This window comes from Sphaeramia orbicularis, chromosome 8, assembly GCF_902148855.1.
Source record: "Sphaeramia orbicularis chromosome 8, fSphaOr1.1, whole genome shotgun sequence".
In the NCBI taxonomy this organism is placed as follows: domain Eukaryota; kingdom Metazoa; phylum Chordata; class Actinopteri; order Kurtiformes; family Apogonidae; genus Sphaeramia; species Sphaeramia orbicularis.
The window spans coordinates 5,637,262-5,750,303 of record NC_043964.1 but is presented as its reverse complement, the minus strand read 5'-3'; the positions used below and the strand labels follow the sequence as shown (position 1 = coordinate 5,750,303).

General features: G+C 37.8%; 1 protein-coding gene across 1 annotated transcript; it reads left to right on the top strand.

The window, feature by feature from the left end:
* The first annotated feature begins 16,541 nt into the window (after positions 1 to 16,541).
* On the top strand, positions 16,542 to 80,970 carry ngfra (nerve growth factor receptor a (TNFR superfamily, member 16)). The gene is made up of 6 exons (XM_030140301.1): positions 16,542 to 16,861; positions 28,565 to 28,727; positions 45,598 to 45,960; positions 61,569 to 61,806; positions 63,370 to 63,596; positions 80,832 to 80,970. Exons 1-6 carry the CDS (start codon positions 16,823 to 16,825, stop codon positions 80,882 to 80,884), a joined length of 1,083 nt encoding a protein of 360 aa, XP_029996161.1. The 5' UTR covers positions 16,542 to 16,822; the 3' UTR covers positions 80,885 to 80,970.
* The last annotated feature ends 32,072 nt before the right edge of the window (positions 80,971 to 113,042 follow it).

The window sequence follows — 113,042 nt, the reverse complement described above, 5'->3', positions numbered from 1 at the left end:
TTACTTTATCTGTTTTTGTTCATTTTCGTCTGTACTTTCATCAATATTTTTAAAAATGTTATTAGTTTATTATACTTTTTAAATATACTTTATTATGAAAAAAGTAAAATTACATGATTAAAATGTTTACATCTGGTTTTTCTCAGGTGCAGTGAAATTGAGACTGACGAACATTTATTAAATATCGGTAAAATTTTGCGCATTTATCCAATGGAAAAGCGACGTATGTTGAAAAAGAACAGAAGGAGGAATCCCAGTCCGTCCTGTTCAGAGGATCCAAATCTGGTGGAAGTCATTAATCACTCAGCTCCTGTAATTAGCAGGGGAGTTCACTTATGTCTGACTAATTCACTTAGAAAAGCTCCAAGTGAAGCAGGATAGAAAAAAAAAAAGAAAAAAAAAAAGCCCTGTCATGTCTCCTGCAAATTTGTGCAAGTGTTGGCAGTCTAGTTTTTCTAAAAATACCAGCAGGAAACGCTGTTCACTGCAGCGAAGGCACAGGAAAGAAAAGGAAAAAAAAGAGGAGGAGGAGAAGAAGAGGAGAAAAGAGAAGAAGAGAAGTAGAGGAGAAGAAGAAGAGAAGAGAAAAGAGGAAGAAAAGAGGAGAGGAGAGGAGAAAAGAGAAGAAGAGAAGGAGAAGAAGAAGAAGAGTGGAAGACAGGAGAAGAGAAGAGAAGAAGGAAGAGAAAGGAAAAGAAGAGGAGAAGGAAAGAGAACAGAAGAGAAGAAGAAAAGAGAAAAGAAGAAGAGAAGACAAGAAGAGAAGAGAATAGAAGACATCCGTTTTAAATCTAAACCCACTGCTTCCAGTTTGAACCAAAGTTAAACCTCGGTGCAGTTTGAACAAACCCAACATACTTTCCTGCTCTGTTTGACATAAATACATGTGAAATATGCAGTGGTTCTTCTAAAACAGCCTCTGGTCGTTGTAATAAAGTTATAAAACTCCCTTAAATGACTGTGATGGGATCATCTGCTGAAAAATCCACTTTTATTCGTGTCTTTGAACCTCTGAGACTTGAGCTGAACGATCCCGATGGAGGCGATCTGTCAGAGAACCCCCACCCCCCACCCCCGACCCTGAGGATGACAGCGTATAGACGGGCCTTCGGGGGGGGGGGGGGCGCATACGTTCCCTGCAGATTCTGGTTCTGCTCCAGCGTTCTGTGGACGTTCTGTGGTTTCTGTTATTATACAAACCATTAGTGAACTGTTCCTCCTGCTTCCAAACTGAGCCTTTACATGGAACCACTCACAGGTGAAGTCCCACCCCCTGCTGCTGTTTGGTTTATGACATGTGCCGTCCGCTCTTTCCACTCCGTACCCCCAGCTGTTCCCTGCAATGCATGCTGGGACGCAACTGAACACAGTGTTAAACCGGTCCAATCCATCACCTCAGCAGCAGTGATAGAAGTCAGAGTTGGACTGTAAAAGCACCAGAAGGTCAAAGTATCTGAAGACACTTGTCTGGATTTGACTTCTCTGTGTCTAAACAGCTCAACATCTGGGTTTTATTCACATACTGGTGATTTATTTATGAATAAAAGTCTTTGAAACCTATAGAATACATAATGTACTTCAGAAATAGGTGGAAAATTTAAAAAAACAAAAACTTGTCATTCCACAAACTTTTAGCCATGACTGTCTTTCTCACTTCGTAAATCACAATTCACAACAAAATCAGACATTTAAAATTTTTCATATATCTTAGTTTTATGACTAATCAGACTGATCATGAAATCGCGTTGTATGTGAGGCCAGTTTATTGCATTTGGCCTTCTATACGTACGCATTTTCATCCTTTCGTATGTTATTTAACGCCATTTAATGAAATGTAAATGCGCTAGCCACTAATTGCTAACCCTAACTGCTAATCACGCTAGCCACTAATCGCGTGAATTGCTAAACCTAACCCTAACCACTAATTGCGCTAGCCGCTAATCACGCTAATCGCTAACCCTAAACCTAACCGCTAATTGCACTAGCTGCCAAGCAAATTGCGCAAATCGCTAATCCTAAACCTAACCACTAATCGCGTTAGCTGCTAATCAGCTAATGATGTGCTATTTTACGTGGTGTAAATATACACACTGAAACTGAAAGCTTATAATGTGTACAGACAACACACCAATTAAAAGTGGCGTCTTATTTGTACGCATTCATGATATCACGTTGAACTAATAAACTTATGATTACTTGTTTAATGTTATTTCTAATTTTATTTCATTCATGAACTCATGGAAAAGTGAATTTTCCGCAATGACATACGAATCTGTATCTATTTTATTATGTAGTGCTGCTGTGGTTAGTTGACTTTGTCACCATAATCGACCATGAAAATTAGTTGATGGCAATTTTTTTAGCCGATGTGTCGTTTTACTATTGACCGCCTATTTATTTTTGGCGGCGGCACCTGGGGAATTCATGCTAGCATTGACCCCCATCTTATAAATGTCTTAAGTTTCACCCCCCCACTCTTACGGTTGACCCTCCCACCCTCCGTTCCGTGGATCCGTGCGTACCCCTTCACCCCCCTTGAGTTGTATTCCAAATAAAATGGACACAACAAAATAACAAATGCTTGACTGTTTTTTTTAATTAGTCATTCAGATTAGTTGACTAATGCAAAAATTTGTTGAAAGATTAATTGTTAGGAAATTAGTCGCTAGTGGAAGTACTATTATTATGTTTTATTAATACAAATACACCTAAACCACCAGTGGGGTCACAAGTCACTTTTCCTTTGACCCTCAAATTGCGTGAATATAACTTGCGCATAAAAATTGACCTAATGGAAAAACGACAATTTTGCCCAAATTCTTGTTTTTCAATTAAAAGTTTTTGCACTGGCAAGAGGTGTTTTTCAGGTGTAGCACAAATGGTACATCCCACAAAACTGCAAAGGAAAGACCCTTTTTCACAACTAGAGCCACACGAATAAAAAAAAAAAAAAAACAGATGATGACGGATGTTACAACAAGAGAAGAAGAAGAGTTTAAAAGAAACGTGTCGGTATGTGTGGACACACCAGGAAACGGAATCATTTTTGAATTTAGTAGGAGATAGAGGGGTAATATATAATAATAATAATGAATATATCTGAAAATCAACACCATATTTACGTTGTCGCCACGTTTATGGAATGACTTCTCGTGTCATCTCGCGATAATAAAGAAACAAATCATTGCATTTGTGATTTCATGGAAAAAACGGTATTACATACTTCTGTTTTTTCAACATTTAGTAAATATCGGGAAAGTTTTGCGCAGATGTCCAATGGAAAAGTGACTACATTTACCCACGCACAATCTATCATCTTGCATTAGAGACTGATCTCATGAAATCGTGTTGTATGTCACCCCAGTTCCTATTGCATTTGGTGTGCTATACGTACGAATTTTCAACCTTTCGCGTATTATTCAACACCATTTGATCGCGTGTCAGTTTACGCTAAGATCTCCAGTTTATGTATTATACACGTATTTGACGCGGCGTGAACATACATGCGGAAAGCTTATAATGCGTACAGATAACATGCCAGTTGAACGTGGTGTGTCTATTTACGTGAGTCATAATATCGCATTGTATATCAAATTGGGGTGTGTACTGGCAAGACTTTGACGATACAATACAAATCACAATACTACGATCATGATACGATATATCACGATATATCATGATACTGTTAGAAAAGGCAATTTTTTGTTTGTTTTCTTTTTTTTTTTTTTTTAAAGATTTTTTTCCTGGAAGAATTGAATTACATCTGAAATATGTACGAATACTAAACGCATTTTTATTTGATCAGAACAGGAACGTGTTTCTAATTCTCTTAGTTTCCAAAGGAACTAACATCTGCCACTCTCAGTAAAAACAGTAAAAAGTGCTTTTAGGATGCTTCAAATAACCATTATTTAATAAAACAGGGATAGATAATAATAAATAAGACATAAACAATAAAAAAAACCAAAAACCAAAAATGAAAATCCACCATATCTGCATTTGAATAAATACCCTAAAATATCAATACAGTACTTTGTAATATCGATGCAGTGTTGTGAAATGAAATATCGCGATATACTGCAGAACCCATATTTTCTAACACCCCTAATATCAAGTCTTTTTCTTCAATAAAAAATCTGAATCCATATCATGAATTTGTTTAATTATCATGTTTCAGCTCTAGTCAGTCCCAGTGCAATCCCCTTCTTGGTCGTGGGTTTATAACATGTGTCGTCCACTCTTTCCACTCGCTCCTTACCCCCAGCTGTTCCCTGCAATGCATGCTGGGACGCAACTCTATACAGTGGCGAAGTAGTCGAAACAGCACAATGATAATAATTCACCGTTTTACTGCAAAACCACGTAAAGGTCAACGTATCGCTGTGTCTAAACAGTTCAGCATCTGTGTTTTATTCCCAGAGTCGTGCAGTAAAACACAGAAAAAGCTGCACATTCTTCAAATCCGCGCTTTCCCTCAGATCTTCAGCTACATATTCCGTACAGCGGTGCGATGCCGGTCACTGTTTGTCTTATTGATGCAATCAGGACGTGAACTACAGCCAAGAAGTGATCGATTATGTGGCAATCTTCTACACTTTACATGCGCGGCCAAAGGAAACCGTACGGACCTGATTAAAATGGACCAGAACGGATCATGTCCAGTCAAACTTAATAATAAGATCAAAAAAAGGACAGAAAACAAGCGAATACAAATGAGATTATTAATAGATTTATGAAGAGCACACAGTGGAAGTACGAGGCCGTGTACGATCAGACGGAAAAAACTGAAACGTACACTGACAACCAGGTTAGAATCATTTGTTCGCTGCGTCCTCGTACCGCAGAAGAGTCGGCCTGGCGCCAGTAACGTCCGAAAACGACATGATTGTTTGCAGATTTGTTGGCTCAAGGTACACGGACTGAAGGAAAGATGAGCGCAGAGCCACTGTTAGGTTTTCCACTACTGTTCTGAAACTGTGTTCCAAAAGGTGGGACGAGAAGAGTGAAGGTCGACAACTGAAACTGGAATGAACTGAAAACTGGAATGAACTGAAACTGGAATGAACTGAAAACTGGAATGAACTGCAAACTGGAATTAACTGAAAACTGGAATGAACTGAAACTGGAATGAACTGAAAACTGGAATGAACTGAAAACTGGAATGAACTGAAAACTGGAATGAACTGAAAACTGGAATGAACTGAAACTGGAATGAACTGAAACTGGAATGAACTGAAAACTGGAATGAACTGAAACTGGAATGAACTGAAAACTGGAATGAACTGCAAACTGGAATTAACTGAAAACTGGAATTAACTGAAACTGGAATTAACTGAAGTGGAATTAACTGGAACTAGAATTAACTGAACTGGAATTAACTTAAACTGAAATTAAATGAAGTGGAATTAACTGGAACTAGAATTAACTGAACTGGAATTAACTTAAACTGGAGTGAACTGAAACTGGAATGAACTGAACCTGGAATTAACTGAAACGGAAATTAACTGAAAACAGGAATGAACTAAAAACTGGGAAACGACATGAAGCGTTCCAGTAAGTCGGGGAAAAAAAGACTTGATATTTAATAAAAATAAAGGTTTGGAAAGTCCCAGTTTACAGGTGGAGGAGGTGTCAAAGCTGACTTAGCAGACATTAGCGTGTTCTGTTAACCCGAAAATTGTATTGACGGAGTAGTAATTTATAAAACAATCGTGAGTATATTTAAATTAAACAACTGAAATTAAAATGACACCTGAAAAAAATGTAGTGACTCTAGAAAACTATTGGAGTCTAGCTTTTAGATTAAACTGTGGTCCAATCCCATTTCATCCCTTGGCCCCTCCCCCTCCATTTTGTACGTTCACGTGAAGGGGTAGGGGTGTCCCGATTCTCGTTGAGTCGGGGGGGAGGGGTCATTGTGAAAATGGAAGTAAACACAGCAAAAAAGTGCACCAGTGTGACGAAAGAAACACACAAATGTACATATTTTTTTCGTAAACAACTTAATCATTTGATCGTCTGTTCAATGCCGCTTCAATGTGTTATAGATCGCATTTCTGCGGTTTGCGGTTGATAGACGCAAAAAAAAATGGGTGGGGGGGGTGAAAATGAGAGGTGGGATCGGGTCTATAACTTCATTTGTTTCTGATTTTCCATTCCGCACACAGTGGTTTGTGATTTGTATATTGCCGTGTTAGCGTTTTGAAGCAGAAAGTAACCATATTTGGACAAAAGGGGTGGACTTACAGGAGCCCAAGGGGTCAGATGTGAGCTAATGCTAAATGCTAACTTATTGAATTCACAAAATTAAAGTTCTAACTGTGTATTCATTTTGTTAACAGTGCAACTTATTTTTGTTTATTTTTGTCCATTTTCTTGCCTATTCTGTGAATTTTTTTTTCACAGATTTTTGTGGTTTATTTTTTGTCTTCACTCATTCTGATGCTTATGTTTGTCCATTTTGTAAATTTCCCCCCTTATGTTGGTACATTTTTAAAACTCATTTTATCCATTTAAAAAAAAAATCCATTTATCAATCTGACATTGACCATTATCCATCCATCCATCCATCCATCCATCCAGCCATCCACCCACTCATTCATTCATTCATCCATCATCCACCCATCCACCCACCCACCCATCCACGCATCCATCCACCCACCCACCCATCCATCCATCCATCCATCCATCCATCCATCCATCCCAGTGTCTGTGACTCTTAAACTCAGCGGACTGTCCACAGGTGGGCGTCGTCTCTGCTCCATAAATAACTCGTATCTCCAGTGGATCCGATGCAGACGTCGCTGCCCTTCAACACTCACCGTAACGACTTCCGCCGAGCCGCAAGTATCTTCATCAAGATTGTATTTTATTGGCGACCTTGCGGACTGACATGACATTTCCTTTCGCTGACCAATCATACGGCTGGAAATCTGATACGTACGGTGAAAATTCCATGTCTCTGTCCTGCAGGTCCTGTCAGCACATTTCCACATCTTCATAACACTAGTAATAGAACTCTGTTTTAGAGGACATGGTCTATTTGTGGACGTGGGACGGATCTGTTTCATCTTTCAGTTGTACTACAGCTCTGTTCCACCGTTGACACAATCACACATTATCAACAACGTGCACATGTCGTCTTAATCAGCGGTCGTTTACCGACAGATGAGTGGGAGCCACTCATTAGGAAAACCCATATGAAAACCATTAACGCAATTAACATCTTCTATTTTAAATGTACCCATAATATGTTTCTGACACGTACTGACGTTTGTCACAGTTCAAACTGTTAAAACACAAGCTGTTGTAGATCCCACCTACTGACACTGTGACTGTATCTGTTATTATTATTCATGTCATTTTAGTCACTTTAAGACTTTTTATATTCCTATCTTTCTGTTGTATTGGATACATTTTTACTTGTTCTGCCAAACATTTGAATTTTACCCTTATCTTACCTTATTTTATCAACTTATCTTTTCTTAATTTAACTCAACTCTTTTTTTTTACCTTTCCATACCTTACCTTACCTTATTATCTTATCTTAATTTATTTTATCTTATCTTAAATTAGTTTAACTCAACTAAACTCATCTCATCTTTTTTTTTTTTACCTTACCGTACCTTCTTTTCCTTTCTTTTCTTTTCTTTTCTTTTCTTAATTTAGCTCAATTCAGCTCATTTAATTTTTTTTTTTACCATACCTTACTTTACCATCTTATCTTATCTTATCTTATCTTAGCTCAACTCATCTCATTTTTTTGTACGTTACCTTACTGTCTTATGTTATCTTATCTTAATAACTCATACAATATATACTTAACACAAAATGTGTTGAGACTAATGTACACATATAATTTATTTGATTTTCATTTCAACTGCACTTAAAATATATTTTAACAAAATACATCCAAGTGAAACAAAGTTATAATATAGATTATTTTTAATAAGTACCGCAGTTGTAAAAAAAAAAACAACAAAAAAACACTTAAAGCTGCAGTGTTTGGTAGTTTTGGACCCAGTGATTGGACGCTCATAGGTGTTAACAGACAGGTCAGGGGTTAAAAATGTGATTGACAGCTGTAACAGCCAATAGCTGATCAGATTCAGACAGACTTACTGCTTTACAACAGAAGTTTAGAAAAATGTCTTTTATTTAGAACTTTATCTTCTGTTTATGCTGCAACTGGTCAGTTCCCAACCTGCCATGAATAAAGTATGAATAAAGTATTGCTGATTCTGAATATATATATATATATATATATATATATATATATATATATATATATATATATATATATACATATATATATATATATATATTAATTAATTTATTTATTTATATACATATATGTGTGTGTGTGTGTAAAATGTTGTCCTATACGTTGGAAACATCAGCCAACCAGAACTTTAAAACCATGTGTTTTCCAGTTCATCTTATTAAACTAATGTAAGATTGAACACATGTGATCTGTGATGCAGATCATTTATAAAAACATTAAAAATATAATCCACGGTGGGGATGACGAACACGTGCCGTCGTTCTGTTGATGGAGAAGCGTCCTGTGAACGGGGGTCAGTCAGGTTGTGCTGCAGAGCCCGTCTCAAAGGAGGATGTAGGAAGTGGGAGAATTGATGAAGTGTCCTGAGGTCGATAGAGGAGAGCGCTGAGATGTCAACAGTGAAACTGAATCAGCCTGTGGCCCCGCCCCCCAGAGACCACGACGGGTGGAGAAGGAGGAAGTGAAGTCAGGACCAGCAGAACAGGACGGTTCCACACAGAGGAACCGTACAGTGTTTACAGACCGGACTGGACCCTGTGGTACCCAGTATGTTCCCTAGTACCTATGTTCCCCAGTATGTTCCCTGGAACCTATGTTCCCTAGTACCTATGTTCCCTGGTACCCATGTTCCCTAATACCTATGTTCCCTGGAACCTATGTTCCCCAGTATGTTCCCTGATACCTATGTTCCCTGAAACCTATGTTTCCTGGCGCCTATGTTCCCTTGTACCTATGTTCCCTGGTACCTATGTTCCCCAGTATGTTCCCTGAAACCTATGTTCCCTGAAACCTATGTTTCCTGGCGCCTATGTTCCCTGGTACCTATGTTCCCTAATGCCTATGTTCCCCTGGTACCTATGTTCCCCAGTATGTTCCCTGGTACCTATGTTCCCTAATACCTATGTTCCCCTGGTACCTATGTTCCCCAGTATGTTCCCTGGTACCTATGTTCCCTAATACCTATGTTCCCTAGTACTTATGTTCCCCAGTATGTTCCCTGGTACCTATGTTCCCTAATACCTATGTTCCCCTTGTACCTATGTTTCCCAGTATGTTCCCTGGTACCTATGTTCCCTGGCACCTATGTCAGGTTTAGGCACTGAGGAACATAGGTACCAAGGGAACATATGTACTCAGTACTAGGGAACATAGGTACTGGGGAACAGGGTACCAAGGGAGCATAGGTATTGGGAAGCATAGGTACTGGGGAACATAGGTACCAGGGAACATAGGTTTCAATGAACATATGTACCGGGGGAACATAGGTACCAGGGGAACATGGGTCCCAGAGAACATAGGTACCGGGGGAACATAGGTTTCAGGGAACATAGGTACCAAGGAACATAGGTACCAGGTGAACATAGGTACCAGGTGAACATAGGTTTCAGGGAACATAGGTACCAGGTGAACATAGGTACCAGGTGAACATAGGTTCCAGGGAACATAAGTACCATGGAACATAGGTACCAGGGGAACATAGGTACCATGGAACATAGGTACCAGGGAACTTAGGTTTCAATGAACATATGTACTGGGGGAACATAGGTACCAGGGAACTTAGGTTTCAGGGAACATAGGTACCAGGGGAACATGGGTCCCAGAGAACATAGGTACTGGGGGAACATAGGTACTGGGGAACATAGGTACTGGGGAACATAGGTACTGGAGAACATAGGTACCCCTTTGGTGACGTGCCCAGTGTCTCAGATCCGTTCCCATCAGCTCTTGTTTTTCCTTCAGTGTTCAGGGTTCAGGACCTCAGTGAACATCAAACACAGTCAGAACGTTCTTGTGCATTAGTGGTTTTGAAACGGTTTCATCAAATTTAACGACATCTGGACTCAAAACCATCAGTGATCCATCAGCTGCTCTTTAATGGATTCATGTGACTGAAACCTCAACACATCCTTTATCATCAAACACATTTGTCTCTTTAATTGGGTGAAAATACTGCACTCAAACCTTACTTAAGGGAAGGTAAATATTATCTTCTAAATGGACTTAACCCTTAACACCCAAAAACATCTACTGATCAAACATGTTCAGTAAGTTCTGAACCATTAATCCATCAACACATGTTAATAATTCAGGTTAAATCTCCTTTATCAGCGGGTCACTGACATCAGATCTGTGTTTTTGGACGTTCAGAGACTCCGTAGTGACACTGTCGTCTTCTATAAGACCAATTATCTTTAATTATGGCCTTTAATTATCTGTACTATGGTTTTAAGTTCTGTTTGACATGTTCTTATACTTGTTTTTAAACTTCTCTCTGTAAATTCCTCATTGTTTCAACATCTGTCATGCATTTATGTCATAAAGTCATATAACAATAAAACTATATTACATTTAAACCCAAACTAATAACATCCAGTCATAATACCCGCCCCATAAAAAATAATTACAGTGTTTTATAAATAAAGGAGCATTCTTTTGGTTATGTATAAATGACTGGAACTGTGTGACACGATAAATAAAAATAAGTGGAAGTGTCGGTGCACTTGCTCATCCTTCAGTTAATCCTCAGCTCATCACACTGATGTAAACATGAGCAGCTGCACATGTGAACCTGCAGCAGGCGCCCTCTACTGGTAGAAAATAAAAACACGTGGGTTCAACTGAACAGCTGCAGACCAAAACAAACTGATGAAGCTGTTAGAATATGAAAATACCACAGCTCTGACGTAAACATATAGAAGTTTATATTATTAGGATATTTTATAACAGCTTTGACTTAAAAGAAACAAACAGAAGTTTAAATTATTATGATATTTCATCAGTTTTAATGTATTCTCATACAATCATGTCCAAAAATGAACAATAATCCAGTATAATGTGAATTATGTGCAGTCATCTCCCTTGTAAAAACAATTCATTTTTTATTCAATATTTATTCAATATTTTTTTAGTCATAAATGCACTATTTTAAATTAGACTCCAGTTCATAGATATACATACTGTAAATATTGTAAATATTGTGTCTATTAACATTTTACGTCTATTTTCATTTTTATTCTACTTTACTTCAATTTTATTTTACATTTTGTAAAACTTTATAGTCTATTTTTTAATCTAGTTTTTAGTTTTTGTATCTTCCCTTGTCTTATCTTATTTTACTTTATCTTATGTTATTTTACTTTATCTTATCTTATCTTACTTTACTCTATTGTGTATTTGTCTGATTGTATTTTTTTTGTGTGTTTATTTGTATTTGTATATTTGTGTGTTTGTGTGTTCCAGTTGTGGGTCCACTTTGGGGGGTCTTGGGTTGCGGTGGTCTGGGTTTGAGCTGAAGGTGTTTCTAATGTTCTTCGTGCTTCATTTCCATTTGTGAAGGGACTGAAAATAGGAAACACACATCTTTTTTTTTTTTTTTGGAAACACACATCTACATAATTAAACACAGGACGCAAATCTGCAACGGATCTGCACAGAAAATAGAGAGAGAGCAATTAAAACTGCAACGTATGTGACACAACAGCAGAAAAAAACCCAAAAATATGTGGGAAACAGTTCAACAGCTTCCACTTCACACATGTTTAACCCTTTAAACCCCGACGTGTCACCGCTGACACATTCAGAATGTAGCGTTTATTTAAATATTTATATAAATTCAACTGTTTGAGCAATAGGAAAAAATTCAAACATGCTGATAGAATAGACCTTGTTCTGTCCACAGACATCTGAGCATGCTCAGTTCAAGCCCCGCCCCCTGTGGAATAAAACAGAGCAGTGAGTGAAACCGACTCACTATAAAAATAGACAGTTTGGACTTTTTTTTTTTTTTTTCCCACTGTTTTCTTCTTTTTCCACTGTTTGTTTTTACTGTTGTTTCCAGTGTTGTGGTGATTTTCCTTTTACTGAGTCTTAACTATGGAACTGCTTTGTGGAGTTAAACAGTGTCAAAAGCAAAATAAACCAAAAAAACCCAACTTTAGTGGCGACAAATAAAACAGATTTCAAGAACTTTTACATATACATGAAAAAAAAATCATGGATTATTTGCAAATATGATTTTTTTTTTTCAACTCAAACATAAAAACTTAAAATTACCATGAAATATCAGTAAAAACAGTTGGTAGTTTCATCCTTTTTATTCCAAAATATCTCCATTCAATACAGATTATATATATATATATATATATATATATGTATATATATATATATATATATATATATATATATATATATATATATATATATACATTTTTTTTTTTTTTTTTTTTTTTTTTTTTTTCATTTATGTGATTAGATCAGGAGGGTCAAACTCATTTTACTTTACGGGACACTTTTTTTTTTCTTTGTTTTGGTGCAAAAAAAGTCAAATGAAATTGTTATTTTTCCTGAGTTTTGACCATGGAACTGCTTTATGGAGTTAAACAGGTGTCAAAAAGCAGCTGGACTGATCTAGAAAAAAAAAAAAAAAGAAGAAGAAGAAGAAGAAGAAGAAGCCAAAACAAAACTACTGGGACCAAATTCAAATATTAGTTGCATATTTTATTTATTAATTTTACTTAATTTTAGCACTTTTTTCATGTTTATTATTATTTTGCAAATATTTTATTCATTTTTGTTCATTTTGTTCTTTATTTTATTTATTTTTCTACATTTGTTTTTTTTTTTATTTCATTATTTTTTTCTTCAATTTTGTTCATGTTTCTTATTATTTTGTTGGTTTATTATTCATTTTTGTTCATTTTATTTATCACTTTGGCTGTTTTTCTTCATTTTGTAACTGCTTTATGGAGTTAAACAAGTGTCTAAAAGCAGCTGGACTGATTTAGAGAAAAAGAGACAAAACTAAAAATAAAAATTCAAATCCTTGTTACTGATTTTATTCATTTTTCTTTTTAGTCCATTTTTTGCATATGTTTTTCATGTTATTTTGTATATATCTTATTCGTTTTGGTTCATTTGTCTTTTTCCTCAATTTTGTTCAATTTATGACTTATTTTGTTCATGTTACTTATTATTTTGTTGGTTTATTATTCATTTTTGTTCATCTTATTGATCACTTTGGCTGTTTTTGTTCATTTTGTTACTTTATTCTTTTTTTTCTTCAATTTTGTTCATTTTGTTGCTTATTTTGTTTATTTTTCTACATTTTGCTCTTTATTTGATTATGTTTTCCTCAATTTTGTTCAGTTTGTGGCTCATCTTGTTCATGTTACATATTATTTTGTTGGTTTATTACTTATTTTTGTTCGTTTTGTTGTTTTCTTTGGCTGTTTTTGTTCATTCTGTTGCTTATTTTGTTTATTTTTCTACATTTTGCTTTTTATTTGATTCTTTCTTTCCTCAATTTTGTTAGTTTGTGGCTTATTTTGTTCATGTTACTTAATATTTTGTTGGTTTATTATTCATTTTTGTTCATTTTTTTTTATCACTTTGACTGTTTTTGTTCATTTTGTAACTGCTTTTGGCTTTAACAGATCCACTAATATGACAAACTTGTACTTTTTACTTCATTACAATTGAGTTACTTGAAGAATTAACTGTTTCCTTTATGGGTTGACATTAAACTTCCCTGAGATCATGAAAAATGGACTTTTTTTTACAGATATTTTCCTCTTATATCCATTATAAAACACGCTTAAATGCACCGTACACTTAAATGCAGCACTAAAGCGACTCAGAGCATCACATATAACTGACAGGAACCACTTGTACTTGACTTCTGCACATTTTGCAGATGTATGAATATTTTCAGAGCGTGGTATTAGTGTCTGAACACTTATTTATTCCACCACTGCTTCAGGCCGGTCGACGTCTCCTGAACCAAACTGGAAGAACCGTTTATTTTTGGAATCGTACCTGGAAAATGCGAGTTAAAACAAGAAAAGATGATGCAAGTTGGAACCGCAGTGTTGAAAGTACTGTAAATGTCACTAGAGTTAAAGCAAAGGGAACTCCAAAAACACTTAAAAAACACACAAGAAGGGACTGAAATGATGTACATTTCCTAAAAAAAATGATGACTCCTCATTAAATTTTAATCTTTTTGGACATGTGTCGACTGAATTTACATCAACAGTTATTTAACCCTTTAAAGGACACTCACTGAAATACTCTGAAATTCAACATTTCAACCTTAGTGTCTTATTGAACTTCACCATCTACCTTGTTGTCGGTTGCCATGACAACAATCTCCCTCCACTTGCCGTAAAACATCCGTAGTAAATAAACACATGTAATAAAACAGCTGTTCTAAGGTCATAAACGCACAAAAATCACTCATATTCACTATTTACAGCTTCAATATGTCTGTAAAATCTGTCTGAATCACTATAGTTTTATAAAAACTGACTGGATTGGACCCATATATAACGTTTGAGGAAATGACCAAATATAGTCACTTGCCCGAAAAAGGGTTAAAACAAAGGGAACTCCAAAAACTCTTTAAAAACACACAAAAAGGGACTGAAATGCTGTATATACTGTATTTAAAAAAAAAAAAAAAAAAAAAAAAGATGATTCTTCATTAAATTTGAAGCTTTTTGGACATGTGTCGACTGAATTGACATCAGCAGAGTCTTAACCCTTTAAAGGACACTCATTGAAATTCAACATTTCAACTTCAGTGTGTTATTGGACATTGTCATCTACCTCCTCATCAAAACAAAAATCACTCATATTTACTATTTACAGCTTCAAAATGTCTGTAAAATCTGTCTGAATCACTATAATTTTATGAAAATTGACTGGATTGGCCCCATATTTAATGTTTGAGGAAATGACCAAATATAGTCAGTCACTTGCCGGATAAATGGTTAAACCAAAAGGAACTCCCAAAACTCTTAAAAAAGGCATGAAATGGGATTAAAATGCTGTATATTTTCTTAAAAAATTATGATTCCTCATTCAATTTGGAGCTTTTTGTGTCGACTGAATTTACATCAACAGGAATGAAAGTGAATGTTGCACTAAAAATAATTAAAAAATATATAAATGTGTTGATATTTTATCTTGTTTTTGTATTTAACTTGTACTTTAGCTGAGAACTATACCTGCCTAAATTTCATTTCATACATAATGACAATAAAAATGACTGAATCTTGAAACTTCAATAAATACATTCAGGGTCACACACAATGTTACACTGATAGATGAAAAAAAAAGTACCAAAAGAAGAGGAAGATGGACAAAAATGGCCAAACATAAGCATCAAAAAAAGAAAAGACAAAAAAAGTAGCAAAAGCTGTGAAAAATGAATGAAATAAGGCAAAATGAAAAAAAAAGAACAAAGTAGAAAAGAAAATGGACAAAAACAACAGAAGTAAGTAGCACAATGAACAGAAAGGATAGATAGATAGATAGATAGATAGATAGATAGATAGATAGATAGATAGATAGATAGATAGATAGATAGATAGATAGATAGATACTAACAAAATGAATACAAATGATGAACATGAGCAACAAAGTGAGTAAAAAAATGAGCAAAATGAAAAACAAAATGGACAAAAAATGCACAAACATAAGCAGCAAAATCAATGAAAAATGAACAAAAATGAAATTAAATGGATAAAATTTGACCAAAATGAGCAAGAAAATGAACAAAATAATAAACAAAATTAATAGAAATGTAATAATGGAGAAAACATGTTGATAATGTTGACAAATAGACAATAAAAAAAGGGAAAAAAAAAAAAAAAAAGTGGATGGATGGATAATAATGGTCAATGATAGATAGATAGATAGATAGATAGATAGATAGATAGATAGATAGATAGATAGATAGATAGATAGATAGACTTTATTGATCCTAAATCATGTGCGTTGCTGTAAATTGTATAAAGCTTTTTGATTTTGGATTTGTCTTTATTTTTACTTATTCTTATCTTATCTCTTATCTTATCTTATCTTATCTTATATCTTATCTTATCTTATCTTATCTTATCTTATATCTTATATCTTATCTTACAGTTCCACCTGTGAATAGATGATTTGTCAGTTGTTTTTTTTTTAGTACAGAATAAACTTTTCTTTTCTTTTTCCCATAAAAGCCTTAAACATGAACTGTTCTGTTTTTACTGTAAATGTTCATGGATCAGCTGTGCTCCTGCTGTGTGTGTGTGTGTGTGTGTGTGTGTGTGTGTGTGTGTGTGTGTGTGTGTGTGTGTGTGTGTGTGTGGGGGGGTATAGTCTTACTGCAGGAGTATCATCAGGGTAATAAACCGGATGGTGCACGTGCCCCCTGCTCTCTCTCTCCTCCTCCTCCTGCAGTGGAGCAGGACTCCGGACCGGACGGACCTCCTCCTCCTCCTCCTCCTCCTCTTCTTCATATTCCTCCTCCTCCTCCTCCTCCTCCGTCTTTCTGTGTTAGTGTGTTAGTGTTGCTTGTGGAGGACACACCGTCGTGGTCCGGTCCAGGGTCTCCGGTGCACGCGGACAGACTCACTGATCAGAGCCGGTGGAATTAAAATGCGCCCTCCTGCTGAGCGGACCTCCTCCTGCTCCTGCTCCTGCTCCTGCTCCTGCTCCTCCTAGTTCTCTGCACTCATTCTGCTTGGTTGTGCCTCCAGCCGCAGACGCAGGATGACGCGGACCGCACCGCTGCTGCTTCTGTGCGCACTGGTAAGGCACCGAGCACCGGACACACCGAACCTGCACGAGCACCCCTGGAACTACTGCCGTGCGCGCGCACAAGTCTGGTAGTTTAGACTTTCATATGTGGTCGGTTTAATCTGAAGTGTTCTAATCCTGGTCTGGGTCTGAGGTGCATCTGGATTTTGTTTTTTTTTTTTGGACATTTTTCTGATTATTTTCACCTTGTGTTTCTTTATGAGTTCAGATGTGTGTCTGCACTGGTTCATGTTCATATAAAACCACACTTTAAAGGATTAAATTACTGATGTTTTTTTTTGGGCCAAAACGTACAATATTTACTCATAATGCTCCTGACATTAGCATAAAAGCATTAATATGTCAAGTTTTTGCATGAAATATCTCTATATTTGCTCTTTTGTTGATTTGTGCATAAATATTTCCTGCATTGTTTAGATTCAGAAGTTAAACTCCTTTATGACGGAACATGATAAATACATGTATATTTTTAAATCCTGCAAATACATTAGTTTAACTCCTCTTCTGCAGGTGCACATTAACGTCCATTATTTTTTAGTTTCATATGTGGTTGGTTTGTGCTCAAGTGTTTTAATCCTGGTTTGAGTCTGAGGTGCATCTGGTTTTTTTGTTTGTTTGTTTGTTTGTTTGTTTTTTTACATTTTTATGATTATTTTCACTTTTGTTGCTTTATGAGTTCAGATGTGTGTCTGTACAGGTTTATGTTCATATAAAACCATACTTTAAAGGATTAAATTACTGATTTTTTTTGGCCAAAACGTACAATATTTACTGCTTTAAAGCTATAATATGTCAAGTTTTTGCATTAAATATCTATATATTGGCTATTTTGTTGATCTGTGTATCAGTATTTCCTGCACTGAGATGATTCAGAGGTTAAATTCCTTTATGATGGAACATGATAAACATGATACTGTGGGTTTGTGTTAATATTTCAACAAAAATTCTGCAAATACATTGGTTTAAGTCCTGCAGGTGCACATTTACATCCATTGTTTTATAGTTTCATATGTGGTTGGTTTAAGCTAGTGTTTTAATCCTGGTCTGAGGTGTGTTTTTATTATCATTACTTTTTTATGATTATGATCCCCTTGCATTGCTATATGAGTTCAGATGTGTGTCTTTACTGTTTTGTGCTCGTGTTAAACCTCACTTTAATGGACTAGATTAATTATTTTTTTGGCCAAAACGTACAATATTTACTCATAATGCTCTTAACATCGACATAAAAGCATTAAAGCTATAATATGTAAAGTTATTGCATTAAATATCTGCATATATTGTGTTGTTTTGATATTTCCAACACGGTTTAGACTCAGATATGGAATTCCTTCATGATGGAACAGGATACTGTGTGTTTTTGTTCATATTTTAACAAAAATCCTGCAGATAAATGAGTTTAACTCCTCTTCTGCAGGTGCACATTAACATAAATTATCTTATTTTACAGTTTCACATCTGGTTGGTTTGTGCCAAAGTGTTTTAATCCTGGTCTGGGTCTGAAGTGTGCTTGTATTTTGTTTTTTCTGGACATTTATTTGGACTTTTTTTTTTTTTTTTGCCAAAATGTACAATATTTACTGCTCATAGCATTAAAGCTATAATATGTAAAGTTGTTGCATTAAATATCTGCATATATTTTGTTGTTTTGATGATATTTCCAACATTGTTTAGATTCAGATATGAAATTCCTTCAAGATGGAACATTATACTGTGTGTTTTTGTTCATATTTTAACCAAAATCCTGCAGATAAATGAGTTTCAGTCCTCTTCTGCAGGTGCACATTAACATAAATTATATTATTTTACAGTTTCATATCTGTTTGTTTGTGTCGATGCTGCTGTGGAGTTATACTATTTTGCTTATTTTTCAGATTATTTTCCCCTTGCATTGCTATATGAGTTGTGTTTTGGGTCTTTACTGTCATCTTTCCTTATAAAACCTCACATTTAGAGCTTAAATGTCTGTTTTTTCTGCAGACACATGCAGCTGTTGCAGCCTTTAACACTCTCAGCTGTTTGTTGCTGTTTTCGGTTCTCACCACTAGAGGCGCTCTTCCCTGCTCATCCATGCAGGGAAAGTTTGTCAGTGGAGCTGGGATGAGTTTGTTTAAGGCTGAGGTTTGTGTGTTGGTGTTGGGCTGCGTCCACACGTCCACAGGCGGTGGTTTAATAAAACAGACGTGAACAGAACCAACCGACCCGACACAGTTCTGGTTCTGTTCGAATATGAACAGGTGGGATGATACTGAAACGGCATCGACTGTACTGTTCTGCATTTAACAGAAACTGCTTTATTTCAATGGAAATCTGGGTCAGAAAATAAATGTTGTTAGGATGTGGTGTCAAAAAGTGAAATAGAATAGAATAGAATAGAATAGAATAGAATAGAATAGGCTTTATTGTCATTGTGTGACTCCAGACAGTGAAACAATATTAATAATAAAACACAGAGTGAATTTAACTTTACCAAAAAGTAAAAATAAGGTAAGAAAATGAAATATGAAATGTTTCAAATGTAAAATGAGAATAGAGCTAAATAGAATAAAGAAAAATAAAAATGGATATAGAATATGAACAGACACAATATTTACAGTCCAGTCCATCCAGTCCACATCTGATAAGATAAGATAAGATATATTTGTTCTATACAGTTCTTTTTCGTCCAGTCCACAGTGAAATGTTCCGTTTCACCTCCATCCAATAATAAAACAGATACAAAGACACAATAGAAAAACAAGTTTAGTATATAGAAACTATTCACAGTAGTATTTACAGTACTATTTAAAGTAGTATTTACAGTAGTATTTACTGTACTTTTTACAGTACTTTTTGTAGTGCTATTCACAGTATTATTTACTTTCGTATTTCCAGTCCTTTTTGCAGTACTGCAGATGTGGATAAGCTACAGTACATGTGCAGGTACAGGTGGTTTTATCGTCTACTACTACAGTGGTCCCCAACCCCTGGTCCCCAGACCAGTACCGGGCCGCAAAGAAAAAAAAATTGTGGTTAATATTAAAGCAATTTTTTCCATTAGTCTTGCAGAGATTTTATTTTGAAAAGTGACTGTTTCCGGCCTCGCCTCAGAACCGCTCTGGACTCTGGTGCCATTTCATGAACCAGCAGAAACATGAGCTAAAGAAATGAGCCAAACAAAATTCACCGGAGAACTTTTTTTGAAAGAAACAAGGAAACAATGGGTCTGCAGAAGGGTCACAGACTGAGGGGTCACAGACTGAGGGGTCACAGACTGAGGGGTCACAGACTGAAGGGTCACAGACTGAGGGGTCACAGACTGAAGGGTCACAGACTGAGGGGTCACAGACTGAAGAAGGGTCACAGACTGAGGGGTCACAGACTGAGGGGTCACAGACTGAGGGGTCACAGACTGAAGGGTCACAGACTGAGGGGTCACAGACTGAAGAAGGGTCACAGACTGAGGGGTCACAGACTGAGGGGTCACAGACTGAGGGGTCACAGACTGAAGGGTCACAGACTGAGGGGTCACAGACTGAAGGGTCACAGACTGAGGGGTCACAGACTGAAGAAGGGTCACAGACTGAGGGGTCACAGACTGAGGGGTCACAGACTGAGGGGTCACAGACTGAAGGGTCACAGACTGAGGGGTCACAGACTGAGGGGTCACAGACTGAGGGGTCACAGACTGAAGGGTCACAGACTGAAGGGTCACAGACTGAGGGGTCACAGACTGAGGGGTCACAGACTGAAGGGTCACAGACTGAGGGGTCACAGACTGAGGGGTCACAGACTGAAGGGTCACAGACTGAAGGGTCACAGACTGAGGGGTCACAGACTGAGGGGTCACAGACTGAAGGGTCACAGACTGAGGGGTCACAGACTGAAGAAGGGTCACAGACTGAGGGGTCACAGACTGAGGGGTCACAGACTGAGGGGTCACAGACTACCTGCAAACAGAAAGATGCATTTAGAAGTAGGGATGGGATTGAGAACCGGTTCTTTTAGAGAACCGGATCCCAGTAGCTTGATTCCTTGGAATCGTTTGCCTGCCTGCTTATCGATTCTGCCTTCGTTGCACATGCGTGATGACATCACGCGTACGCTGCATTGTTTTGGTCAGAACGTAGCCAACATGGTGTTGAGGCAGAAACGGTCCAAACAGACCACACCAGGTCTAAACGGACCACACCAGGTCTAAACAGACCACACCAGGTCCAAACAGACCACACCAGGTCCAAACAGACCACACCAGGTCTAAACAGACCACACCAGGTCCAAACAGACCACACCAGGTCTACACAGACCACACCAGGTCCAAACAGACCACACCAGGTCTAAACAGACCACACCAGGTCTAAACAGACCACACCAGGTCTAAACAGACCACACCAGGTCCAAACAGACCACACCAGGTCTAAACGGACCACACCAGGTCTAAACAGACCACACCAGGTCCAAACAGACCACACCAGGTCCAAACAGACCACACCAGGTCTACACAGACCACACCAGGTCCAAACAGACCACACCAGGTCCAAACAGACCACACCAGGTCTACACAGACCACACCAGGTCCAAACAGACCACACCAGGTCCACTGGAACACTGTCAAAGCTTCCATTTCTTCTAAAGGGTGGAATCCCTCCAATCTGTTCAAACATTTGTCCGCTGCATGTGACTCATTTACCGAAATGTCACGTATTTGATTTGATACTTAGCGACGCTTGAATCTAGGGGCAGAGTGAACGCCGGGCCAGTGCGGGCAACAAATGTCATACCCAAATACAAGTTTCTGAAGGTAGGGGAAAGGAAAAGAGGTGCACAATGTATATATATATATATATATATATATATATATATATATATATATATATATATATATATGTATAATTTAATTTTAAAAATTTTTTTGCTATTATTATTTTCTTTAGATCGTATTGGTCTGTCTGTGGAACCTGAACTAAAATGAGTTCCACAGCCTTGACTGGAATTTTTGCACTTTGCAAATTCACCTCACGGGCCGGACTGGAACCTTTGGTGGGCCACATTTGGCCCCCGGGCCGCATGTTTGAGACCCCTGCTGTAGAATCACTGTATTTGCCTGATACACAGTGTAAGTGTTTCAGATCACATGCTCTGAACTCACAAAGGTTTTTCTTATTGCCCCCCCCCCCACCTCTACCTGGTCCTCAGACAATGTTCATGCATGAAACTGGTCTGTAGTAGAACACAGGTTGGGGACTACTGGAGTACAGGATGAACCTGTCGTGTTGGAGGTTGTCGGTTCTAAACCTGGGTTCATCCTCTGCATTTCCACAGCAGCTGTTCTAACGGTGCGCCTCAGCAGTTTGGATGGGAGGGGGAGGGGCCTATGTTATGACAGCTGCTTTAAAGGGGGGGCGGGGCTTTTCTACCATTACATTTACAAATAAACCCTCCAATTGGCCGTAAAATTAGGGACAGTACAAACTGAGCGTGTCACAGCTGGAGCACCACAGGGTTTTTTTTTGTTTTTTTTTTAATACATGTGTCCACGCTGCTGCTGAAGGAATTTCACCTGAATTTGCCGTTTAAAACTGTCAAAACTTCACACAATGGCCCAAAAACCTGTTTTCTGGATCCTGTGGCTCCACATATATTATAAAGTCCAGCCCCTTCATGTGGGTTCAGCTTCACAGATCACATTTGACTGGTTTATGCATCAGACTCGTACCCTAAACCCAACAGGACAAGTACCATTTCAGTGTAAATATGTAAATTTTTGGTCTGTTTTTAACATTTTCAGCCTTTTCTATGAAGTAATACTGTATGATTAATATTTCACTGACCACTAAACTGAAGTCAGAAGTCAAAGTCAGTTTTATGGTCAGTGTTTGCCATATGGACATGAGTCTTTCTAGGTTATTATTCTATTATCTGACTGTAGATCCCAGTTGGTCTGAATGTGGAACCTGAACTAAAACAACTATGACACATTTGACTCCTAATAACTTTAGTATCATTTTTGTTCTTTCCAAATTTGGACTGTGGGACAATTTCGAACCTTTGGTGGGCCAGCCCCCCCCCCCCCCCCCCCCAAAAAAAAAAACAAAAACAAAAACAGAATACAGCTATAAACTATGAACAATATAAGTAACATCTGATCTGAATCCTACACGTTGATGTCTGTGAGGTCTTGATCAGGACAGTTTTCAGGGGGTCGCGTTGGGTCGGGTCAAATAATTCCCCAAAAGCCCCGTGGGTTGAAAAAAACCCGACTTGTGCATCACGTTACAGTGATGTTTTACTCATTCCTCTAAACCTCCCGCTGTTGTGCAGCTAATTTTCCTTTCCTCTGCTTTTGGAAACTTTAATTTGAGGGGGCAGGACATGTGTTTAGCCCCGCCCCAGAACTGGGTCTGGATCAGCCCGATCTCGTGACTAAATCTGATCTTCTAAAAGATGCCAGATCGGCGGCCGATACCGATGTGTAGATCGGATCGGGACATCCCTGTTAAAAACTAGATTAAAATGTCAGTGTGGAGTTTGCTTTTGACAAATATCAACCTTATTTTTATACTGAGTCGGTCTCACTCACTGCTCTGGGTTTTACCTCCATTCCACAGGTGGTGATGGGGGCTGAACTGAGCATGCTCAGATGTCAATGGAAAGAACAAAGTCTATTCTATCAGCACGTTTTGAACTTTTTCCTATTGATCGAACGGTTGAATTTCTATGAATATTTAAATAAATCCTACATTCCAAACGTGTCAGTGGTGACACGTCGGGGGTTAAAGAGTTAAACATGAGTGAAGGGGAAGCTGTTGAATTGTTTAACACATCTTGATTTTTGTTGATTTTGATTCTTTTTTTTTGTTCATTTTCTTGATTTTTTTGTTCATTTTGTTCATTTTTTTGTTCATTTTGTTGATTTTATAAATTCATTTTGTGGATTATTTTGTTCATTTTTGTTCATTTTGTTGATTATTTTGTTCATTTTTGTTCATTTTGTTGATTATTTTGTTCATTTTGCTGATTGTGACTGTCACATATTTTTGGTTTTATTTTTATTTTAAGTCTATTCTCTCAGCACCATTTGGAATTTTTCCCATTGAGTAAAAGGTTGAATTTATATGAATATTTAAAATAAACCGTACATTCAGGACGCTCACCGGTGACACGTCAGGGGTTAAAGGGTTAAACTGTGAACTGAGCGATATTCCAGATAGATGTCACAGGAAAAGGGAGTATGGACGTGAATCCTCCCTCTGCTCTGTGAGGTTTTCGGGGGCAGCGTCCGAAGATAAATTTGCAAAAACTAATAAAAGCGCTACGTTAGGACGGAATGAGCAGAACATGGAGCAGCGAGAATGAAAAAAGAGCTGCTGGCTGCTCAGTACATCTGTTTCTGAATGAAAGCAGGGACGGCAGAAAGAGGAGGGGGGCGGGGGGGGGGCGGGGGGGGGGGGGCACAAACCAGAGCGAGAAAGACAGAAAAGATTGAATCGATGTCTCAGCAAATGTGAATTAAGTGGAAATGAGCTTTTTCTCTTGACATAATAAAAGCCGCAGGACATAAAAGCAGCTTCCACACACTGATTTTCTTTGTTCGGAGAACGTCTGGAAACGAATTCCTTTTATTTAACATTGTCGGACACCAGCGAAAAACACGCCTCAGTTCTTCTGCCAGTGACGCTGCGTGGCGTCTCTGTCAGAAACTGGTCTGAAAAAACGCAACGAGGTGATAAAACGAAGCAGATCGGAACAAATGCACAAGAAAAAGAGGACAGTTTCAGAGTCAGCGTCAGTGGAGGAACGACAGCAGAGGGCGCTACGAGTCCCATCAAAGAAGGATCTACGAAAACAGGAATAAAAATAAACCAGTCGTACATGATAGTCTGTCAGTACTGTGTATAATCTGGATTTAAGTGGAGTTTAAACAGGTTTGGGTTCATTTAGTCCAGTGGTTCTCAACTGGTCTGGTCTTCAGGACCCACCATCACCCCTTAACCCTTTAGAGGGCGCTCAGAGAAGAACCATGAACCAGGGGTGAACACAGTGTAAGGGCGTGTGAGCAACTTCATTCATTTTGTTGATTTTTGGGGTTTTTTTGGTTCATTTTTGTTGATTTTTTAAAAAAAAAAATTTTGGTTCGTTTTGTTGATTTTTTGTTCATTGTACTGATTATTTTGTTAATTTTGTTGATTACTTTGTTCATTTTGTTGATTATTTTGTTCATATTTGTTCATTTTGTTGATTTTTTGTTAATTTAGTTGATTTTTAATTCATTTTTTTTGCATTATTTTGTTCATTTTGTTGTTTTTTTGTTGATTTTGATTATTTTGTTGATTTTTTGTTGATTTTGTTGATTATTTTGTTGATTATTTTGATTTTTTTGTTCATTTTGTTGATTATTTTGTTCATTTTTGTTCATTATGTTGATTTTCTTGTTCATTTTGTTGATTACTTTGTTCATTTTGTTGATTATTTTGTTAATATTGTAAATTTTGTTGATTTTTTTGTTCATTTTGTTGATTTTTTTATTCATTTTGTTGATTATTTTGTTCATTTTGCTGATTATTTTGTTCAGTTTTGTTCATTTTGTTGATTATTTTGGTTCATTTTGTTGATTAATTTTGTTCATTTTTGTTGATTTTGTTTGTTCATTTTGTTGATTACTTTGTTCATTTTGTTGATTATTTTGTTGATATTGTAAATTTTGTTGGTTTTTTTGTTGATTTTTTTAAAAATTCATTTTGTTGATTATTTTGTTCATTTTGCTGATTATTTTGTTCAGTTTTGTTGATTATTTTGGTTCATTGTTGATTAATTTTGTTCATTTTTGTTGATTTTTTTGTTCATTTTGTTGATTATTTTTTTCATTTTGATGATTACTTTGTTCATTTTGTTGATTATTTTGTTAATATTGTAAATTTTGCTGATTTTTTGTTCATTTTGTTGATTTTTTTTATTCATTTTGTTCATTATTTTGTTCATTTTGCTGATTATTTTGTTCAGTTTTGTTGATTATTTTGTTCATTTTTGTTGATTTTGTTTGTTGATTTTGTTGATTATTTGTTCATTTTGTTGATTACTTTGTTCATTTTGTTGATTTTTTTTATTCATTTTGCTGATTATTTTGTTCAGTTTTGTTCATTTTGTTGATTATTTTTGGTTCATTTTGTTGATTAATTTTGTTCATTTTTGTTGATTTTGTTAGTTCATTTTGTTGATTATTTTGGTCTTTTTTACTCATTGACTCACCCAGGATCCCCTGCCTAGTCATCTCTGATCCATCCTCCAGGACTAGAAATAAAGAAAACTAACCAAAGCACTGATATTTATCCCATAATATAAAACTATTCTGACATTAGTCATCATTGCTTTCTATCCCAGACTCTGTTAGAAAAGAAACACCTGGATTCAACGTGTCCACATACTTTTGGACAGATAGTAGATGACATAGGTGACTATGCTAATGAGGATAACGAATAAATAAATAAAATAAACGACTGAAAACATATACGGTGTATTTTTATTTGTATTTTAAAATAGTAGTGCATGTGCTTTGGCGTGTCCTAGTGGTGATATGTGGTTACAGCGCATCCGAAAACTGTGCCCCAAAAAATAATTTCACCATCCGATATCGATAATTATGTATTTATCTGAAGATGAAAGAGAAGAACCTTCAGTAAAGTGTATCAGCAGAACACGTCTACGCGACACAGGTGTAATTAATATGCAAATCAGGCCACGGCTGCAGGAAAAAACTTAAAAGTCTATTATAAAACGACATGAAATCGATTCCACACCCGGAGCTGTGAACCTGCAGAGACAGAAGGTTGGATTTGTGGGAAAGAAGAGTGTGACGAGCAGCGTTTCCGTCTTTGTGAGGACACGGTTGAGACGGCGTTTTTAAGGCGGAACAAAGATTTCAGTCGATTAAGTTTAGGTTAAAGGTTCGACAAAGATGGGATTTGTGACGGCGGATGAAAGAGGAGTCCGACGGGTTCGAAATGAAGCCCCGGGGTTAAATCACACCGAGGTAAAACAAGGTCATTAACGGCGGTGAGATAACCACCTGTCGACAGCAGTGGCTCATGTTCGACCCGTCAGACGATCTGATTGGTTCACATCCGAGTGGAGGTCGACGTAGAGACGACGGTTCAACTACGACAGAAACGAACGATTATAGACGCACTGAGTCCGTTTACATCCACACCAGTACTGCCGTCATTAAAGGATGTCTGCAGTTACACGATTATTATTGATCGTGTAAGCAGGTGAATCTGATCGGCTTTATCTGATGATGACAAATCGGATTAAATGACTAGATTTGTCGCCAATACTCCGATGTCGTCACGCATGTACACAGGTTATTATTTTTTACCTCCGCCAAGAAACAGCGGAGGTTATGTTTTTATAGAGGTTCATTTGTTTGTTGTTGGTGTCTGTTATGTTGTTTGTCTGTTTCTTTTTTGTTTGTCTGTTTGTTTCTTGTTTGTTTGTTTTTTGTCTGTTTGTTTGTTTGTCTGTTAGCAAGATAACTCAAAAAGTTATGGAAGAATTTTAATGAAATTTTCAGGAAACGTTGATACTGGCACAAGGAACTGATTAAATTTAGGTGAGAATCCAAATGCTGCACTATAGGTTTTTCCAGGAAATAATCTTTTAAAAACAGAAACAAAACGAAAAATATCGTCTTATTAACAGTATCGTGATATATTGTGATACATGGTATTGTGATCTTAGTATTGTGCTTTGTATTGTATGGGCAGTCTTACCGGTACACAGCCCCACCTACAGACAGAAACCCAACGGTCGGGTTTGTGTTTGTGTTGAAGCTGTCGTCCTCAGCTGGTTTCCGCTTCGACAGTTCGTACGTCAGCCTGTGGGTCGTGTCGTCGCTTTACTATTAGAGCTGATGTGTCTTCAGGGCAGTTATTACAGCAGTTTAGACGAGCGGCCTCCAACGAGGGTCCGACGTTCGTAAAGACACCATGATTTATGATCCGTCCTGAAGGTTAGACTGAAGGCACAGGTCCAACACCTGGCAGTGGTTTCCATCCATTAGTTCAGTGTTTGTGTGATGGTTCGTGTTCCTTTTTTTTCTTTTTTTTTAATTATTTCAAATTATACATTTACATAAATGTGTACTTATAGATAAGGAGCCACACAGACACAGTATAAAAAAAATAAACAAATTATACAACAAACCTACAAACCTATTAAACCCCCCAAAAAAGAAGAAATAAACCCAAAAACAAACCAAAAAAACACAACAAAAAAAACAAGATAAATAATGTTATCAGCTCCTCTTTCCAATGCTCAGGGCTGATTCAGAGTTAATTAATTTAATGTAAACTAACAACACATTTCTCTATCAAAAGGACGTCGGAGACAGCAGGACACGCTTGTAACAGTAGAGAAAAAAGGATTCCGTTGTTGCTAAAACAAATTAATTTGTCCACAAACGGAAAACTTAATCTTTTCCAACTTTGAAAAGAAAAGTAAATCATGCACCTGTTGCACAGAAGTGGGAGGCAGAGGTTCCCTCTGCTTAAAGACAGTCATACAACGACGGGCCAATAGTGGACAAAAGGCTGTCCAGTCACTTTGGACGATCCCAGTGCAGGAGATGAAGCTCCAAAAACTACCAGTAGGGGGCGTGGTCGCACTGATTTACTGACTGTTCGTGTTTCTGACGTCGTCCTGTGCTGCTGTGTTTTCTAGGTGGCGTCGGCGGCGTCATCGAAGACGGAGCGGGCGCTGCTGCTGCCGTGCGACTCGGGTCAGTACACCGACGACGGAGAATGCTGCAAACAGTGTCCGCCCGGAGAGGGCGTGGTCGAGCCGTGTGGCGCCAAACAGACGGTCTGCGCACAGTGTTTAGACAGTGAGTAGACGCCCACCGACACGACACCATCACCAGACATGAGCGCAAAGACGAAGAAACATACAATTAAACACAGGTGTTCAGTATTTACAGCTAGTAGCATTAACGCTATGCTAGTTTATGGTGTGTTTTCAGGACATTTTTATGATTATCACCTTGTATTACTATAAGAGTTCAGATGTGTGTCTGTACTGTGACGTTCTCATTTAAAACCCACATTAACTGAATAATTAGCTGATACAGGTGTTCAATAGTACCAGCTTGTAGCATTAAAGCTACGCTAGTCTGTGGTGCGTTTTCTGTACATTTCTGTATTAATATTGCTAATTAATGCTACATTAATTGACTAGATTGCTGGTTTTTTTGCAAAAATACACAAGTTAACAATATTTACTGCTCTTAGCATTACATGTATGCTAGTTTATGGTGTGTTTTTGGGACATTTTTTTTTATGACTCATCAACTTGCATTGCTGTCAGAATTTAGATATTCAACAATATTTACAGCTAGTAGCATTAACGTTACGCTAATCTGTGGTGTGTTTTCAGAACATTTTTAAAAATTTTTATCACCTTGCATTACTATAAGATTTCAGTTTTGTCTCTTAACTGTGATGTTCCCATTTAAAACCCCACATTAATTGACTAAATTGTGGATTTTTCAGCAAAAAACATATTGTATTCAATATTTACAGCTTGTAGCATTAAAGCTAAGCTAGTCTGTGTTGTGTTTTTGGGACATTTTTATTATGATTCTCATCAACTTGCATTGATATAAGAGTTTAGATATTCAACAATATTTACAGCTGGTAGCATTAAAGCTATGCTAGTTTATGGTGTGTTTTCAGGACATTTTTATAATTATTATCACCTTCTATTATTATAAGAGTTCAGATGTGTGTCTGTACTGTGATGTTCCCATTTAAAACCCGACATTAAATGAATAATTAGCTGATTTTTTCTGAAAAAAAATAAAAATAAAAATCCAGGTGTTCAATACTTACAGTTTGTAGCATTAACGCTATGCTAATCTATGGTGCGTTTTCTGTACATTTCTATATTAATATGGCTAATTAGTGCTACATTAATTGACTAGATTGCTGATTTTTCTGCAAACACACAAGTAAAAAATAGTGTTTGTAGCATTAAAGCTATGCTAGTCTGTGGTGTGATTTTGGGATTTTTTATGATTATTATCACCTTGCATTGCTATAAAAGTTTAGATTTGTGTCTTAACTGTGATGTTCCCATTTAAAACCCTACATTAATTGAGTAGTTAGCTGATTTTTCTGCAAAAACATACAGGTGTTCAATATTTACAGCTAGTAGCATTAAAGCTATGCTAGTTTATGGTGTGTTTTCAGGACATTTTTATGAATATTTTCACTGTGTATTACCATAAGAGTTCAGATGACCGTCTTGACTGTGATGTTCCTATTTAAAACCCTACATTAATTGACTAAATTGCAGATTTTTCTACAAAAACACAGGTGTTCAGTATTTACAGCTTGTAGCATTAAGGCTACACTAGTCTGTTGTGCGTTTCTGGGACATTTTTAAATTAATATTGCTAAATAATGCTACATTAATTGAGCAGATTGTTAATTTTTCTGTAAAAACATACAGGTGTTCAGTATTTACTGCTTGTAAAATGAAGTTATCCTAGTCTGTGGTGTGTTTTCAGGACATTTTTATGATCATTATCACAATGCATTGCTATAAGTAAAGAAGTCAGTAACTTCCAGGTCAAACAAATCAGATATCAAAAATGTCAACATGAAACCCCATATTTGGTCCATTTGATTATTTCCAATTTTTAATTTGTGTGTACAATCGAAAGAATGAAAAACAACTCATATTTTTTTTTTTTTATTTGTACATGAATAATTAAATTACAAGTCCTTTTTTCGTTTTCTGACTGTAGATTCTCAGTTGAATATGAAAAGAACTAATGATGCACAGATTCATATTCGTTCCAAACACTTGACTTTCACAGACTCCACTTCCTGTAACGTTAGATGGAAGGGGAATAAATTAAGTCTGGAAACAATCCAATTCCAATATAAGAACATGTAAACTGACGAACAGCTGCAAAACTCTGCATCTTCACTGACATTAAACACACACACCGACATCCGATTAATGAAACGCTTCCAGAGTTTCGTCATCTTTACATCCATGCTTCATTTCTGTGTTTTTAATGGCGGCTCGGGCTCAGAACGCCAAATAATAACAGCGTCAAAGCCAAAACAAACGTCTATTTTTCAATTTGCTTATTTGTATTAAGTGTCAGCGGCGCTTTTATCGAGTGTCCCGAGGAATAAGGCAGGAATTCCTATGTTTGATGTGTGTAAGTGGGTCCAAATGTGTTGGCTTACAGCTTGGCTCCGGCTGTCCAACATTAGCGCTGGGAGACGAGCCAACGCTGCAACATCAGCCACAAGATCAACACACTGTGCTGCAAACAAATAGGTTCTAGTCCGTTTGGGGTTCTGTGCAGCTCTGTTTGCCCTTTAAGGGGTTTCTAAGTAGGCGTCAAAGTATAGGTCAGGTCCGTCAGCACACGGGTCAGAAGAACCGCAGAATCATAAACACAGACTTTCACCTGCAGAGGGTTAGGCCCACAGGGTTGGAAATACAAGGGTTTGTCTGCCACGTCCCCATAGTTTCACTGAGTAAAGGTCCTAGTCTGTGACTGTTGTGACAGGTAATCAGATTACTTTCTACTGAACACTGAACCTGTTTACACGACATAAAAATGTGATAATTAGGAGTAAACAGATAATTAGAGTAATTACATCTGATGTGTTTATGTGTACGTTAGGAAGGAGGTAATTGAACAAACATAGGTACTAGGGAACATAGGTACTAGGTACTGAGGAACATAGGTACCAGGGAACATAGGTACTAGGTACTGAGGAAACTAGGTACTAGGTACTGAGGAACATAAGTACCAGGGAACATAGGTACCAGGGAACATAGGTACTAGGTACTGCGTAACATAAGTACCGGGGAACAAAGGTATCAGGGAACATAGGTACTAGGTACTGAGGAAACTAGGTACTAGGTACTGAGGAACATAAGTACCAGGGAACAAAGGTATCAGGGAACATAGGTACTAGGTACTGAGGAAACTAGGTACTAGGTACTGAGGAACATAAGTACCAGGGAACATAGGTACCAGGGAACATAGGTACTAGGTACTGCGGAACATAAGTACCGGGGAACAAAGGTACCAGGGAACACAGGTACTAGGTACTGTGGAACATGGATACCAGAGAACATAGGTACTAGGTACCAGGGAATATAGGTACTAGGTACTGGGGAACACAGGTACCAGGGAACATAGTTACGCTCATATTTGAACCACCCTGGTTTGGACGTTTCAGCCCATTATTGGATTACCTTTGCAGTTCGTACAAACATCGTGGTGTAAACTCCTAGCTCCTATTATCTCCCTCTGCACACGTGTGACTACGTCATTTCTGTTTTCTGTGATTTAATTGTTTTTACATGAGCAGATGTAAAAGAACAAAATAATCAGATTGACAGATGTACATTCACAAAGACATCGGCGTATTGGGTAATCCGATTTCTCATAATCAGATTACTGCTGACTCCAGAACTCGCATACGGATCAGACTTTTAGTGTGTATTTAAACTAAAACCAACTGGATGTCACTTTGAAGCAATTTAGCAAATTTTCGAGGAATGTTTGCAGGAATGTGTTCTGTCCAAAGAAAATTATGAACCATTACCCATTTTGCACAACAGATGTTAACGTCGGTGTTGTCATATATTAGAAACCTCGACTCTGACTGATTTCACCCCTTTGAAGTTTTATTTTTCGCCTCGAGGAACTTCAGAGCTGCAGCGACGGGTAGAAGGGCATGAAGCCAAGTGTTCAGATGAAGAGCACCACAGTGCCACAGGCTGAAAACAGGCGCTCACAAAGCCCAGCGCTGTCAAACTAGGTCAGTGTTAGAAAAGGTGGAGGTCCAACACGCTCTGACTGCGAATCAATGAACAGGAAGTGCTAACCACGCTGACCCATGACCCTGTGCAACCCAGTAATCCCTCAAGGGCAGATTTATTGACATATTTCAGTACTGATCCTACTTACTACAATGTATGACCAATAGCTATTGCTAGCCACCAAGCTAACATAATACTAAGGGACTTGCTGTTGGATAAGATGACTCATTTTATGTTACATTAGCATAAAATTACATTAGCTAACATGGCTATTTCAGTCAAATGAAGTGACATAGCATGAACTTGCATAACTAAACTTTAATACATTTATGTCAAGACCGACAGAGGTCATTCACGTAGTTCTGATCCTGTTTCAGCTCTAATGTATGAATGAGACATCAGTACATACTTCATCCATGATTCAGATCAAATGACCCTTAGAAAAAGTTAGAAAAGGTGGAGGTCCAACACGATCTGACGGGGCATCAATGAACAGGAAGTGCTAACAACGCTGACCCATAACCCTTTGCAACCCAGTAATCCCTCAAGAGCAGATTTATTGACATATTTCAATATTGATCTAGGTTACTACAATGTATGACCGGTAGCTAATGCTAGCCACCAAGCTAATAAGCACGGTAACATAATGTTAAATAAACAACTTGCCATACATATAAGCTGACTTATGTTAGCATAAATTTACATTAGCTAACATGGCTATTTCAGCAGAACATATATATTTTATTGACATATTTCAGTCACTACAATGTATCACCGCTAGCTTATGCTAGCCACCAAGCTAATAAGCACACTAATGTAATATTAACCCATAAAGTCCCAAACATCCACTTTTAACCAAAACCATCTACTGATCTAAACTGTTTAACACCTGCTGATCCACTAATCCGATCAATCCATGTAAATAATTGGTGTAAAATACAGTTCTTCATCTTTTCATTGTCATCAGACATGGCCCCTTTGGACGTTCAGAGGCTCTGTAGTTACCATGGAAACACCAGCATCTTCTACAACATTGATTCCCCAGTAAAACCCATGGAGTTGGATCAAAGACAGTGGATGGAGACACTGGGTTTATGTTCAGTTAATGACAGATTGGACTGAAAAACACACTTTTTCTTCAATTTATTCTGTTTCTGATATAATACCCCTCAACTTTAATCTGAGCTTTAATGAACATCTATATGATAAGTGCATTAAAGATAAGAAAAAAAACTTGATTTTCACTGAAACAAATGCAAAATAGAGGATAATATTGTAATAAATGGTGATAAATCACTTAAGAAAGATTCAATAGGAAGAAATTTTCATTTGGGAGCTGCCACAAAAGTAGCAGTGGGTCTTTTTGGGTTAGATAACTTGCCATATATATGTCAGGGTAGTGACTGCGATCTGGTAGGATCGGCGATTCTACCAGTAGAGACTCCGATCGTAGTCTCTACCAGTAGAAACTCCGATCAGAGTCTCTACTGGTAGAAACTCCGATCAGAGTCTCTACTGGTAGAAACTCCGATCCGAACCCTAACCCTAACCCTTCTACTGGCAGGATCGGAGTTTCTACCAGTAGAGACTCTGATCGGAGTTTCTACTGGTAGAGACTACGATCGGAGTCTCTACTGGTAGAATCGCCGATCCTACCAGATCGCAGTCTCTACCCTTACATATATATATAAGTTAACTCATTTTACATTACGTTAGCATAAAATTACATGCGCTAACATGGAACAGGAGGTGCTAACCATGCTGCCCTGTAACCCTTTGCAACCCACTAATTCCTCAAGAGAGCAAATTTAATGACATATTCCAGTAATGATCCAGCGTACCATAATGTATGACCAGTGGCTTACGCTAACCACCAAGCTAACATAAGACTCAGCAACTTGCTGTTTGATAAGCTGACAGTTATATTACGTTAGCATAAAATTACATTAGCTAACATGGCTTTTTCAGTACAATGAAACGATGTAGTATGAATATGAACAAACTAAACTTTAAAACATTGCTTCGTCTGACCTGGTCAAGTCACATATTGTTTTGACAGAGAGACCTCTAGGGGCAGAAATTACTCATTGCACCTTTAAACAGTGCAGTGTTAGAGGTCATTTGCGTAAATTCTGATCCAGTTTCAGCTCTAAAGTTCGACTCCTCATGCATGAATGAAACGTCGCTGTGAGCTTCATCCATGATTCAGATCAAACGACCGTTAGAAAAGGTAGAGAAATGGGTAAAAATCTGCATAAAAATGTGAACTCCTCATGCATTTGCGTCAGCGTGTTGAAACCCGGTCGCAGCCGTTAGATGAAGAATCGTCGGCGAACGTTTGATAAAGTGAAGCAGGAAATTGCGTTAGTTCAGAAGGTGCCTGAAGTCTGCAGAGAAACAGCTTCACTGGGGTCTGGACTTTATCTTCGCTTTGACGTCATGAGGAATTTGTCTTGCGTGTCATTGCCTTGTTCGTATTCCGGTGGCGGACTATGCGATGCGTCGACGTGGAAACCGCAGCTTCATTTTGGAATCATTTGGGCCAAAAACCGCAGGACTCGCTCTTTTTTTTTTTTTTTTTTTTTTTGTCTCCTGCAGCCTCTTTTCTACTCCACACCAACTCTACTTGTGTCTCCTCTCTTCTATCCTGTACTCGCTTTCTTCAGCCCCTCCCCCCCCCCTTCCTTCTGTAGCTATGACTCATCGTCTGTATTAGTGGATAAAACTGTATTAGAGTGCCAGGCACCAAAGGGCGCGATCCGCTCATTCATCATGCATACTGTTGCATCACTGCATCTTTACTCGTTTGATCCGGCTAATTAAACCATATTGAAAAGCCTATTGTGCCCGGAACGCTCAACAATTATCTTGTGCTCGAATACAGGAGCGGTATTCACGCCGATAAACACTCAACAATTAAACTCAAATACCCAGGAGGTCGCAGTCCATTTCCAGTGTGAGTGCATTTCCGTCGGTATCAATATTGCTTTTGTTAGAGCAGATAAAATCGTAATGAGACCCAAAGGAACAAAAGGCGAAAGTAAAGCAGGACGGGACTAAAAGCAGAAATACTGAAAAACTGATCGCACCTGAGACGAAGAAGTAGGAACAGGAACTGAGAAGAACCGAGAGATTCTGGTTCCATTATTGGTAAGATAAGAAAAGATTAGATAAGATAAGATAAGACAAAAAGATAAGGTGAGATAAGATAAGACAAGGCAAAACAAAAAGATAAGATAAAGTAAAGTAAGACAAGATGACAAAAAGATAAGGTATGGTAAAATGAGATAAGATAAGGTAAGACAAAAACAGATAAGGTAAGGTAAAGTAAGGTAAGATAAGATAGGGTATGATAAGATAAGGTAAGACAAGACAAGACAAAAAGATAAGGTAAAGTAAAGTAAGGTAAGATAAGATAAGGTAAGACAAAAACAGATATGGTAAGGTAAAGTAAGATAAGTTAAGGTAAGACAATGGACTCTTGTGGTGGTTGGGTTTTGATGCTTGGACCGTCTGTTTGACCCCCCTGGTTGGACCGTCTGTTTGACCCCCCTGGTCGATGATGACGCTGTGGTCTGGAGGTTCTCGGTCCTAGAACCAGCTCTGGAGTCCGGCCCCTGTACAGAAACTACAAACACCCAGGTGCAGAAATGAATAAATGAAGAGCTCGTGGTAAATATGGGTGAACCTTTATTTACTACAGCCCCCCCCCCCCCCCCCAGTTCACCACATCCTGTCAGCCCCCCCCCCCCTTTTCCTTATCCCAGTGTGGGACGAGTGCCAGCATCAGCAGCCCTGAAATATTTATCAGTCTCCTCCACTTTTCTGTGCTGTCACAGGAGACAAGACAAGCGGACCTGCCTCACTTAGTCAACCATCAAAAAAAAAAAAAAAAAAAAAAAAAAAAAAAAACAAGATCTGAGAGGCAGCCCAGGAAAAAAAAAAACTAAAAACTGAGGCAGAGCATCACGAGTCAGTGCAGCGTTTAAGGAGGGCCCCGTTGGCCGACTGGACCAGGCCTCGCTGGGGATTTAGAAAAGTAGAATCACAGACGGCTCCAACACACAATCCACAATCACTTCCAATTTGGGAGCCCAGGGGATAATCACATGGGAAATGGAGGTTTTCCTGAGTTCAGAACAACTGAGCAGAAGCAAACGGAGAAGGAGGAAGTGGAAGAGGATGGAAAAACACTCAGATACAAACAAGAGTTCAGCTCCAGAATCCACCATCTGACTGGTTTATTATTATTATTATTATTATTATTATTATTATTATTATTATTTTATTGGGAGGCAGCTGTGGCCTTGAACTTGGAGAGTTGGCTTGTGACTGAGGGGTTGCCAGTTCAATTCCCTGGACTGGTGGAGAGTTGTTGGCTGATGTGCCCTTGAGCAAGGCACTTAACCCCCCCACCATTTTACTCCCCGGCACCTGACATGGTGAGCCCACTGGAGTGTGTGTGAGGCATGATCTAGTAATGAGTGTGTTTACATGTGTGACAAACTACTACTGACAAAATAAACATTCTATTCTATTCTATTTTATTCTATTCATCATGAATCGTCAGATTTGTCGTATGCTAATGGGGCTGATTTAACCCTTTTAGAATGATCGTGTCACAGGCGCTACTGACAACATTCAATCATAAAATCATAGATCTGAAGTGGGTTACCTAGCAACAGATAAACAATAGGGCCATGTTGCCATGGTGTCAAATGTCCTGTGCAGAAACAGACATGTCAGCTGAGAGGTTATTCAACTGAAAATACCAGTGCAGTTTACCAAGAAAGAACAGACAAACTGAATATAGAGCCTGGTTTTGACCAACTCTGTATGTAAAGTGTCAGGAGATAACTTCTGTTATGATTCGGCGCTATATAAATAAAATTTGATTTGAATATAGACTAACATGTTTTCCCAAAAGTCAGCTCTCCCCAACATAAACAAACAACTTGAAAACCCTTGGTCTTTAATCTACGGCAAAGTTTTTGCACATATGGATGGACGACGAACTGATGACAAAACCCTGCACCGAGGGCTGAGGGTAAAAACTACCACATCTACAACCAGTGGTTTCCCACGGGTCAACGCACTAGTTTGTGTAAAAAAAAAAAAAAAAAAAAAAAAAAAAAAAAAAAAAAATATATATATATATATATATATATATATATATATATATATATATATATATGTATATATATATATGTATATATATATGTATATATATATGTGTGTGTGTGTGTGTGTAAATGTGTTAGTGCAGATCTCTCCAGGGCATAGACAGATCCAGTGTGTGTATTTGAATCAGATGATGGATGGTTTTGTCAGTGAAATGAGGGGCTCTGTCTACGACCAGACACAAAGTGAACATAGACTATCAACAGGATCCAAATGAACAGAAAGAACCAAAAAGAACAAGAAGAACATGGACATACAATGATCTGTGCAAAAATTATACTGAAGATATTAGCATTTAAATGTGTTAAAGTCATTTTAGTTCCACATACAGACCAGTGGGCTCTACAGTAAAGGAATAACATAATAATTTATAATAATAACTGAACAATTAAGAGAAAAACATCTATGTGAAAAAAATAACATTACACTATGAAAATATTTACATTCATAAACTACCCTTTCACAATAAGATACAAATAAATACATGAATAAAAACAAATATGAACAATACGAAATGTGTAATTGTACCAATATTCTGTCTGTTATTAAATGTTTGCATTTGTAGATCCACTGTGATCTGTAAGTTGTGTTAATAATAAGCTGAGATATAACATATATATATTATATATTATATAGATATAATATTGCAGAAATTGTTGTTATTTTAGTTCCAAACTCCAAAATTTTAACAATATTCTCCCTGTTACCACGTTTGTGTAACATTGTGTGTAATGTACACATCTAAATAATAGGTTGAATCATAATATTGTTAAAATTGCATGAATTTTTCAAATGAATTCTCAGTTTTTTCAGGTTATTCACATTTATTTTGTTTTTGTAAAATGTAAATATTTGTATAATTTAATGGGGGGTTTTGTACTTAAAGAAAACAGAAAAACTTTTCTCGGTTATTCTGTTCTTATTTGACTGGTCTGATCCACTTTAGGTCAAACTGGGCTGAATGTGGGGGGACCCTGAATGAAAATGAGTTTGACAGTCCTGATCTAGACAAACTAACATGGAAAATAGTTGAAAGCTTATTTCTATAATCTCATCAAGTTTTGTTTAGAACATTTACAGGTGTTTTTCATAATAAATATGATGAAAATTTTCAACTTGATATTGATTCTAGATAGAAGTTTTATATTTCCTATATTTCCCATATTATTCTATTTTTTAAATAACGCATCTTGTCAGATCCTCACCTGAAAAGGATCTAAAACTCTTAGACAAGCACAGAGGAGAAAAAAGTCCAGGATCTCTGTGTAAACTGCAGTGAAATGCAGGTTTAAAGTAGAATCAAACAGAAATAGTTCAGCAGTTATTAGTTAATTTCCATTTAATTGAAGGCAGAAATAAAAGCGTTTTAGACAGGATGTGAGTTCAACATGTGACGGTTAAATGACGGCTTTAGTCTAATAATAGTTTAGTTAATTTGTAAAAACACCTGCTTCAAATCTGGAGGAAGTGAAGTGGACCAGTGAAGCAGGGCGATAATTACCCACAGAAACGGTCTGCTTTAAAGACCAATAAATAAAACTGACACGCAGATTTGGGGTTAGGGCTAAGGTTAGGGTTAGGGCTAAAGTTAGGGTTAAAGTTAGGGTTCGGGTTAAGGTTAGGGTTAGGGCTAAGGTTAGGGTTAGGGCTAAAGTTAGGGTTAGGGCTAAGGTTAGGGTTAGGGCTAAGGTTAGGGTTAGGGCTAAGGTTAGGGTTAAAGTTAGGGTTCGGGTTAAGTTTAGGGTTAAGGTTAAAGTTAGGGTTAAGGTTACAGATATGTAAACTGGAGATCTTGCCGTACATTGACACGCGATCAGATGGCGTTGAATAACACGCGAAATGATGAAAATGCGTACATATGTCACGCTAAATACCATAAGAACTGGCACGGGATGTGAGTCCAACATCAATGTGGGTTTCTAATAATAGTTTAGTAATTTGTAAAAACACCTGTTTCAAATCTGGAGGAAGTGAAGTGGACCAGTGAAGCAGGGCGATAATTACCCACAGAAACGGTCTGCTTTAAAGACCAATAAATAAAACTGACACGCAGATTTACAAATGTTGTGCATTTATCCAAAGTCAGCAGAGGGTCAGTGGTTCAGGTCAGAGGAACCGGTGTGGGGGCTGAAACCCGGACCCTGGACCACGGTGGACCGGAGAAAAGGCCAGAAACCTGGACCCTGGACCACGGTGGACCGGAGAAAAGGCCAGAAACCTGGACCCTGGACCACGGTGGACCGGAGAAAAGGCCAGAAACCTGGACCCTGGACCACGGTGGACTGCCTGGCTAAAAGCTTACACCTAAAGTGCTGATTGTGTAGATCACGGGGCAGTTTCAAGGCCAGCGGACCTACATTATTGATGACACTAATGGGGCCGACATGCATCAGGGTTTGAAGGGGGGGTTCATGGGGGGGGCTGAAGTGGCACATTTGAAGTGCGTGGGCCCCTCCACATCTGCCTTCACCACTGGTCATTTCCACCGCTGAACAGGAAAACTGATCAACTGCACTGACGAGCGGCGACTGGGGACGATTAGAGCCAAGACCATGTTTTATTAAAGAACACCCCCCACCCCACAACACCGGAACCCTGATGAGGTTTCACTTTTTAGCTGACGGGTGATAAACCATGGGCTACTGTGAAGGCGCCGTGTCCGAAACGTCTTCAGCTTCGTCTTAGTCGTCTTCATTGACTTAATCATCTTAATCGTCATCGTCTTCGTTAGCAATTTTTTCAAACACCTTCTTCTCTTTAAGTACTGGTCGGATTAATTTCCAGCTTTCTATGTATCTTCTTTGGGACAAAGTTTATTCACAGTTTTGAGAAATTCAGATTTTAAAATTTTTGATGAATTTTTTTAAATATAAAAAAATTGCCTTTTTCCTTCTACTGGTCCATATGTTGATGGTTTAGAACATGCAGATGGTTCCAGATATCAGTCTAGTTCCTATTGATCACTGATAGAAGTCATATATGGACTAATTCTATCCATTTTGTTGATTATTTTGTTCATTTTGGTTAATTTTTTTGATTATTTTATTCATTTTGTTGATTAATTTGTCCATTTTTGTTCATTTTTTTTGATTAATTTGTTCATTTTTGTTCATTTTGTAGATTAATTTGTTCATTTTTGTAAATATTCTAACTGCTCCTTTCCTTCGACTGGTCCATGGTCAGTCTAGTTCCTATTGATCGCTGATAGAAGTCATATATGGACTGTGATTGGACCAGTTGAGTTCTCCTTCAGTGAAACTCCCGCCCACTTCTATAGTTAGATTGATCTCCTTCATCCAGACCACAGGACTGGAACATAGACCAGAACCTGACATAGAACACATTCAACTGGTTCTGATCCACATAGAACAGACACTGACAGACTGGGATGCTGGGACTATTTTTTTCATTTTTACATGAAAGCATAAATGAGTCCAACACACACACACACACACACACACACACACACACACACACACACACACACACTGGTGCATATGGTCATATTTAGTGGTGTTTATGCACCAGGGCTGTGAAGGGGCTCAAGCATGAGAGTTTAAATTAGCATAGGAAGCCTGCACCCAGCGGGATAATTGAAATGAATGAGGAGAGCTTTAGCGGTCGAGCTTGACCGCAAAGAAAACAACGGCTTCGAGCTCACAACTCCAAACACCGGGTTCCCTCTCAGGTCTGGTCTGGTCTTCGTCACGGTCCAGATCCGGCGGTTCTTTCATTCAGTCGGTGTCACTTCTGCCTCCAGACGGTAATAAGACGGAGAGGTGACGACAGACGAAGACACAAGAAGAACGCTCAGTAGGATCGTGTAGGTGTTTGTCGGAGAAAGAACCTGAACTTACACCCCCACCTGCCCCCCCACCACCACCACCTGCCCCCCCAGCCCCCCACTGCAGATTTACCCTGACCCTTCCCCTTCAAGTCATGTATCAGCACTTCCTTCATAACTACATCATGTTGTCTGAGTATGTCAGAAAAGGTCAGATTATGTTTCACCAAAGAGTCTCGAAATCCATCCGAACAAATTCAACGGCACTCCGACAGTTTGTTGAGACTGATCTCGTGAAATCGCGTTGCATACTGCGACAGTTCTTATGGTGTTTGGCATGACATACATACGCAGCGGTGTACTGGTCCCTGGAGAAGGGGGTATACTCACACTTTTAGCCTTTTTTTTTTTTTTTATTAGTTCAGAAAAAACGCCCTCTTTTAGAAACAGGGACATGTCAGACTACTTTATTTATTTTACCCAAAAACCATCAGTAGTATTTGTTCACTATTATGAAATTATCATGACTTGATCAGGAGCAGTTTGTAGGTTTTACTGAAAACACAAGAAGCTGCAGGAATGGAAACAGATTCAACATGAGGAAAACAGAGGATAACGTTAGCCTTTCATAATGTTAGCCTTTCATAACTTTCATAATGTTAGCCTTTCATAATGTTAGCCTTTCATAACTTTCATAACGTTAGCCTTTCATAACGTTAGCCTTCATAACGTTAGCCTTTTATAACTTTCATGATGTTAGCCTTTTATAACTTTCATACCATTAGCCTTTCATAACGTTAGCCTTCATGACGTTAGCCTTTTAAAACTTTCATACCATCAGCCTTCATAACGTTTGCCTTTAAAACTTTCATGATGTTAGCCTTTCATAACGTCATCCTTTTATAACTTTCATACAGTTAGCCTTTTATACCATTAGCCTTTCATAACGTTAGCCTTTTATGACTTTAGTACCGTTAGCCTTTCATAACATTAGCCTACATAATGTTAGCATTTCATAATGTTAGCCTTTTATAACTTTCATACCGTTAGCCTTTCATACCAAACAAGGTTGCCTGAAATGTCTGGTCATTGAAATTGTGTGGAGTTCGCATGTTCTCCTCATGTCTGCGTGGGTTCTCTCCGGGTCCTCTGGCTCCTCCCACCATCCAAACACATGCACTGATTGCACTAATAGCATGACTTATTTTCAAAATATTACGACTTTAATCTCATAAAAGTACATTATTTTCTTTAAATTGTGAGGTTTTTTTTTTAAACTACGACTTTATTCTCATTGTATTACAACTTTATTGTCGTAGAGTGTCTTTATTTTTCCGATGTGGCCCTAAGACGCTGTTGTAATTCTCACATTAAAATACTGAAATTATCTGTAGTTTTCCTTCTTTATCGGTTATTATTGTATTACTTTACTGCTCTGATCACATGTTCCTGTGTGTGACCTCTGACCTCCTCTGGTTTATGTCGTCGTCACCTCCTTCTGCGTCTTGGTCTTTGTTCCTGTTGTTCGTGTTGTTTGCGTTGTTTGCGTTGGGTGTTCAGAGTTGTCGTCGGTGCCAGTGTTTACTTGCAGGAACAGTCTGGAGCTCCAGCCCAGTGCTGGGACATCGCTGCAGGGCTTTTCTCACTCACAATCTGCTGTTGCTCAACACAACACCCACTGAGCAGATGAAAAAAAACAAAACAAAACAAACCCATCCAAACTGTCACGCAGACATATCGGTACCATCAGATAACGACTGTCGAACAGTCATGTGGTTTTATTTACAGACACGCCCCCTGATTTATGTCAGTGGGAACTGTGTGAATGTGAACACAGTCTGAACTGGAACGGATGAACAAGAGTTAGATAGGACCAACTGGGACGAAGAGAAGGGTTTAGTGGTCTGGTCTGGTCTGGACTGGTTTGGCCTGGTCTGGTTTGGTCTGGTCTGGTCTGGTCTGGACTGGTCTGGACTCTTTTAGACTGTGATGAAGAGGAGGAGGTTAAACAAACTGGACAATGATGAGAACCTTCTATTTAACCATAGAACAGGACCATCCACCCACCCACCCATCTGTCAATTATCCATCCACCCATCCATTCATCCATCCATCCATCCCTCTATTCATTCATTCATCCATCCATTCATCCATCCATCACCTTCCATCTATCTATCTGTCGATTATCCATCCATCCGTCCGTCCATCAATCCATCCATCTGTCGATTATCCATCCATCCATCCATCCATCCATCCATCCATCCATCCATCCATCCATCCATCGATTATCCATTCATTCATCCACCATCTACCATCCATCCATCCATCCATCCCTCTATTCATTCATTCATCCATCCATTCATCACCTTCCATCTATCTATCTATCCATCTGTCGATTATCCATCCATCCATCCCTCCATCCATCCATTCATTCATCCACCATCTACCATCCATCCATCCCCCCCCCCCCCGCCCCATGGTCACCGCTCTCATGTAAAATACTTCTCAACAGTACAGTGGTGCTGCCTCTCCTCTCCTCTCAATCCGATCTTTTTTTCTTTCGCCCTCGTCAGCCTCTTTACTCCACTTCCATCTCGTTCATTCGTAGGACACACTCTTTCTGTATGCATAATTCAGCAGGCAACCAATTATATCTGAAAATAATTCTATAGGACCATGCAATATTAATAGATTACTCTGGACCCTTAGGAACTCTCAGTGGAAGAACAAACTAATTTAAGGTCATCACTTTCTGAACGCTGAACTCTGAAAACCTCCTGGAGAACAATCTTATGTTTCCAGTAATTGAAAACCGGCGAGCCATTAGTGGGCTTAGCTTTTACTTTGTTCACTTTAACGCACAATTCAGCTTTAATCCTGAAATAAATCACTGTATGAATATTAGTTTTAATGCAGCGGGGTCGAACCTGCGGCCTGTGGACGTAAACCGACCTGCTGAAGCAGGGCTGTCAAACTCCTTTTAGCCCAGGGGACACTTTCAGCCCAGTGTGATCTAACGTGGGCATCTTCAAACTTTCCTTAAAAGTATGAAAAATACGAACAACCTGAAATGTCTTAAGAAAAATAAGTGCAATTTTAATAATATTCAGCCTGTTATTAAACGTTGGTGTATTTTTAGATCCACTGTCATCTGTACGTTGTATTAGTAATAAGCTGAGATGTTATATTTAGAAATTGTTTTAGTTCTGGAATCCCATTTTGTTTTACTGGTCTGACCCACATGAATGAAACTGGGCTGATTGTGGGACCTGAACTAAAATAATAAGCAGGAAGTAGGAAGTGATGACAGAAAAGCTGTTAACGAACTGTTAGTTGTAGAACGAGGTGTTAATTCACGCTTTATTATGACTGAAGAGCTGGTACTGGTATCCTTCCATCCATCCATCCATCTATTCATTCACTCATTCATCCATCCATCATTCATCCATCCATCTATTCATTTATTCATCCACCATCTACCTACCTACCATCCATCCATCCATCCATCCATCCATCATTCATCCATCCATCTATTCATTCATTCATCCATCCATTCATTCATCCACCATCTACCCATCCATCCCTGTTTTTTAGTTGTTTGATGCTGACTTTAAAACTTGCTGGTGCATTTAAAATATTTTGTCAGACCTTGGTTATTGTTTTATGTTGTTACTAAATTTTTGCCTGTTTTTTTTTTTTTTTTTTTTTTTTTAGTTTACTGTTGTCTCGGTGTGTGCTGCTGACCAGGTCGTCCTTATAAAACAGATCTGGACCTAAACAGGACTTTATCTGGTTAAATAATAAAGAAATAAATCAGCTGTCCTTGGACTCTCTCTTCATCTCTTCATATTTCTTTCTCTCCATCTTCCTCTTCGTCCCTTCTCCTGTTCCCTCCTTCTTGTCTTTCCCGTCCTGTCCTTATGGTGTCCAGGTGAGACCTTCTCGGAGGACTACAGCCACACAGAGACGTGTCGACCCTGCACCGAATGCACCGGTATGATGCGCATGGAGACGCCGTGCACCGACTCCATCGACGCCATCTGCATCTGCAACTACAACTTCTACTTCAGTAAAGTGAGCGGACGCTGCGAGCTGTGCACGGTGTGTCCGGCGGGGAAAGGGGTGTTCGAGCACTGCGCCCACGATCAGGACACGGTGTGCGAGGAGTGTCTGGACGACACCTACTCCGAACTGGAGAGCTCCCTGGACCCCTGCCTCCCGTGCACCATCTGCGACGAGGGCACCGAGATTCAGCTGGCCGAGTGCACGCCGACCAGCGACTCCATCTGCCACAGTGAGTCAAAGCACACGAACACACATGGGTTTAGTACAGATGTATGTGAGCAGTACATTATAGAGGAGTTTGGACAGAGGCTGACGGAGTTCTATGTAGTAGAGGTGTGCCATACTGCATATGCTGGTATTGATCTGATACCAAGTAAATACAGAGGCAGTATCGCCGATATCGATACTGATACGTTTCAATAATTAAGGTGGATGCATCATCGAATTGCTAAATCTCAGTTTATTTTCATGACCTTCAACCTCCTGAAACCCAGGAAATGTCAGCAAAGTACCCCTTTAATGGTGCCCCAGTGAATACCACATAGAACCATGGTTATTATCGTTAACGAGAACTAACAAAATGACGAAAACTAGAATGAAAAAAACAATTTCGTTAATTGAAATATATAAAAACTAGAAGCACTCGGAGAACGCAGACCTCCGCCAAGGCTGATCAGTGGCCCCCCCCGTGGGCCCCCCCACCCCCGATCACCACCAAAATTTAATCATTTCTTCCTTATCCCATTTCCAACAAACCCTGAAAATTTCATCAAAATCTGTCCATAACTTTTTGAGTTATGTTGCACACTAACGGACAGACAAACAAACAGACAGACAGACAGACAAACAAACCCTGGCAAAAACATAACCTCCTTGGCGGAGGTAACTACAATTAAAAGAAAAAAACGATAACTAACTGAAACTGTATTGTGTGTTTACAAAACTAACTAAAATGTGTAAAAATCATCAATAAAATTCCCTTAGTTTTTGTCAATGTTGGGTTGAGAGGAAATCAATTTATTTTGATCGAGCAATTTTAGCTAGCGGCACCATACGACACTTGACGGTCCGTCACTTGTGGTTTCCAGTCGTCTTCTGGTCCCCACTCTACCTGGAAACATGGAGACTAAAGTTGGGAGAAAGCGGCAGAGTCCTGTCTGGGATTTATTTGAATACGACGACAGAGAAGAAGAGAAAAGATATTAAAAAAAACTAAAACTAAGTATTTAGAAAAAAAACTAAAACTAATAAAAACTAGCAAAACTGCTCTAAAAACGAATTAAAACTAACTGAATTAGAGAAAAAAAGTCAGAACTAAATAAAAGTAAAATATAATGAAAAATCCAAAACTATTAGAACCTTGGTGTGCGATACTGCATATTTTGGTATCGATCTGATGCCAAGTAAATAGACAGCCAGTATCGCCGATATCGATAATGATACCGATACGTTTCAATAATTAAGGTGGATGCATCCGAATTGCTAAATTTCAATTAATTTTCATGACCTTCAACCTCCTGAGACCCAGGAAATGTCAGCAAAGTACCAGCTTTTTTTTGTTTTTAATAAAATAAGTGCCTTTATTGGAAACATCACAATGCAACAATTTTTTCAGATGCAGTTTTTAAAATTTTTATGGAATGTCCTTTGTGGTGGACAGTTAAATTTTCTTTTTTGTTTTTTTTTGTATAAAGTTGTGAAACTCTTGTCCACAAATGCGGACAGAAAACCCATAGCTGGGTCTTAGGAAGTTATACAAAAAAAAAAAAACAAAAAGAAAAGAAAACTGCGTCAGAAGTTGGTCACATAGATGACTGGAGACAATTCCTTTCGAAAGGGCGGCCACATTCTCCCACTTTTTATGAAAACACCTATGTAAAGATATGATTTTATGTCAAATATTTGAGTATAGTTTTAATTTATTACAATTTTGATTTTATATACCTAATATTTGGAACCAATATTCACTTTTAAAGTCTTTCAAAAGGTTTAAGCATCTTTGTGTTATTTATGCAATAAATTATATACATTTTTCAAATTGGATTTTAAATTTTTTGTGTGTTTTTTGTCCTTTTGTGTTGCTAGAGTAGGTTAAAGTGAAAAAATAATAGAGAGATGATATAGATGAAGTTGTGCTGAAAAAAAAGATACCAAACATGGGTATAGTAAACATTTATATATATAGTATATAAAGGCAAAATCAGAAGTGCTCAAAAACGGACAAAATAGGCTCAGACCCCTAAGGGTTAAATATAATGTAAAACAATATAAAAATGTGTTTTATCAGAAAAATAGTTTCTCTTTTTTCCCAGTAAATATTTATTTTTAAAACTTGCTTCCAAACCTGCTTCATAACATTCGTCTCCATCTGGTTTGAAATCATTAATTTTTCTTCCCATGATGCACCTGTCACTGTCACTGTTGACTATTTTCACCATATTTAACCTAGAAGTTTCTAAAATTAAGTAAAACACAAGCTCCGACACATCTTTCTTATAGATTGAGGAAAATCCCAGGGGGCACATGGTTCCTATTATGGTCTGTAATTATATAGGAGGTCACTTCCTGGACAGTTTCAACTAAAAGCAGATGAATTGCGTTAATTTTACCGTTTAACTTCGTAGTAAAATTCCTGCGCTTTTGTGTTTCCACCACAGTCTCCACTAGAACTGACTTACAAGTGGATCCACATTGTCTTTCTTCGGGACAGTCTTTCGCGTCGGCCTTAAAACCAAACCAAACCAAACCAAACCCTGACACCTGGTTTTTCGGACTCTGCGGCCTTTTCCTTCAGTCGGACACAAACGTCTCAATCACATGTGAACAAGTTGTCGGAGCAGACGGGGTCAGAGGTCGGCTCAGGCCAGGTCTTCAAAAGGCCAGGAAGTGGAAAGCTTTAGCGTTAGAAGGTCAAAGACGACTCCAACGTCAACAAGGAGAGCATGAATAATCTGTTCTCCCACAGACTTAAACGCAACACTGGTGTCGTCAGTTAAAAGGGGAGGAAGCTGTAAATCCACTGGGGACGGGAGGCGTGAAATTGACCTCATCGGGGGGTGAACGGCTTCTGTCTGGCTGTTGGTTCTGCGGTGGGTGGCATCGCTCGCCGTTCATTTGTTAGAATTTTTTTTTTTTTTTGTGGATTTGTTACTGGTATTATTTGGGCAGACGTGTATGATATTCTGTTCATGCTTTCTTTTCTTATACTCATCATTTAACAGGTCTAATGTACTTTATTTTATTGTAATTTTGTTTGTTTGTTTTTCTCTCTCTTCTGCCCAGTTTTACTCAGTTCTGGTTTCCATTATAATTCTCACCATGGTTGTTACTGTTGGTATTGTTGATATCTTCTTGTGAGGGTCTTCACTACCTTCTACTTTCTTGTGCAGATCAGCTGCAGATTATTCAAACATGACAGAATTGTTATAATCTCTTCCAACATTAATTGCGTGTTTTCCGTAAACACAGAGGTTCAGAGTTCTGCTGCGGTTTTTCGCTGTAAAAACATGATTTGGTTCAGATTTCACGGTTTTCACAGCCTCTGAAACTGGCGTGTTTTTAGATCCACAAAGTTAGCGAAGCTCAGAAATATGTCGACACTGTCGTAGCGGTGGATGTGAACGCACCACATGAAGGCTGTGAATTCCTGCTTTAATAGACTGTAAGAACGACAGGCAGAGGAGGGACGGCCTGAGGAAAACCAGCAAACGCCGTGGACGGATGGAACACAGAACTGGTAATGGACGGCTCTGATCACCGTGTCTGAAATGCCACTTAATTATCCATAAAATCATCACCTTCGTGTCTTTGACCACAAAGAGCTGCTTCTGCTTTTCACATTTGGCCAAAGTCAATACAGTAAAAAGTCTGATGGAGTCATTTACAGTTTCAGAGCAGACTGTACAGATCCAGTCTGTAGGAGCTCAGGGGGGTTTAACACTGTAGAATTTAACACTGTAGAGTTTTACATGGAGGAAGGATTTCACTTAGACAGTCCATCTACAGAAGGAACCACTGAAAAAAAAAAAATTATTTATTTATTTATTTATTTAGTCTGGTGACTGGAGTTTGCAGTTATAGTTTAGATCTGCTTTTACATTTGGTTTCACTAAAGTTAAAAATGAAAATAGGACCAAAGCTCCTGTAGTCCAACATCATATTTAAAGACATTAATTGACATTCATTTGACCTTTCAAGGTCACTCAAGGTCAAAGGTCATGGCACCAAATGAAAGCCCATATGTGACTTCCTATCTATTGTCAATAGTAATTATATCAAGATCTTCACCTGTTTTCAAGTTATAGTTCTTAAATTGCACTGAAATTAGTTCCACTATAAACCAATGGGGATTTAAAAAATGTCAAAAATTCATAAAAGATCAAAAAAATCAATATATCTCAATTCTTGGAACAAAGTTAGTAGACCTTACCCCTAAGATGTTCCACAAATAATATCAAGTCATTCTGACTGACAGTTTATACCATGTGTGCTACGCCCGAAAAACCACCTTTTATCAGCGCAAAAACTTTTAATCAAAAAACTAGAGTTTTGGCAAAATTGTCATTTTTCCATTAGGCAAATTTTTATACACAAGTTATATTCACGCAGTTTGAGGGTCAGTGGAAAAGGAACTACTCTTTACTGTAGTAGTCTCCAGTGTAATTTTTGCAGTTCATAGATTCATGTGGTGGGCTGGATCGGACCCACTGGAGGACCGGTTCTGGTCCATGGGCCGTATGTTTGACCCCTTCTGTCCTAAATGCTCGGGGTCTTTCCACCTCTGGATCCACACACTGCTGACTCTCCGCTGTCGCCGAGTCTTGCATAGTTTCTTAGCATGTGCAGAAGTTTTATCCACTTAAACCGGTGTTTCTTAAACTGTGGGGTGGACCCCCTAGGGGAGGCGCGAAGGCTTACGCGAAGGTTGGGTCATGCGATCACTCCTGGGTGTGTTTTTTTTTTTTTTCATGTATCAGGTGGAACTCATGTTTGATGGTTGGGGCAGCCTGGACTCATTTTATGGACGGACACCAAACCAATCTACTGCCATGGTGATGTGTCACTAGACAAAGAGTTTAGGTTTGGACAATGGACAAGGACTGGAAAAGACACCTGGACACATATGTTTGTGTTCTGGACCAGTTTGGACTTGAATGTTCTCAGATGTCCAATGGAAACAGGCTCATGGACCCACTGGTACTGGTCACATGTTCATCTGTGGAACCAACATGTGTTTGTTGGACTAAAAAAAAGGAACTGTATTGTCATAGTTGGAGACAATTACACATTTCCTATTTTTATTTGGACAAATATCGTCTCATGGAGCAGTCTGGGGGAGTTTATCTGGAATATCCAGACGAAAATCTAAGTTATTACCTCTGTCTGTGTGCAAGATAACTGAAAAAGATTTGGACAGATTTGGAAGAAAATCTCAGGAAATGTTAATACTGGCACAAGGAACGAATGATCAAATTTTGGTGGGGGGGGCTACCTTGGTGGAGGTCTGTGCTCTCTGAATACTTTTCTAGTTTTTGATTTGAACAAAAAAATATTCAAGGAAAAGCAAAAAGTGTCGATAAAATATTGATGTTTCTGTCAGTAAAAGTTGTGGTATAAAGTTGTTAGAGTTGAGGGGGGTTTGGAGGTTTCTGCTCCTCCAAAGGGGGTCTGGAGGTTTCTGCTCCTCCAAAGAGGATCCGACAGAAAAAGACTGACACCACTGACTTAAACCGCCCGTCGTGACAGGACTGACAGCGGTCCAACGCGCCCCCCCCCCCCCCCATGTGCACAGACAGATCTGGTGTACAGTCCTTCATAGTCCGGCCTTGTGCTGCCCATGTGGCGCCCACCCATGCAGCTGCTCCGACCTTTGACCCGCCCGTCGTCCTCGTCGTGCTGCTGCTGCTGCGGTGACGGTGGCAGTTGAAGATGAACATGATAAGTGACCCTGTTGGTCTGAAAGGGCCTGTGGGCGGGGCTACAGCCACATGCGGTCGTGATGATCTTTTCAGACCGTTCACAGTGGTCTACTCTGGGATGGTTTTTATATAAAGTTTTCTGAAGCCAACAGGAAACATCCACATCCGGTTTATTAGTTTAACAGATGATAGAGCAGGAGGTACAGAGGAGGTGCAGGTCTGTCTCTGAGTTCGTCTTCCTTGTCTTCATTAGCAATTTCTTCAATTTTTTTCTCCCACAAAACCAAAGGATGGATTTTTTTTTTTGTTTGTTTTCAAATTTTACATGTATGTTCCTTGGGACAACGTCTACAAAGTCTGTTCACAGTTTTGAGAAATTTAGATTTTTAAATTTTTTTTACAAATTTTTAAAAGAAATACTAAACATTTGCTTGTACTTATACATCTTACATTATAGTATTTTGATGGTTTATAACATGTAAACCATTACAGATATCAAGTACAGATATCATAGTTCCTACTGATCACTGATAGAAGTCATATTTGGACTTTCATTTGAGTCTATGACCTTTGACCTTGAAGGGTCAAACTAAAGGTCACCAATGTCTCGATTTCAATGATCTTCTCCAAAATTACAGGTCGGATTCATTTCATATTTTATATCTATCTTTCTTGTGACAATCTTGTCGACAAAATTGTTCACAGTTTCGAGAAATTTGGATTTGACAATTTTTGATGAATTTTTGAAAGGTTTAAAATTTGCCTTTACTTGTTACGGTTCATATGTTGATTGTTTATAACATGAAAATGGTTTCAGACATCAATATAGTTCCTATTGATCACTGATAGGAAGTTATATCTGGGCTTTCATTTGAGTCCATGACCTTTGACCTTGAGTGACCTTGAAGGGTCAAACTGAAGGTCACCAATGTCTAGATTTCAACCACTTTCTTCTCTGAAACTACTGGTTGCATTCACTTGAAATTTTGTATTAAGCTTCGTTGGAGCAATGTCTACAAAGCTTGTTCACAGTTTTGAGAAACTGTGATGTAGAAATTTTGCAGAATTTTTGAAAAATTCTAAATTTGTCCTTACTTCTACTGGTCCATATGTTGATGGTTTAGAACATGTAAATGGTTCCAGATATCAGTCTAGTTCCTATTGATCACTGATAGAAGTCATATACGGACTGTGATTGGATGAGTTGAGTTCTCCTCCAGTGAAAGTCCCTCCCACTTCTGTAGTTAGATTGATCTCCTTCATCCAGACCACAGGACTGGAACATAGACCAGAACCTGACATAGAACATATTCACCATAGAACAGACGCTGGAGCTGTTGTTTTAAAGGCAGGAGTGTTGTTTCATTTCTACTCTGTCGTCTTCTTTTTTCTTTTATCTTTTCTGGACATGGAAAAGAAAAGGTGCTGTGATTTATTTCCACGTCCACGGTTCATCTCCAGCTGTCGTTCGGTGTCAGTTTGATGACGCAGTGACAGAGGCAGAAGCGTTTGGAGGCTGAAGCAGAAGCATATGTGCTGCGCTGGTATTCTAAAGCTGACCGATCGATACCAGTCCTGGGATTTCTTCTGCACACGCTCAGGTTTCGCTGAGTGACCTCTACGAGTACCCACAATCCACTGCGGGACACACACACAAACACACTGTCAGGCTCAGACCTCTGCGACTTCACACGCAAAAAAAAACCCAAACACTTTTTATGAGCGTTCCAAAATTGATTCAGCTGATACCGGCCCAGTTCGGAGCAGTTTTTAATGGCGTTTTTTTTTTTTTTATTATTATTAAAGTTGGGACGCGGCACATGTGTGAAGTACTTTGATGTGAAACTGGGTCTTTTATTGAATCTCCATCTATTTCAGTTGGTTTTGGGTCTGAATGGTTCTGTCCACAGTTACTGTTTCACTTTGGTGTTTGGTTTCACTCAGTTTTATGCTGCATTAGTAGTTTTTTATTGGAACTTTGACGTCATTTAGTTTAGCTTTAGTGTCAGTTTTTGAGGAAACAGTTGATTTATAGAAGCTGGAAAACTGTGTCGCCAGTTTATTCTGCTTTATTCTACTTATGTTTCAAGTTAAAACATGTAATCGACAAATGCTTCTGTAAATACTCCATCACTCTGGGTTCATAGTTTCCACCATTTAATAATGAAACTGCTGTGAAATAAAAAAAAAACAAAAAAAAAACAAAAAGCAAAATAAAAAAATAGTGAAGTAATTATATTTACAGGTATCTTGTTAAATTTTTAACCATAACTAATGAAATAAAACCAGAACTGCACCTGTTTTGATTTATTTTTACATGTAAATATTATTTACTTTAACAACATTATTAATCCCAGTCTCAGGGTTCCTTAACTCTATTCTCTACATCATCATCGTTGATCTGAAATTGAAAACACCTCCTGTGTCTGTTATTGAATCTCCATCTATTTCAGTTGGTTTTGGGTCTGAATGGTTCTGTCCACAGTTACTGTTTCACTTTGGTGTTTGGTTTCACTCAGTTTTATGCTGCATTAGTAGTTTTTTATTGGAACTTTGACGTCATTTAGTTTAGTTTTAGTGTCAGTTTTTGAGGAAACGGTTGATTTATAGAAGCTGGAAAACTGTGTCACCAGTTTATTCTACTTTATTCCACTTCTGTTTTAAGTCAAAGCATGTAATTGACAAATGCTTCCGTAAATATTCCATTAGTTTGGGTTCATCGTTTTCACCATTTAATAACAAAACTGCTGTGAAATAAAAAAAAAACAAAAAAAAAAAAACACAAGCAAAAAATAGTGAAGTAATTATATTTACAGGTATCTTGTTAAATTTTTAACCATAACTAATGAAATAAAACCAGAATTACACTCGTTTTAATTCATTTTTACATGTAAATCTTATTTAATTTAACATTATTAATCCCAGTCTCAGGGTTCCTTAACTCTATTCTCTACGTCATCATCGTTCATCTGAAACTGAAAACACCTCCTGTGTCTGTTATTGAATCTCCATCTATTTCAGTTGGTTTTAGGTCTGAATGGTTCTGTCCACAGTTACTGTTTCACTTTGGTGTTTGGTTTCACTCAGTTTTATGCTGCATTAGTCGTTTTTTATTGGAACTTTGACGTCATTTAGTTTAGTTTTAGTGTCAGTTTTTGAGGAAACGGTTGATTTATAGAAGCTGGAAAACTGTGTCGACAGTTTATTCTGAAATTACTTCTACTTTATCTTCGCCAAATAAAGTCACAACATGATTGGCCGAGCATCTGCTTAGCGTTTGTCCTCAAAAATAGGAGGCCGTAGATTAAAAAAGCAGATAAAGGCCGACTTCTCGTCTCTTTCCGACCCCCGCTCGTCTCTGCTAGCGGCTTGGTGGACGTTAGCCAGCGTGCGTTCAGCGCCTCCACCGCCGCTGTATAATTACTGCTGCTAATCAGAGCACTTTACAGCAGCTCTTCTGTTCATCTGAACCCCCTCGGTCTCTCTAACACCCCCCCACCCCCACCCCTCCACCCCCCACCCCTGGGCTGTCTCTATTAACCCCCCAAACAGAAGACAGAGCGCTCATCTGTAGTTTGTGTGTGTGATGGATGTGCGCATCCGCCGACAAACACAGAGGAAGATTGAGACGCAGACAGAGGCAGAGTGTTCGGCGTCCGATAAAGAGGTCATTGTAACATGTGCGCTGCGCCCGATAGCTGCTCATCTCCGCCCTTAAGAGACCCCGGGGTTAACTCTGCCGTAAAGATCTCGATGGCTCATAAAAATTAAAGCTAGCTTCTCCCCCTCTTGTCCACACCCTGCTAATAAACACATTTCCCTGCACACTCAGACCCAGCGCTCGTAAAACTCCAGCGCTGGTTTTTATTTTGTTTTAAACCCACTGAAGCCCAAATGAAGCTGTTAAAGAGACGCCGCCGACACCACCTCTACCGCCTCTGAGCTGCGGTTGTGTTCCAGCTGAGGTCCGCAGCCTCTGGAGGGTCAGGTTCAGGTTCTCTGGTCTGAAGCCAGTCGTGTTTTCTACATCAGCCCAGAGAAATAGAACAAAAGGGGTGGGGGGGGGGGGGGGGGGGGGGGGGGGGGGGGGAGACGTAGCGCTCTGGACGTAAGCGTCACCGCGCTCCCAGGAGGATGGTTAGCTTTACTGCAAAGCGCTTTTACTGAAGGACCGTATTTTACTCAAGTAGGTCAAAAAGTTTTGGTTCTTCCAGTTTTTGCATTTCACACATTCATCGTGTTGGCCCGATCGGACTCTTTGTCGGGTCGGTTTTGGACCCCGAGCCATATGTTTGACATCCCTGATTAGGGCTGCACGATTCTGGCAAAAAATGTGAATCATGATTTTTTTTCTTAAAGTTGATATCACGATTCTCTGACTGGACTTTTTTTTCTCACAAAATGTTTATTGCACCGCTGTCGAGGAAAATGGGTTCTTTTACCTCTGATTCGCATCTTTCAAATCACTCCGCAAATAGTCCGGTCACTTACGGTCCCAGTTGCTAAGCGACGTCAGCTGATTTGTGCTGATCAGTGCCCAGGGGCCAAATGCGTCCCACTAAAGGTTCCAATCCGGCCCCTGGGATGAATTTGCAAAGTGCAAAAATTCCACAGTCCAGGCTGTGGAACTCATTTTAGTTGCGGTTCCACAAACAGACCATATGATCTACAGTCAAATAATAACAGCAGAAGAACCGACAAAAAAGAATGACTGCAGATTTTGTTCTTGGTTTGATGTGAAAATAATAATATTACAGTATTCCTATAAATAATGAGCACTTGAAATATTTGTCTTTGTTTTAGTGCAAAAAATAACATTAAATTATGAAAATATTTACATTTACAAACTATCCTGTAAAAATAAAACATGAATAACCTGAACAAATATGAACAACCTGAAATATCTAAAGAAAATTAAACGCAATTTTAACAGTTTTCTGTCTGTTCCTCAGTGTTTGGTGTCTTTGTAGGTCTGATCCATAATGCACATGGAGAAATGACCAGTTGAGGCAGAATATTGTTAAAATTGCACTTATTTTTCTTCAGAAATTTCAGTTTTTTCAGGTTATTCACATTTCTTTGTTTGGATAGTTTATAAAAGTATTTTCATAACTTAATGGGGGGGTTTTGGACTAAAACACAGACAAAAATTTGGAGTTGTCATTATTTATAGGTTATTCTGTTATTATTTTACTGGCTGGGCCCACTGCAGATCAAATGGGCTGAATGTGGAACCTGAAAGAAAATGAGTTGGAGAGCCCTGCCTTAAAGGGTCCTAATCATCGGTCCGGTGCCGGTAAACGGAGGCGTTTTCCCGGTGCAGAGGTGTGACTGATCTATGTGGAGGCACTTCCAGTTCCAGTTTCTGCAGGATGACTGATAGCTCCGTCTGGGCAGAGGAAGCCCCGGTTCTTTAACAAACCGTATATAAAGCCGGAGCGCCTGCACACTTTCGCTCACTTTCACACCTTCCATTCACAATTTATTCCATTTGCGAGCTGGTGTTGCATTTCTAATACCATTAGGCGGCCCTGCATTAGCTGGATGATGTATGGCGGCGCTGAGGAAACCTGACTACATCTCAGGAAAAGGTCAAGAAATGCATGTAATCCAGACCCCCATGTTCCCCTGAACGCTCCCTCCTGTTCGACCGATCCCAATCAATAGCTTTAAATAGGCCCTGCATTAGTTCTGTGTTGCTAAGTATGGCGTGCACATGTGCTGTATTTTTCTGTCTGTGGAAGATATTTTCTACCGTTTTCTGTAAACCGATCCGTCCCGCGGGAGCCAGGAATGCCCCGTCATCAGGCCGACAAACGCCCACACTTTATGACCGACAGAAGTTTTTTTTTTTTAAATCCGTCCACATTAAGTTGCCCGTCTCGGTCCCATCGGACTATTAAAGCCAGAACCGAGTGTAAATTATGCAACGGATCAATGTGGAGAAACTGGACGTCAGTGAAAACAGAACGTACACGTGGACGTCCTCAGACTGTGATGGTCCGCTGAGTCTGAGTTCGGTCTGTACGCTGTCATCCGACCACATTCATCAGTTCATCCCCAAATTCCACATTGGAAGGAGTAATGACAGATTTTGGAGGATCGTCTGGGTTTGTTTCGTGATTGTGTACATAATTACACATGTACGCGACAAAAGTGTTAAAGTTTTCACCAAAGACTTATTTACATTCACTGCATTGTATGATATTAGCACTTTTTATGTAAACATGCTAACTGGGCGGTACGGTGCAAGGTTCTAATAGTTTTGGATTTTTCGTTATAGTTAAGTTTTATTTAGTTTTGACTCTTTTTTTTCCTAATTCAGTTAGTTTTAATTCGTTTTTAGAGCAGGTTTGCTAGTTTTTATTGGTTTTAATTTTTTTTCTAAATGCTTAGTTTTAGTATTAATTTTAGCTTTGTCGTCTCTTTTCTCTTCTTCTCTGTCGTCGTATTCAAATAAATCCCAGACAGGACTCTGCTGCTTTCTCCCAACTTTAGTCTCCATGTTTCCAGGTAGAGTGGGGACCAGAAGACGACTGGAAACCAAGGTTATTATAGTTAACAAAAACTAATGAAATGATGAAAACTAGAACTGTAAAAACATTTTCGTTAACTGAAATAAATAAAAAGTATAATTAAAAGAAAAAAATGATAACTAACTGAAACTGCATTGTGTGTTTACAAAACTAACTAAAACATATAAAAATTATGGATAAAAATCCATTTCTTTTTGTCTTTGTCAATGTCGGATTGATACAAAATCGATTTATTTCCCTTTAGCTGCTGTCACCATACAATATTTAAGGGTCCGTCACTTGTGTTCACTTGTGGTTTCCAGTCGTCTTCTGGTCCCCACTCTACCTGGAAACATGGAGACTAAAGTTGGAGAAAGCAGCAGAGTCCTGTCTGGGATTTATTTGAAGACGACGACAGAGAAGAAGAGAAATGATATTAAAAAAAAACTAAAACTGAACTAAAACTAGGCATCTAGCAAATAATGAAAACTAATACAAACTAGCAAACCTGCTCTAAAAACTAATTAAAACTGAATTAGAGAAAAAAAAAGTCAAAACTAAATAAAACTAAACTAAATGAAAAATCCAAAACTATTATAACTTTGGTCGGTAGCCATGATAGGCTCTGGCACCTTCATGCAGTTCAAGGAGTTTGGAAATGAAAAACTGGAAATGTGCAATTTAGGATCTTGTTTTAACAAAACTGCTAAAATTTTCTCCACAGACACTGACTGAATTGTGTGATGCTAGCACTGTTTTACACTTTTGTAAACATGCTAACTGGGCGGTACGGTGGTACGGTGGTTAGTGTTGTAGCCTCATGACAAGACGTCCTGGGTTTGATCCTTTCTTTGCAGAGTTTGCATGCTTTCTCTGTCTGTTTGGGTTCTGAAGCTTCTTCCCACTGTTCAAAATCTAACTGGTTAATGGTTCAATCTAAATCACCTGTAGGTGTAAATGTCCTTGCAGTACGTCCAGGATGTACCACGCCTACACCCGTTGGTAGTGTTGATAGGCGACCTCCAGCTCCAGGATTGTCTAGAGGTTTAAGCAGTTCAGAAAATGAATTAATGAAGTTAAATGTGTGTTATAGAACACTACAAATGTGAAGGAATTTACACATAATAACTTTTTACTTCCAATGTATGAACAAAATGTCACTAGAACTTTCTGCAAAAATCCTAAAGCGTCTAAATGCTTCTTCTGCTCCTCTACAGCAGCAGCATTAGCTTCCATTAGCTTAAAAAGGGAATCAGTCAAAGAAACAAAAAGAACGACATCATGCACTTCTGTTTTGTCGACATTTAGTAAATATCAGTAAAGTTTAGCGCAGATGTCCAATGGAAAAGTGACCAGTCTTTTCCGTCAAAGTGGACATGGATCTTCTGGAACACAGAAAATGAGCCTGGATCATTAATGTGTCCACAAAGACAGAAGAACTAGGACAGTTTTTGGACATGACTGGTCTTTTGGAGCCTTTGCTGTGATAGAAACCAGACCCGTCCAGTAGCACAGACACAGTAAAGGCTGCCCTCAAAGCCCTGACACCCCCCCACCCCCCCCCCCCAAAAGCCCTGGACCTGGTCTACATGGTCCACATGGCCTTAACGTCATGCTCAGATCTCACACGAGGACCTGGCGTGCAGAGTCCAGGCCGGCTGTGGGGGGTGGGGGGCAGATATTTTCCTCCCAAATTGAGGAACATTTCTTTTCTCTCAGAACCATCTGTGGATCAGAACCAGCTGGTCCATGTGTAGTGGGTCGGACATCTGGTGATTAGAACCCAACAAACAAACACTCAGCAAAAACACCAAAGAGTCTCATTGTAATATGTTTTTTTTTTTTTTTTCTGTGCTATTGAAGCTGACGTGATCATTTCTGTGCTTTCTTCTTCTTCTTCTTCTATATTTAAAAACCTCCTTCTGCCTTTGGTTTAGTTCTAGTTTCCAAACTGTGACACGTCAACAGGATTATCAGTACAAGTAGCTCTGGTCCCGTCCCTGGTTCAAAGTCTACCAGGGTCGATTCTACTGCGATCTGAAATGAAAGAGCGTGGACACATGAGTCCACGATCAAACATGGACCAACATGTGACATGAAGAAGCAGATGTTCAGCAGAACCACCAGAAGGAACTCACAGCAGCTGATATGAGGCACTAGAGAAAAGAAGAGATTTAGTATTAACTGACATAAGATAAGATAAGATAAGATAAGATAAGATAAGATAAGATAAAGTAAAATAAGATAAGATGAGATAAGATAAGATAAAGTAAAATAAGATAAGGTAAGATAAGAAAAGGTAAGGTAAGACAAGATAAGATGAGATAAAATAAGTTAAGATAAGGTTTTGATGATTTTGTTGGTCTTGATGGTCTTGGTGGTTTTGATGGTCTTGGTGGTTTTGATGGTCTTGGTGGTTTTGATGGTCTTGGTGGTCTTGATGGTCTTGGTGGTCTTGATGGTTTTGGTGGTTTTGATAGTTGTGGTGGTTTTGATGGTTTTGATGGTTGTGGTGGTTTTGATGGTCTTGATGGTTTTGATGGTCTTGGTGGTCTTGATGGTTTTGGTGGTCTTGGTGGTTTTGATGGTCTTGGTGGTCTTGATGGTCTTGGTGGTTTTGATAGTTGTGGTGGTTTTGATGGTTGTGGTGGTTTTGATGGTCTTGATGTTTTTTCGGATGCTGTTTTGGCTTTTGTTTTTCCATTTCTGTCCATGTTCCTTTCATAATAATAATAATAATAATAATAATAATAATAATGGATTAGATTTACATTGCATTTTTCTATGAATGCAAACTCAAAGTGCGTACAGCGGATCCATTATTCATTCGGTCTCACATCCTCCCTCTGGTGGTGGTAAACTACATCTGTATCCACAGCTGTCCTGGGGCAGACTGACGGAGGTGTAGATGCCAATCTGCGCCTACGGCCCCTCCCACCACCACCGAACATTCACACACATTCATACACCGGTGTGAGTAGCAGCACTGGAGGCAAGGAGGGTGAAGTGTCTTACCCAAGGACACAACAGCACATGGACAGAGTGGGATTCGAACTGCCAACCCTTCGGTTATTGGACTACCATCTGAGCCATGGCCGCTTTCAGTTGGTTTTGGTGGTCTTGGTGGTTTTGGTGATCTTGGTGGTTTTGGTGGTCTTGGTGGTTTTGGTGGTTTTGGTGGTCTTGGTGGTTTTGGTGGTTTTGGTGGTCTTGGTGGTTTTTCAGATGCTGTTTTGGCTTTTGTTTTTCCATTTCTGTCCATGTTCCTTTCAGTTGGTTTTGGTGGGTTTTTTGACGTTCTGGAAAACCTTTCACCCATTCAAACATTCTTGTAAATCCTTCTTCCTGTCCGTTGGACCTCATGTTGACAGTTCTGTCTGTTTTTATTTCTGTCGTCCACTCAGATCCTCTTCTTCCTACATACATCTCTCTCCTCTCCGACACGACGACGTCTTTACCTTCCACCAACGTCTTCATCCCGGATGGCTCCGACAGTCCGATGGCCGGAGCGGAAACCACCACGTCCAGCGCCGGCTCCCCTCGGTTCCTGGGCCAAGGCCTCAACGAAAACCTCATCCCTATCTACTGCTCCATCCTGGCCGCCGTGGTGGTGGGTCTGGTGGCCTACATCGTCTTCAAGAGGTCAGGAAACTGAACACCAAAGACCAAAGACCGCCACGAAAACCAGCACTGGGGATAAAAAACAAACAAACAGGGTTTTATTTATTTATTTATATTTTAAAAGCAAAAGCAGAAAAGAAAAAACAAACAAAAAAAAGTATAGTCAAAAAGGAGCCATATAAACTCATGTACATGAATAATTATATATAACTACCTTATAACTTATATAAGTCCCATCCAAGTTCCACAAAAGAACTCCAACATATGACACATCAGAAATAAACTCTGTCCAAACACATGTACATGACCTACATTATATATGATAATACATTATTCATAATCATATAATATCAGCCACATTATATGTTAATACATTGTATAATGATATTATAGCATTATAAAATAATTATGTTTACATTGTATATAATAGACATTAAAATACATTATTTATAATGTACACTTTATATACATTGTATTATAATAATACATTATATATTGTCGCTGTCAGGTAAAAACCTCATAAGTCCTTTTTTGTTTTGTTTTGGTCATAAAATGATTCTGTTGGTCAGTCTTCATGTTGACAGTTTTAGAAATATTTAACCAATGAAAAGTGTTGAAAATGGCATCTTTTAACTCCATTCATTTATTGACCACATATATATGGTTTGTCCAGTTTCCCGAAAAATAACTGTTTTGGACATAAGAGGTTTCTGCCTGACAGTGATAATACTAATACATTCTACACCATTATAATTTAAAATAATTATGTTTACATTGTATTATAGTGTAATATAATACTCATATAACATATTACCTAATTCATTTATAATCATATAATACATCTTAATACTGTCATCATGTTTCATATATTAATACACGTTTGATATATTAATACACTTATTTCCTGTATTAATACACATGTTTCATATATTAATCCAGGTCAGTAGGTGGATGGTGTGAATTGTTGCCTCAGGCCAAAAAAAATCCAGACACTGAAATATTCAGACTTTTGTCTAAAAGGTTTTGACCCATTTCTACAAAATCACTCACACGTTCCATAATGCCTTCTTTTTTTTTTTAAACAGGTCAAACCCGTTGGTGCATAATGCATTACAGAGGTCACACACACACACACACACACACACACACACACACACACACACACACACACACACACACACACACACACATACACACACACACACACACACACACAGTTCAAACGTCTGAACCAAGTAAACAAACTCATTAAACACATCGACTGGATGAAAAGTGGTGACGGAGGAAACTCCGCATTTATAATAAACACACACCAAGACGAGACGAGATAAGATAAGACTTTTTTGATCCGTCCATGGGGTAAATTCCAGTCGACAGCAGATATTAAAATAAAATGCAGGAAAAACAGAAAATATTCACATGTGAAACAACAAATATAAAGAAACTAAAGGAAAACTTGCTGTTTATTTAAATATTTATATAATTTAGATTTAGAATTAAATGTGATGCCTGTTTTGACTGATGCATGTTAGTGAATAACAGTATGAATCTGTGGTTGACCTCTGACCTTTGGGTTCTCCACAGGTGGAACAGCTGTAAACAGAACAAACAGGCCGCCAATAACCGAGCAGCGACCAACAACCAGATGGTGACGCCAGAGGGAGAGAAGCTGCACAGCGACAGTGGCATTTCAGTGGACAGTCAGAGTCTGCAGGAACAACAACAACAACAACAGCAGCAACAACAACAACAACAACAACAGGCCCAGGCCGAGGTCCAGGCTCAGCCCACACACACACAGGAACAGATAGGTAAGATACTAATACACACTAATACACAACAAATACACAACAAAAACACAACAAAAACACACTAATACACAACAAAAACACAACAAATACACACTAATACACAACAAATACACAACAAAAACACAACAAATACACACAAATACACAACAAAAACACAACAAATACACATAAATACACAACAAAAACACAACAAAACAAGAAAAGCACTTGGAGAGCGCAGACCTCTGCCAAGACAGATCTGTCATGCCCCCCCCCCGATCACCACCAAAATGTAGTCATTTCTTCCTTGTGCCAGTATCAACATTTCCTGAAAACACGCAAACATGCAAACACACAAACACACAAACACACAAACATACAAAGCAAAGCGATCACAATACCTCCTGGCAGAGGTAAACACAACAATACACAATAAATACACACACAAATACACAACAAATACACAGAAATACAAAATAAATACACAATACACACAAATACACAACAAATACAAAACAAATACACACAAACAACAGGCCGAGGTCCAGGCTCAGCCTACACACACACAGGAACAGATAGGTAAGACTGAAAGTACACACAAATACATAACAAATACACAGAAATACACAGAAATACAAAATAAATACACAATACACACAAATACACAAGAAATATACAACAAATACAAAACAAATACCTACAAATACTCAACACACAGTAAAAACAACACATGTATGTAATACTGGGCTGTAGTTCAGGTTCCACATTCAGACCAATATGATTATAAATGTAATTAATCACTTTGTTTGGAACCAGCATGATGCAACAGTTTTCTCAGATACTTTGTTTATTTATTTATTTATGGTCTGTCCTTTGCTGTAGACTTTTCTTTTTTTAAGTAAAGCTGTGAAACTTGTCTACTTTAGAGGACATAAATGCATCGGTGGGTCTCAGGAGGTTTTTATATTTAGACACAAATTATTCAAAAAAACCCAACAATTATATATTTGACACATTTTCTGTAATCCAATCCATCAAATAAGAAAAAGCTGCGTCTTTCCAATCACACACACCCAAGTATGAAACCATCCCTTCACACTCTGGTATTTTGGCTTTGAAAGAAAGACATTTATTACATCAAGATGCTGGGCTGATGTTTGTGGAGTGTTTTTTTTTTTCCTCAGTATTGTTCATGTGGACTGATGTCTCCAGTCGTATTTCACTCTTATCTCCTGTGGGTTCCATGCCAGGGGCCCATAGGTTACATTCATGCATGTGCAGGAATGCGCCGTACACATACCATAACATTTCATCGATTACCTCTGAATTTGTCGGGGGGGTTACTTTGGCCGACGCCTCCTCTGAACCGTAAATACAAGCAGAAAGAATCCGGCGTTGACAGTAAGTTGACACAGTTTCTATCTGGTGCGGTTCATACCATTAACACCGTAAATGCCAGACGGTGTAACCGCAGACGTCTGATCTATATTTACCGTTTCTACTCTTACTACTCGTCTATACTTATCTGAAGGGATTCTTGGAGTATTTCACGGGTGCGGGTGTAACGCTACGAATTCTTCGAGTGTAAATGTACTCACAGTTTGTAAGATGAACTCACTAGATCACAGGTGTCAAACATAAGGTCCGGGGGCCAAAACCAGCCCACTAAAGGGTCCGATACGGCCCGTGGGATGAACGTGTTGAAGAATAATTATAGAATAATTACAGTACTGCTCTGAACTGCACTAACATGTCACATATTTCTCTACTGATGAAACTTGTCTCCCAGTAAACTCATGGGCGCCAGCACTGATCAGATTCAGGGTGGGTTCTGCTCACTGAAGATGATGTGGTGTCTACAGAAGCTGAGACCTTCCATTCCAATAGATACACATTTAAAACAACAGTCAGGACCAGACCTGTCAAGTTTTGGATTTGAAAATAAGGGAAATTTTTCGGCGCCTACCGCAAGCCGTCCCACCGCCCCAACCAAGCTTCAGTGTCCTTTACATTTGAACACAGATGTACAAGAAATCCAAAATACCACCTTGTCAACCAAATTTACAAATTACAATGAGGTGACCAGAATATGATCGGCTTACCTTTGTTGACACTAAAATGCTCTGAACATTTCTGTGTTGTGATACAGCCTACATGAAAACACAGAGGGGCATTGAAGCACACATATTTACTTATTTTACATATTTATTTACTTTACATATATTCATTTCAAATTGAATGTTTTTAAGTTAGAAATGTTCATTTTACTTTCAGTACACATTTTCTTCTATTGTGCTATGTTCACTCATGTGGCTCTCTGGCATTAACTAATGACATCTTAAACAGATTAGTTGCAGACTTTGCATCCTTTCAAACTTTTCTGGTAGGAGTGTATTTGTGGGCTGGGCCAGAGCGGTCAGCTCAAATCTGCATACCGTACAGGACATTATCTAATGGGCTGAACATAAGCACACATAATATTCACAGCCTACTTCATTGACTCAACTTACCTCTGATGAGCTGTGTTGCCTTGGTTTTTCCCGCGGAGTATTTTCGTACGATAACGGAGTCTGGGAACATATCAGCAACGCACTTGTTAAAGTCATCACAAAAAGTGAAAGGGACGTTGTTTTTGGCACACAGCATTGCCATTTGAACCTGGGCATTTGTGACCTGGTCTGCTTCGGTGGTGTTTCTCGTCACAAATGCTGACATCATCTGGGCATGTTTCTGTGCCTCCAGCCTTTGCGTGTGCTTGGCGGATTTTTCATGCTGACTAATATCGTTTCTTCCCCCGTCTGATGGACTAAAATCACATCAACACACCTTGCAGAATGTGTGACTGTGCCCCATCACACTAGAAACAGAAACATGCTGTCCCATTTTTCCAGATATTTACAAGATTTCTTAGTTGTTTTTTTTTGCCTGAGTGCCTTCTCCATCACTTCCATCCATCTTTCACCTATGTTTTTGGTTTTCTCGCTGTCGGCACTACTAACCTGACGACACCTCAGACCTAGGCTACTGCAGATGGCAGTTCTCGCAAGGCTAGTGACAGAGCTCAGCTAGGAGAGACAGAAGAATGGATTTCATTATTATTATTTTGCTATAATACGGGAGATTTACGGGATAATATTAATACTGGAGGACAGCGGGAAAGGGGGGTAAAATACGGTAGTTTCCTGGCCAACTTGACAGGTATGGTCATGAGACTTTGGTTAGCACATCCCAGCAACAAGACGTGAACTGACGGATGGCAAGTCACATCAATAGGTGAGGTCCAATCAGAAGATAGAGTCAGATGACGTTGCAAAGTCCAACCCATTGTCTGGGGTGGAGTCACCTAAGAAGGTCACTGTCAACCACACCCGGTATTCAGGGCTCTTTGACTGGAGTTCCTGCAGGAACTCTTGTCCACAGACCAGCGCTGGCTTTTATATTTCACATGTGATCAGAATAAATTCTTAAACTGAGACCAAGTGCATCCTGAACTCGTCTTTGGAGCTTCCAATCACCGAACACGAAAAATCTTAATAGTGTGAAATACAAAAGTAAAAAAAACAGTTATTTTTGTGTTGATGAAAGAAACAGCTAAAACTATCCCATAATGATCCCTCCCACTGTGTCTGTGTGATGATGCCCATTACGTTCTAATGAGGTTTGGGAAAAGCTCATTTTGTTTTGTTGGGTTTTGTTGGTTTTTTTTCAAAGTGGCACGAACTATGGGTTTGTCTATTACCACAGAGCCAATCAGAGCCCTCCTTATATCATGTCTAGACCGTCATGTACGTCCTGAAAAGTACCAAGACAATCATACAGCGAATAGGTCAATTTATGACACAGTGGATGTTTAGCTCATTTGGTAATGTATTGGACTGCAACATGAAAGACCCGGGTTCAATTCCTGGTTGGATGAGCTTTTTTTTTCTAAAGATTTTCAAACAGAACTGAAGTCACATGACACACTACTGCATCTATCTAAGATGTAGCTCCGCCCACCTTCTCCAGCCTCCAGAGCAAAGAACACCATAAAACAACGTAGAGTATTTACAACAATAACTCCTTTTCTGTACAATAAACTATCACTAGAAAAATGAACAAAAGAATGAACTGAAGTATACTCCATATATGACCACAGTACTGAGGAAACAAGAGGAGAATGAGTAAAAAACAAAACAAAAAAACAAGAGGATAATGAGTTAAAAAAAAAAAAAGAGGATAATGAGTTTGTGGAACAGTATCTGTGATTGGTTCTAGTACAAATGCTAACATTTCATTGGTCTGTGGTAATAGACACACCCATATTTTGTGCCACAGTACTGTGACAGTAGACATTGCCATTTTATACTTGTACTGCAATGCTGTGGAAGAGCCCAACCGGGACTAGAGTTGAAAATTAGCACTAGCTATTAACTCTATATTCATCATATCAGCTGCAACTATGTTTGACTGCATTGTCCCTGTCAAATAAATAAATAAATAAGTAAATTTTCCTTTGAAAAAGTAAAGTCCTCCTCACTTGTACTACAATAATTCCTTCACAGCGACAGTCAGGTTTGTCATTGTTCTTCCTACAGGTTTGACTAATGGTGTCACATTAATAAAAATAAACGTAAGTGTTCAGAGAACGCAAACCTCCGCAGAGCACCCCGAACAGTGTGCATGTGTGGATCGACTATTTCTTTTTCAATTAAACAGTTTCCAGGTTGTTCCATGCAGCAGAAAAAGTTGAAGCTTGGTACCAGTCATGTGTATGTCAAATTATATTCAATTCACATCAATATTTGTTGAGTTCTAATTTTAAATGTGTGGTAAATGGGATTTTCTATGTTAAATGTAAATGTCCACAGAGTCCACATTCCACAGTGGATGTGGACAATTTTGTGCCAGATGGAAGATATTGTTCTGAGCTACAGGTGGATCAAATTGGAGGGTAATCGGAGTCGTTTTGAATTTTTTATGAATTTTCAAAAATTGCTCAATGATGACAGATAGGAAAATTTCAGATGTTGTGACCTTGCTGTGACCTTGAACTTTGGCCTACTTGGCCCAAAATTTAATGGGTTGGTCCCAGGGCCTAGGCCTATCTGAAGATTTGGTAAAGATAGTTGGAATAGTTTTCCCATAAAGTTGCTAACAAACAAATAAACAAACACACAAAGCAAAGTGATCACAGTACCTCCTGGTGGAGGTAAAAAAGGCCAAGAAACACTGAAAAATAGACACATTAACCTAAATAAACATTAACACAAACGCCCCCTTGAACCCCTGTGCATAAAATAGAACATAAAGCGTAAAATGTCCAGTACCCACAATGCAATGCGGCAGACTGGTACTAATCATCACTCTGTGGAGTTGAATTTGACACTGCATCTTCGCAGAACTTTACACTAACTTTTAACTCTACTGTTAGAGCTGCTTTACTCTCCATAGAGCTAAAAATATTCTATCGAGGTTTGAACAGTTTGACTCTGAAATATTGACACTGTTTGTTTTTCGACGCCTCATGTTGCACAGGGAACATAATAAATAAATAAATAAATAACTCCATGTGGATCAGCTGTGTTAACCCCGTCCACACTTTTAACAGTTTCACTCATTAGCAGGTGTTACCAGACTGGATCCAGACCCGGTCCCACAGCCTTGATCCACCATCAGTGTTTAGTATGTGCTAATTGGCATTAGCGCCGTCTGAGGGTGGATGGGGGGGGGGGGGGGGGGGGTCTGGTCTGTCTTCAAATACACAAGGGGGTGAGAATATGTGCCATAAATCCCAGATAATCGCAGGGGGTTTCCTGTTTCCACTGAACCCTGATTTAACAGCGGCTGAAGAACTGGGAAAACCTTCAGTCAAAACAAGTCCAAGAAACATTAAGACCAGATCCAGAGCAGGAAAAACCGAACCTGTTTGGACTGACAACATTCACACAGGGTATTCCCCATGGGGGGGGACAGTCTCATCTGCATTAACCCTTAAAGACCCAAACATCCACTTTTAACCAAAACCATCTACTGATCTAAACTGTTTAATACCTGTTGATCCATTAATCTGATCAATACATGTCATCAGATATGACCCATTTGGACGTTCAGAGGCTCTGTAGTTACCGTGGAAACACCATCATCTTCTACGGCATTGATTCACCAGTAAAACCCATGGAGTTGGATCAATGACAGTGGATGGACACATTGGGTTTATATATGTCAATAAATAAAAATGAACAAAAAATAAGCAAAAATTTACTAAAAATAACAAAGAATACAATAAGCAACAAAATGAACAAAGCTAAAATAATGAATAAAATGAACAAAAAAGAATTAGTTTTTGTTCATTTTCTTTGTTATTTTGGTTATTTTTCTACATTTTGTTGGCTCTTTTAATATTTTTTCTTCAATTTTGTTCAGTTTGTAGTTTATTTTGTTCATATTATTATTTTGTTGATTTTCTTTATTCATTTTTGTTCATTTTATTCATTATTTTAGCTGGTTTTGTTCGTTTTGTTGCTTATTTGGTCCTTTTTACTCTATTTAAATATTTTCTTTTTGCTTATTTTTTTCCACTAAATGTATTACTTTATGTTTTTTTTTTTTTTATTCATTTTTTAGATTTTATTTATTAACATACGGTATATAAACCCAATGTGTCCATGGGTTTTACTGGTGAATGAATGTTGTAGAAGATGACAGTGTTTTCATAGTAACTATGGAGCCTCTGAATGTCCAAATATGGTCATATCTGATGACCATGAAAAGATGAAGAACTGTATTTGCACTAATTATTTCCATGTATTGATCGGATTAGTGGATCAACAGGTATTAAACAGTTTAGATCAGTAGGTGGTTTTGGTCGTTATGGGTTAATCTGAGCTTTTATAAAATAAACATCTACATGATCAGTGAATTAAATGTAGGAAAAAACATGATTTTTCACTTAAAAGCACAAAATATAGAAGATAACATTATAATAAATGGTGATAAATCACTTTAGAAAGGTTCAATACAGAGAAAAAAAATTACTTGGGAACAGCTATAAAAATAGTTGAGGGTCTTTATGGGTTGAAAAGACCCATCTATCTCTGCAGCCCCCCCCCCGAATCACACATATTGGACATGTTTAAAATTTAAACAGGACTCTAAGCCTTCACTCACATCACCCGTCCATGAAGCTCTGACCTGTGTTTGACCTCAGGACAAACTAAACCAACTCAGAGCATCTGACGGTCAGATGGTCAGTGACATACATGAACAAATCTGACAAAGACAGAACCAACTAGTTTTTAATGAAAAAAATGACTTTAGACCAGACTGGAAATGGATCGGTTTGACATACTTTATTTACATACAATAATGACAAATGTCATAATATAGTTTTATTTTGGGTAAATATCATATTGATTATTAATATTGATGTTTATATGTCAAATCAGCCTGTATGTAATGTAATGAAACTATATTATAACATTAGTCATTATTGTTTTGTATCTCAGATCCCTGTTAGAAAACAAATCCCTGAATTCAACGTGTCCACATACTTATGTCCACATATTGGAGGTTTTAGATAATTATGAAGCTCATGACACCTGTTAAACGTGTCTCTTTCCAGTGACCGTGATACCTTTCTTCCTGTGCATCCATGTTGGAGTTAAAAAAAAAAAAAAAATATATATATATATATATATATATAAATAAATAAAAATGGTGGTGGTGGGGGGGGGGGGGGGGGGGGTAGGAAACACGCACATACACACACTAGTGTACAATGATGAATATGTAATTCATATGTGCTTTTGTTTTATTGTATTTGTTGTCATGCCTTTCACATGTTTTGTTATGTACTGCATCACTTAATTTAAAAAAAACAACAAAAAAAAAGAAGTTGCAATTTGGTGATTTTTGGGTGGGTTTTGATGGCTTTTAGGTGTTTTTTGGTTATTTTTGGGGTGATTTTTGGGTGGTTTGTAGATGGTTTTTAGGTGGGTTTTTTGTGATTTTTGGGTTGTTTTGGGGTGATTTTTAGGTGGTTTTTAGATTATTTTTGGTTGGTTTTTAGATTGTTTTAGGTGGTTTTTGGATGATTTTTGGGTAGTTTTTAGATAGTTTTTGGTTGAGGTTTTTTTTTTTTTATAATTGTTTTTGGGTGATCACAAAAGAGCACGAAAACTATTTTAGAAATTTAAAGGTAGAACATTTAAAACCAGTCATGAATAAAACAACAAAACAAAACAAAAACAATGTTTAGCGAAATAAGTCCAAACCATCTCTGAGTCATTTTAGAAGCAAAGATAACAATTTAACCCAAACTAACCAGTGCAATGACATTTATCCCATAATATAAAACTCTATTCTGACATGAGGCATTATTGTTCTGTATCCCAGACCCGTTAGAAAACAAACACCTGAATCCAACGTGTCCACATACTTTTGTCCACATATTGGAGGTTTTAGATCATTATGAATCTAATGACGCCTGTTAAACATGTCTGTGACACCTTTCTTCCTGTACATGCATGTTGCTTTAGTTTCACTGGTACTTGTGTAATCGTCTCTGACAGTAACATGGACCTGCAGATCAGATCAGACCTGCTCACACTTACAGTAAAACTGCATCTGAGTCACATGACAACAGACTTCATCTAGTTCCACAGAAAACAGTGAGTCACCACCGGCTGTCGTCCTCCCACATCAGGAGGTTTGGGTAAAATGATTTTGGGTGGAAGAATTCCCACCACTGTTGTGATTTTAATCAAAAAAAGATGACGGGAACATTAGACAAACTCCAGATACTTTAAGAGTTTGGATTAAACTTTAAAGCAGGTTCTTCACTAAAGTTTAAAGACATGTCACCTGAACAGACTGGAACTGAAGCTGAAACTACTGTGTGTGTCTGAAAGCATCAGCAGGTTCTAAAGAGTCACAGGGTTTAATGATCAGAACAACAGGACGATCTGCAGGAACGTTTATGAACGATCAGGATTTGAAGGTTTATCCTGAACCAACAGGGACTGTTTTCATACACTGATGCACGAAAAGTACAAGAATATTTAACAATAAACGATAATTCACAAACCAAAATAAATAAATTATCATTAACAACAGTGATAATAATAGTGACGATGTTAACAGAAATCATAATGAACAAAAACAAACAAAAAAAAAACAATAAAAAAAATTAAATAAAAAATTAAAAAAAAAAAAAAAAAAAAAAAAAAACACACTTACACATACCAGTGTACAATGATGAATATTTGTTGTATTTGTTGTCATGTCTTTCACATGTTTTGTTATGTATTGCATCACTTAATTAAAAAAAAACCAAAAAAACCAAAAAAGAAGTAGCAATTAGGTGATTTTTGGGTGGGTTTTGATGGCTTTTAGGTGTTTTTTTGTTATTTTTGGGGTGATTTTTGGATGGTTTTTAGACAGTTTTTAGGTGGGGGGGGTTTGTGATTTTTGGGTTCTGGGGTGATTTTTTGGTTGGTTTTTGGGTTATCTTTTGTGATGTTTGGGTTGTTTTGGGGTGATTTTAGGGTGGTTTTTAGATTATTTTTAGGTGGCTTTTTGGTGATTTTTTGGGGGTCATTTTGGGTAGTTTTTAGGTAGTTTTTGATTGAGGGTTTTTTTTTTTATTGTTTTTGGGTGATCACAAAAGAGCAGGAAAACTATTCTAGAAATTTAAAGGCAGAACAAATAAAAACCAGTCATGCATAAAACAACAAAACAAAAACAATGTTTAGAGAAATAAGTCCAAACCATCTCTGAGGCATTTTGGAAAACAAGATAACAATTTAACCCAAACTAACCAGTGCAATGATATTTATCCCATAATATAAAACTATATTCTAACATTAGTCTTTTATTGTTTTGGATCCCAGACCTGTTAGAAAAGAAACACCTGGATTCAACGTGTCCACATACTTTTGTCCATATACTGTTCCTCTGTAGAGTCCAGTGGGTGATATTAGAACATGCATGACATGAATGAGGAAATGCATGATAAATATATGCAAATAGTAGGTCTGATCGTCTGAAGAACCATGAAATGAATCTAAAGCAGGAATAAATTGGTGTTTGAGACGCTTTTTGATGTTTTGTTTCATTGTGATGCAGCTAAAATGTACACGAGTAGAGTTTATTTTGACCAAAGGGATGTTTTTAAGCACAGAAGACAATGAGCATGTGCAGCACAGTGTGGTTTTTGTGGGACATATTTACTGTGTATACATACATACATACATATATATATATATATATATATATATATATATATATATATATATATATATATATATATATATATATATATATATATACATATATATGAAATGTCCATTGTGGATGAAAATAATAGAATAAACTGAGTATAAAACCGCTGCCCAAACCCTGTGGTTTCATGGACAGTACTCGTATTTTTCTTCCTAATCATAGTGATTAGACGTTCCATCTTCGTGTTTACATCGAAGCTACAAAACCAGGTGTGTGTTTACCCAAGAATACTCCTTTTTGGATGTAAGTAAAGTGTTTCCACCTGCTGTGAAACGTCTGCAACACAACAATCGCTCATTTACAACTTTACTGAGAAACTTGACTCGATTGAAAGCAGGTGTTTAGGAGTCGACGGATGCTTCAGTGGATTTCAGTCCTTGTTTTTTTTTTAATTTTTTTTATTGTTTTATTTTCAGACTCTCGTATGAACAGTTTATTGTTCGGAGCCTTTTGACCATCGAGGCGTTTCACCAATGCTGAAGTCTCCCACAAAACTTTTATCAGCAACAGACCCGTTTGGTTTTTCTTATTTACATGTTTCTGTCTCTGGGGAAGTCGTCACATCAACTTAGGTTAGCATCACATGTAGAAAACGTACAGGAAGTGTATATTTAGGACAGAAATTAAAATATTAGGTGTTTAACAGGTAATTTTATGTTAATATGAGGGGATTATCAAAGGTTTAAACCACATCCAACCTGAAAATAACCTTGTTTTGTCTCTAGCTAGCATGATCAATAAAATAACAATGAACCCATTTATATCCACATTAAAACTCCGATCACGATCTGATTTCTGGAGTTATCAGAAAATTCAAATTATTACATAAACAATATAATCTGATTATGAGAAATGAGATTAACACACCTGGATTTGTCCCCGTTTTCTGATGTTTTCCTGCATGTACACAGGTTAATCTGATTTAATTTCTTCGTTCACATCTGCACGTGTAAAAAAAAAAAAACTAAATCAAAGAAAACAAGTACATAGTCATAGTCAAACATGAGCAGAAGACATTAGAGCCTGTTTCCATGACCATTAAAGTCCAATAACTGTAATCGGATAATTGTAATAATCAGATCTGACGCATTCACATGCACTTCAGAAATGCGATTATTGTAAACCATGGTTTAGACACTCCAGTCCATTATCGGATTTCTTTCAGAGTTCGAACATACATAATGATAGCAGAATCAAACTTCCTGTTATTGTCTTTGTTCTGACTATGTAACTTCCCTTTATTGTGATTTTAATCATTTTTACACGTGCACAGACATAAAAGAACTAATTAAATCAGATTAACCTGTATACATGCATGAAGACATCGGAATATTAGGGCAAATCCAGCTGTGTTAATCTGATTTATTATAATCAGATTACTTCTGTTTAGATGATCACTGGATTGATCTGATGACTCCACATATTGGATAATGATCGGAGTATTAGTGCGTATGTAAACGGCTTCAATGTTACTTTATTGATCATGCTAGCTGGAATACTAGTATAATAAAAATGAGAGACAAACTTGAGCGTATTTTCAGGTTGGAAGTGGTTTAAATCATTGATAATCCCTTCATAATAAGATAATAAAGTAATAATAATACGAGGAAGTCAAAAAGTTCTCAAACAAATGTCAAAGACAGTCCCAGGGATTCTGCAAAAAAGGAATCTACCAATGGAAACACAGTGTTTAGACTCTAATGGAGCTTCTGTAGAGAAATAATTTTGTTATTTTGATAATTAAACTTTTCGTTACTTTTGTCTGAGAAGGTTTTGACTCTCCCTTGAAGCGCTGAGCAAGGTTATTATCGTTAACGAAAACTAACGAAATGATGAAAAGTAGAACTGAAAAAACATTTTCGTTAACTGAAATAAATAAAAACTATAATTAAAAGAAAAAAACAAATAACTGAAACTGTTTTGTGTGCTTACAAAACTAACTAAAACGGACAAAAACTACGGATAAAATTCCCTTTGTTTTTGTCTTTGTCAATGTCGGATTGATATAAAATCGATTTATTTCGCTCAAGCAATTTTAACTGCTGGCACCATATGATATTTAACGGTCCGTCACTTGTGTTCACTTGTGGTTTCCAGTCGTCTTCTGGTCCCCACTCTACCTGGAAACATGGAGACTAAAGTTGGGAGAAAGCAGCAGAGTCCTGTCTGGGATTTATTTGAATACGACGATAGAGAAGAAGAGAAAAGATATATATAAAAAAAACAAAAAACAAAAAACTAAAGTAAGCATTTAGAAAATAACAAAAACTAATAAAAACTAGCAAACCTGCTGTAAAAACTAATTAAAACTAACTGAATTAGAGAAAAAAAAGTCAAAACTAAACTATAATGAAAAATCCAAAACTATTATAACCTTGGTGCTGAGAAATACGATAATGGACTGAAACATCTAAACCAGGGTTTTTGAATTTCGCATTTCTGAAGTGCATGTAAAAGCGTCAGATCTAATTATTACAATTTTCTGATTATTAACAGTTATCAGACTTTTAATGTTGGTGTAAACTGGCCCAGTGTCCGTGAATTTTTTTAATCGTTTCATAATTTCTCAAACAATCCCCTGTGACTTCTAACTTTCCCCCCAATGACTTCTCATGATTGCTACGAATGAAACCGTCTCAAATTCAATCCCACTCAGCACCGTTCAGATCTGCACCGTGGCCGAGGGTCTAATCAGGACGGACGGAACGAGCTGATTAAAAAGAAAGAAAATGAGGAACAAAGCCGAGCTGTGACAGGAGTTCTATTTCAGAGGAGTCCTGATTGAACCGCTTCAGTGGAAGATGGCCTGTATTGACTGGTGGAATGAGGTCGGACTCTATAAAAGTCGTAGAACCCGACCATGTGGCTGATGTTATGACGGAGCCGTTAAAACGAGGCGCTGGCGCTGGTTGGATGCAGATGGAACCGGACGGTGGTGCAGGTGTGAGCTGCCCAGAACGTTTGCCAACACGTCGAGAGCTCTGGTTAGGATCAGTGTCAGCGATGCTCCTGCAGAGTGTCTGTCTAAACAGGAAGGAAAGGATGGGGGGGGTGCAGTGGACCGTGGCCATCACCGGACAGCAATGACGTGGATAGAAACAGTGAACAGAGGAGGACACAGGCAGGTTTATAACAGCGAAAAGGAATAAAAATAGTTCCAGTGTACGTAAGCCTCTGTTCTACGTGGATCAGAACCAGCTGAATGTGTGAGGTTGTTCAGGTTCTGTTCTATGTTCCAGTCCTGTGGTCTGGATGAAGGAGATCAATCTAACTATAGAAGTGGGCGGGACTTTCACTGGAGGAGAACTCAACTCATCCAATCACAGTCCATATATGACTTCTATCAGTGATCTATCAGTGATCAATAGGAACTAGACTGACCATGGACCAGTAGAAGGAAAGGAACAGTTAGAATATTTACAAAAATGAACAAATAAATCGACAAAATGAACAAAAATTAACAAAATAATCAACAAAATATCCAAAAAAATGAACAAAATAATCAAACTAATCAACAAAATGAATAAAATAATCCAAAAAATTAACCAAAATGAACAAAATAATCAACAAAATGAATAGAATAAGTCTATATGTGACTTCTATCAGTGATCAATAGGAACTTGACTGATATCTGGAACCATTTACATGTTCTAAACCATCAACATATGGACCAGTAGAAGGAAAGGAACGTTTAGAATATTTAAACAAAAATGAACAAAATAATTGATAAAATGAGCAAAATAATCAACAAACTGAACAAAATTATTAACAAAATGAACAAAATAATCAACAAAAGGAATAAATTAGTCCATTTATGACTTCTATCAGTGATCAATAGGAACTAGACCGATATCTGGAACCATTTACATGATATAAATCATCAACATATGGGCCAGTGGAAGGAAAGGCGAAAAGTTTTGAAAAACTCATCAAAAAAAAAAAAAAAATCATGGTAATTTGTGCTTTTTTTGTTTGTTTCTTTTCCTTCTGCGTTTGTATTTTGTTTTGTTCTGTCTTTTTTTTAAGGTGGGTGGGAATGGATAATGGCTTATTATAGTTCATACACAGATTAAAATTGTTGTTCTCAGGATACATTGTATAAAGACAACTGTCTACTACCTTCAACTAGAACACTTGGAAATATTGTACATGTCAGCTATTACCATGTGTGTATGAAAATCTAACACAAAAATTTATTTAAAAAAAAAAATTGTGATCATTCTTTGTAAACATTGTCCCAAGAAAGATACATTAAAAAAAGGAAATGAAATTGAACAGTATTTTCATCAGAGAAGACGTTTATTAGCATCTTTGTTAGCATCTTCGTTAGCAATTTCTTCAAAGACGTTGGTGGGTACAGTGCTTTCACAACAGCTCATGCCATATTGGTTGGGGTGGAATCTGTCTGAGAAGATAACTATTACAAACTTTTTTTTTTATATATAGTCATGCAGTAGATAACAAAAAGTGTGAAAGACATGACAACAAATACTTATTACACATTCATCATTATACATTGGTGTGTGTTACCCCCCCCCCCCTTTTTTTTTTTTTTTTATTTAATTTTAATTTTTTATTTTTTTTACTTGGAGTAATCTTCCTGAAAACCAATGACCATTTGATATTTGCACCCTCTATATATTTGAAATTAATCTGACCACTCGTTTCGGAGATCATTGAAATCTAGACATTGTTGACCTTGAGTTTGACCCGTCAAGGTCACTCAAGGTCAAAGGTCATGGACCCAAATGAAAGTCCACATAGTATGACTTTTATCAGTGATCAGTAGTAACTAATATTGATATCTGTAACCACGTACATGTTATAAACCATCAAAATATGGTCCATTAGAAGGAAAGGCACATTTTAAATATTTCAAAAATTCCTCAAAAATTCAAAAATCTGAATTTCTCAAAACTATGAACAAACTTTGTAGACATTGTCCCACTGAATTCAAAATGAATCTGACCAGTCGTTTCAGAGATTGTTGAATAAATTGCGAACACAGTGGCTGTTCTGGGTTGTTGTGGAGGCTCTGGGTCTGGTGTCCAGTCGGTGTCTGAGTTAATGAGACTAGATCCAGTTTGTGGAGGCTGAGAGAATACAGACAGAGAAGGTATGACGTTAGGAGCCACAGACCCCCCCCCCCACAACCCCCCCTTTTCTAAAGCTTTAAAATGAACCCTCTCCTCTTCCCTGGCACAACGATGCATTGATAGTGATGAGAGAACACCCACGGCACTCAGGAACGCCTCTGCATTCCGCAGGCGTTTCCATGGCGCCCCCCAATTGACAACAGGTTAAGAGGTTTGTGGGAAAAGAGAGCGTTGGTCTCCCATCCTCATCAGGCTAACGACTCCGGTTTAGGAGGTTTCAGATGAGTGAGTGACACCACAGCGCCCCCCACAGGGAGGATGGACATGATCAGGACAATAGTTTATGGACGGCCGTCACATCCATGAAACTGAAGATAAAAGGATAGACTGAGGTGCATTCACAGACATCTACACACACACACACACACACACACACACATATACATATACATATATATATATATATATATATATATATATATGCACTGGGACATTACATTATATATATTAGATGTTCATTACTTCAGTCTGTTTGTTTATTTCTGTATGTGTTTTGTCATTTGGACTTTGTATGGATGCAATCTTGGCCAGGTCTCACTTGCAAAAGAGATTCCTAATCTCAGGGGGACATCCTGGTTAGATAAAGGTAAAATAAAATTTAAAAAATAAATACATTTTATTTATTTATTTACTGATATCTTCTTAGGTTGTTTTCTTAATGTTTTTTTATTATTTGGGTGACAGAATTTGATCAACCTAATTGAGTTTTTGGTGTCATTTGTTTGTAGTTTTCCTTTTTTATTTCACCAACCGACCGACCAACCAACCAACCAACCAACCATTATACAAACAAACAACAGTTAAACAAACGACCATCAACCAACCAACAAACCAACTATTATACAACCAACCATCAAACAAACAAACAAACAATTAAACAACCAACCATCAACCAACTAACCATCAAACCAACCCACCAACCATTAAACAAACAACCATCAGACAAACAACAATTAAACAACCAACCAATGAACCATCAAGCAAACAAACAACCAACAATTAAACAACCAACAAATAAACCAACAAAACAAACAATTAAACAACCAACCAACCAAACAAACAAACTGAAACTAGACTTAAACTCTGCATTTACACAAACTAAACTACTAAATATACTTTAAAACTAAACTTAAATTAACTGGTGCTGGTTTTAATTACAGCTCTACATTGTTTACTATTGTTTCACTGTATTATATACTGTTATTTTCATGCTTAGATACTGACAGTATTTCAATCAATCACATTTTTATTTATATAGCGCTACATCGTAACAAAAGTTATCTCATGACACTTGAGCTGGTCTAAACCAGACTTTTATTTCACTTTGTTGTTTCTTTTATGTATTTCTTTGTGCTCCTTTAGCAACATTTCATTCTCGTCTTGAACTCCTTTACCTGCGTTACCCAGAAATAACTGAACTCAAACTATCAAACATTCAAGAATCAGATTTTTTTTTTTCCTTCTCTCTCTTTTCTTTTTACTCTAACTGGATCTGTGTATTGTGATTTGGCATCCTGAACCTTTTTATTGGTTTATTTTTTAGAGGACCCCAAGAAGACTAGCCTTGCGTTTGTGCGTCGGCTAATGGGGATCCTCAATAAAGCATAAACAAGAATAAGAAACCAAGGAAAGTACATTTAATCAAAGTTTTTGCAGTTACTTAAACGAGCTCTTTAGTGCCAAACCCAGACTTTGTGAGTGAAAATATGCATCACTGCGGGAATAAAACAGGTTTGTATTAAAAAGCCATTACCAAATGAGACGCCCCGCTGAGTTAAACACCTGAACGTCTCCCCTTCCACTCGCTGATATATTTCTTACTGTTTTCTCCCGGCAGTGGTGAGGGTGGACGGCGGCCCCCAGCCCGACTCCCCTCCTCCTGAAGTCTGAAGAAGAAGAAGAGGAGGACGAGGAGGCATCGGACCTGGAGACAGCACGAGGAAGCGAGGACGTGAACTTTGGACCAAAAAGAGAGAATTGGGGGAAGTGGGAATGGGGTTGGGGAGGGAGGAGGGGGGTTGCGTAGGGAATGTAAAACGGACTCCTATTCATGTCTGAAGTAGCTACAGAGCAAAGACTGGACGTTTATGGACCTCCCAGCACCTTCGGACCACTGTCGGACTCTTCATCCTTGCATAATAAAGAGTCCGATCCACCTCTCAGCCGTGCCTGGACACGACCTCTACGGCGATACCAACCACGATCTGGACCAGTGTCACTTCAGCTGCGGATACATAACCATAAATACGCCAGTGCATCTCATATTAACCCAATAATCCAGTATCTAATGTCGTCATATGATGGAACTCTCACTAACTGCCAACTTATTACCCTCAACCCCTTTTTGGAGCTTTGTGTTTTTCCTGTAAACCCACCGTCAGAGGACATAGAACACTTATACGTTAAAGGTAAATAGTCGGTTAAGGTACTCCACTATCTCCTAATCAAAGAGCGAGGCATCCTTTTCCTTCCCAGCATTCCCACTCTCAGATAATCCTTTCTCTCCCCGTAGGATTCGCTCTATTAAACCCCCGCCGCCATCTGCGATACAAAACACAGCAGGGGAGTCGTGAGTCACTCCCAACTCCTTGTGAAGTTTCTTGTTCTTTAATCATTTACCACGCAGACCAATTTCACGGCATGTCATTGTTTAAGATCGGCCGATAAGAAGTGACTCATATTTGGGAAGAAAGGCTGCGCCGCCCTGACAGTAATCGACTATTTTTTGAATGAGATGCATCTTTCTTGGGCTCCTGGGTCTTATATCGCTGCATCTCCTCGCCACCTCCAGGGATTGTATTTCAGATGTTTGGAGTTTAAATCTGCCCGTCTCCTCTTTGAGGTGCATTACTTTGGTTTTTGTGGTTTTGGGTTACATGGGCTGATTCAGCAGGGTGCCTCCGAGTCGCTCTGTGAAGTCTGGATGAGAGAAATGTCTCTGCTGACTCACCGGGAGGGGAAGCCATGGCGTCATCAGTGACGCCACATACGGAGCTGCTCATTAGAATGAAATCCCCCCCCCCCCCCCCCCCCCCCAAAAAAAAAATGCTGTTGAAAACTGGAACATCCCTTAGAGGCAAATGTTACTATCTCTGCATCTTCACAGGCCGGTGATAAACAGAACCACAGGGATGGGAACCGAGAACCTACAGAAGAGGATTAAGGCCACTGGAAAAAAAAATAAAAAAGGTTCAATATATATTTTAATAATTATTCTGAGAAAAAAAAAAAAGAGATTAAAGAGTGATTAAAGTCAGAATTCTGAGATTAAAGTCAGAATTCTGAGAAAAAAGTTGGAATTCTGAGATTAAATTCAGAATTCTGAAAAAAAAGTCAGAATTCTGAGATTAAAGTCATAATTCTGATTAAAGTCACAATTCTGAGAAAAGTCAGAATTCTAAGATTAAAGTCACAATTCTGAGATTAAACTCAGAATTCTACGATTAAAGTCAGAATTCTGAGAAAGAAAGTCAGAATTCTGACTTTAATCTCAGAATTCTGAGAAAAAAAATCATAATTCTGAGATTAAAGTAAGAATTCTGAGATTAAAGTCAGAATTCTGATTAAAGTCACAATTCTGAGAAAAAAGTCAGAATTCTAAGATTAAAGTCAGAATTCTGAGAAAAAAGTCAGAATTCTGACTTTAATCGCAGAATTCTGAGAAGAAAAATCATAATTCTGAGATTAAAGTCAGAATTCTGAAAGAAAAGTCAGAATTCTGACTTTAATCTCGGAATTCTGAGAAAAAAATCAGAATTCTGAGATTAAAGTCAGAAGAAGTCTGAGAAAAAAGTCAGAATTATGACGTAATTATTATAACAGAATTATGACAGAATTATAGTGAACTGAGGCGCTAATGCATCCCACCAACACAAGCCCCGTTACAGCAAATTCTGACGGGCAGGTAGTTATTACCTCAGGGTTTCAGATGCATTTACCTTCTGTTGGGATTGATCTATTAACCGCACGAACGAATGAACGAACAAACCTGCTTATTTGCGTAAAGTGAGCGCGAACTGGCTTTTATGAGGTTTGTTCCAATTGAATGCAAAATATTAGTGCACAGCTGACATTAAAGAGTTAATGCGAACAAAGACATGCATACTATAGTTTATTCCCTAATCCAATGACAGTCAATAAGGAGTCGAATTGATAGCGCATTCCAATGATAACGTAATCGATTCCCATCCCTACTGAGCTGACGTGCTAGTGCATCACATCGTCACTGTCGCTTGCGTCAACACAAGCCCCATTAGAGCGAATTCCGACAGACATGTAGTTATTACTTCAGGGTTTCAAATCCATTTACCCCCTGATGGGATCGACCTGTAAACCAAACAAACAAACCTGTTCATGTACGTAAAGCGAACAGGAACGGGCTTTTATGAGGTTTGTTCCAATCAAATGCAAAATATTAGTGCACAGTTGACTATAGTTTATTCCCTAATCTAATGAGAGTCAATAAGGAGTGGAATCGATAACTGATTCCGATGACAACAGAATCGATTCCCATCCCTACTGAGCTGAGGTGCTAGCACATCGCATCGTCACTGTTGCTTGCGTCAACACAAACCCCCATTAGAGCGAATTCCGACAGGCAGGTAGTTATCACCTCGGGGTTTCAGATCCATTTACCCTCTGTTGGGATCAACCGTGAAGCTGAGGTACGTGGGCCGCGACCCTCTTTGAAGCAGCGGCGTGACATTAAAGATCGCACATCCACGTCTGAGCTGCTGACATTTACTGTATCACCATGGTGATATATAAAAGCACTTAGTTCTAAAGCTGGGTGGCACCTTTTATCACACAGGACCACTTTTATGCCCCCCCACCCCCCCCTCCTCCCGCTGCGTCATGTAACAGTAGAGGCAGTTGACCTCGTTATGTTGTAAAAAGACGGACTACGCCGCTTTAGCGCTCGTTCCTACGGGGGCACGGACTTACTCAGGATCCCTCTTACTGTAGGACGACTTGTCAACAGAACATGAAACAGGTTCTGTAAACCTAACAGACAGGTACAAATATGAAGCAGCTGTGGATGCTGCTCCACAAAGGAAACGTGGAGGAAGGTGCTGATAAGGAAATTAAAGCCCAGCACGGTGTAGAAAAGGCTAATGCAGACGTGGACTTGTCAGGCATGCTCGTAGAATTAGTCGGAATCAGGTGGATCGAACGTGTCAGCCAAAGGAAACAGACTTTCTGCTGTGTTCATTTGGGATTCACTCTGTGTCACTGCAGCGACATGAATGAAAACAACTAAAGCTCTGAGCGCGTCGCTGATGTGGGCATGTGCAATGGACATGTGACCACCGACACACACATCCTGTCATCACACACACACACACAAATATTCACACAGTGACAGAGTATGATTCACTCGTCTATTGAGAGAGCTGCTATGAATCATCCTGATCCGAGCTGCAGCAGTGGCATTAACCCTTTAAAGGACACTCATTGAAACACTCTGAAATTCAACATTTCAACTTCAGTGTGTTATTGAACATCGTCATCTACCGCCTTGTCCAAACAAAAATCACTCATATTCACTATTTACGACTTCAACATGTCTATAAAGTCTCTTTGAATCACTATATGTTGTTATAAAAACTGACTGGATTGGACCCATATTTAATGTTTGAGGAAGTGACCAAAAACAGTCACTTGCCCAATAAAGGGTTACACCAAAAGGAATTCCAAAAACTCTTCTAAAAGACACAAAGAGGAATTGAAATGAAGAATGTCGCCTAAAAAAAAATTATGATTCCTCATTAAATTTGGAGCTTTTTGGACGTGTGTCGACTGAATTTACATCAACAGGAGTTAACCCTTTAAAGGACACTCATTGGAACACTCTGAAATTCAACATTTCAACTTCAGTGTGTTATTGGACATCGTCATCTACCTCCTTGTCAAAACAAAAATCACTCATATTCACAATTTACAGCTTCAACATCTCTGTAAAATCTCTCTGAATCACCAACATATTAGGCAAGGGATTGGCCCCGTATATAATGTTTGAGGAAATGACCAAAAATAGTCACTTGCCTGATAAAGGGAACTCCAAAAACTTTTTAAAAAGACACAGAAAGAGATTGAAATGCTGTGTATCTTCTAAAAAAAAAAAAAAAAAGATGATTCCTCATTAAATATTGAGTTTTTTGGACATGTGTCAACTGAATTTACATCACTGGATTGGACCCATATTTAATGTTTGTGGAAATGACCAAAAATAGTCACTTGCCCGATAAAGGGTTAAACCAAAAGGAACTCCAAAAACTCTTAACAAAAGGCACAAAAAGAAAATGAAATGCTGTATGTCTTCTAAAAAAAATGATGATTCCACATTAAATTTGGAGTTTTTTGAACATGTGTCGACTGAATTGACATCAACAGGAGTTAACCCTTTACAGGATACTCATTGAAATACTCTGAAATTCAACATTTCAACCACTTTGTAATTTTATAAAAAAAAAAAAAACAAAACAAAAACCAAACAACAACATGCTTCTGGACTTTACTGAGACACGGAATAAGCCCCATATTTAGATTTTTGTGGACATGACCAAAAATAGTCACTTGCTCAGTAAAGGGTTAAAACAGTCACTGCTACAGTTGAACTGACCAGGATGTTGATTTACTCCCATCTCAGTTTGGTTTCCATGTGAGGCTCCGACACCCACCTACCCCCCAAACAGGATTATTTGATTTCTACAGCAGCTTGTGAAGTGCAACACATTTCCAGAATGTACAACCCGAATATAAACAGAAATATGCAAGAAACATTCAATGACACCGTTTACGTTTGCCTTGGTTTGGTTGTTTTCACCTTTGCATTTCCGGTTTGTTCATATTATGGATAGTATTACACTTTGGAACCAGTATTTTTTCTAACGGATGTTATTTTGTAGCACTTATTAGATGTAAAATGAATGCACTCAAAGAGTGTACCACATTTCAAGTGCCTGTGTACAGTGTCAGGTGTCTTTAAGTTTGTTATTTTTACATTTATTTGGATCATTTTTGAATATGTGTTTGATATTTTGAGAGCTAATGAAGGTTTTTAGTAAATAGAAGTCAGAAATACTGATGAGCATTGAAGACTCAAGCTAAACTGTCACCCATGTAGAGACTTTGGACCAATCCCAATTCGCCCCTTGGCCCCTCCCCCTTACCCCTACCCTGTGGCCCTTGCACTTGGCCCCTCCCCCTTGAAATGGAGTTGTAAGGGGTAGGGGTTTAAGCATTCCCCTACAAAATGCGACAACTCTTCCAGACCTGTTACATCACTGATGCCGCTATGAACAAATGCGACAACTTTGCTTCCGACAGAATTCCCGATGCCGTCAGCAGCTGTAACCATCTCTGTGGGGGTTATTCTCACCCTTACCTGTAATGCTAATGCAGTCTGTGGATTAGAATCTGCAGATTCGTCCAGTTTTTTCCATTTTGAAAAAGGACAAAAAATTACGTAGATATGGTCAGAAATACAACACTTGCTTTATATCACTATAATAACGCTATATTGTTTGTTTGCTTCGGATTTAAAGCGTCATATCTCCAGTTGTATTTGCTCTATCAAAATCAAATAAAAAGTGGGAGAGTGTTTCACGTCCGCACTTATCCCCTTTGGTCTACGTGACTGACTTCCGATGCTACGAAGTGTTGTAAATGTCATATGATTCAGTCAGGTTAATAAAACAGTATTAAAGAATAATAAATAAAATATAAACAAAAAAAAGAACCTCCGCAATATCTTCATTTGAATAAATGCCTAAAAACATTGATACAGTACTTTTTAATATCGATACATTATCGCGAAATGAAATATTGCGATATATTGCAGAACCCATATTTTCGTACACCCCTAATCAGGACACCCTTTCACATGAACACGCAAAACGGAGGGGGAGGGGCCAAGGGGTGAATATGGATTGGGCCTTTCAGTACAAATAGGTCGCTAATGAACACATACTGTAGGATACCATGCTATAAAATACAGGATACTACTAGGGTCATGTAGCATTTTGACGACATATACAGTACATGCCACTTCTACTCTGAAACTCACATATGCTATTAGTCGGTAGAAACCAGTCGGACTGTGCAGACGTTTTTGCATGTACAGGAACTGTGACTGTACCTCGGTTTCAGAGGCCACAGGACACGTCGTAATCTCCCGCCAATGTCAAAACTTCGGGAGGTTCACTGTGATTCTACATGATATTATCACAAACTCAACACGGATCGAAAAAACGCTGAATGTCACCTGTACTTACCTACTAATGTAAAATTCAACGTGTAAATGTGAATTTCTTAGAGTTGATACGAGATACAAAAGTACAAATATAAAATGTAAAAAAAAAAAAAAAAAAAAAAAAAAACAGTCTGCAGATGAAATGAGCATCTATAATACAATAAACAGAGATGTCATTGCACCATGTGTCCAGTTTGGTTTTTGTTTGATTAAAGGTTAAAGGGTTAAAGGTTAAACCTCATTTTTTAGTGTCACTGAGGCAGTTCGTCTGTTTATACGTCTGCTGTCGTCGTGTTTACCCGACTGTACCAAAGGTGTAAATGTCAGTAGGACTGTGTTAACATGTGGATTTGATGAATGCGTTTGTACAGAACAGAAGTTCTCTGTGTCCGTCTGTGACACCTGCAGGATTACACATGTGGACAGAGACACATGTGTTTGTCTTTGGAACTGACAGACCTCAAAGTCCCAGAGGAACAAATGCACTCAGATTAATTATAAATGTGAGCGACCAGGGCTTCAGATGGGGTGTGTTTGTGTAGGTAGTGGTGGTGGTGATGTGTGTGGGGGGGGGTTTCCACCACAGCGAGGTGTTACAGGATGGAGCTCCAACAGCTGGAAGCCGTCAAACTCAGGTTCACTTCTGCTCTTTTAGTCTTTTTTTTTAACCCTTAAAGGCCCAGCACTACTTTTGTGTCAGGTCTTAAATTTAATTATCCGGACATCTAACCTTTATCACTATTTATTATTGTAATATTATCTTGTGTTTTGCACTTTTTCAGTATAAATCAGGTATTTTCTTATATTTAATTCACTGATCATGTAGATGTTCAAAAAAGCTGAGAGTAAAGTTGTGTTTTATTATATCAGAAACAGAGAAAACTGAAGAAAATGTGACTTTTTCACTCAAATCTCTCATTAACTGAACATAAACCCAGCGTGTCCATCCACTGTCATTTATTAAACTAAATGGGTTTTACTGGTGAATTAATATTTCCATTTTTATCCATTTTGTTCCTAATTTTCTCCATATTATCTGGTCAGTTTTATTATTCGCCTTTGTTCATTTCATTTACTATTTCACTTGTTTTTGTTCATTTTTTTTGCCCCTCTTCTATTTTTTTTTGTCCAAATTACTTCAGTTTGTGGCTCATTTTCTTCATGCTAGTTATTATTTTGTTGATTTATTTTTCATTTCTGTTCATTTTATTCATCATTTTGGCTGTTTTGTTCATTTTCTTGTTTAGTTGATCCATAGGTTTTTGTAGTTATTTTTTTAATATATTTTTGTTCACTTTATCCACTGTCATTGATCCAACTCCACAGGTTTTACTGGTGAATCAATGTTGAGGAATATGACGGTGTTTCCACGGTAACTACGGAGCCTCTGAACGTCCAAATATGGTCATATCTGATGACCATGAAAAGATGAACTGTATTTTACACCAATTATTTCAACATGTTTCTTCAATTTTGTTCAGTTTGTGGCTTATTTTGTTCTTGTTGCTGTTAATTATCATTATTATTATTATTATTATTATTATTATTATTAATTTTGTGCATTTCATTGATCACTTTGGCTGTTTTTGGTCATTTTCTTGGCTATTTAATTTTCCTTCCTTTTTGTTAAATTTTTTTGATCCGTTTCTTGACTTTTCAACATTCTCTTTCCTATTTCATTATTTTTTTAATTCAGTTTTGTTCAAATTGTGTCTCAATTTGTTATTATTTTATTGATTTATTATTCATTTTTGTTCATTTTATTTTATTGTGGAAGATGATGGTGTTTCCATGATAACCACGGAGCCACTGAATGTCCAAATATGGTCATATCTGATGACCATGAAAAGAGGAATAATTGTATTTTACACCAATTATTCACATGTATTGATAGGATCAGTGGGTCAGCAGGTATTAAACAGTTTAGATGAGTGGATGGTTTTGGTTAAAAGTGGACGTTTGGGTCTTTAAGGGTTAAAGTTAGCTGTGATAGTGGGTTTTGCTTATTTCTCCGTGGGCTGTTGGAGATGGGAGAGGCCAGGCGTGGATTGGTTGATTTGTTTTAGGTGTAAACTGCTGCTGCTCTGATAGTTTCCACATGTGCTTTTATTGTTCTCACACAATAATGTCTGTATAGAACACTCATTAAAAAAACCACAAAAAACACAAATAACATAACATGATAGTGATCGTAGTTGAAACGGTACACAGTTCATGGTTTGTTGTATTGTGATCACATCTGCAGCTGTGTGTTGTGTTTCTTGTGTCGTATATTTACTCGTCAGGTGTTTCCACATCACATTTGGACTCGATTGAAAGACCTTCATGGGCTTCGCAGTCGAATGGAAGAACGCCATCCTCTAAAAATATCCTCCTCCAGGACGTGCGCTCCCATCGTGCACAGATGCAGATGGACGTGCTGAGGCTGGCGTCCGCAGCGTCGCTCTGCACACGTGCAGTTGTTGAGTCCAATCCAACCTGCGCTTGTTGTGTTTGAGCGCAGGATGTTCAGATTTATGCGTCTTACATCTAAAGCCACATGTCCCATAAATCCTGGGGCTTCCTCTCTTGGGGGACGTATCTATTTGCTGTCACCTCTTTCACAGATGAAATAGATTAAACAACTGCACATGCAGAGGTGGAAAGAAACTGAAACTGACTGTTGATAGTTTACTGTACCAGTGTATTTATACAGGGTTCCAACAGGTTCCATTTAAGTCTGTTGAAGACAGTTTGTGGGACTTTTTAAGACGACTTAAGACAGAATTTAATGTCTATTTCACAACCATACAGGCAAAAATCCATGAGTCCTAGAATTTAGGAAAACTCACGTCAACCAGGTCCACAATGATCTATTCTTCAACCAGGCATCACTACCCCCCCCCCCCCCCCCCAAGGGCTAATGTTTTTTGTTTGTTTCTTTGTTTGTTAACATTTTAGCAGCAAAGGTATTGGTTGAATTCATACCAAATTGAGTTTATAGATTACTAGTGACCCGGAATAGATCTCATTACATTTTGGGAAAATAGGTCAAAGTTCAATGTTTTTTAATGAACTTAAACATAAACAGATAAAGTTCCCCATTTACTTATAATGGGAGAAATTTCACATGTCTGTAGCAGCAAAACTATTGGTTGAATCCATACCAAATTTGATTTATAGATTGCCAATGACCCAGTATAGATGTGATTACATTTTGGGAAAAATACATCAAAGTTCAAATATTTTATGAATTTTTTAAATCTTTTTATTTCCATTTACTTATAATGGGCAACATTTCAAATGTCTATAACAGCAAAAATATTACATGAATTCATGCCAAATTTGGTTTACAGATTGCCAGTGACCCAGTATAGATGTGGTTACATTTTGGGAAAAGTACGTCAAAGTTCAAATTTTTTTACAAATTTTTTATATCTTTTTTTTCTCCCATTTACTTAGAATGGGCGACATTTCAAATGTCTATAAAAACATCAATTTTGTTTCAATTTATTTTCAAACTTGGCACATATATAGAGGCAACTGATATGACATCAGCACACATATAGAAATGACATCAGCTGGATTGATGCCAAAATAAACTACAACACGTGTGAGGGGCGGGGCTTGTTGTGCCTGGAACCACTTGTTAAACCTACACTTCCTCACAGTTACTTTTTGCTTCTGAGTCGTCCCTTAAAGTTCCTAAAGTCTGCTTTCTCAGCTGCACGTGTGTTGGGATGAATGTTTTGTGATTATTTCTGCAAAGTTAGTGATAACTGGTTCCTAATTTCAATATAAATTGTCGGGTTGGAACGAGTGGAACTGAGTCGACTAACGTTACTTTCTTTACAGTTTGGACATTTAACAAACACATTTAAACACAAGAGAGTAAAACAAGTTTGTGGAAACCGACCTCAAGACCTACCAGATCAAATTTAATACATTTTAAAGACTTTACGGTAGTAAATGCAGATTTGTAAATTCCAGACTTTTTAAGACCCTGTGGGTACCCTGGTATATATACAGAGAGTCCACAAAGTCTCTTTACACGTTCAGTCTAGAGTTACACCAGGTAACTCTGGTGGCCGGAATACAAACTCAGTCGTCAGTGAGTCCAGAAGAGTTTCCAAAAAACAAGCACCAACACCAAACAAACAAACACCAACAGGAACAGGCCACTCACACAACGGAAGTTACACGTTACAACTTTCTCGTAATAACTTGTCCTTTGAAAGATTTAAGTATTTGGATGTCGGTCCTCGCCTCCCAGTGTGAGAAACTTCTACCAAAACATTGACTTTCACAGACATTATCATAGCATCAGTTCAGAAATGACAGATTTTTAATGTATCTTTATCAACAAAACCACCAAACAAGTCAAATTTACCTGCATCTGTTTTTTAATTGGGTATTTCCCTTAAACTGTATTAACCCTTAAAGACCCAAACAGGTGACCAAACTCATCTACTGATCTGAACTGTTTAACATCTGTTAATCCTCTTAATCCGTGTCAATAATTGGTGTAAAATACAGTTCTTCAACTTTTCATGTTCATCAGATATGACCCATTTGGACGTTCAGAGGCTCCCTAGTCTACTTTCATTTTGTAATAATTTCCACGGATTTGTCTCAAACTGAATCACTTTTATGAATCAACATCTGTTTGTTCGCTCTGCCAACAATGACGTGTGATCAGCTGCATCAGTTTGTTGGTTTGTCTGGATTATGCACAAACGATACAGACATGACTTTATAAATCTTGGTAACAGACCAGACAGGAGTCCTGGTCTCATTCATTTTTTTTTAACCTATAATGGGTGATCTGGTCCAGACTCCGGTAATAAGATGTCAGGTTGAAGAAAAGCACTGACATGTACAACTCAACTCTGAATCAGACGTTAGGAGTTAGTTTTTATTCAGTAAAACACATTATTCCCTGACAGTTAAAAGGTTACATTAACAAGACGGTAAAATCACTTAATAATACATAATAGTCGCTTTTCCATTGACCCTCAAATTGCGTGAATATAACTTGCGTATAAAAATTTGCCTAATGGAAAAACAATTTTGACGACTTCAATTAAAAGTTTTTGTTCTTGCAAGAGGTGGTTTTGCAGACGTAGCGCAATAAGTATATCACACAAAACTGCAACGGAAAGACCTTTTTCCGCAACTAGAGTCATGCGAATAAAAAACAAAAAACAAAAAACATGTTGACAGACGTTAAAAAAAGAGAAGAAGAGTTTTATAAGAAACATGTCGCGGTATGTGTGGACACACCAGGAAACCCAATCATTTTTTAATTTAGTACGAGATAGAGGAGTAATATATAATAATAATGAATATATCTAAATCAATACCGTATTTACTTTAATCGACATGTTTATGGAATGACTTTTAATGTCATCTCGCGATAAATAAACAAATCATTGCATGTGTTATTTAATGGAAAAACTGACATTACGCACTTCTTTTTTTTCCCGACATTTAATAAATATTGGTAAAATGTTGCGCAGATGTCCAATGGAAAAGCGACTAATGTCTGACATTAACTCATTCATCACCTTCTGCTTTGCCACAGCCCCCTTTTGTCCAAATACGGTCACTTCTGGCTCAAAAATACCAATATGGAGATGCCCAAATGGTCAAACTGTCATATGTAAAATCCTTTTTGGAAGGGATTAGTTTGACATCGGAACGTGGGGTAAAGTAATAATAGCCAAAGATTTTAGTCCTGTCCAAATGCAGTAATCATCACCGCACGTCAGTAAAGATTACCGCGATTTTTATCTTCTGTAAAAGGGTCCGGGAAAATGACCCCCAGATAAAACTAATAGACCAGTACTTCATATGTATGTAGATTTTCCGTCACATCCTGTTTACAAGTGGATTTTCATGAATTTTCAAGCATGGAGGCTCTTGAAGAAACACTCAGTTTTCCAGTAGACAGTCGGACAAGTGCGTGTGAAACCTTGTCTACTGTCGGAGTTGGACGACAAACACGATTCAGAAGCAAAAGAGGGTCGAAAGCACTTGTTCAAGGCATGGGACTTCTGATGGTTTAGATAAGATAAGCTACGTAGTGAGGCGATGTGGATAGTAAAATAAATGTTAGTAGCTTAATGATCCGGTTGAAGAACAATAATATTAAGGAAGCGACATACGAACATGATGACAGGAGGGGACGGCAGTGCGTGAATGGATTAGCCCCTCCCACTTCTGGTAGTTTTACTGCTATTGTTTAATTGTCCATATGAGCATAAGATGTCAAGAAACCGTAGAAGGACGATGAACTGTGTAGATTTAAGTGGCCAAGGGTCAAAGGTCAAGACCGCAGCATAAACATAAGATCGTCCAAGGGCAGTGGTGGTTCTGACGGAACTGACGTTTCTGTTGTCATGAGGTGTTTGTTCAGGTACAAGAACAGCTGGGCTTTAGTCTGTGGAGGTGAAGGTAAAGGTGGACAAAGGTGTTTTCCATCCTTTATTTAACGGATCCGACTGTAATAGAACTGCTTCATCCTTAACCCACGGCCAACGGTTTCACCAAGGTCCATGAAAACACAGAGGAACGGTTCCAACAAACAAACCAAAGAGGAGAACACCATGAGTGGAGTGGGCAGTAGCCTTGGTGGATAGAAGTGTTCCATTCACTGTCTGTCTGAGTTTGAAACGTGGATCAGTCAATAAAACAGCAGCGGTATTTGTTGGTTTGTTTGTCAAAGGTGAACATATGTTGAATATATTCAGTTTTTTTACGCTGTTGATTCAACGTGATATCATGAATTCCGTACAGATAACACGCCATTTTTAATTGGTGTTATCTGTACGCATTACAAGCTTTCAGAGTGTATATTTACGCTGCGTAAAATAACACTCCATTAGCATGATTAGCGGTTAGGGTGATTAGTGGCTAGCACATTGACACACCATCAAATGGCGTTAAATAACATGCGAAAGGGTGAAAATGCGTACGTATAGCACATCAAATGCAATAAACTGGCGTCACAACGTGATTTCATGAGATTAGTCTGGTTGTGAAAAGAAACAATCTGACAGTAGTTACAGCAGAATACTACAGTCTGAGTACTTCCACTGAGTTCATATATGTTCAGATAAGAAGAGACTATATAAGGACGTACAGATAAACCTTATTTATCCACAGGAGGAAACGACGCTTTTTATTAGTATTATTATATGTATTTAAATCTAGGTTATAAAGTCTAGCAGCAATATTTGTGTTGAGATATACATTTGTATTTATGTTCAATGGAGGAATAATTTAGAGAAATGTAGGAAAATTGGAGTGATGATGATAAAAAAAAGGAAGAGGGGGGAAAAAAGAGAAAAGGCTGTCACTATAATTGTATTTGGGATTAGTGATTTTGCCTTTTTTTAGTTTCTTTTTTCTTTTCCCTAAGCTTCTTTCTGTACTATTATTTTAAACCCTTTTCTGATTTCTCACTTCTGTATACTCATTTCCTTTAATCCTTTAACTTATTAAACTGGCAATTTTGTTCCCGTTCTCTCTTCTGTTTCCACCTGGATATGGACAACCCACCCACACACACACACACCCACACACACACACATATATATATATATATATATATATATATATATATACACACACACACACACACACATTATATATTTTATGGAATCATCAAGTTTTAATCAAACTAAAACTCACAGATGTGAATTTTAACAGTCGGTCAAAATAACAGTGTGTCTTATAATGTTGACGCTGCATCAGCTGATAGTTTACATTATAGCTCTGTTAGCTTAGCTGTGTTGTAGCTCTGTTTATAGACTGAAAACAGCCACAATAAAACTACAAATCACCTGTTTTCTGTACAGCTGGTTTTTTTTAGTTTTTGATATTTGTGTTTTTCTTTCATCCTTTTTTAAAATTATTTTGTTCACTTTTACCTCATTTCATTTCTTATTTTGTTTGTTAATTTTTCTTATATATATATATATTTTTGCTAATTTTAGAGTTTTCTGCTCTTTTTTAAAATTACTTTGCCTGTGTGGCTTATTCTGTCCATATTTAATAGTTTGTTGATTTTTTTGTTTTTCTTAATTAATTTTTGTCCTTTGTAAAAAAAAAAAAAAAAAAATTTAAATTCTGTTGCTTATTCTGTTCATTTGATTAATGTTATTTTATTGACATGTTCCCTTTTTGTTCATTTTTCTCATTATTCAGAGCTATAAGTCTGAGACGCATTGGGCCATTGTGTTTGGCCTTTATTGGCCACCGTAGTATTGAAGTATTAAATGCAGATTTGTAAATTCAAGACTTTTACAGACTGTTTAAGACCCTGTGGGAACCCTGGGTTTATCTCCTTGAGCTGGTTTTAATTCATCTGTTTTTCCTGCAATAGGCATGAGTGTCCTTTTATCATTTTTAAACTTCTCTTCCATCTTTCTTGTCCTTCTTTCTCATCCTTCTTCCGTCTTTCTCGTCCTTCCATCTTTCTCATCCTTCTTCCACCTTTCTTGTCCTTTTTCCATCTTTCTTATCCTTCTTCCCTCTTTCTAGTCCTTCCATCTTTCTTATCCTTCTTCCCTCTTTCTCCCATCTTTCTTGTCCTTCTTCCATCTTTCTCATCCTCCTTTTCATTTCTGCTGACTTACAGACTTGATTAATCTTGACAGATGTAAAAAAAAAAAAAAAAAGCCCAGTTTGATTAGTGTCTCCATGTAAGTGCTCCCTGCTGATCCAATTAGAACTCCACCATCTATCTGCCACCCAAATCTCAGTTTGGCTTTTTAACGTATAGAAACCATTCGAAGGGGAACCGAAAAGGTACTTGGACACTCGTTGGTACTAAACAGGTCCAATCAAAGCAGAGTTCTGTCGGACCGGATCTGGACACGTTCCAGCTCTTATGTCATTTGGGTTTTTGTGGAGGATTTATCACTGAGGATTCATCTGGCACCAAACAGGGAGAAGAAAAAAGCCCATGTAGACGGTGGACTGGAGAGGCTGGGACGGTGATAAGAGTGTGGAGAACCCGCTGTGGGTCCAGTGGACCTCCACATATGGTCCTGCTTTTCCCTGTGGTTTGGCGGCGGCTCTGACGTTCCATACTTTCTGGTCTCAGCATTTTATTTTCATTTGCTTGAGGTCATTTTCACAAATACTTTCGGGTGTTTTTGTCAAGAGGGAAATTTAGAGGAAAAAGAAAAAGAAACACCCAGAGCAGCAGTCGAGTAAAACATTAAAGTGTACGACGCTTATTCTAGACGTTCCCCCAAGATACTAGGAGGTCTGCGGAAGAACCTTTGGGTCTAATTGGAATAATTCAGAACGGCTCTGATGTGGAATTAGCTCCAGAATAAACACACATGATCCCCAAAGCAGTCAGCAGAGTAAAATATAGAACAGAATAGAATAGAATAGAGTATAGAATAGAATAAAAAACAAGAGAATAAAATAGAAAAGAATGGAACAGAACACAACAAAATAGAACAGAACAGAATAAAATTGAATAAAATATAGAACAGAACAGAAAAGAACAGAATAAAAAAGAAAAGAACAGAAAAGAACAGAATAGAACAGAAAAGAACAGAATAGAACAGAACAGAATAGAAAAGAATTAACAGCCTTTATTGTCGTTGTGCTACTCCAATCAGTGCAACAATATGAATTAAAAAATACCAATACATAAGAAAATAAGAATAGAGTGAATATGAAATTACAAAAACTAAAAATAAGATAAGAAATTAGAATATAAATGTTACAAAGTAATATAATAATAGTACGACAGCATATTCAGGCCACAAAAGAAAACAAAAAACACCTGTCACTATGAGAATACAGTCGTAAAATATCAAGATAAAACCTGTAATTTCATGAGAATAAAGTTGTAATTTAAAAACCAGCAGGAAAACTATCATAATTTCCTAGAATGAAGTCGTACCCACTCATCGCATAATGGAGAACTTGGTCCATGTTGTGAGGTTCTCCTTTCATTTGAGGTTCCTCTGTATTAAACTAAACCCTGGTTCCTTTCTTAAACCTGGTTCCACTCCTCCAGCGTCTAAACCCTCAAAAGTTTAACTACGCTGTTGTTTCTGAGTCACGGCTGTTATTGATTCATTCTATTCCCTCAAAATACCAGAGTGGTGAAAACACTGACACTGATAAACTGGTATCTGTAAATGTTGACAGAGTGTGTGAAACATTAACATTACACATATCTGTGGTTTAGAAAATGAACAATAGGAACAAGTTCATGTAGGCTGAACCCTTTAACCCCTGACGTGTCACCAGTGACTGTTCTGAATGTATGATTTATTTTAAATATTCATATAAATTCAACCGTTTCCTCAATAGTTAAACATCCAATCATGCTGACAGAAGAGACCTAGACATCTGAGCATGCTCAGTTGAAGCCCCACCCCCTGTGGAACGGGGGTAAAACACAGAGCAGTGAGACCGACTCACTATAAAAACACTGTTCAGACTTTTTTTTTTTTTTACAGTTTTCCTTGCTTTTTGTTTTTACTGTTGTTTCCAGTGCTGTGGTGATTTTCCTTTATTTTTTATCTTTATTTTTTTTCAATAAACTAGATAATCCTATTTTAGTGCCTACAGACAAAACTGATTTATACAGAACATGAGAATTTATATTAATATTATATAATATATAATTAATATATATTAAATCATGGATTACTCACGTTGTGTTTTGTTAAAATATTTTCCTTGTTGTCTGTTTTTACTTTTTTGCAGTGTTGTGATTTTTCTTTATTTCATTTATTCATTCATTTATTTTACTGTGTTTTTACTGAGTTTTAACTGTGTAACTGCTTTATGAAGTTCAACCAGGTGTCAAAAAGCAAAATAAACCAAATAATTCTACTTTAGTGCCCAGAGATAAAGCCAATTTCAGGAAAACATGAAAAGTTCTATATATATACATGAAAACAAAATTCATGGATTATTCACAAATATGTATTTTGTTTAATATAAATACTTAAAATTGCCAGAAAATATCACTGGCAAGAGGTGGTTTTTCAGGCGAAGCGCAATTGGTATATCATGCAAAACTACAATGGAAATACTTTTTTCTGCAACTAGAGTCACGTGAATAAAAAAGAAAAAAACCAGATGTTGACAGACATTACAACACGAGAAGAAGAGTTTTAAAAGAAACATTGTCGCGGTATGTGTGGACACACCAGGAAACCCAATCATTTTTAATTTAGTACAAAATAGTGGGGTAATATATAATAATAATAATGAATATATCTGTAAATCAACACCATATTTACATTTGTTGGCATGTTTATGGAATGACTTCTCGTGTCATCTCACGATAATAAATAAACAAATCATCGCATTTGAGACTTAATGGAAAAACCGACATTACTCCCTTCTGTTTTTTCTGCATTTAGCAAATACTGATAGTTTCATGCAGATGTCTAACGGAAAAGCGACCACTGACGCCTATAAATAATGACCCCAAATTTCTGTCTGTTTTAGTGCAATAAAAATAACATTAAATTGTGAAAATACTGACATTTACGAACTACCAAATTTGTATAAAACTAAGGTTATTCAGCCTAAAACTGCTTTAAAACACATTATAAGGATGTTCATAGTGGGTTATAATGTATTCATAGTGAGTATTCCTTTGTTTCCATCCGTTAAACCCATTTTTGTACTAGTTTCTTCTCTATAAAACCTACTTTGTACCATGTTTGAACTTTCTGTGACAGCGGCCGTACAACACTGATTACACCGAACACACACACTGTGATAATCTGTGCACGACACACCTTCTCCTCCGCCTGATTACAAGTCAAGGCAGGATTTCTCCTCTAATCATCGTGGCTTTTTCATCCTGGTGGGACTATGTATATGACAAACAAAAAAAAAAAAAACAGCTCCTGCACAAACATGCATGGAAGCGTCGGCGTGGACAAACGGCAGTTTCCCGTTGGGTTCGGGCGTCCGTCAAACTAAACGGTGCAGTCGACGGCGGTTGATGAGGAAACGACCTCGGGGTATTGAGGCTGATCAGAGGCATCACGCCACGATTTTGACAGCACTGATGATATAAAAAAAACCAGGGTGAGGTAAATTGATCTCAGAGCTCAGCGTCACAGAACATTGTTGATATCGGTTTCACTGAAAGGATGAAAACTCTGAACAAACGACAAACACAGTCTGACGCTCTGGAGCTGTGGTTTAGAATAAATCTAAAAAAATAGGTCCAGTATCCCTGTATGTCAGCATCATGTTGTATCTGAAATGATCCCCTTTTGACCCTTTAAGGTCACTCAAGGTCAAAGGTCATGAACCGATATATGACTTCTATCAGTAATCAATAGGAACTAGACTGATATCTGGAACCATTTACATGTTATAAACCATCAAAATATGGACCATTAGAAGGAAAAGCACATTTTTTAATAACTTCAAAAATTGGTCAAAAATTCTGAAACCCAAATTTCTCAAAACTGTCAACAAACTTTGTAGACATTGTCCCAAGGAAGCAACTTCTAAAATTTGAAATGAATCCGACCAGTAGTTTTGTAGAAGATTGTTGAAATGTAGACATTAGTGACCTTAAGTTTGACCCTTCAAGTTCACTCAAGGTCAAAGGTCATGGACCCAAATGAAAGCCCATACATGACTTCTATCAGTGATCAATAGGAACTATACTGTTATCTGATACCATTTACATGTTATAAACCATCAACATTTTATAACATTTATAAACCATCAAAATATGGACCATTATGAGTAAAAGCAATTTTTTTTTCAATATTTCAGAAATTTGTCAAAAAAAAAAAAAAAAAAAAAAAAAAAACTAAACTTGTCAACTGCCAACTGTGAACAAACTTTGTAGACATTGTCTAAAGGAAGTTGCAGAATTTTTTGCAATGAATCTGACCAGTAGTTTCAGAGAAGACTGTTGAATGTAGACATTGCTGACCTTGAGTTTGACCCCTCAAGGTCACTGAAGGTCAAAGATCATGAACCCACATGAAAGTCCAAATCTAACTTTTTATCAGTGCTCAGTAGCAACTATATTGATATCTGAAACTATTTACATATTATAAAACATCAAAATATGGACCATTAGAAGGAAAGGAAAATCTTTAATATTTCAAAAATTCATCAAAAATTCAAAAATCTTAATTTGTCAAAACTGTGAACAAACTTTGTAGATATTGTCCTAAGGAAGGCACATAAAAATATGAAATGAATTCAACCAGTAGTTTCAACAGAGAAAATGTTTGAAGAAAATGCTAACAAAAATGCTAACAAAAATGCTAATGAAAATGCTAACAAAGATGCTAACGAAGTCGGCAGACCCAGTGCCTTCCCATTAGGCTTTTGTCCGAACTCCAGTTTTCCTCACTCCTCTCCCACTTTCAGCCTGTACTTCTGTTGGTACTGGTGCGTTCGTAGCTATTGTTTTCCTGCTGCTGTCGCTGGTGCTGCTGCCGTGCCCAGATGCTTTCGGCTCGACGCCACATGAATACTGAACGCCCGACGCATGCATAACGAAGGCTAGATGGGATCCCCTGTGTGTTCACTCAGAGGATGTGTGGGCACCTGGAGTGTTCCTGATCAAAAAGAAGCAGTAAATATGCAGGAGCCGATGACAGGAACGAGGAACAGGGGACGGTTTAGGAGGTGAACATGCACAAGGGGAAGGGCTGGTTGCTATGGTGCCTCAGACGCCGGGTACCCAGATGGCCCTGATGTACAACCCTCAAAATCAGTTTATGATAAAACAGGGAAGTCCAACATATGGAACACAAATAAGGACGCTAAACGTTTGTTTGGAATGTTGAGTACAGCTGTTCGGAAAACTATGTCTAAAAAAGGTTAAATGTAAACGCTCTGACCCTGAACACTGGTATCAAACTGTTTACATGGTTTTTGTGATGGAGCGAATCACATTCTACAACAAACTCCAAAATGATTATGGGACAAATGGAGGACATATTTTATTAAGACGACAGGACTTTATGTAAATTTTCATTTATTTTTTTATTTATATATTCTTTTTTCTTTAGGAAACTGTATTTCCCTGTCTATTGTTATTCAAATTTATCTAATTATGTACACCCGTCTCACGCTCATCGCTAACCTGAACCGCTAATTGCGCTAGCTGCTAATCCGTCTAATCGCTAACCTTAACCCAAAGCCTAACCCTAACCACACTAGCCACTAATCACGCTAATTGCTAATCCTAACCACTAATCGTGCTAGCTGCTAATCCTGCTAATCGCTAACCTTAACCCAAAACCTAATCCTAACCGCAATAGCCACTAATCACGCTAATCACTAACCCTAACCGCTAATTGCACTAGCTGCTAATCGTGCTAATCACTAACCTTAACCCAAAAACTAACCATGCTAGCCACTAATCACACTAACCACTAACCCTAACCGCTAATCGTGCTAGCAACTAATCACGCTAATGGTGTGCTATTTTATGTGGCGTAAATTTACATGCTGAAAGCATATAATGCGTACAGATAACACGCCAATTAAAAGTGGTGTGTTATCTGTACACAATTTATGATATCACGTTGTATATCTGATCCATCGGATCTCAATGCTCTAATATTTCCACAACTGAACAAACAAAAACATAACAGAACACAAACATGTCTAACAAATAGTTAATTCTTTTTCTAAATGGTCCCAGTTCTTCCGCCTTCCTCATTAATGACAGTCTTGTAGTGTCACTGGAAAGGCCTCTGGTGAATGAACTCCTCCCCCTGGTGGATTATCTGTGTATTACATGTACCTAATTGTATACATCAGGTTTTTGAAGAAAAAATATCACAATGATCATGGCGAGGGCTTCAGAACTCACGGATCAAATATGATACGTTTGGTGTTATAGGGTAAATAAACAGGTATTATTCATAAAGGCTTACAGTGACTTGCTTTTCTTTGACTGTTTTTATTCTTGAAACAGAAGGAAAATCTTGTCATTTTTTTACTCCGAACTCCATGACTTTTAAAGGCCAGCGTTGTACGATAATGACAGGAATTAACTTAATGTAATTTTACAGTAAAAATGAAGAACTCGTCTCAGTTCTATTGCATTTCCTGCTCCTGTTGGTAAACAGGTCAGTCCAACTGTTCCCTTCACTGCTGATTCTGTTCAGGTTCCTTTGGATGGTGGTCTTATGTAACAGAAGAAGACGGCCTCTGTTCATGTCAAACCTCTGTTTGACCTCTGATCTGTCTCAAACCTTTGGATTCACACCTACTACATTTGCTTTAAAACAGACCAGAGTTCATTTCCCCGGAAAGTCAGGACGTTTTTTTAGGTGTGAATACAAACATGTGACTGTGACCTCTGTGAGATCTGCCTCAAATTAACCGCTCAGGTTTGTTTTAACAGGAGGTTTATTTCACATCTGCATTTAAAGCAAAAGACAACAGAGGAGAGAACGGTCGTCTACCACAGCACATGTTCTGTCTGCAGAGACAACATCGTACAGTCAAGGAAAAACTTCTTAGACCACCCCTTGTTCTCTTCAGTTTCTTGTTCATTTTAATTCCTGGTCCAAATAAAGGTCCATGTGTTTGGACAAATATAATGATAACAATAATAATAGCTCATAGTAGTTTAATTTCAGAGCTGATATCTATCCATTTAACATGTTTTCTTGGTAATAGTAACTTGATAAATCACGTCATTATTCTGTTCACCCCAAAAAATTACTGATCTAAACTGTTTAATACCTGTTCATCCATTAATCCTATTAATTACTGTAAACAACTGGTGTTAAAATACAGATTTGTTTTTCGAATAAAACAAACAAACATGTTTAAAGTGATAAAATGGACCATTTTATGGTAGAAAGACAATAAAATGTACAAAATACTCATAAAATGAGGAAAAAAAGGAACAAAAAAAGAAAAAAGAAAAGTAAACAAATACAGTCACAGAAAAACTTCTTCGCCCACCCCTTGTTTTCTTCAGTTTCTTGTTCATTTTAATGCCTGCTCCAACTAAAGGTCCATTTGTTTAGACAAATATAATGATACCAACAGAAATAGCTCATAGTAGTTTAATTTCAGAGCTGATATCCATTTAACATGTTTTCTTAATAATAACCAAAGTCACTTCAGTTCTTCCATCAATATCTAAGTCATTGTACTGACGGACTTTTACTGCTCTAAAAAAAAGACAAAAATTTGGAGTCATTATTCATAGGCATCAGTCGTCATTTTTCCATTGGACATCTGCGCAAAACTTTACCGATATTTACTAAATGTCGACAAAAACAAGTGTGTAATGTCAGTTTTTCCATTACATCACAAATGCAATGATTTGTTTATTTATCATCGTGAGATGACACGAGAAGTCATTCCATAAACATGTCAACGAAAGTAAATATGGTGTTGATTTACAGATATATTCATTATTATTATTATTATCGTCATTATTATTATATATTACCCCTCTATCTCGTACTTAATTCAAAAATGATTGGGTTCCCTGGTGTGTCCACATATACCAACACATTTGTTTTAAACTCTTCTTCTCTTGTTGTAACGTCCGTCAAAATCCTTTTTTTTTTTTTTTATCCACGTGACTCTAGTTGCCGATAAAGGTCTTTCCATTGCAGTTTCGTGTGATATACCAATTGCACTAAGCCTACAAAATCCTCTCTTGCCAGCGCAAAAACTTTTAATCAAAAAACGAGTTTTGGTGAAATTGTCGTTTTTCCATTTGGTAAATTTTTATGCGCAAATTATATTCACGCAATTTGAGGGTTAATGGAAAAGTGACTAGTGGCTCTTTATATAGTTTAAAATTCAAATTACAGCTGCTTTTAACATCTGCAAAATATAATAAACTAGAAGCACTCGGAGAGCGCAGACCTCCGCCAAGGCTGATCAGTGGCCCCCCCCGTGGGCCCCCCCACCCCCGATCACCACCAAAATTTAATAATTTCTTCCTTATCCCATTTCCAACAAACCCTGAAAATTTCATCCAAATCTGTCCATAACTTTTTGAGTTATGTTGCACACTAACGGACAGACAAACAAACAAACAAACAAACAGACAAACAAACAAACAAACCCTGGCAAAAACATAACCTCCTTGGCGGAGGTAATAAGTCATGAAAAAATCTTGAGCATTAACTAATTATAATCAGTAACTGAAGAACTGAATTCCAGACGTAATCATAGTCGACTAAATCGTTCAGCTTTGAAAAACATCAGACTTCACAGTTATTTCAACACAAATAAATCAGTCCAAATGTCTTGTTTTCTCAGCTCTTCCCTCTCAACAGATTCCATCCTCTGCAGTAAAACCTTGGAATTACAATCACTTTGACTTATTTAACACAGTGTTTGTTTGATCTGATGGATTTTTCAGTTGTATTTTTATTCTGTTCTTATTTCAAACATAGAGCACCCACATGTGGGTCGTTAATCTGAAAACAGAAAAACCCTGAACCCAACTGTGCATGTTACCAATAACTGTGGCTTTGTTGATGAAACGGTTAAAAGTGGCCGTAACGCTGTCATTAAGCTAACGAAGAACGCATGGCAAAGCCTGTCAGATGGAAAAAAAAAAAAAAAAAAAAAACAAGGAGGAAAGATTTGGGCTGTTCCAAAAAACAAACACACGGATGTTCAAGTTTGTAATTAAACATGAAAAATGGTTTAATTACAGTAGATGGACATAAATGTACTGTTTATGAAAACATAAGACGTGTCTGGACAGATTAAGAAGAAATGCTGCAGTGAAGTTTAACCCTTTAACCTCTGATGTGCCACCAGTAAGCGTTCTGAATGTAGGATTTATTTTAATATTCATAAAAATTTATATGTTTGCTCAATAGGAAGCATTTCTAATCATGCTGATAGAATAGACCTTGTTCTGTCCATCTGAGCATGCTCAGTTCACCCCCCCACCCCCACCTGTGAAATGGAGGTAAAACACAGAGCAGTGAGTGAGACCAACTCACTATAAAAATAGACAGTTTGGATTTTTTTTTTTTTTTTTTTTATCGTTTTCCTTGTGTTTTTTTTGTTTTTACTGTTGTTTCCAGTGTTGTGGTGATTTTCCTTTTTTTTTCCAATAAACATAATAAATTCTTTAGTGCCTACAGATGAAAATGATTTCAAGAAAACATGAAAACTTCTACATATACATGAAAGCAAATTCATAGATTGGATGTTTTGTTTTTTTTTCAACTCAAACATAAAAACTTATTACTATAAAATATCAGTAAAAACAGCTTGTTTCATCATAAATCCAAAATATCTCCATTCAATAAAGATTATGTTTATTTTTTTCAATTATGTGATTAGATCAGTGGTGTCAAACTCATTTTACTTCAGGGGCCAAATTTTTTCTTTGTTTTGGTGCAAAAAAAAGGCAAATTAGATCATTTTTCCTGAGTTTTGACCATGGACCATTGCTTTTTGGAGTTCAACCAAGTGTTAAAAAGCAGTTGGACTGATTTAGAAAAAAAGAGCCCAAAACAAAAACTACTGGGACCAAATTCAAATATTCATTGCTTATTTTAATCTTTTTTTAAAAAATTCCTTTTAGTCAATTTTTTGCGTATTTTTTCATGTTACACATCACGTTCTAAATGTTTTAATCATTTTTGTTTATTTAGTTGCTTATTTTGTTTATTTTTCAACATTTTGGTTTCTATTTTTTTTTTTTCTTCAATTTTGTTCAGTTTGACTTATTTTGTTCATGTTTCTTATTATTTTGCTGGTTTATTATTTATTTTTGTTCATTTTACTGATCATTTTGGCTGTTTTTTGTTCATTTTGTTACTGCTATATGGAGTTCAACCAGGTGTTAAAAAGTAGCTGAACTGATTTAGAAAAAAAGTAGTTTACTTTTACTATTACTATTATTATTATTATTATTGTGCAAATTTAGAAGCCATTACTTTGACCAAGAGTCTCTTCTATTATCTCACTCCTTTTAAATAGGCTTAAAATCCACACATTACATTGTCCTTTTCAAAAATGTTCATGCAAATTACAAATTCTGCTTTCAATCTCATGTGCTTGGTAAATTTTAGGTGTTGAAAAACAGTGTCAGTAATTCAGCCGATCCATTTTTTTTTTCTCTTTCCTGTTTTTTTTTTTTTTTTGTAATAAATAATTTGTATGTACAAATACAAAGCAGAACAATGAAACGGAATCTACCTGGAATCACGTCTTAGGGGTTAAAGGGTTAAAATAAACCATACAAAATGATCACCGCAGACACGTCGGGGGTTAAAGGGTTAATGCATTCTGAGTTGCAGTTACTTCAGTGGTGTATGAGCGTTCGTTACCTGTCATTATGAGCAGACGTTCATGAAAAAACAAACGTCCCAGACATGCATTTGAGAACATCTAATAGATCTGACATGTCTAATGGATAATTACTCCTCCTGTGAAAACCCCACACAAACCACAGCTGCTTTTATTGTTCCGAAACAATGCTGGATTTCACAACACACTTGGCATGTCAGCGTTCCTGTCATAAAAAAAAAATCCCACTAAGAATCTCTGCTGACCAATTAGTGTTTGCTGAACCTTCTTAATGCCAGATAAAGTGGTGATTAAAACAGGATCCATTAGACGAAGACGACCAAAACAAAGACCGAGTCGATACTTTACGTTTCGCTGGAAAAGACAAAACGCCTCTTTTACTGGTCGCCTTTGTGTCCTCGCAGGAAATGAGAAGTTGTACTCTGAGGACACCCACGCACTGTAAATGAACCCCAGAGCGCCCGAGTCCACGTCCAGTCATCAATCAAAGCTGTGGAACTTCATCAACGCTGTGAGGGAAGTGGGTGTGTTCAGATCTAACGGGACCTGAACGCCCCTCAGACCTGTTCGGTTAAACACAGGACGCCTTGATTAACAGACTCCGGATCTGACAGGATTTATGGTCTGTTAGCGCCGCAGTCGCCTCAGTACGGGCGGCAGAAGGTCGAGGTTTGACCAATCAGGTGACAACGAAGTGAAGGAGAGGTAACGAACAGTTCAACGTATCGAGGAAAAGCCCATAAAGACGGATTCATATAAAGACGGAGCGTTCTGTCTGTCCTCTGAGGTCATTACGTCTGTATTTTGAACATGATATCATGAATTGCATATATATAACACAGCACTTTTGATTGGTGTATTATCTGTACGAATTGTAAGCTTTCCATGTGTATGTTCATGCCGCATAAAATAACACGCCATTAGCGGTTAGGGTAAGGGGTTTGGTTTAGAGTTAGTGATTAGAACGATTAACAGTTAGCGTGATTAGCGGTTAGGTTTAGGGTTAGCGGTTATGGATATGTGCACCAGAGATCTTGGCGTACATTGACACGCGATCAAATGGCATTGAATAACATGCAAAAGGATGAAATGCGTACATACAGCACGTCAAATGCCATAAGAACAGGTATGACATGCGAAGCGATTTAATGAGATCAGTCTGGTATTTTTCAGGGATCCTGCAGGGTCTTCAAAAGGTAAAAGTCTTGAATTTACAAACATGCATTTAATACCTTAAAAAGCTTTTAAAATGTATTAAATTTGATATGGTTAGTCAGTGGTTCCCAGCCTTTTTTGGCTTGTGACCCCATTTTAACATCACAAATTTCTAGTGACCCCAACATTCAAAACAGACATTTTTTTGTTTTTGATCATGTAATATTTTACTAAAATATGTTACCAATAAATGTTAATTATAGATAACATTTAGACTATATAATGTAAATTTTTATTAGTAAGTTTTAATTTTTTTATCAATTACTAGAAATTTCAGGTGACCCCACAGGGGGTCCTGACCCCAAGGTTGAAAAACACTGTGGTAGGTATTAAGTTCTGTTTCTATTGTCTTGATGGCTGTGTTGTGTTTAAATGTGTCTGTTAAATGTTCAAACTGCAAAAACAGTGATGTTAAGCGGGGTACACACATACGGATTTTCTAAATCTGAAGAAATTTTGTTATCCATTACAGACATGAAGATAAATAATGAGGAATTGACCAGTTTTGATCGCACTGAATCCGTGTATCATTCATTTTTTTTCATATTCAATTGAGAATCCACAATCAGATCACGAAAAAATTACTTACTTCATTATTCATGTACAAATCAAAATCAAAAAACGAGTTATTTTTCATTCTTTTGATTGTACACACAAATTAAAATTGGAAATAATCAGATGGACCAAATGTGGGGTTTCATGTTGACATTTTTGATATCCGATTGGTTTAACCCAGAAGTTACTGACTTCTTGGTGTGTTACACGAAGTGGCTTCTACTTACAGAGGTTATTTTTTGTTCAGACAAAGCAGTAGTAGAGTGATGTTCTCATAATAGTAATTTATACTGATATTAGGAACTAATTAAGACTAACTTTACAGCCCCTGATGAGAAATGATCACAGAATGTTCAGCCAAACACACGTACAGCTGTTAGTAACGTATGCGTCACCCAAGAAAACTGACATTGGGAACTTTAATGGACAGCTCACAAGTGAAATGTAACCGTGGGGACGAGTAAATTTAATAATAATTATCATGCCTGATTACAGAAAAGATCATTCTCCACCTGGTTGACACGAGTAGCTACGTGATATCATGAATTGCATACAGATAACACGCCTCTTTTAATTAATTCGTTATCTGTACGCATTATAAGCTTTCAGCATGTGTATCTACGCCGCCTGTATATTTACACCACATGAAATAACACGCGATTAGCAGCTAGCGCAATTAGGGGTTAGGGCTAAGGGTTAGGTTAAGGGTTAGTGATTAGCACGATTAGCAGCTAGCATGATTAGCTGCTAGGGTTAGCGATTAGCGTGAATAGCAGCTAGCGCCATTAGTGGTTAGGTTTAGGGCTAGCGGTTAGCGGCTAGTGCATTGACACACCATCAAATGGCGTTAAATAACATCCAAAAGGATGAAAATGCGTACGTATAGCACATTAAATGCAATAAAGTGGCGTCACATACAACATGATTTCATGAGATCAGTCTGTGAGTGGAAGAGTCTGTGTTTGAAGTTCAACTCGGAACAATGGGAGTAAATAAATACATTTTTCTAAATTCTAGAATGGATGAATGAATTTTTGTTTGGGGAAATGATCAAAATAGTCCCTTGTCCAATACAGGGTTAAAGAGGACAGTGCAGTGAGCGAGTGCTGCCGTCTTAAAAGTTGACACATTGTGTGTCATGTTAAGTCCCAGATGAGTTCATCAATCAGCGCTGCAGTGCGAGGGTTGTGACAGCTGCTCATTATGGGATGTCGGGATCGTCTTCAGTCAACTCAACTGAACAGAAAAATCTCCTTTTTCCAGCCCCATCTGTCTTGTTTTCTCTTTCTTCCTCCTTTCTCACAGCGAAACCTCTCCTTCTGAGAGCTTATCAACACATCTGTCTGGAGACGTTAGCCTTCCCATCCATTTTTACACCGTGTTTTCCTTAAGTGTCACTGGATCCCCGAACAGCTCCGCTAGCATTCAGTTTCCCTTCAGGCCTCCCAGAGCCCAAAACCAGGGCATGAAACCAAAGACCTGGTAAACGACCACCGCCTCGTATTAACCTGCAAAGACTCCCCGAACGAAACCCCGGGTCTGATGAAGGAAAGACTGAAGTGTTGTTACAGAATAATAAAGAAGTTTCACTGGAGCCAAGTGGCCATGCACGAACAAACATCTGAACATCTGTTAAGTCACAATCCTCTGGTAAAGTTAAGACCCGTGTCCACATAGTCCTAACAAAAATGTCCTCAAAGATTTATGATGGTTCAACCTTTTTTTTTTTTTTTTGCTAGAATAGAAGAGCCTTTATTGTCATTGTGCTCCTCCAGTCAGTGCAACAATATGAATAAAATGCCAGTACTACAGAAAATAAGAACAGAGAATATTAAATTACAAAAAATAAGATAAAAACATTGACTATAATTTTACAGTTTTACAATATAAGAAAAGACCTAAGTAGAATAAAAAATAAAAATAGACTAAATATGAATAGATGTGATTTACAGTTTAAATATTATGTGACAGTATGTATCAGGGTTCCCACGGGGTCTTAAAAAGTCTTAAAAGTCTTGAATATAAATCTGCATTGAATACCTTAAAAACATTTTGAAAGGTATTAAATTTGATGTGGTAGGCCTTAAGTTATGTTTCCATAAACTTGTTGAAAATAGCATTAGTCGACTCAGTTCCACCCGTTCCAACTCGATAATTTATATTGACATTAGGAACCAATTATTGCTAACTTTAGCCCCCAGTAAGAAATGACTCGAAACAGTGGGAATCAAAGAGCTGAAGGAAATAATACATTTTCCTAAATTGTAAGAGTCACAAATTTTTGCCAGTGTGGTCATGAAATGGGCTTTAAATTCTGTTCTAAGTAGTCTTAAAAAAAACACATTTGAAATTTTGCCCATTTTAATTAAAGGACGGAAAAAAAAAAAGATTAAAAAATTTATTAAAAGAAAATGTGAACTTTGACTACTTTACCCAAAATGTACCACGTCTATTCTGGGTCACTGGTAATCTATAAACCCAATTTGGTATGAATTCAACCAATAGTTTTGCTGCTAGAGTGTAAACAAACAAACCGAACCAAAAACAATACCCCTTGCCTCCCCTAAATATATTCCCTTTGACACTAAATCAGGTCCATTTGAACTTAAACTAAAAAGTGAACTCTGCTAAAATTAAAACTTCATTCAGTCACTTATTGAAGAATTAAACCCACTGAGGTTTTGTCCAATGGCAATGTGATTTCATGAATTGCCAATTAAAAGCGGTGTGTTATCTGTATGCATTATAAGCTTTCAGCGTGCACATTTACGCCACATAAAATAGCACGCCATTAGCGCAATTAGCAGCTCGCTCAATTAGCGGTTATGGTTAGCCATTAGCACAGTGTTTTTCAACCTTGGGGTCAGGACCCCACGCGGGGTCGCCTGGGATTCAAATGAGATCACCTGAAATTTCTAGTAATTGACAAAAATAAAATAAAGACTCACTAATGAAAATATATGGTGAGTTGACAGACAATATCCCAATCCATAAAAGACATGACAAACTGAGTCTGAAACTGCCGCACTGTGGTTCTGTTTATCTGTCAAATGTTCATTGTGGTCTGTTTCAGATGCTGCAGCTCTTTCATAATTCATAGTTTGAGTTCTTGTTTGATCAGTATTAATTGTCAGCCTTGTAAATCCAAGCTGGACTGACTGTACATATCCTGACCAAGGAAAATCAAATTCACTCTTTGTGCAGTAATCTACACCTGGACTTACTGCCTCCATCCACAATAATACACATTATATAGACTAAATGTCATCTAAAATTAACGTTTATTAGCAATGTAGTATAGCAAATTATTACATGATCAAAAACAAATAAATTTTAGCCAAAAAAAAGTCTCTGTATTGAATGTCTAGGGTCGCCAGAAATTTGTGAATTTAAAATGGGGTCTCAAACCAAAAAAGGTTGGATATCACTGCATCAGCAGCTAGGGTTAGCGATTAGCACAATGGCTTGTGCACTGACATGCCATCAAATGACATTAAATAACATGCGAAAGGATGAAAATACATATGTATAGCATGGCAATGAACTGGTGTCACATACAACGCGATTTCATGACATCAGTCTGCCAATGGAGGCAAAACCAGATCCGATGGAGTTGATGTCGGACCTGCATTTCACCATGATACGAACAAAAACTTTTTGGTCTTTTATGCTGGTGTTAATTAACATTACAGCGCACTACCGCCCCCTTCTGTTGGGAAGTGTGAATAGACAGAAAATTATGGAAATATTGGGAAAAATAAAACATGATTGGTTTCTGCACATTATTTTTTTACCCAAAGGCTTGCAACCCACTGAAACAGGTTTGAGACCCACTTATGAGTCACAACCACCAGTTGAGAACCACTGTTGAAGTCTAAATACATACTTTTACTACAGTGCTGTACTTACACATGTCTGTCTGATCACAGAGCTTCAGATCGTCAGATTTGACCAGAACAGGCTTCTCTGTTTCCATTGTTCATAGCATGACGAGTCCTGTCCGTCTGATTGGCCAACTGAAGACTTCAAAGGTTTTCAACTAGAAGCGCTCGAAGCGACATCATTCGGACATTTGGAAAAAGGCCGTTCTGTCTTCAGATGGCTGCAGGCTGAACAGACCCTCACTCCTCGACTGGAAAAAGGAGCCCATTCTCAGTTCAGTCGTCACAGATCGTCACCTCCTGACAAACCATCGGCTCCATTAGCTACATATGGACGAGTCCGTTTTTGACGCACACGATAGAACGTAGAAGTCAATGTACATCTGTAGATATTGGAAGCGTGACGATATTGGACAGGTGATGTAGGAAGACTCTTAAGCCTGGTTGCCCTTGGTAACAGGGGGAGTCGCAGTTCTGTCTGTGTTGCCATGGTAATGCTATGCAACACTTGAAGCAACATAAACATTCTATACATTTATGTAAGCAGAAGAACGTCAACTAAAAGCTCAACAACTCAGTCCCAGTGTCCCTGTACGTCAGCGTCATGTTCTGTCAGAATCAACACCAGTTAAATTTCTGAGGTCGTCAGGTTCTGTCTATGGCTACGTTCAGACAGCAGGTCTAAATTTTTTGGTGAAATACGATTTTTTTGTGTGTTCATTCATATTCCACATTAAATGTGACTTTTATCAGTTTTGAGTCTGAACTGAATGTGACCTTCAAGTGACCCACATGCACAAAAGAGGTCCTGATGGAATACATGACCACGCAGACACACACTGTGATTACGGAAGTAAATGTT

What these genes read in the sequence shown, in the direction of transcription:
- ngfra (XM_030140301.1), top strand. Translation starts at nt 16,823, where the DNA reads ATGACGCGGACCGCACCGCTGCTGCTTCTGTGCGCACTG. An exon ending in TGCTGCTTCTGTGCGCACTG is followed by an intron (nt 16,862 to 28,564) that starts GTAAGGCACCGA and finishes TGTGTTTTCTAG; the next exon opens with GTGGCGTCGGCGGCGTCATC. An exon ending in CAGCGACTCCATCTGCCACA is followed by an intron (nt 45,961 to 61,568) that starts GTGAGTCAAAGC and finishes TCGTCCACTCAG; the next exon opens with ATCCTCTTCTTCCTACATAC.